Here is a 125954-nt window from a genome sequence, read left to right on the forward strand (position 1 = left end):
TATAAAAAAGATTTTTTTTATTGCATTGAAAAAAAAGATCATTCAATTTTTTCAAATAAATTTCTTAAAATTTTGAAGTAGTGTATAATTTTTTAAAAGCGGGCCAATGGTTTCTTCCCTAAGAATAAATATTGAATAAATAATGTATATATATATATATATATATATATATATATATATATATATATATAGTACAAACTTCTTTATTTATTAAAAAACTACTGTTTTATTACTAGCATTTACATGTTGTATAAAAAATTACATAATTAAATAAAGTAATTTATGTATAAATGTAATAATTTATTATAAAATATAAATATAAGAAAATTAAAACGAAAAATAGTTCAATTTAGACTATGAAAAGTCAGTGATTGACTAAATAATTGGATGAAATTTAGCTCAATTGAAAAGAAACATTATAACCATGTTATATATAGCCACCATCGGGTCCATTATATTTTCACCGTGTTCTTTTTTACAAGTTACTGTTTAAATGACCAATTTATTTATTTTATTTTTTACATTCACAAACTTTTAAAAAACAACTAATTATGGTCGATAATATTGATGAAATTAAAAAAATAATAAATTTTTTTCAATAATTATATTTATTATAAAAATTTGTTAAACCATTTCTATCGAGAAAATAAAATAATAAAATAAAATAATAAATTTTTTTTAAACTTCATGATAAAAATTATTATTAATTTTATAATAATTATATATATTATAATATCCCGCTGCATCGCGCGGATAATATGCTGGTTAATGTTAAAGGTTAAAAAGGAATATTTCTGTTGATAATAGAGAAATGACATTTTTTTTTACAACAAAATGTGTAAAAAGTGACAAATAAAAAGGATGGAGGGAGTATTATTTATATATTTATCTATAATAAAAAAACAATTTACTTTTTAAAGTTTTGGCCCCTTCCTTGAAAATAAGTGCGTTTAGTTTGATCACTCTAAAAAGTACTCCTATTTAATTTTATACATATTTTTATATTTTTGTTATGTCCAAAGTGTGATATTTTTTTTCTATAGAACTTTGTTTATTTCCATTTAATTTAAACCTCAAAAAATTAAAGTTAAGATCTGGAACTGCCTCTTTTGTTACAAACTCAACTGGACCTGACGAGAAACTCTTAAATGGGCTTATTAGGTGTTTACCTAAAATAAGAAAATAATAGGAAATATTATTTCAGTGTGGAAAAGATATTAAAAATACCTCATGATTTTTGTCTAATTATTTTTATACTCTCCGTGTCAAAATATTCAAAATTTTACTCTCATATAACTGACAGCCTCTCTCCTCTCTCCCTTCTCTCTCTCTCTCTGGTTCTCTTTTCTCCATTTTTGTTCTCTCCTTCTTCATTATTTCTCTGCCATCACCTCCGCCATCGCTCCGCCATCGCCTTCGTCATCGCTCCGCCATCGCCTCCGTCGTCGTTCCACTATTATTTGAGATTTAAATTATCGATTCTGTAATTTTTATGGTTTATTTTAACTTACAGACCTAACAAATATCGATCTTGCAATTTTTCAGTTTTCAGATCTAAAAATCTGTAGAAAAAACGATTTTCATCTGAAAAAAATAATTTTCTGCAAAAAAAAAACGATTTTCTGTGGAAAAACAGTGTTTGATTATCATATCATTATCACTACATTATCATGTTGTTATCATAATACTGCAGAAAATAAAAAAATTCTATGAAAAATAATGTTTGATTATCATATTGCTATCATAACATTATCATGACATACTTTGTCATAACACTATATTATCATAATATTATCATGACGTACTTTATCATAACAGTATATTATCATAACATTATCATGACCTACTTTATCATAATAATATATTATCATAACATTATCATAATATTATCATAACGTATTTTATCATAACATTTTATTATACCTTATCATATTATTATCAAACGGTATCATATTATTATCATCAAATTTATCATACTATTATCATAACATTATTTATCTTTTATCATAACTATATCATACTATTATCATAATATTATCATGACGTACTTTTATCATAACTATATCATAATTTTTTATCATAAACTTATCATAACATTATCACAATATACTTTATCATAACAGTATCAAAAAATATTATCATAATATTATCATGACGTACTTTATCATAACTATATCATAACTTTATCATACTATTATCATAATCTTATCATATTATTATCATAATCTTATAATATTATGATATTGATATGATAACGTTAATGGTATAGATATGCTAACGTTAGTGATACCGAAATGATAATCAAGCACTTTTCTTAATAAAAAATCGTTTTCGCTGCAGTGTTATGATAATGATATGATAACGTCATAGTGATAACGATATGATAATCAGACGCTGTTTTCTGTAAAAATCGTTATTTCTGCAGAAAATTATTTTTTTCATCATAAAATTGTTATTTATGCATATTTTTTAGATCTAAAACAGAAAAATTTGAAGAACAATTTTTTCAGATCTGAGCGTTAAAATAACTCGTAATAATCACCACGAGTTAAGAAAAAAATTGCTAAAATTTAATATAGAAGAGCGGCGGATTTGCGGCGAAGCGACTGCAGATCGGTGAAGGATTGACGAGCGACGAAAAATAAAGATAGAGAAGAAAAAGAGAAAAAAAAGAAGAAGAAAAAGAAAAGAAGAAGAAGAAGAAGAAGAAGAAGAAGAAGAAGAAGAGGAGCAGTAACTGCTCTGAGAGTATAAAAATAAATTATAAAAGAGAGGGAGTAAAAACTTAAATAAACCTGGTAGTTATATTAAAAAAAGCCACGTCAGAGTAAAAACAGAAATAAAAAAAAAAACGGGAAGTATTTTCCATATCTTTTTTTTGGTGAGGTAATCTTTACAATTATTTTCAAAAATGGAGTGTTTTCCCTAATTTTCTCCTCTTAAATTTGTGTTTGACAAACAATGAGGATATAATAGTGAAGTTAGGCAAGTTTTATTGCATTGCTAGTCATAGACCTATTCAAAATATTTTTTCCAAGCTGATATTTATTCGATACAGGTTGGTTGATTGGAGAAGGAAACAGACACATAACTTTTCTTAACATATTATGATTTATTTGAACTCAGACGACATATCATAGACATCAGCCTGTACATTTGATCAATTGGCCCTATATCAGAACCACGAAAGATCAACTTCAGGCTCAAGGAGAGGAGCCGAGGAGGAACCTTACCGGGCTCAAATGTCTAGGCAACCGTGGCTTTAATTTGGTAATAGGAGCCGTCCTTTGCAAGTTTTCAATTCGACGAGCCTTTTTATTTAGTTACAAACATTTTCAAAAACTAATTAGGTTACTTCATGATAAAACCAAACAAATAAGGCCAATAAATTTTATTACTAGCTTTAGGGATGATTCATTTCCGAACTTGATTGATCGTCTTTATTGTCTTCTCGCCTTTATCATAGTATGCAATGGATGAAGCTTGCGAGTTACGAGTCCGACTATATCAACATTTTCTTCCTCTCCATCTTTGAGATTCCACTCGAATTCTTGCACTAATCTTCCAATTGATGCACTTGCTATCAGTGATGCAGAAAGAGCACCTGCACATACCCTTTTTCCACCTCCAAAAGCCATTGTCTTATGTAAGTACATAGAATTGTATTTTCCATCAAGAAATCTCTCAGGATTCCACTCTTCAGGGTTTACCCATACCTTCCTGTCCATGTTGCACCCGTAAAGATTAATAACAATCTGCAAAATCCAATTAATTGTTTAAATTTGATGAACAATATTCGAACATAACCAAAAGGGCTTAGGATAATCTGACAAACCTCACTTCCTGCAGGAATGTGGTATCCCCCTATCTCTGTATCTTCATGCGCGTGTCGTACAGGTATAACTGGAACTGGACTGTATTTCCTAAGAGTTTCATGAAAAACAGCATTCAAGAATGGCAGTTGAGACAGATGCTCCTCTTTGATCTTTTCCGACCCACACACATTTTCAATTTCGCGATAGAGCGCATCCTATCACATAATAATGTTATCAATACAAGGGTTTCCTAAATAGTATGCAGATATGTTGCACGGGAACTTCTCCGACATTTCCATTAGCGTTTCTCTCGGTTTTTGAAAACAGTCTCAAAATTTTGAAACTCTGTATAAACTATTCTTTTAAAAAAAATAATGTTTTATAGTTTCTCGTTTCCGTGACACATAGGTATGCAGAGATAAAACTATGGCTTAACATCTGAAAAAACCTGGTAATTTGGATTCTTTGCAAGTTCATAGACGACCCATTCTGTAGCGACCATAGTTGTATCTGCTGTCTCAATAATTACCTCCCAAACCAACATGCTTATCTGTTGTTCTGTAAGTGTACTTTCTGATAACAAGTAGTCCAGATAACAATCCACATTCTGTTCAAAAACCTTTTTTTGCCAATTACCAAACAACAACGTACTCTTAGGAAATTTGCAACTAAAATTGAATGGAAAGAAAGAAAATTTACATGTCCTGAAGCGATTCGTTGCTTCTGTTGCTTGACTAGAGTATTCATCACCGCTTGCCTGCGAAAATGCATTTGCTGAATTTTTGTTTCCCATCTCTTGTTAGGAACCCATTTGAAATATGGAAAGAAATCTCTCCAGTCCACATCAATTGCACCTTCCAATGGCTCATGTACCAAAACATTAATAATCTCCTCGTTTGACAAAGTAATCCCGAGTTCATCAACGTAAATGGATTCCACATCCGTTCCCAATGCCTGCATAATCATCTCATATTCATCGATTAGAGGCAACATATTGTTCAGATTTATATTGCATAGAAACTTATTGTTTCAGTATTCCATTTATATTCTCGCAAATGATTCTAAAACTTCAAAACTTCAAAACTTTAAATTCATAATTTATTATTGTAAAAACATCGTTGTTCCTCGTAAAAATTGACAACTCACTTCTTTCATTGATAATCTAAAAAGTTCAGACTCAAATATCTCTCTGAAATTCACAGCTTGTTCAGGATTTTTCTTTGCATGACTATGGAATCGAGTTGATATATTTTCAACCAGGGTGTCCCTGTGGTGGCGATGTCGCCTCTAGAGACCCAAAAAAAATAAAAAAAATTAAATCACAGCTTTTCAATTTGGCAAAATCAAGGCAGAGGAAATAGAAACTAGAAGTAATGGGAGTCAACCTGAGCTTTTGCTCCCAAAACATTTGTAAATAAATGTCGTTTCGCCATCTTGTGAAACTCGTCATAATCACTCATTGCGACCATACATTTATTTTGGGTAAACAGAGTTAAGGTGTCCGATAGTTTTCTTGTTGAAATGGACGGAAATCTATTCACCATGGCCTGCAATTTTTTTTGCATAATTTATAGTTATGTTTTCTTCATTCAGCAACAATAATTAAAAAAAAATTACTAGTCCAGGCATTATGTAGAAGTTTATCAATAACTACAGTCCAAAAAATTGATATAAAGAAAATTTGTTTAAAATTGAACCACATTAATTTATTAATAACTACATTAAAAGCAGCTTAATAACAGGTAATTTTCACCAAATGATAGTAATGAAAAATAATGTCCATTAGCGGGCTATGTTCCTGTCGACCTGCTGTAGTGACACGATTAGAGTCAACACGACTCATTTAGTTAATCGTGTTAAAATTTTCAAATCTAACACGACATGAATTTTAAATATGTAACACGACACGCTTAACATGTTAAAATAAACGGATAACACAATTCACGACTAACACGACTCACTTAACCTGTAAAGATATTTAAATCATATAAAATATAATTTCAATCTCAAATTATAAAACTATAAAATTTAATTTAATTCATTTAATTGATATATTAATATAATTATAGTTTATTTATTTAATATTTCATTTTTTATATTCTATAAAAATATAACCCTTTTATTTCTATACAAATTATAAGTAGTATAATTTGCAAACGGGTTAGGTGGATTGGCGAGTCAATTTGTGGCACGGTCCATTTATTTTTGTCATAAATGAATTGACACGTTTTTAATACGAATCCGCTAAGAGTCAACCCAAATTTACCAAATTTTCGTCTTTAGCGAATCAGGCATAAAAGTTATCCGCCAAAAACACTCATTCGACTTGAAGCGTACACAAGTATAAAACCACTTTAACTTATGCATCAATTTAATTAAATGAGAATTATCAACGATCAAATTCAATTTTTTTCCAACATAGAATCTCCGATACCTTACTAAATAACAATTCACTTAAAAACTCAAACTCTACAATAGTTATATCTTTAAAGCTTAGCTTAGAATTTCTTTTTTCGATTCCAATTTTGTTTTTTATTTTCCGGAAAATTAAGAATAGGACGTCTTTTTGACTAAGGAAGAGACTTATTTTAGCCAAAGTATGTTTGCACTAGTTTTCTAGTTTACCTTTATCCGACTTTTTAGCTTTTCTGAAATTCATGTGAATTTTTTTATAATTTTATCTATTTTAGTTTACAATTAAAATTTAAAATAAAATTAATAATTTTTCTTTTATAAATATCATATTATCAATCTTTATATTTCCGCATAATCAAACTACCATAATAATGATATCTATTTTATTTTAAATGCAGGCAACAACTTGAATTACTAGACAAGGTCATATGGTAATTTCATTTTTATTAATTTATATAAAAAAAGAACAAATATAATTATTTTTTAACAGTATAAAAGTATAAAAAGATATTCATATCTTTTAATTAAAAAATAATAGTAAATATATTAAAACTAATTGTACACTTTCTAAAAAAATAAAAATAAAATGTTTATACTAAACTTTTTGAAAAGTTATTTTTTTTTAAATATACTTCTCGAAATTACTTAACAATGAATCAAGTGAGGTCTAAAGGTAGTGTTAGATTCAATTTTAGTGTGAAATACACTTTATTCCTAAATGATTCTATTTGAATTTTATTTTTTTTGAAAATGAATTTTGTCGTGGTATCGTAAAAATTGAATATAAAATTTATGTCGAATAAAATAAAACAAATTGAATATTATATTTTGGAGTAATTTTAAATTTATATTTTGTTTTGTCAAAAATATTCTTTATATGTGTGTGTTATCTTATTTATTTATTTTTAAAGTTTCACATAATTTTACAAAAGTAATACCGATTAAAAGTTAAATTTATTTTTTAAATATTTTAAAATCTATGAATTTTCATATAACTTTCTATAATATTAGTGTCTGGTCAATGGAATTCATATCACGCCCTAAAATTATCAACTAAAAGGCTTAAATTGATCCCGATCCAAAAGGCAATTGCCAAATAATGGATCAACTGATATAAAAATTTAATTCCAGTTATTAAAACATCTCTAATGATGTTATTTATAACAAGGAGCATTTTCTTTCAAATAGATAGCATCTTAAATTTGAAAATCAATTTTTTTTAATCTTATTAAAATAATTTTTTTAGTTTATAATTTTATTTTTTTCATAATATTAATTAAATAATTTTTTTTATTTTGTTAGTTTACATTTTTATATTAGAAAAGCAAAATATATATATTTTATATGTATGTATATTTTAAAAAATATATATATATATATAATTTAACTTAAAAAGTAAATATAATTAATGAAACATGAAATAAATAGAGAAAATTGGCTCTCCACATGTATAGAGTCAAACTCACTCTCATATATACATATATAGGAATTATTATAAATTTTGTGTGTGAACTTGTTTAAAAATAGCAATTTAGTGTTTGCACTAAAATTTATTATAATTTGCTGTTTAAACTTATTAAAAAGTTACAAATTGGTGTTTAAACTTGCTAAAAGGTTTCAAACAAGTGTTTTCAGCATATGTCATTTTCAGGTCACAGGTTACTACTATGAAACAAAAGATAAATTTGGTTCTTAGAGTTTTCAAACAGCTATACTAATAAGCACAAAAAATATATTTTCAATTTAGTTCATCTTTTTCAATTCTCAAATAAGAAGAAAATAAACTTCTGAAATAGTGTAACAAAACATTATTCGAACAATAATTAATTAATTTTAATTTAATTAAACTAGTTTATTGGATAATCCAATCGAGAGTTCAGACTCTAATAATTCAGATTCATCATTATCAATTTGAACAATATTTATTTCATATTCTATACCAGATTCTGATAATTAATGATGATTATGAATTATTAGAGTCTTAACTCTCAGTTATTACCCATTAAACTAGTTTAATTAAGCTTCATTTAATTAATTATTGTCCAAACAATATTTTTTACACTATTTCAAAAGTTTATTTCCTTCTTATTTGAAAATTAAATGACTTAAATTGAAAAATATTTTTTTTTGTACTTATCAGTACTACTGCTTAAAAACTCTAAAAACCAAATTTATCTTTTTTTTTTATAGTGGTAATCTATAATTTAAAGATGACCTGCTGAAACATTTGTTTGTAACTTTTTAGCAAGTTCAAACACCAAATCTTAATAAATTTTAATTCAAATACAAAATTGTTACTTTCAAACAAGTCCATACACCAAAAGTATAATAATCCCAAATATATATAATAATGAGTCCATTGAACTTACAGTTTATTGTTAAACACTTTAATTTGAAAAGTTTGACTCTTTTAAAGAGTACATTGGAAATGCTTTTGAATTACATTAGTGAATTCTCATTTAGCTATAAAATTCTATTTCATTTTTTTTAATTAAAATTAGGTCAAATGTCCTAAAAAGGTCAAACCTTTTATAAAAGATTCACAAAAGTCCTGACCTTTCAATTTTGTCGATTTTGGCCAAAAATAAATTATTTGGTTTCAGTTGTGGCCAACTCTCAATTTGATTTCAATTTGTCTATGTGGCGCCTATGTGACGACTATGTGGCATGCCAAATATTGAAAGGTCAGGACTTTTGTGAAACCAAGTAATCCATTTTTGGCCAAAATTGACAAAATTGAAAGGTCAGGACTTTTGTGAAACCAAATAATCAATTTTTGGCCAAAATCGACAAAATTGAAAGGTCAGGACTTTTATGAAACTTTTGTGAAATGTTTGGCCTTTTTATAACATTTGGCCTTAAAATTATTATATTCTTTTAATGGAAGGCCACTTTAAAAAATTACTAATTTGTTGATATATTCCATGTCACATATCACATCATTTAAATTTTTATACCTTTTTGAAACAATTTTTTTAGTTCATCATCTCTTATAGTTCGATGATTTTTTCAAATTTAAATTTTAAACTAAATAATAATTTTTTGATAGAAATATTATGGTAAAATAAAATGATAACTTTGATGACTAACAAAAATACAATAGTCATTAGAAACTAAATAAAAGTTCAGTAACTCGTAAAATTTAATGACCGTTTGATTCCATATAGGGGTAGCCATGGTTTACAGAACGACAATTTCAATTAAAAAGGGAAAAATTTAGGTATTTGCTTCAAAAATAAAAATATTTGCACTTTTTTTTACCTCAACACAAACAAGTTACAGAAAATACCTCATGTTTTTTTCAAATTTATATTTTTACTCTAGGTATTAAAATATTTATGATTTTACTCCGCTATCGTCTGTTTATCATAAATTTCTCTGTAATTTATTTTTTACGTAGGTTATCATCCAATTATCATAATCTTATCCTATTTTATTATCATATAGTTATCATATTACAGTGTTATGATAACGACAAAATAATATAGTGATACTGACATAATAATCAGACACTGTTTTATCATAAATATTATCATACAAGTACCATAAATATTATCATCTCAGTATCATATGATAATAACATGATAATTATAATAACGATATAATAACCAAATATTATTTTATGCATAAAATCATTTTTTTTCTGTAGTGTTATGATAACTATATGATAATACAATGATACTATATGATAATCAGACGATGTTTTTTTTATAAAAAATATTTTTTCCTGCAGTGTTATGATAATAATATGATAATGCAGTGATACTCATATGATAATAAGATGTTTTTTTTTTGCAGAAAATTATTTTTTCATCATAAAATTATTTTTATGCAGATTTTTAGATCTAAAGTTAAAAAAATTCAAGAGTAATTTATTTAAATCTGAAAATTAAAATAAATCATTTTTATTATCACGTATTAAGAAAAAAATCGCTCAAATCAAATATGAAAGGATGGCGGAACGATGGCGGAGCGATGAAGGAACGACGAAGAAGAAAAAAACAAAAATAAAAAATAAAAGAAGAAACAAAGAAGAAGAAGAAGAAGAAGAAGAAGAAGAAGAAGAATGGCGAATAAAAAAGAAAACAGAGAAAACAAAAAGAAGAAAAAAAAAGTGACAGGTGATAACTTAGAATAAAATAAATATAATTAGAATAAAATAATAATAAAAAGTAAGTATAATTATAATATAAATATATTTTAGAGTAAAAAATAACTATATTAAAAGAGAGACATTTTCTCTATATTTTTTTTATTAAGATAGGAAATTATATTATTTTTTTAAAAAAATATTGTTTCTAACTGTTTTTAAAAAAATTCAAAAAGCACTTGAACTTGTTCTGGATCGGCCGTTGAACGGTTTTTGGCCCGGCACAAAAGACTACAAACTATGTTGTTAAGAATTCAAATACTTAAAATTATATTAAAATTGAAAATAGTTAATTATACTCTAACATAAAATATTCATTTAATTTTTTATAAAATTTGATAATTAGTTACTTATAAATTGTATGTATATTTATATATTATTATACAAATAACATAAAATAAATGAACAGTATTTAAAAGGAATAACAGGTTAAAATATGTTAAAAACAAGTAATTAATATTTTATATATTTATAGTTGTGATTTAAAAAAATTATAGTTATATATATTATAAATATATAGTAAGATTTGTTTTATTTATCTATACTATATATAAAAGCACGGATGGGGGGGGGACAGACAAATTTACTGAATAATCCTTTTCAGTTTACTACTTAATAAAGGTTTTATAGTCATTAACTAATTAGTTATTTAATTAATCACTATTTTAATTAAAGTCCTAATTAGAATAGGTAGCTAAATTATCTCCAATTTAGTTTTTTGTGTGTAAAAAATAACTAAATTGTCTCCGAATTAGTAGGAATATCTATATTTTAGTTTGATTGAACTACAAAATTAAAATATTGTATTTAGTCAATATAATATAATTTAAATTTCTATCTTATTATTTTAAAAATATTATTAATAATATTAAATTAATTATTTAATTATAGTTATTATAAAATTAAAAGAAGAATAAGTCCAGTATGGTAAGAAATTTGATAACCGAATATATTATATTTACTTTTATAAATTTTTTTAATTAATTTAATATTAATTATAAATAAAAAAATTGATATAATTATAATAAATTTACTAATATGTTCATTGACGAGTTACGTTACAAGCCACGTGCATAGCACGTAATGCGAAACTAGTATATATTAAAAAAAACGACAGTTTTAGTCTAAAAACATGATGAACCAGCTCGAACCCGCCTTTCTTTCAATTCTGGACCGATTTAGATCCGGTTCAGAATTTGACAGGTTTCGGTTTCGCGCTGATTCTGGACCAGTTCATAACAGTTCAATGGCGCACGACCACCTCTAATTCCATTGTATTATGATTATGGCTAACAAAAACGCACCTCTTTAGCCATATCAGTAGAATTAAGAACAATAAGAGAAGAAGCACCCGTTTTGATTGAATAAATTGGGCCATGAGTATCAGCCCAGCTCATGAAAGTCTCATGAGGTATCTTCTCTTTGAGCTGCAGCAAATTCCCGATCACCGGCCACCCCGGTACCTCTGCAAAAACATAAATTTCCATTCGTTGATCATTTCAAAAAGGAAAAGAAAAACAAGAAGAAGCCTTACCTGGTACATGAGGAAGCCTTGCATGAGTTTTCTTCCGATTGTTAACGAATTGTTTCATAACGAACATAGAGACGAACAAACCACCTACAGCTGCCGGAGTGGCATAAGGCACTGCCTGAATACTCGGCAGGACAGCGGTGGTGACGGGATCCATTCTTTTGGTAGAAAAAAAGAGACGGCCAAATGGATACTTTTTGTAGTTTTAGACCCAACTCTTATAACTTTGCCACTTTATATAGTGGGCTGTGGAACTCAGTAATGATAACTCAGTCCCGACGATTAGAGTCGTGTAAAGAAAAAAAAAACAACTGAAATAGCCTCCTTTATGGAAAATGGTACTAAGTTGTCATTATTTTAACATACAAGTCTACTCTCTTATGTTCAAACTTCAATATTTAGAAAAATTGACAATATCAATTCTCTTTACATAGTACTCCCTCCGTCCCATAAAGATAGAAAAAGCACCCATTTTACAAGAATTAAGAAAGTAGTTATTTATAGGTAACTTGTGATAATTTGTCTAAATTACCCTTTGTAATCAATTAGTTATGTACATTTCCCAAAGCCACTTTACTAAATATAGCACTTACAACTCTTTTTTTTTATCTTTTCAAAATATGCATTTAATGTTTTATGATAAGCATGTAGGGGTATTTTGATAATTTTTAACTTAACTAACTCCACTTTTTCTATTTTTATGGGACAAAAAAAGGTGGTACTTTTTCTATCTTTACGGGACGGAGGGAGTATTATTTTTGACAGGTGGGGGAGGAGTGAGGACCATCTTAAGCCCTTCTTATTTTATTCGATAAATCTACCTGGGTGTATGTTTTACTCCTTTTTCACGTTTAAAAAGAAACATATCTCTTTTACACATAAATTAAAAAATCAATAATTATTACTTCTTCCGTTCTGAAATAATAATTTACTTTCTTCTTCTTTTTATCTCAAATAATTGTTCATATTCATTTTAAATCATAATTTAAAGTGTTGATTTTTTATATTGTCCTTATTTAAATTTACTATTTATTGTTTTTTGCCTAAAAAATAAATTAGTCATACATATAATAAAGATATAAAAAAAAATGAAGATAAAATTATGAAAAATTGAAGCATTAATATTAATTATGTTTTTTAAACAATGTGGAAAAAAAGTAGAATATTATTTTGAAACGGAAGGGGTATTATTTTTTCTTGTTTTATCCTTATTTATTGTGGTCCTATAGTTTGTGTGTAGAGTAATGTACATTAATTATAGAAAAAAGGGTTAATTGCAAATGCATACACGAATTTTACTCTAATTTGCAATTACAACATAAATTTTGAAATTTAACAATGTCAGTAACCAACTTTCATTTTTTGGCAAATTGGTACACCGACCAATTACGAAACGACATATGGCGGTATATTACAATGTCCACATTAATGTTTTTCGTGTTTGGTGTATCGATTTGCCAAAAGTGTAAAATTGGTTACTAACATTGCCAAGTTTCAAAGTTTATGTTGTAATTGCAAATTAGGGTAAAGTTCGTGTATGAATTTGCAATTAAAATTGTATAAAAATCATGATTTGACCTTTTTATATGAGACTTAAAAAAATTGAGATGTCACTTTTTAAACGGAACAAAAGAAATAATTTATTTTAATCTTTTCTTTTGAAATTAATTTTTGTTTGCATGTTTTGAGGTCTGATAAATTGAACAAAAAATTTAGGGGTCAAGTAGATGAATTTATTATAAGTTCAAGGGTCAAACGACGCATTAAATCATTTTATTTTGTCCACCTAAGTTTTACTTTTCTGTCCTGACGTGCTAATTTTCGTTTGAACACACACGCCAAAACCAGGTGGACGAGTAGGGGTTAAACACTTACAAATTATGAAATTTAGGGGCCAAAAGGAATTATTTAACAAGTTTAGAGGTTCGAAGGTCAACCGTTAATTTTAGAGGTTAGATGGATAAACGAGTACAAGTTTAGAGGTTAAACTATGTATTAAGCCTAAAATTATCCATTAGATAACTTAATTTTCATGCATCCAACAAATGCAAATTCAAACAAAAGTAATCAACATTTGTCGACTTTAAAATGGATTCGTTACCCATAATTAGAGAAGGAATTGGGGATCTTTTTTGTTATTGGAAAAAATACATATTTATAAAATAAAATAGATCAGTATACTTGAAAACATCACTTATAAACTTATTGGCGTTAACTTTGTAAGAGTAATTATAAAAATATATAAAAAAAAATCTCAAATTATTTTATGATTCGTTTGTTGTTAAATTAAACTCATTCATAACTTGACATTAGAACTAATTATAACAAACGGATTAGAGTGGAAAGAAACTAAAATTATGTTGTTTGCGTATCTTTATCGAAGCATAAAGGACGCTTTTGTAACGATGATCATCATCAGACATTAATGTCAAACCTTACTGCTAGTTTGTTGGAGTGCAATCCTTCCCGAATTGTTTTTCCTGAATTGTAGGAAAGTGGAAAAGTTGACTTGTAAATTTATGAACATATACATCAGGCCGGATGATAAAGGCTTGATGAGAAGAAGATTTCAACTATTGCTTACTTGAATGTTAGGAAAATGATAATTTTTTGTAATTCTTGACTTTAAGAAATTTCCCTATTTCTAAGATGTGTTTTTCATCCTAATTGAAAATGTGGAATTTGTGATAAAAATTGTTAAACAATTGAAACGGCATGTTGTTTCATGCTAGAAACTGAAGCATTAGACATTTAGACCTAAAAGGGTCAACGAAGCAGCCATTTGCATTGACTTCTTGATAGGAGTAAAATTACTCCTATATTCCGAGTCGTTTCTAAGCGTATTTAATCACTTTTATCGTATTATGCATACATTATTTAGTATTTTTATGCTTTATGGTGTGTGTTAGTGTTTCAAGGATTATTTAGTGATTATGGAGCATTTTGAGCAATAAAGAGTATAAATCGTGGATTAGATCGAGGTCGTGAAGCTTGGGAATGAAGAAAGCACATTTGCACACATGAAAATCTGACCCCGGCGCATTCATTGGCAATTTTGGAGCAGATAATGACTTCAAATGACTTTATGTTCTTCATAAGAAATAACGTAGACATCCTAAGCTTTCCAGCGGTTCAAGAACCGACTCATTTGGAGTTTTCTACATCGAGTTATGAAGTTTTGAAGTTTGTAGTTTCGCAGCTGAAATTGTGTCCCGAACGGAAAAGCCTTGTCCCGTTCGGGACTCAAGAAGGAATCTGATATCAAAGCTTTCGGTCTACAGTTTTTTCGAACGTGAATGGTTTGTTCCGTTCGGGAAAGAAGAAAATTGGGCATGTCACGAACGGAACTACAGTTTTCCCGAACGGGACAAGAGTAAAATACGCATGCTTCAGGATTTGATTTGGAGTGAAATTCTTCCTCAACTCACAATTACAACTCCTATTACAAATTGATTTGCAATACGAATTAGAAGACTCCGGAACTTCTCCTACTATATAAAGACCTTGTACTAGACTCAATTAAAGACGTAGAATAATGTAGAATAATTTAGATTACATTAGTTATAATTTAGTTTTTATTAAATAGCTTTTAGTTTAGTTTTTTCCAGCAGTTTATAAGTAGTTTATAATTAGTTTCTGCAAGACGATTGTTGAAGATTTCAAGCTTAATCAAGACGATTCTTTCCGAAATTGACAACTCCGGTATTTATTGTTTAATTATGCTTTCTTCTTCATCATCCTTCTTGTTTTGTTTCAGTTTTATTATGAGTAACTAAAACCCTTGTTCAAAGGTTGATATGAACTTATAAATTGGTAATTACTTGGATTGGATGGATTAGTATTAATTCGTGTCTTAATTATTAATCTTATTGCTTGGATTAAATTAGCTACTTAGTTCATGAGTTTGTGTTTAGTTAACTAATTGAGAGATTGTTAATTAAATAGACATAGATAATTAAGAACTTAAAGAAAAACGCCGTGAGAGCGGGTTGGAATTTAGGTAGTCATTGAGTTTGCTTCATAATTATAATTTGATTATTTAATTCAGTTTTAATATCGTGAGAGCGAGTTAATAATTGGTTAGTTAATTAGGTTGTAATTTTATTCGGATCTTTGAGGCTTGAGAGGGCGGGATTCGGTGCTTTAGAATAGCTCGATTCGCGATAAAATCACTAAGAAATCCTATTCCATAATTTTGCTTATTTATTTGGGATTATCAATCCTTGAACTTTTTAATCTTATTGTTTTAAACCCTATTTTATTATTTGTTTTCAGTTTATATTAGTTTAATTAAATTACAAAACCCTATTGATTTTTCTAGCTAGCCGATTAAAGAATATTTGAAATTAGTGATTAAGTCCATTGTCTCTGTGGGATCGATACTTGGTCTTCCAAGTTATATTACTTGCGCGATATCGTACACTTGCGATTATTTGCCAACAAGTTTTTGGCGCCGTTGCCGGGGACAATTGCGTACTTAATAAATTAAGAGTATTATATTCTTAATTGTGTTAGCTTTTATTTTCTGTTTTTTATTTTTATTTTTTTTGTGTTTATTGGATTTTACGTGGGGTGTTCTTGTTTTTGGGTGTGCAGGAAATTTGATATTTGTTGGTTTTTCCTCAATTTGTTTTTGGTGTACCTATTTTGGAAAGAGTAATGGCATGGAATCAAAATTATATGCAGTACCAAAATTTTCAGTATAACTGTGAAATTTGTGGGGATTTTGGTCATACTCGAGCTGACTGTCATGTACTCTATCCAGATTGGAATGGACATGCCAACTATATGGGTGATCAATGGCAAACTAGTGAAACTTATGGTTGGAACGATACTTGGGAGAACTTCAATGAAAATTTGAACTTTAATTCAAGTTATCACCCACATCAAAACGAATGGGATTTCAATTCCAACTTTGATAATGAACCACAACAATCACCGGATTTTCAGCAAAATTGGAATGTGGATGAAGGAAGCAAGATTGACGAATTCATTGAGGAGATGAGAACCGGTTTCCAAAATCAAGCCGCGGTCAACCACCGTCTTGAGACGCAAATTTCTCAATTGGCTATTTTGATTCAAAATATAGCTCAAGATGGTCTACCATCTACAACAGAATCAAATCTAAAAGAGCAAGTAAAAGTAATTGAGCTTCGAAGCGGAAAATCACTTGACAGTCCATATGTTACGAAGGTGGTTCAAGTTGACGATGTGCCGATCAATAGTGACGATGAGATGGCTGAAACTCCATATGTCAATGCTTTAATTGGACATCATCCAATAAAGGTACATGTAGAGGTCGAAAAAGAAAAGTGTGAGGATGGCGAACTTGAAACTCCGATTTTCCACCCAGTTACAACACCCATGAGCTTAAATAATGAAAGTGGAGAGCAATTTGGTATTACGGTACTCTACGAGGAATTTAACAAAGCCTTTGATTTCAAAGATCCATTCTTAGAAGGGTTTGATTCCAAGTATGATGGAAATAATACTAAATATATGAATATGCTTCATACTCCTCATATTTCCTACTATAGAGTACAAGCATACTCTATATCATCCGAGTTTTATTTAAAGGAGCCAACAAGAAAAAAAAGGGAGAAGATGCTACCAAGACGGCTTCCTCATGTTAGGTTTTATTTTTAGCGACCTTACGCGAAGAGTCTAGCTTTAGACTCTAACTAAAGCGCACTTGGGAGGCAATCCCAAGAGGTATTATTTTCCTTTCATCTTACACTCATGTTTTTCAATTTTTTTTTTATTATTTCATTACACTGAGGACATTGCATGAAATAGTGTGAGGATGGGGGAAAAACATATCGTTTAGTTAGGATTTTTATTTTTTTATTGTTTCTTTATTTATGTTTTCTTAGGTTTAGTTTGTGTTTTTTTTTTATTATTGTTGTTTTTCTTGTGTTTTTATGTTTTAGTAGATTGTATTAGGGTGTTTTAGGGTGTTAGTAGTTTATTTTCAATGCCTTGTATCGCTTTAAATCTTTATCTTTTAAATATGAAAGTGTTAGTTGATTTGGTGTGTATCTTAATTAATTTGTCAATCTTAGATTTCCCCGAATCGATGAATGTATGAACGCGATTTCTTAATTCGACAATTGATAAGCGATGCTTGCTTAATGACTTAATAATTCGTTTACATAATCCGATGAAATAAGGGTGAATTCAAAATTTAGACTTGTTCAAATCGTTGAAACATAATTGAATAACTTGATGCGGATTCATGACATGTTGATTGTTTATTTTTATAGTCGTTTTTAACTTTTGGCATAAGTAGCATAATTTTTGTAAGAATTGAGTTTATGGCATAACACTATACACTTTTGAGAGTTTTGAGCTTAATTTCCTTGTTGTGAGTGTTGATTTCATGTTTTATTCCTAGAACTTGCTCGGTGTCCGTTTAAAGTTACACGATTGAGTTTTCAACAATTAGATGATTATGGCAATTAGGTATAACCTTTCTTTTAGACCACTAAATAGACTACCCTTATCCCCTAGATTACACCAATTTGAGCTTTAAACTTTTTTTTTATTGTTTTTACCATATTTTACCATTTACCGTTCTATGTTTTACCTCTTTTATTTACCTTATCGACTTGATATATTATTTGTTATGACTATGATAAATATAGTTGATTAATAACTCGAGATTAGTAAAAAGAGAAAGTGAACTACATTGTGCTTAAAAGATTAAAGTTACGCCTTATAAAAGATTGAAAGAAAAAAAAAAGAGATAGAAATTTGCAAGCAAAAAGCTTCAAAAAAAAAGAAAAAAATTCTGAGATTGCAAAAAGCAATGAGTAGAGCGTAATTCAAAAAAAGAAAAGAAAGTTATAAGTTCACAAAAACGCAAAACCGGAGTTAGATCAACCTAGAAGTTAATAGTAGTAATAAATAGTGTATTAAGTTGATAATTATCCTTTGTTTAAACCTTTTTACCTACCCTTTACCTTAGCCACATTACAACCCAATAAAAGACCATATGATTTTTGTTGATTACCGAATCAAGTAGCGGAGTCCGGGACTATGAGCAAGCTTATGGTGAATATTCATGTTTTCAATTGTGAGCTTTCTTTGTTATATACCCTACTTGTTGAAATATTGATGCCATTAGCTTAGTTTTTATTAAATTGTGCTATGATTTGCCTAAGTGAAAAATTGATTATTTTCCATGTCCCGCAAGTGATAGTAAAGCTTGAAGTGTGATTCAATTTGACCTTGTACTAATGAGTTAGTAACCGTTGTTATATTGAATTATGTCATAAAATTATTATTATTATTTGATTGCATCATTATTTAGTTGTCGGGTTTAGAAGTTTGTTTTTCATATTGTTCATAGGTTTGGGGATTTCTATTATTGATATATTTTCAAGATTGTGCTAAGTTTTCTAACATGTTTTGTAGAGTAAGATTTATTTCTTGCTTGAGGACAAGCAAAGGGTAAGTGTGAGGATGTTTGATAGGAGTAAAATTACTCCTATATTCCGAGTCGTTTCTAAGCGTATTTAATCACTTTTATCGTATTATGCATACATTATTTAGTATTTTTATGCTTTATGGTGTGTGTTAGTGTTTCAAGGATTATTTAGTGATTATGGAGCATTTTGAGCAATAAAGAGTATAAATCGTGGATTAGATCGAGGTCGTGAAGCTTGGGAATGAAGAAAGCACATTTGCACACATGAAAATCTGACCCCGGCGCATTCATTGGCAATTTTGGAGCAGATAATGACTTCAAATGACTTTATGTTCTTCATAAGAAATAACGTAGACATCCTAAGCTTTCCAGCGGTTCAAGAACCGACTCATTTGGAGTTTTCTACATCGAGTTATGAAGTTTTGAAGTTTGTAGTTTCGCAGCTGAAATTGTGTCCCGAACGGAAAAGCCTTGTCCCGTTCGGGACTCAAGAAGGAATCTGATATCAAAGCTTTCGGTCTACAGTTTTTTCGAACGTGAATGGTTTGTTCCGTTCGGGAAAGAAGAAAATTGGGCATGTCACGAACGGAACTACAGTTTTCCCGAACGGGACAAGAGTAAAATACGCATGCTTCAGGATTTGATTTGGAGTGAAATTCTTCCTCAACTCACAATTACAACTCCTATTACAAATTGATTTGCAATACGAATTAGAAGACTCCGGAACTTCTCCTACTATATAAAGACCTTGTACTAGACTCAATTAAAGACGTAGAATAATGTAGAATAATTTAGATTACATTAGTTATAATTTAGTTTTTATTAAATAGCTTTTAGTTTAGTTTTTTCCAGCAGTTTATAAGTAGTTTATAATTAGTTTCTGCAAGACGATTGTTGAAGATTTCAAGCTTAATCAAGACGATTCTTTCCGAAATTGACAACTCCGGTATTTATTGTTTAATTATGCTTTCTTCTTCATCATCCTTCTTGTTTTGTTTCAGTTTTATTATGAGTAACTAAAACCCTTGTTCAAAGGTTGATATGAACTTATAAATTGGTAATTACTTGGATTGGATGGATTAGTATTAATTCGTGTCTTAATTATTAATCTTATTGCTTGGATTAAATTAGCTACTTAGTTCATGAGTTTGTGTTTAGTTAACTAATTGAGAGATTGTTAATTAAATAGACATAGATAATTAAGAACTTAAAGAAAAACGCCGTGAGAGCGGGTTGGAATTTAGGTAGTCATTGAGTTTGCTTCATAATTATAATTTGATTATTTAATTCAGTTTTAATATCGTGAGAGCGAGTTAATAATTGGTTAGTTAATTAGGTTGTAATTTTATTCGGATCTTTGAGGCTTGAGAGGGCGGGATTCGGTGCTTTAGAATAGCTCGATTCGCGATAAAATCACTAAGAAATCCTATTCCATAATTTTGCTTATTTATTTGGGATTATCAATCCTTGAACTTTTTAATCTTATTGTTTTAAACCCTATTTTATTATTTGTTTTCAGTTTATATTAGTTTAATTAAATTACAAAACCCTATTGATTTTTCTAGCTAGCCGATTAAAGAATATTTGAAATTAGTGATTAAGTCCATTGTCTCTGTGGGATCGATACTTGGTCTTCCAAGTTATATTACTTGCGCGATATCGTACACTTGCGATTATTTGCCAACACTTCTCACTGCTTAATCTTTGGATTCGATTATCGTATACCTTTTTTATGCAATTTTTACCCTCTTGTTTTCTTTTTTTGCAATCCACTCTATGCAATTTTTACCCTCTTGTTTTCTTTTTTTGCAATCCACTCTATTTACTATAGTAGGAATCCAAGGTCAAGGTGTGCGATTGCCCGTGATAAATAAAAAATTCAACTTTGCCCTTAGAGCATCCCCAATAGACTTTTTAAAATTGTCAAACTTTTTAAATTAAAGAGTTTGACAATAAATTAGAAGTCCAATGGACTCTCTATTATTTATATTTAAAATAGAGAGTGAAAATGGCTCTCCACATGTAGAGAGCCATTTTCACTCTCTATTTCATTTTTCAAATAGTAAAATTTTAAATTTTAAAAAATAAGGTGGTTATTTTTACTTTTAAATATTATATTTTTACTTTTAGTAAAAAACTGAATAAAAAATTAAATAAAAAAATTATTTTATTATTTTATTAATATTTAATATTTTATTACTATTTTTTATGAAAACAAAATAAAATAAAATTTAATATTAGAGAGGTAATTAATTTAATATTATTATTATTATTTAATACTTTTATTTTATTATTAATTATTAAAATTATATAAAATAAAAAACTGATATTAAAGAATACATTGGAGTAAAATTTTAAATATCACTCTTTATCTTTAAAATGCTCTTTATTTTATAAAAGATGCTCTTTATTTTAAAAAATACCATTGAAAATGCTCTTACTAACTTAGATCATTTTTTTTAAATATGTTTCATCTCTTTTAAAAAAAAAACAAATTATATTTCATTTGTTCTAATATACTAGTTGCCTACTTTTTCACTATCACACATCTAATATTTCTTAATCTTTTTGTATTTTATACTCGTTCCGTGTCATTTTGAAAGTTTCATTTATTTTATGTAAACACAAAAAAATTCTCTTTATTATAATATTTTTTATTTTCCTTGTTAATGATAATAGAGTATTCGATAATTTTTTTTATTAGAACTATTAGAAAAAGGATAAAAAAATTTAATGTAAAATTACTTCTAGAAGATAAACTTTTAAAATGGAATATGTCATAATAAAATATGAGACTTCTAAAATGAGCAGCTCACCACTCCTCATCGGAGAAGGAGCGGCGGTCGCTCCTTTTCCGTGAGCTCCTTCTCCACGGCCTTCTCCGATGACAAGGAGCGGCGGCGGCTTCGGGAAATTAAAAAACAAAAATTAAATTAAGTTTATTATTATTTTTAATTTTTTGAAGAAGATGGTATTTTTATAATATAAATAGCATTAATATCTAGTTAGTATATAAATTAAAAATGAAATATTATTTTAAACTCTTTTTCAAATGAAAAAAGTTTAATTTAATGCTTTTGGGTAGGGGTGAAAACTAAAAACTCAAATTTGGACATAAATGATTTTTTTACAAGTTCAGGGTATAAACAAAAAAAAAAATTAAGGTGAGATTTTTTTAAGAAATTAAGCTTTATATATAATTAAATATCTTTAATTTACATATCTCCAATTAATGGTAATGTATAAATATGGTAACTTTTTTTATTATCACTCACATTAATATGGATGTATTTTTAAATTGTCAATAATTTAATTTTAGAGTTATATATTTTTATTTGGTGCTAATTATGTATATAAAAATACTTACATTTAGTTATCACTCTCACTTACTTTTTCAGTTACATATATATACTTTTAGAGGAGAATTTTTTGGGTAAATTCGGTCCACCACGTCATCCGTGGACTAAGCCTATCATATAATAACACGTTATTAAAATGATGACAATCTTATAACTTCGTTTATTACTTATTTACACATTAGAATAACAACATTAAAAATAGAGCTATAATAAATGCATATATTTTGAACAATTAGAAGAAAGAGACGAAAATTTGTTAATGAAAAATAAAAATAAAAAGCAGCAAGCACAAAAAAAATTAAAAATTTAATAAAACAATTTATTTTGATTTTTTTTCCGGAAAAACAAGAGAATGTTAGATGTGGCCTTTATTACCATATTTATCAAGGTTTAATTTTTGAATTTGTTCCGTCCAAATAATGTTTACTCTTTCTAAATAATATTTTACTAAACATTTTGGCTAAAAATTATTAACATAGGATCAGACTTCTTTAATTCAAATAAATTTTTATAAATCTTTTATAAATTATTTAACAAATGCTAAGAAATACTTTTTTTTAAATACTACATAATACTTATTAATATTAAAATAGGTATAAAAAATTCATAAATAAGAAATTATCAAAATAAAAACACAAATTTGTATTCACTAATTTTTTAGAAGTTATTAAAAAATAAAAATTAAATAATAAATCGTACAACGGACGGATTAAAGCAATATAATCGGCTAACACACGGGTAGACATGTCAATTTGAGGTAATTTTAAATAAGAACAATATTTTCCTACAACTGAGATTGCAGGAACTCCTGCTATCTTTATACGTGGCAGCCCTAGGCAGCTACAATTGCTTAACACATTTCGCAAAAAAGTTACAGTTCAATTCCTGTAGTTTATTGAAAATCATATGTTAACAAAAACCTTTTTTTATTTATCCTTTTCAAATATCATTATCATGTTCATATTTTATAAATTTAAAATTTTACTCTTTACTCTTTAATCTTTAGTCTTTCAATTATGCTATTTGTTAGATCTTAGTGCTAACTTTATTTATTTAAATAATTTCTTCTCAAATGATATATATATATATATGTGTGTGTGTGTGTGTGTGTGTGTGTGTGTGTGTGTGTGTTATATAATAAAAAATTACTTGTGTTAGTGTTTTAAAAGAAATTTAATTCATATTTGATGAATAGATCAGATAAATGAAATAATAAATATTATTAAATTATATAAGTAAAAGAAAGTTTTTTTAAATTTAAACTATTAATGACTTTTACTAATTAAAAATCTCTAAATAATACATTATCTCATATATTTTGTATTTTGTATTTTACATAATGATGGTAAGTGCACTTACAATTAAATGAATTTCTTATATAATTGTTACAGTATTAATTTTTAATTATCAAAATAAAATAATTTAGAAAAGTAAATTTCTTTTAGAATGTAAATTTTTATTATATAAAACATATATATATATATATATTATTTGAGAAGAAATTACTTAGAGAAATAAATAAATAACAAAAAAAATAAGTTTCATAGTTAATGGAGTACATGATTTTCAATGAAATATAAGAATTAAATTGTAACTTTTTTGGCCAAATATGTTAAGCAATTGAAGCATTCTAAGGTTGCCACGTAAAGATAGCAGGTTGCAGGAAAATATTGTTCTTTAAATAATGAGAGTCAAAGATGGCAGTAACTGTTCCTTTTTCTTTTGAAAGCTTTGGCAATTTTAAATGAAGAAAGCAGCAAATGTTGCATTAAAGACATTCTGCAACTTTAGTAAAAAGAAAAGTAAAAGAAGAAGAAGGGTAGAGTGGGAAGTTGAGTAGATTGAAGGTGTAATAATTGCGGGGAAACGAGAAGAGCAAGAGAGAACAGAAAGCATTTAATGCAGACTTGGTTGTCTTAACTCCAGTAAAAAAGATGTTAGATTTACAAACAGATTTTTGCTTTTTATTAACAGAAAATTTGAACATTGGTTGCTGATACTAAAATAGAAATTGGTGGCTGTTTCTTTTGAGTTATTCAAATTCTTGGGTTTCTGTTCATTGGGTACGTGAGAGTGCTTGATATATTGAAGAAGATCTTGGCAAGTTGGCTTCTTTTTGTTTTCATTTTGAAATTCTTGATTCTGCAGATGCCTTTGAATCTGGGTTTTGTATCTTTTGTGGGGTTGATGTGGTTTCTTTTTATCAACGTACCAAGAGTCTTCAGGTCCAAGATGTTGTTCAATTTGAATTCGAACCCGCAATTTATGGGCCTTTTTAATGGGATATGCTAAAGCTAATGTTTCTCTGATGGTTCTATTCAGATTCTTCTTTCTTTCTTTCAAAAACCTCTTCTTTGTGATCAATTCTTGATACTCAAAAGCTAAAGTTTCTCTGTTTCTTTTTTAAACCATGCTATACTTTAGAATGTCTTGACTGCCCATTTTTTCATTTCAAATTTCTTTGTTGTGAGAGAAAAAAAGAGGCATTCATGCATCTCTTACTATGGAAGCCAATTTCTCACTGTGCTGCTTTGATAATGGACAAGAAGTCCAGAAGAAGAGACCGTTCCGGTTCTCGTTCCGGCAGTGTTGGCGCCTCTATCCTCCGTCAACTGCAGGAGAATAAGCTTAGAGAGGCTCTTGAAGAAGCATCTGAAGATGGGTCACTCGCAAAATCACAGGACATTGATGCTGACTCTTTTCCAAATCAAGAAAGAAACTTCATCGGACGGTCACGATCTCTCGCTAGGCTCCATGCTCAGAAAGAATTCTTGCGTGCTACAGCTATGGCTGCTGAGAGAATCTTTTGCACTGAGGACTCAATTCCTGACCTATGTGAAGCGTTCTCTAAGTTCCTCATTATGTACCCAAAATTTCAATCTACAGAAAAGATTGATCAGTTGAGAATTGATGAGTATGGGCATCTATCTGAGGTTTTTTCAAAGGTATGCCTTGATTACTGTGGCTTTGGGTTATTTTCTTATCTGCAAACTCAACAGTATTGGGAATCGTCTGCTTTTACTTTACATGAAATAACTGCAAATTTGAGTAATCATGCTCTCTATGGAGGTGCTGAAATGGGTACTGCAGAACATGATATAAAGAGTAGGATAATGGATTATTTGAACATTCCTGAAAATGAATATGGCCTTGTTTTTACTGTTAGTAGAGGGTCTGCATTTAAATTGCTTGCTCAATCTTATCCATTTCAAACAAACAAGAATTTGTTGACCATGTTTGATCATGAGAGCCAGTCTGTTAATTGGATGGCTCAGTGTGCTAAGGAGAAAGGCGCTAAGAGTTATAATGCTTGGTTTAAATGGCCGACTTTGAAGCTGTGCTCGACGGAGCTGAGGAAGCAGATTTGTAATAAGAAGAAGAGGAGGAAGAATTCTGCTGTTGGTCTTTTCGTGTTTCCTGTTCAGTCTAGAGTAACTGGAGCTAAATATTCTTATCAGTGGATGGCGCTAGCTCAACAAAATAATTGGCATGTGTTGCTGGATGCTGGTTCGCTAGGTCCAAAGGATATGGATTCGCTAGGGCTTTCTTTGTTTCGGCCAGATTTTATTATCACGTCGTTTTATCGAGTGTTTGGTTCTGATCCGACTGGTTTCGGATGTCTGTTGATTAAGAAATCTGTAATGGCAAGTTTGCAAAATGAGAGCGGCTGTACAGGCTCGGGAATGGTGAGGATTATCCCTGTTCTTCCTCAGTATTTAGGCGATTCTGTTGATGGTCTTGATATGTTTGCTGGAATGGAGGATGATGACATGAATGGTAATGAAGAAGCAGCACCTGAAAAACATGAGCCGCTACAGTTGCCTGCGTTTTCCGGTGTATTCACTTCAAACCAGGTGAGGGAAACTTTTGAGACCGAGATGGAAAATGATATTAGCTCAGATAGGGATGGAGCAAGCACAATTTTTGAAGAAGCTGAGAGCATTTCAGTTGGGGAGGTAATGAGAAGTCCAATTTTCAGTGAGGACGAATCATCGGAAAATTCATACTGGATTGATTTGGGTCAGAGTCCACTAGGATCTGATCATTCTGGTCAATTCACGAAGCAGAAGATAGGTTCGCCTCTGCCATCTTCCTGGTTTTTAGGGAAGAGGAACCATAGTCGACCCTCAACAAAGGCACCATCAAGAATGTTTAGGAGTCCAATTTATGATGATGATCATCTTAAAACTCATGAAGATCCCGTTTTGTCATTTGATGCTGCAGTATTGTCAATGTCGCAGGAGCTTCACCTTCCCAACGAAATCCCGGAGGAAGAACAGTTTGCTGAAACAGAACATAGTCTCATCAACAGCGGACAGAAATATGCCAAATCGAAGCCTAATGGAGACGCCCAAAAGGATGTTGAAGTACGGGGTAGGTCAATATTGGCCGACTCTAAGTTATCGAGTTCTAATAAAGGCTGCAGGCCCGAGAACCATATTTCTTACAGTCGGCATTCTAACATTGAAGGCGTGTCAGCCTCGGAAATTAGCCAAGAAGTTAAAGAAAGTGCTATAAGGAGGGAGACGGAAGGTGATTTTAGATTGTTGGGGAGGAGGGAAAAAGGTAGGTTCTTCGGTTTGGAAGAGGGCGAGAGAGTTGGTAGCATGAGTCATCGGGTATCTTTCAGCATCAACGATGACTACAGCAGAGAGCACTTTAGTAACTTGAAGCAAGGAGAAATTTCATTACACTCTTCCAGTGACGAAGAGTCGATGAGTAATGAAGAATATGGCAATGAACAAGATTGGGAAAGGAGAGAGCCAGAGATACCTTGTCGGCATCTGGATCACATCAACCTTTTGGGACTGAATAAAACTACTCTCAGATTTAGGTATCTCGTAAACTGGCTTGTAACCTCCTTACTTCAACTTCGGTTTCCGTCTTCGGATGGAGTTGGTGCACCTCTTGTGCAGATATATGGCCCTAAAATTAAATACGAAAGGGGTGCAGCCGTAGCTTTCAATGTCAGACAGCTCAGCGGAGGACAATTAGTGCACCCGGAAGCTGTTCAGAAATTGGCCGAGAAAAATGGAATTTCTCTAGGTGTTGGCATCTTGAACCATGTTAAGATAGTTGACAATCCGAAACAGCATTGCAGTGGATTCGATCTTGAAGACACAGCGTTATGCAAGCCAATGGCTAATGCCCGCCGAGATGGAAAAAATGTGTTCTACAGAATTGAGGTTGTCACTGCATCACTTGGATTTCTGACGAACTTTGAAGATGTTTATAAGATGTGGGCATTTGTTGCAAGGTTTCTTAATCCTGCATTTGTGGAAGATGACAAATTATCGACAGTTCCTGAGGATTCAGAAATGTAAAATTCAGAAGTTATATTATTTTGTTCCATTTATTAAAGAGTATGGACCCCTCCATCGCCTTATGCAATCGCTGAAAGGAAGATATGTACTCAATGATCTCATGGTTTGGGATTCTGATTTTGTAGGAGAAGATTAAGCAGACATTGAAGGACGCAGAGGTATGGTTTTGTGTGGTCGCTTCCATTTGCTCTTTTATTAAAGCTTAAAAAATGAGCAGTGGACAAATTTATTCATTCTTATTTGGTATTTTGCTGTTTGAAAATATGCCACCTCAGTCAGTTCTTTGTCTCTAATATTGACTGAAATGTCTCTGATCATCTCTTCCTTTCCTATCTTAGTTCTTCTTTGAATGTGGTGTATCTCAAAAATTTGTGCTTCAGTTCCATTTTTTGAACAATTATGCTCTTCACTACTAGTGGATGGAGTTTAGCTTGTAATGTTTATGTTTCCTCTTGTACAGTGGTCGACAACTACGTTTCCTGCTTCTATAAATATTGTAAGCACTTATGTCTAACTAATCTAATGGACTATTTACATCAACTTGTAAGAGGATTGACAAAGAATTTGGTTGCTGAGTTATGATTCAGGTCCATCATATCCCCAATCTTCCATCAATTTTTCAAACAATAATTAGTTCACTACACTTATGGGTGTAATCCAGCCGAGTCCAGTGTTGCATACTCAAACTCGAGATTGGAGCTCCCATCGAGTTTTAAACTACAGCTCGGTCGCAAAATTTATCAAGTTCGATTTGAATTCGACATTAATCGAGTTTGGTTAAAAGAATAATAAATTTATTTTAAATGATAATTTAATATAAAAAAATAGTCTAAAATCAGAATATGTTTATCAATGATGAACTTTTCAAGGTAAAAGTAAAATAGTAAAATGTGAAAAAAAAGATAAAAATAAAATTTCTAGACTTAAAACATATTTTTAAAGATTAATTTTTTTTATGAGAGTCAAAAAGAAGAGAATAATTAGTTTCTGATTTTCTAATACTTTGTGGACCATCAGTTATTGGGGCGAGAAACATTGCAGCCCAAAATGATAGTTTCAGAATGCAGCATTACGTTATATTCGATGATATGCAATGACATGACACTATAAAAAAGATGTACCTTTCAGCTAAATCGATGGAGTGTAGAACAGAGATTAGTGAAGAGTGAGTTTCTTTTGTCTTCCATGGCTGAAATCAGACGTTTCTTCAAAGTTATGATGCCTGATCTCGAATCAACACTTGTAAATATGGTTTTGCTTCTCAGTTCTTAATTAGTACAACTAATTAATCTCTACAAATGTAATGTTTAATCACTACCATTTTTCTTGTAAGCAGCCTCTACCGGTGGCTTTCTGTCGACAGGTGAAGCAACAGAAATGGGACAGAGCAATTCTCAAGAGTTGTGATCGCGAATGGAATATCACAGTCGGCAAAGGCAGCGATGGTTTGCTGTATCTCGAAAACGGCTGGGAAGATTTCGTGAACCACCACGCCCTTAGTTTTGGAGATTTCGTCGTCTTTGAACATAACGGTGACTTCATTTTCGATGTTATAGTGTTTGATTCAAGCGCGTGCCAGAAAGATTTCCCTCCAGTTTCCGTCAATTTGTCGTCTAGGAAGAAAAAGAAGAAAGGTGGACTTTAATTATTGTTTGACGTATTAATTAATTTTTTGTTGATGTTTTTGTGTGTGCATGCACAGGATCAAAGAATCCACTGGAAGAAGCTAAATCTTACAAAACTAACGGTCCTCATTTCATAAAAACAATTAGAGTATATAATGGAGTGGTGAGCTTATTTTCAAGATTTGGAATTTGGGCTTTTGCCTTTTGTCACTTGTATGTAGAGTAATATGTTGGATGTGTTGCAGAAAATTCCTGCGGAATTTGGAAGATCAGAAAATCTTGAACGAGCATCAGTGATTATTCTGAGGGACGACACCGGGAAACTATGGCCAGTGAAGCTCTGTACTAAGAGTGGACGTACAACGATGAAAAAGGGATGGGGCGACTTTTATGTGGCAAAGAAGCTGAAGAAGGGAGATGTATGCCTGTTTGAGGTTGATAGTAGCAGAAGAAAGTGTGCTACTTTGGTGATGGATGTCCATGTTTTTGTGCTTTAATTTAAACAAGGCCTTCCTTTCTAGGTTTGAACACCGGGCAAGAATTTTTGATGTACGTGTACCTACTTGCAATTTTTGTATATTAATTTTATTGGCTGGTTATTCAGTGTCCTGGAAAAAGAGAAACATGACAATTTGTTATCTATCTTTTGCTAGGTGTTTATTTGCATTAAGGGTGTCACAATTGATACTTATTCCCTCTCTATTTCATTATGATTGATAAAATTTTCATTACATATTGTTTAAATTAATAGCTTTGCTTTTATATCTTTATATTACGTTAAATATCTTATTATTTTTTAAAAATAATATTTTTAAAATGTATTAACTGAAAAGAGTAGAATAAAAAAAGTGTAAAAGGTATTTTACAAATAGAAATTGTTAAATAGAATAACATTTAAAATAGAAAATTTGTTCAATTAGAATAGATTCTATGTTAAATAGGATATGATAAAATAAATAAATAAAAATTATAAAATTTATAAACAGTAATTGTTTTTTTAAAATTATATGATAAAGATAAAATGGACAATTCTATTAGAACGGAAAAAGTGATGCAGATGATCTAAAGCATGATGCTGTGTCTAAATTTAGCGAATTTAAATATTTTCAATTAATAATAAAAAGTGAAGGGTATAATTTAGCACTGTGGGTTCGCTCTCCTAGGGAGAAAGTCTCGTTGTCCCTTTGTGCTCACCATTTTTACACTATGGACTTCACGCGCCTGGTCCAAAACAATTTATTTCCCACTTTCTCAAGTCTCCAAAAAGTCCATTGAAGTCAAAGTTGGCGGAATCACCTCATGCGTCACATTGCATGCATCTTCCTCAATTGCTAAATTTCTTCAGGTACGCTTCTGTTTCAGCTGAGCTTAATTAATCTATCACAGCAACATCATCTTGTTGGTAATTTCAGACTGCTGGCAAAAGTAACCAAGTTCCGTTAGAAAATTAATTTCGACATTCCGTTAACCGTTTAAATGAATTTTCAGTACCGGCTTGTCTTGGGACGGCAATGGTGTCGAACGCTAGCTTTTAATTGTTACTTGCGGGTTTTCGCAAAATTCACTTAAGCGCTAATATCCTTTTTTTTTTCTCTTCTGTGGATCTTGTTATTTTTTACTCCATTTGTTCTTTATGCTTAGTTTTGTTGAAGCTTGATTTTGCAGCAAGCTGCTTGCTAGTTGAAACTATAAAAAATGAGAGAAGGAGCGTGTGATGATTGCAAAAGCTGGGAAGAAGAATTATATTGGACCCATTTTCAATATATCCGTTTCTCCCTATTTCTGCATGCTGGTTTTGATCACCACTTGGTAAGTTTTCTGTTTATTCATACCAAACAATTGTCAATGCAGGTTGACAGACATTTAATTGTAATTTTGCAAAGCTATTTTACTAGCTAGTTGCCTGATCATCAGTCCAAGTGATTTAATTTTTTGAACAACACCTATATGTTTTAATGCTTGTATTCACTGAATTATGGTGCTCATTTAATTGCAGGCTATCCCTGAAAAATTTACTAGAAATTTGATCAAGAAATTGCCTGATACGGTGACTCTTAAAGGTCCTAGTGGTACTGCATGGGAAGTAGGCCTAATATCTCATGACAATATCTTACATTTCAGTCGTGGTTGGCAGGAATTCGTCGAAGGACATTCTCTTGAAGAGAATGATATATTGGTCTTTAAGTATAATAGAGAGTCTTGCTTTGATGTGTTAATGTTCGACGGACAGAGCATGTGTGAGAAGGCAGGCTCATATTTCCTCACAAAATGTGTGCCTAAAGAATATAAAACTACTGGATGCCAAACAAAGAGAACCGGGGAAAGTTCTACTGAAGTTCTTAGTGCGTCTCCTAGGAATGGTAGTGGAGATTCCAAGCTAAAGAAGCCTACACATAACTGTGTTTACACTGCATCAGGGCGGCCTGCTATAGTTCCCAATAAAAAAGTTCGAAGAGAAATTAAGTTCGCTCCAGTTCATATGCCAAATATGAAAAGGAAAAGAAAACCTGGTGCTGTGGATGTAGAGGCAAAAGCTGGTAGATTCTCCAACCTTTCATTTTATCAAAAGGGTTTCTTCCATTTTGACTTCTCTGTTTTGGCAGTTCCCTCTAGCTTCTACATTTCATTTTATTATCTGTTTGTGATATATGTTATCCCGACTTGGTGTAGGAATTTCTTAAACACGTTAGTCATTCCATATCTGTCTAGCTTGTTATACAATGTCATCACCATTCACCAAGTCCATGTTTCTACAAGAATATGGTCGTTCTGTGTTAATGTTATATCTTTTTGTGTTTTTACATATGTGGAATAGTTGGTTTATGCTATTACTTTTCCTCAAATGTGGCAGAAATTACGCATCCATTTCCTGGCCTATTAAATAGAAGGTCTAAACAAGACGAAGCTACATTGTATGCATTGCAATCTGCACAAGCAGTGGTGACTCCCAATGGCTTTATCGCAGTTATGAAACCTTCATATGTATCAAAGAAATTTTTTATGGTAAACATTTCACTTTGCCTCGCACATCTTTAATCATTTCACAAAATATATGTTTTACCTTAGATGCATCTTGGACGGAAAGCATATAAGTTTGAACTTATCTTTTCTTATGTGATTTTGTTCAGTCAATACCTTGGGCATGGGTGTCTAAACACATTACGTCTGAGGAGAACCAATACGTAATTCTACGTATTAAAGAGAAAACATGGAAAATACGACTTTATTATAGCAAAGAGCCAAATAGAGGGTGTTTCATAGCTGGGTGGAAGAGTTTTGTTTTGGATAACAGCATAAAAGAATCGGATGTATGTGTGTTCGAACCTGGCATCCCATTGGACAACATGATTGTCCTAGACGTTAACATCTTTCGTGTAGTCCAAGAAATGAGTCCGCCTGCACCAGTCGCTGATGAGTGAAGCATTGATGGCTATCACAACAGGTTGGTTATCACACAAGAGCTGTTATGCTTGTGTTTAGTGTTAGCTTTGCCCTGACGACAATGTGTTTTGTGGGAATAGCTTCTAAAGTGCAATTTTGGTTCTGTATATATTGGCTTAGAAGCATTCAAAGTTGATGTATCAACTGATATCGTTTATGGCAATGTATATAACTGTAAGTACTAAGTAGTATTACTAATAGGTTTTGTTTTGTGTGGTTTTTGAACTGTGACGCAAACAGAGTTTTAAGGCAGGCATTAAAATTCGATGTATAAACTGGTAGTGTTTTTTTTTCTCGAAAATAACTGATATAGTGTTTTAGGCATTTAAGGAACTCCTGTTCCTCATATTAACATACAGTTGACCCTTTAATAATTAATATACATACATGGTGAATTATAAATTTATTAATTATTATAATTATTAATTTATTGAATTTGTATAGAAAAAATTATGAAAAATAAAAAATACATTTTAAAGCATCTACATTTGTAGATCTAATATTAATATTGTGTTATAAAAAAATAACTAAAAACACTTTGCTATTATTCAATTCAAAAAAAAAATTGTATTTATTACAAAAGATATCTATTTGATATTGAACAAAAAAAAATAATTATCAAAAAGTAGTATTCATGAAGTAAAATAATATTTAATATTTTTTTGTACTAAAAATGCTTCACTTATTTTTACTTGTTCATCTAATAACTTCCCTTAAAATTTCCCAAACGAATAAGAAAGTCATAATTTGATGGTATTTTAACTTTCACTTTAAAAATTAAGGTTGGTGTTGCTCCATTATCAACTGTTATATATTTCTTTAGAAAAATCTCTAATAATTAATATTTTTATAGAATATATTTTAAATTTTATTAATTATTCGACGTGAAACGAAGTTGGTTTCTCCAAATTTCTATTAATTATTAGAATTATTAATTTATTGAATATTATAGGGTTTATTGTATTTCTAAAATTTATTTCACAGTCTCCTCTAGAAAATAGAAAAATTGACAAATTAATACTCCTTACGTCCCAATAAAATTGTCCATTTTGCCTTTATCATACAAATTAAGAAAACATAATTGTAATAAAAGTTTCTGCTCCGCAGAATTGACAGTTCTCTCAACTCTTCTAGGGTTTGAGCAAAAGTATGAATATCATAGATGATCTATGTCAGTTTCTATCTCTTTCAGAAAATGAAGATGATATTATTATTTGTGACCTTGGCAAATCGGCTAGGGTGGCGGGTGAAAAGATAGTAGCAAACTCTTTGATTGGCAATATTATGTCAACAAAAAGGGTTAGTAGAGAAGGTGTGATTTAAACAGTGAATTTTCTTTGGCAGACAAAAGAACTTATGATAGTGGAATCTGTCAGAATCAATTTGTTCGTCTTCCATTTTCGTTCGCAGGAGGATCGAAAAAGAGTTATGGTTGGAGGTCCCTGGAATTATCAGGAGCATTTGATAGCCCTGGAAATTCCGGTGGGATATTGAGGGATTATCAAAGTATGAATTTCGACTTTGTCCCTTTTTGGGTTCAAATACATAATCTCCCACTTATGTGTTTATCCAAAAAAGCAGGTATGAGTCTTGGTTCTCAGATAGGGAAGGTTATTGAAGTCGATCCAGGGGCCACCAGAGATTGCACAGGCAAATATATCCATGTTAGGGTTAACATTAATATTGCTAAACCTCTCAAAAAGGGTCTGAAGGTGAGTATTGATGATAAGGGAAATACTCTTAGCATGTTAAAATATGAACGCCTGCAGGAGTTATGTCTTAGCTGTGGTATTATTGGTCATCTCTTGCCTGAATGTCCGAGGAAGAAAGCGGATGGAGCTCCGTTCAAATATTCTGATACAATCAGGGCTGGTCCTATCCAGGGATACGGAGGGCATGGTAAAAAGATAAGATCTAATTTGCCGAAGAATGTCCTTTGTGGGGAGGATTGGAATCATCGTCAACGGCACACTTTGCCGGCTGGAAATACGTTGACGTTCTTAGTAAGGAAGTTGGAGAAAAATTAGGGAAAGAAAAAGGCATCTCATATTTGATAACAATTTGTGAGTAAATCTCGCATGTTATCATTTCTACTACTATCAAGGAAACTAAAGATATGGCTGCTGCTAATTTGGTGGAAATAGAGATTGATAAAGATTTTGAACAATCAGGGGGCAATTTTTTGGCACGCATTAAAGAAAAATGTAAAGCAAATGAGGAAAGTAGGCTGGGCTTGGGGTTCGGGGCAGGATAAAAAGTTTTAAAAAAGCCCAAGAAAAGCCCATTACATCAAAAAAAGGCTTACAGAAGAGGGGAAAGATAAATCCATTTGGGGATATTACTAACCTAATTGGAATTGGAAATGAATTAGAAAATGGTGATGATAAGAGGAATGATGATGGTTCGGGGATTCTGCAAGAAGGACCAGGGAAATTATCTCTTCAAAGAGACTATGATACTAGCGCGGTGGAATTTTTTACGGTGGAACCTGCTGAGCAGGTCCGCCGAATCCAATGATCGTCTTTAGTTGGAACGTTCGGGATATGGGCTCCCTAGAACGTTCAAGAAATCTAGATTAAATAATTAGATCTAGTTATTTTAGCCTATAAATTTGGGTGAACCTTGCTGGTTAGTTTAATCCTAATCGATGACTGTATTTTTACAGCTCTCATCATCTTTTATTGAATAGTTGACTCAATGTGTTGAGAAACCGTTCATGTAATTTTCGTTATTATTAATGGAAATTTTAACCTTTGAAAGAAAAAAAAACATAATTGGTATTATGAATTTTGTAATTTTTTCTCTATTTTTTTTATTATACCCTTGTTTAATGAGGGTCTACTTTCAATTTAATTTATTAGTGGAATGTAAATAAGGGTTGAACAAGAAAATTGAATTTTTAATTGTTATTGTTATTTTTTTGAAAGTGAATAAAAAATTTGGAACAATTTTATTTTTAAAGTGGGCAAGTTTATTGGAATGCAAAGAGTAATGTTTTTTTATAATAAAGATTACAAATGTAATTGAGGGCAAAACGATTAAAGTATTATTATACATGCTGATAAAATATATAAAAATATTTATTTTTATAAATAGAAGATAAATATTAGTAAAATAGTCAAATGGGTGATAATACATATGAATATGTAGATCATTTAAAAAAATTAAAAAATTATTAAAAGTCTGTTAATAATTTAATAAAAAAATCAATGCACCCAAATTGACCTAACGTACAGTAATGTATTATATTAATTTATGGATCATGAATGGTAAATAACTTTAAAAAATTGCTATTAAAATGAGAAGTGGATTGAAATTAGAAATTACGATAAAAAAATGTCATGCTACTCTTAGATTCAAATTTTTACATCAATGGATTATGATCAGTTTTTTTTTTAATTTTTATAATTATATTCCGATTTAAAAGATATTTTATAATTATGTTCAATTTTTAAAATTTAATTTTTAAATTTTTAAATTTTGTGTTTTCCAATCATCACAATTCACAACCAAACTCACACAGTAAATTTTTTTAATTAAAAATTGTTGCAATTGATAAAGGACATAAAAAATTATATTTTAAAAATAAAATTTAAAATTTTGATTACAGATTTATAGCAAACCTTTCAAATAAAACATAATTAAAAAAATTGTTTATAATTGATAAAAATATAAATCTAAATTTTGAAAGTGATTTAACCTAAGAAAACTTAGATCTTTAAGTCAGCAATTCAAGAAAAGAGTTAAATTTATTAGTCGTTAGATCCAAAAATTACTCCTCGGAACTTTTCCTTACCGTGAGTGTGGGTTCTGTTGTGTCCCAGAAGAAAGAGGGTCGTGTAGTTTAAAGAGGAAAATGTCTGCTTTGCCCATTTTTGCTGATCAATTTTACACTATGAACTTCACGCCTCGTCAAACAATTTGTTTCCCACTCTCGGTAGTGTCTACCACTGCCACGTCCTAAATCTCCATCGAAAAATAAGGAGAGTTATAAGTTCCTTGAATCAGACTAAACATCTCATGCGTCGCATTGCATGCTATTGCTAATCTTTTTCAGGTATGCTTCTGTTGCTAATCTTCGTTGCTGAGCTTAATTAATCTCTCTAGGATATCATGCTTCATAGTAATGATCACATAGTTGGCAAAAATTATGAAATTCATTAGAAAATCAATTTCGACATGCAATCAGACTATATAGCTCCGCTTTAAATGAATTTTCCCTTAAATTCACTTAACTTGTAATTGCCCTTTATTTTTGGAACTTGTAGTGTTTTTGTAATTGCTTAATGAGCCATCTGTTCTTTAAGGTTAATTTTCTTGAAGCAAGCTGCTTGTTAGTGGAGACTGAAAAGAATGAGAGAAGCTGCATGTGTGGATTGCAAAACTTGGGAAGAGGAACTATATTGGACACATTTCCAATATTTTCATTTTTCCCTGTCTCTTCATGCTGGTTTCGATCACCATTTGGTAAGTCTTCCAATTTTACATGCAAACAATTATCAATCTAAATTGACAGACATATAATTATGATGACCATTGAATTACAGGCCATCCCTGAAAAATTTACTAGAAAATTGTTAAGGAAGTTGCCTGATACGGTCACTCTTAAAGGTCCTAGTGGTACTGCGTGGGAAGTAAGCCTAACAGCGCACGAAAATACCTTTCTCTTCAGTCGTGGTTGGCCAGAATTCGTCAAAGCGTATTCTCTTGAAGAAAATGATATGCTGGTCTTTAAGTATAACAGGGAGTCTTGCTTTGATGTGTTGATGTTCGACGGACAGAGCATGTGTGAGAAGGCGGGCTCTTATTTCCTCTCAAAATGCGAGCATAAAGAACATAAGACTACTGGATGCCAGGAAAAGAGAACTGGTGAAAGCTCTACTGAAGTTCTTAGTGCTTCTCCTAGGAATGGCAGTGGAGATTCCAAGCTAAAGAAATCTACACATAACTATATTTACACTGCCCCAAGGCGGCCTAATATGGTTGCTAATAAAAAAGCTCGAAGAGAAATTAAGTTCACGCCCATTCATTTGCCGAAAGCTGGTAGATTCTCTAACCTTTCATTTTATTCAAAAGACTACCTTCCATTTTGATTTGTCTGTTTTGGAAATTCCCACTCCCTTCTACTTTTCATTTTGATTAATGTTACCCCAACTTGGTGTAGGAATTTCTTATACTCATTAATCATTTCATATTTGTCTAGCTTGTTATACTGTGTTATCACCGTTCAACAAGTCCTTGTTTCTACAAGCATATGACGGTGTTGCGTTTACATAATGTCTTTTTGTGTTTTTGCATATGTTGAATTGTTGGTTTATGCTATTATTGCTCCTCAAATGTGGCAGAAATTGTGCATCCATTTCCTGGCCGATCAAGAAGAAGGTATAAACCAGACAAAGCTATGCTGTCTGTGTTGCAATCTGCACAAGCAGCAGTGACCCCCGATGGCTTTATCACAGTTATGAAACCTACATATGTATCAAAGAGATTTCTTATGGTAAATATGTCATTTTCCCTTGCACGTCTTTTATCATTCACAAATTTTTTGATTCCCTTTGATGCATCTTGGACGGAAAGAATATAAGTTTGAACTTATCTTTTCTTATGTGGTTTTGTTCAGTTGGTCCCTTGGGTATGGGTGTCTAAACACATCACCTCTGAGGAGAACCAATACATAATTCTACGTATTAAAGAGAAAACATGGCAGATACGACTCTATTATCGGAAACAGCTAAGTAGAGGGAGTTTCGCAGGTGGGTGGAAGGGTTTTGTTTTGGATAATAGCATAAAAGAATCCGATGTCTGTGTGTTCGAACCTGGCATCCCACTGGACAACATGATTGTCCTAGACGTTAACATCTTTCGTGTAGTCCAAGAAATGAGTCCGCTTGCACCCCGTCACTGATCAGTGAGGTACTGATGGCTATCATAACAGGTTGGTTGTCACACGAGAGCTATCATGCTCGTGTTTAGTTGTTAGACAACAATTTGTTTTGTGGGAATAGCTTCTAAAGTGCAAGTTTGATGCTGTATAAATTGGCTTAGAAACATTCAAATTTGCTGTATGTTTAAAGGCAATGTATGTAGCAGTAGTATTACTAATAGGTTTTGTTGTGTAGTTTAATTTAAATTTCAATTCTGATAATGTAGTAGGTTTTTTGATTTGTTTTGTTACGCATCTTAAATTTGTTAGTACTATTACTTATCAAGAAATTCAGGAATTTGTTTTTATTTATTGTGGCAAGATATCTGTGATGATATTTGGCATCTTCGTCAATCCTTCAACCAAGCGGAGTTTCGGTATATTCCTCGGAGTTCAAATAAAGAGGCACATAATTGGGCGCAATAAGTTAAACGAACTCTTGTACCTTATTTTAGATGAATTCTTAGTTTTTTTATTTTATTTTAATAGGCAGAAGGTACAAAAAAACCCTCGATTTTTTCTCAAAAGTACAGATCAACCCTTTTACTTTTTTTGGGCACAATTAAGCCCTCGTGTTTCAAAATTGAACAATTAAACTCTTGTTGTTTTAAAATTGAACAAATAAACCTTTTTAGTTTACTTTTGGGACACTTACCCCCTCAGATTTTTGTTAAATATTTTAAACATTAAAATTATTTTTGAATTTTTTTCTATATGATTATTAGAGACATGTCAGCCATTAACGAGTGTTTCTAATAATGCTGGACGAAAGGGGTTATTTGTTCTTTTTGAAAACAAAGAAGGTTTAATTATACCAAAAAAAATAAAAGGGTCGATTTATATTTTTATGAAAACTACGAGAATTTTTTTGTACCTTTTGCCATTTTAATATCTTTGTAACTTTTAATCTATGGAAAAAAATAAAAAGATTTGCTAACTTATTTTATTTAGCTGAATTGATTTTGGAAGGGCTAGATTCTGTAGTTATAAGCTGAGGTTAAACACAAAAGTGAACATAAGTTAACTAAATATATCATTATTAATTAAAAATAATAATATTATCATTCACGTTTATTTATTTTTACCAGTGTGACTATGACTTTATAATTTGTATATTTTGGCACCGTTTGCCGTTTGGATTATAAGATTTTGGAGGAGTAAAATCTAATTTTACACAATAAATTTTGGAGGAGTAAAATCTATGAATTTTACACAATACATGAATTTCATAAGAATTCATCGTTTGTTGTAAAAAAATATCATGAGAATCCATAAATCGTAACAAATAACAATCCTTCATCCTTCAAAATTCATTTTTAATTTCATATTTCTTAGATGGAAAAATTGAAATCCATCATTTTGATGGATTGTTTATAATTTAGACATTTTTAATTTATCCCTATAAATTTATGCATTTATATTTAATCTAAACAGTAAAATTCTTAATTCCATTGATTTTACATTTAATGAATTTAAAATTTATGGATTTCAAAAACCCTAGATCCAAGTTAACAAGGTTAAATCTTTTAAACAAAATCTCTAAAATCTAAATTCCTCAACTAAATCGATGATCGTTGACTTTGTTTAGTGACCATGTAAAATCGCTATCTAGCCTATCACATTTTGACACGTCATTAAAATAATGGCATTATCGTAATTTTGTTCATTACTTGTTTACACCTTTGGATAATAATATAATGATAGTGTCATTATTTTAATGACGTGTCAAAATGTGATAGGTTTACGTGATGGACTGGGTCTATCTAAGAATTTCTCCTAGCGTGAATTGTACTTTTATAAGTCATTTGCATCACAAAAATGAGGGATTTTAATATTTGCGGAAGAGGGAATTCAACATTTGTACTATGAACTTCACGCCTGTTCCAAATCAATTTGATTCCCACTCTCCATTGAAGCGGAATCAGCCAAGTGAGCGTCGCATTGCATGCATCATATTGTATCCCTAATTTTCTTCAGGTACGCTTCTGTTCACTGCTGACCTTAATTAATCCTTCACAGCACCATCATGCTTCATACTCATTTCAGACTGCTGGTAAAAATGACGAAATTTCGTTAGAAAATTAATTTCCGACATATAGTCCTTCTATACGGCACCGTTTTAACTGATTTGTCAGTCACCGGCTTGTCTTGGGACGGCAACGGCCCCGTGCCCAGTTTTACATTTTGACTTCCCATTAGTACGACTGCGGTTTTTTTCTCCTTCTCTATTTTGTTATATTTTAATTGCTGAATAAACCATGTGTTCATCATGTTTAGTTTTCTTGAAGCTTGATTTTGGAGTAAGCTGCTTGTTAGTTGAGACTGAAAAAAAATGAGAGAAGCAGCATGTGTGGATTGCAAAACTTTGGAAGAGGAACTCTATTGGACCCATTTCCAGTATATCCATTTTTCCCTCTTACTTCGTGCTGGTTTTCATCACCATTTGGTATGTTTTCCAATTCTCATTGCAAAACAATTACCAATGCTGATTGATACACTTTAATTGTTTCCCATAGTTTTAGCTAAGCTACTTTATTAGCTAGTTATCAGTCCCTACTGATTTTATTCCTCGAACAATAACGCAGTTTTAATACTTTTATAGACTAAAACGTGATGAGCATTGAATTGCAGGCCATCCCTGAAAAATTTACTAAAAGTATGAGAAGGAAGTTGCCTGATACGGTCACTCTTAAAGGTCCCAGTGGTACTGCATGGGAAGTATGCCTAACATCGCATGAAAATGCCTTAATGTTCGGTCATGGTTGGCGGGAATTCGTCCAAGCGTATTCTCTTGAAGAGAATGATATATTGGTCTTCAAGTATAACGGGGAGTCTTGCTTTGATGTGTTAATGTTTGACGGACAGAGCATGTGTGAGAAGGCAGGTTCTTATTTCCTCACGGAATGCGACCATGAAAAACATAAAACTACCGGATGCCAATCAAAGAGAACCAGTGAAAGTTCTACTGAAGTTCTAAGTGCTTCTCCTACAAATGGTAGTGGAGATTCCAAGCAAAACAAATCTACACATAACTATGTTTACACTGAATCAGGGCGGCCTATTATGGATCCCAATAAAAAAGCTCAAAGAGAAATTATGTACACGCCCGTTCATTTGCCAAATATGAAAAGGAAAATAGAACCTTGTACTGTGGATGTAAAGGCAAAAGCTGGTAGATTCTCCAACCTTTCATTTTATTCAGAAGAGTACCTTCCATTTTGACTTCTCTGTTTTGGACCTGCTTCTATATTTCATTTTTTTATCTGTTTTTGATATATGTTTCCCCAACTTGATGTAGGACTCTCTTATCATTTCATATTTGTCTAGCTTATACAGTGTCATCACCATTCACCAAGTCCATGTTTCTACAAGCATACAGTGGTGTTGTGTTAAGGTTATGTCTTACTGTGTTTTTACTCTTGTGGAATTGTTGGTTTATGCAATTTTCCCCCCTTAAATGTTACAGAAACTGTACATCCATTTTTTGGCTTACAAAGTAGAAGGTGGAAACAAGACCAAGCTATACCGTCTGTGTTGCAATCTGCACAAGCAACAGTGTCCCCCAATGGCTTTATTGCAGTTATGAAACCTACATATGTGGAAAAGAAATTTTTTATGGTAAACATTTCCCTTTGCCCCAGCATCTCTCTTATTATTTCACAATTTTTTTTGTTTTCCTTCAATTCATATTGGGCGAAAACCATACAAGTTTGGACTTATATTTCTTATGTGGTTTTGTTCAGTCAGTCCCTCACACATGGGTGTCCAAATACATCACCTCTGAGGAGAACCAACACGTAAGTCTACGTATTAAAGAGAAAACATGGCAGATACGATTCTCTTTTCGCAAACAGAAAAAGAGAGGGGATAAAGAGGATAGAGGGGGTTTCGGGGGTGGGTGGAAGAATTTTGTTTTGGATAACAGCATAAAACTATTCGATGTATGTGTATTCGAACCTGGCATCCCATCGGACAACATGATGGTCCTAGATGTTAACATCTTCCGTGTAGTCAAAGATACGAGTCCGCTTGCACCAGTCACTGATGAGTGAGGCATTGATGGCTATCACAATGCCGGTTGTCACACGCACGCTATCATGCTTGTGCTTAGTTGTTTGCTTTGCCCTGACAACAATGTGTTATGTGTGAATAGCTTCTAAAGTGCAATTTTGGTGTTTTCTATATTGGCTTTGAAGCATTCAAATTTGATGTATCAACCGATGTACTTGTAAGGCAATGTACATAGCAGAAGTATTACCAATATGTTTTATTTTGTGTGGTTTTCAGGATAAGACTGACACGATTAGAGGGATAGTCTGGTTGATGCTCTGTTTGTTGCCTCTCCTTTTGCACTTGCTCTTATATTTGTCCACAGCCCCCAATGGTCTTGTAACTTTAGTTGATAGATTTTGAATTCTGTGAAAAGTTTTATTTAGACGTGATTTTTATCGATCATATCCTGAACTGTAAAATTAATTTATGTGAGTATAAATTCTTAGATAACTTTTTTGGAATTAATTGATAGTTTACCGATTTTGATGGTTAGCAGTAGCCCCTGATATTTATGTAAAATCCTTATATATTTTGAGTTTATGTGGTTAATATTTTTGATTGATATTAATTTCTTCTCTGTATTTACAATAATTTAGAAAGGATCTTGGTAAAGGAATAGAAACTGTCCGGTTAGAATTTAAATATTTTTTTTATTAATTAATTAGGAAAAATTACTTTGTTAACTTTATTCAATTACATTAATTTTAGAATATTATTTACACTAAATTTGTACTTATGTGGTTATATTTTTCTCTATAATTTTATTTAAAAATTAATTCTAATTTATCTTCTCTGTAACTTTTTCTTTTATATTGAATTTTCTTTTAATTACCTCTTAACCGGATAAATATGATTATGCTAAGGGTTTTTTTATAAAATAAATTATTTTTGTCAAACTGTTTACAAAAATATTCTCGCTTTACTTTTTTCACAACAATATGATATACACTTTTTTATTATAAAAATACGCTTTTAATGTATTATTAGTTGATCTGCAGATTTTTAGAAAGGTGTCTTTATATATATATTTTTTAAATTGTATTTTTAACAAAAAAAAATTCAAACAAAAGCGTATACAACGTAATTTTTTTCCCTTGATAGAAAAGCTAATAAAGCCCGACTACGATACAGACATTAAGGTAGATTGGGAAGAGCCCAAAGCATAAATCTGGCCTTTGCAACTTTGAGCCAGTTCATGAGCTTCTCGATTAGCATCCCTGTTGATGTGGTAAAAGCTGCGGACATCAAAAGATTTTGAAACTTGCCAAATATCTTGACAGATACCCCAGCTCGAAACTGAGGATGCTATACAGCTTGGGATACCAGAATGGCATCACCTTCGAATCTCACACTTTTCCAGTTATTGTTAAGACTCTATAACATAACTTCCCTTAAAGCCAGAAATTCCATAATGTTAGGGTCCAAATGTGCCTGAAGATTGCTGAGAATTGGCCTAGCTTCCTCCCGTTACAATCATATACAACGTAATTTATTCTTATGTTTACATGCTTATCTATTTTGTGTGGAGGAAATTTCCCAGTAAACTTCATTTTGCAACTTAATTACAACGGTACCCCCCATTTTTTCACACCTTTACATCTCATACTTTTTTTATTTATCAAAATGGCTTTTTTTAGTTTTTTAATTACAAAAATTCCCTTTTTCTTTTTATATTTAACGTCTTTCTTTTATCGATTTTTTTGTGTTTGATGTATTTATAGCGTTTTTATGGTGTAATTATAGTGTATTTTTATAGTGTTTTTATGGCGTATTTTTATGGGTTTTTATGGGGTTTTAGTGTAAATACACGTACACTTGATGTATTTATGATATATTTTTCCTAAGAAAACCATAAATCAATTCGTTGTGTACAAAATGAGTAGCATCAAAACAAATTGGAATATAAGATTTTTTTTCTCTTAATGATTTATTTATATGAACAATATAATAATTAAGCATTATTAATATGAGATGTAAAATAATTTGTGCATAAAAATTCGCAAAAAACGACAAAGTAAGGGCATCTCCAAAGGGAGTCACCATTTTAATTTTCCTCATCATTTTTCAATTTGGTGAATTTTCCCCAAATTCACTCCAATGGTCATCACCAAATTCTTCACCAAAAAACATACTTTTTTACTTTTTAATATTATAATCATTTTTAATTCTTAACATTTTATACACTTTTTACCAATTACACCCAGAAATTTATTTATGCTCATATTCGTCCGAATTCTACGTATAGTATTATTATGTCGTAAAATTATCTATGTAATGTTTTTATATTATTGTCTCGTAAAATTAATTATATAATATTTTTTTAATTGTCTCGTAAAATTATTAATGTAAGATTTTTATGTTATTGTTTCATAAAATTATTCATGTAATTTTTTTTTGATTATCTCGTTAAATTATTTAATAAGTAAGTAATTAATTAAATACAACTACAAATTATATGTATCAAAGTATACATTAACCATATTATTATATTCAAAAAGTGAAATGGTGAAGGAAAAATTACTTTACCATTTTTGATGAAAGAGAGTGTAAGGAAGTCACCAAAATTCCCATTTTGATGATTCCCCTTGGAGATTGTCTAAACGGAGTAGGCGAGTGATAACACCATCCGAAGAAAGACGATATCAGAGACAATGAAGTTGTCTTGAACACAACATCATCAGAAGAAAAGACGACGACGATAAAGCTTTATTTTGATCGACGCCGATTTTTTGTGCTCGTGAACGACATGGATTAAGAATTAAATGGAGACTTGAGAGTAAGAGGGGAAGAGAGATATGAGATTCGAGAGAAAGAAAAAAAGATAGATATGAGATTTGAGAGGAAGAGAGATATGAGATTTGAGAAAAAAATTGAGACAATGGATGTTTGTTTATGTGAATAAAGCCCTAATTGACAAAGATTATTTTTGAAATTATTTTTCAAAATGAGATATCGAGTGTAATTAGAAAATCATATCATAATTTATGTAATTATTTTTAAAAGTAGGTTAGTTTTGAAAATCTCCCTTTTATGTAATGATAGTCTATATTAATAACAACAAAAACATTATTAAACTATAATTTACAACTACGTAACAAAAAATCTTTTGTTAATATTAAGCAGCTATAGTTTAATAATTTTAAAAAATATGCAATAATTTTTAATGACCTGATATAAAACAAGATATATACAAAATTATATAGATAACATCATAGATCGTCTTATAAAATAAAAATAAAATTACATAACTGCTCTTAATAATAAGGATCGAGTCCAATAGAAGACTAATAAATCCTTCATAGAAAATAAAAAAATAAATCCTTCATATAAATAGGAACAACACAGACCTTTCATAAAAAAAATACATACAAAATACTCAAAAATATATACAGACAACAAAATAAAATTTTAATAGCCGTTAAAGGATGATTCCATCTTTATTGCTGAAAGCTCTTGATCTTCAGATTCTTGGTTGACATATAAATCGATTGGTCGATGAATTTTAACTAACCAAAGTGAATTTGACTATTTGTTATTTTAAAAAAAGCTTTATTACTTATTGTAATAAAGGATTACACCACAAAGACAAAGCTTTGAAAACAAAAGAACCAAAAAACAATTAGTTTAGAGAATTAATTAGATAAAATAAGTTCTTCCTCCGTTCTTATTTAGTTGTCTATTTAGCCAAAATTGCACATATTAAGAAAGTGGACTTTTTGCCTTAAATTATAGAACAAAATACTAATATAACCTTACTTTTTAATAAATGCTTTGTAAATTGACTCATAGAGTCATTTATTAGAAAGGAATAAATTTGAAAAATAATAGTTAAACTCATCTTGAAATTTAAAATGGATAAGTAAATATTGGCAACTTTATTTGACTAAATAGATAACTAAAAAAAATGAAAGGAGTAACTATCTATACAAGGATTGAGCTTGGCAAACAAAACATTTTTCACATCGTTGACAATGTTCTCAGTAGTTATGATCTTATGTTTGAATAATTTTTTTGTTTTTAGCAATCCACGGCAAGTACATATTAGCTGAGAGAATCAATCTGCTAAGAATTATTAAGCAGTTTTTCCTTAAAATTTTCATGTTGAACCAACTAACAATTTTTCTCCAACAACTGAAGTTAATATGACAACTTCAAAGCTGGAATGACCTATCACATAATGACACCTCATTAAAATAATGGCAATCTTATAATATTACCATTCAAATGTGTAAATAATTAAGTAATAAACGAATTTACAATATTGTCATCATTTTAATGAGGTGTCATTAGGTTAGTCCACGGATGATGTGGTGACTGAGTCTACCTAATTCATGATAAGATAAGAGAAATTCTTAGATAGACTCAGTCCACCACGTCATCCGTGAACTACGTCAATCATATCATAACACCTCATTAAAATGAGGGTATTCTTGTCATATCCTTATTCAAAAGTGTATGCAAATAACAAAAAAAATTACAAAAATACCCTTATTTTAATGAGGTGTTATGATATGATTGGTTTAGTTTATGGATGACGTGATAGACTGAATTTACATAAGAATTTCTCGATAAGAGTAATCATTTTTTTTAGAAAGTTGAGGCTCATAAGGATTTCCTCAAGACTATTTATTATATTTTATAAAATTAAACAATATAAAAAAAAGATAGCTATTATAAAAGATAAAAATTAAAAAGAAAATTATTTTGAACTTTCCAGTTATATCATAATTATTAATTGATACTCCTTGTTTTAATATTTTATTTAATGGTCTTTCATTTTCAATTCCGTAAATTATTAGACCGTCTATTAATTTCGACATTTACTTTCAAACGATTTGTTAACTCACTTTCAATTTTGTTAATGATTTGGTCCCTCACTTTTAATTTTGTTAATGATTTGGTCTTAATTTTAATTCCGTTAACGATTTGGTATTTTAAATAATGTAAGATCTCGTAGTAATTTGCTCAAAATTAAATTATTGACAATAGTGGGAGAGAAAAAAAAACAAGAAGTACAATGACGGCTAGATTTTTTATTTGAGAAAAAAAGAAAGAAGGAGAGAAATTGACCTAATATAAAGAGAATACATATATGGTATTTAATTAAAAAAGAAAGTTTTTCCTCAAAAAAAAAAAAAATTAAAAAAAAAGAAGTTGACTTGTCCTCACTGTGGATTCTCTGGTAGAATGGAAAGGCTCGTGGTTTGGGGAGGAGACTGTGCCTTTGTGCTCACCATTTTGACACTATGAACTTCGCACCCGCCACCACGTCCATTCAAGAACTGTAAGCAGCCTATAACATCTCATGCGTCGCATTGCATGCATCTTATTCTATTGCTAATTTTCTTCAGCTATATAATATATATGTATCTTTATTCCTCTGCTCAATTGATCTTTCACTGCAACTTCATGATTCATAGTATTTAAGATTGTTGGCGAAATTTCATTCGAAAATTAATTCCCACATACAATCCGATTATACGACCCGTTTTCAATGCATTGTCACCTACCGGCTTGTCTCCCATTTTGTTTGGAACTTATTATTTTAAATTTTAATTGCTTGTCTGTCCTTTGATATTAGTGATGAATGCCTAATCCTAATAGCCTTAGGATTTGGAAAACATTAAACAGGAAAGTTTTGGTTCAAATAGGACTCCTCCGCACGTATAGGAACAATCAAGTACAAAGCTGTCCTAATCCTATACGGTATCTAGAAAAACACCATTAAAGGATCCAAGGTAAAGCTGAGTTATTTTTTACATTCAATTCCCCTAAAATCTTATAAAGCTCTAACACTAATTTAAGCATTGCCCCAATCTTCTTTATTTTGCACAGGTTTCATCTGTTGGATTTCCTGAAGCCTGGAGCAAGCTGCTTGTTAGTTGAAACCTGAAACTAAACAAAATGAGAGAAGCATCATGTGGTGATTGTAAAAGTTGGGAAGAGGAATTATATTGGACCCATTTCCAGTATATCCATTTCTCCTTGTTTCTCCATGCTGGTTTTGATCAGCATTTGGTAAGATTTCTTCTTTACATTGCAAATCTGCAAATAGTCAATGCAGATGGACCGGCATATGTTTGTTTTGCATAGTTTTAGCAAAGCTACTTCATTAGCTAGCTGGCCAATCATCACTCCCAAGTGATTTAATATTTTGAACAATAGCTAAATGTTATTATAATGCTTGTATTGACTGGATTATGATGAATATTCAACTGCAGGCCATCCCTGAAAAATTTACTACAAATTTGAGAAGCAAGCTGCCCGATACGGTGACTCTTAAAGGTCCTGCTGGTACTGCATGGGAAGTATGCCTAACAGAGCATGAAAACACCTTACTCTTCGGTGATGGTTGGCAAGAATTCGTAAAAGTGCATTCTCTTGAAGAGAATGATATATTGGTCTTCAAGTACAACGGGGAGTCTTGCTTTAATGTATTAATGTTCGACGGACAGAGCATGTGTGAGAAAACAGGTTCTTATTTCCTCACAAAATGCGACCATAAAGAGCATAAAACTACAGGATGCCAAACTAAGAGTTCTGGTGAAAGTTCTACTGAAGTTCTTGGTGCTTCTCCTAATATTGCAAAGAATGTAGAAGCTTCTGCTGTGGATGTAGAGGGAAAAGCTGGTAGATTCTTTAACCTTTCATTTTATTCAAAAGATTATCTTCCATTTTGACTTCTCTGTTTTGGAAATTTATTTAGCTTGTTATGCAGTGTCGCCACCATCCACCAAGGCCTTGTTTCTACAAGCATATGGTGGTGTTCTGTTAGTTGTTATGTCTTCTTCTGTTTTTACATGTGCGGAACTGTTGATTTATGCTGTTATTTTTCCTTCATTGTTACAGAAATTGTGCGTCCATCTCGTGGTCTATCAAGTAGAACGTCGAAACAATTAAAATCTAGAATGCATGTCCTGAAATCTGCAAAAGCAGCAGTGACCTCCAATGGCTTTGTTGCAGTTATGAAACCTGCACATGTATCAAAGCAATTTTTTATGGTAAATATTTCACTTTGGCTTGCACATCTTTTATCATTTCACTAATTTTTTATTTTCCTTTGATTTATCTTGGACTTTAAGCAATGTTTGAAATTATGTTTTCAGACAGTCCCTCGGGCATGGGTGTCTAAACACATCACTTATGAGGATAACCAATGTGTAATTCTACGTATTAAAGATTCGACTCTACTATCGCAAACAGCCAATTAGAGGGGGTTTCGCGGGTGAGTGGAAGAATTTTGTTTTGGATAACAACATAAAAGAATTCGATGTATGTGTGTTCGAACCTTGCATCCCGTTGGACAGCGTGATTGTACTAGATGTTAACATCTTTCGAGTATCCCAGGAAACATAGTCCTCTTGCACAATGAATGAGGCATTGATGTGTATCATAACAGACTGGTTATTGCACGAGAGGTATCATGCTCGTGATTAGTCATTAGTTTTGCCCCGACAACATGTGTTTTGTTCGAATAGCTTCTAAGTGCAATATTGGCGCAGTAGATATTGGCTTAGAAGCATTCAAATTTGATGTATCAACTGATTTAGTTGTAAAGGAACCTTTATAGCAGGAGTTTTTCTGTGTTTTTGTGGTCTTGGTGGCCTATACAATGAATTACAATATTTATTGCACTTTAAAAGGAAGAGTGAGATGAAAATTGATGGAATTTGCATTTTGGTTTATGCTCTGCTTGTTGCAGTTTTCATCATTCATCCTTTTGCATTTGCTCTCATATTTGGGCTACAGTTCCGGAAAGGCCTAGTAAGTTTGGTTGATAGTTTTTTTTTTTGAGGAATGGTTGATAGATTTTGGATTGTAAGCAAATTGTAGTTTTGAATGATTTTTTACGTACCACATTTACTATTGTACTTTTTTTTTTACCAAAGATCAACTTTCATTAATATGAAATATTCGACTCTGAGAGTCTCACATCCAGCCACATAATCTGAGCTAAATATATAGAAACTAATATTCACATAATTTTATCATTTTACTTAAAATGTAGAAACAATGATGAAAAAGATAGAATATTTTATTACTCTACTCAAAATATAAGCCTACTTTGAAAAGGAGAAGATAATTTAGACAACGTATGAAAAAAAAAATTAAATTTTAATTTTAAATTATAAATTTTAACATGTTTTATAATTTAAACATGAACTTTCAATTTTCATACTACCAAGTACCAAATACCAATTTTTAAATTCTTACAGTTTGAAATACCAAACAATTTTTTGTTAAAAAATGCTGATGTGGATTACAATATCTATATCAACATCTTTTCAATAAAAAAAAATGTTTGGTGTTAGTTTATGTCTTAAATTGTCAAAATTGAAAATTCGTATTAAAATTATAAAACATATTAAAATTTATAATTTTTAAAGCAATTAAACCTATAATTTACTTTTTTTTTAAAAAGGCAATTCAGCCTATAATTTTAAGGATTTTTTACAAAAATATCTATTTTCAACTAAAATGTTTGTAAAAAATATGCTATAATCTTTCCTTTTTGCAAAAATACATCTTTTGGTAGAGTATTGGAAAATCATTGATAGATTATTGGTAGATGGCGTATGTTTACAAAAAAAATTATAGAAATATTTTTGCAACAACAAAAAAAGTTGGACAAATTTTTACAATTTGTTTCTAAGAAAATGCATAATTTCCTCTAATTTTAATTACTACTATCTCTCTATAATTTTACAAACGAACAACTGAAAAAAAATAAGGAAAAACCCAAGTTAAGGCGGATTTTTAAGTATGAGATCTGCTATGAAACGCCCAATCTGTTTGTCTGAGTTTGAAGTTCATCTCTGATAATAAAAATAATAAAAGAAAAAACAAGTGAAGTTCCCATTTTTTGTTTGTTTGTTTTGGTGAAGATATCGGGTTAGGTGTAAGGGTAACCGTAACAGGCGATTTATTACTTTACAGTCAATGTTACTCCTTCCGTTTTAGCTCTGCTCTTACCTTTGGTGGATCTTTTTTATTTCCTTTTCAGTTTTCGGAATGTAATTTCTTTTTATTAAATGCTTATCATTGCAGTTCACTGAATTGTGAATTTATTTCTTCTTTTATTTTTCTGTTACTTAAGTTTTGATTTTTCAGTTTGAATCAGAGAAAGAAAAATGGGAGAAGAAGAAGATTCATACAGGGATACTAGAAGCTGGGAAGAAGAAATTTATTGGACCCATTTTCAGTGTCTCCATTTCTCTCAGTTTCTTCATCCTGGTTTTCATAAACGCCTTGTAAGTTTCCTCTTTTCTTCATTTTTCATGTACATTTAACCTCTGATCCTCTCTTTTTTTTCATTTTTTTTTTGTGGGGTTAGGGTTTTTCATACCCATCAAATAGCATCACAAAAAAGTGCAAAGCTGGTTAATCTAGTTTATATTTTGTAAATAAATTGAAATTAAAATAAGTAGAATGAAAATGTGTTAATCTGATTTCAGTGTCTGACTTAGCTGCTATACTAGATTAGCTGTAAGATTTATGATTCCGTATTTGGATCTTTCAGATTAAAATCTCTAACTGTGTTTACATTGCAGGCAATCCCGGAACAATTTACAAAAAATTTGAGAAAGAAATTACCTAATATCATTACTCTTAAAGGTCCTAGCGCTAAAATGTGGGAAGTTGAACTCACGACGGATGATGATATCGTTTTCTTCACTCATGGTTGGGATGCATTTGTGAATGACCATAGTCTACGAGAAAATGATCTTTTGATCTTCAAGTACAATGGCGATTCATGTTTTGATGTTCTAATGTTCGATGGTCACAGCATGTGTGAGAAGGCAGCTTCGTATTTTGTTAGAAGATGTGAGAATAGGGAACAGGGCAGCCAAATTAAGAGGAAGATTGGAGAAATTTCAATGGAAGCTACTCTTCCTTCTCCTAATACTCCTGTTCAGGCCCCTACTCCTGATAAATCTGCAAATAATGACATTGGCACATCGCCATTAAGGAAACCTGTCATGGCCTCTCCAGTGACCACTAAAAGGGCTTGGAGTAAAGTTGAGTGTGTTCAAAATACTCATGAAGAACAATCTACTTCTTTTGAAGAAGTGGAGACAAAACCGGGTATAATTTTTAATCATCTGAGAGTTTAGAATGTTGCTTTGCATAAATAACACGCTGTATCTTGAAATTGTTCATTTTATTTAACTTGTGTACTGCATATTTTAGGCGTCTGTGTTGTTTCATTTTAGTCATTCTCACTTGGGGAGTACTGATCTTGTCGTTCATTTTGATTTATCTAGTTTATACCGTCTTCTTTGTCCAAAAAAATTCAGTTATCTTTCTCATAGCATGTCGTTTTCTTATGATTTATGGGGAATGTGGATCCTTCATTATTGACTATGTAGAATTGTGAAGTTGACAGACTTTCCATGCATGTTAAACTTCTTTAGGGTTTGTAAATGATCCAGATACTGAGTTTGTCAGTCCGATGGTGGTACACGACGTTCCGTTTATATCAAGTAGAAGGCTAATATCAGATGAAGAGAAAGAGAATGTAGTGAAATTGGCATTAACTGCATTAACAAGTGAGGGCTTCATGGTAATTATGAAACCCACTCATGTTTACAGGAGATTTTACATGGTATATCCTTTTCTTATATTGTATTCCTCTGAATTTTTTATCTTTTAATTTCTGTATTTTATCCAGTTCTTCCCATGTAATTGGCGTCATTATTAGTTATATTAATGGTGCTATTTCTGTCAGTCAATTCCATCAGGATGGGCATCTAAACACCTCAACTCTTTGGAAAAACAAGACGTGATCCTACGCAGGAAGGATAACCAATGGGCCACCAAATTCTATTACCAGAAGTCGAAAAACAGTGGAGGTCTTTCTGGCGGGTGGAAGAATTTTGCCATGGCAAATGACTTGCAGGAATTTGATGTGTGTATTTTTGAACCAGGTGGCAAGACGCATGATACTGTCATATTGGATGTCAACATCTTCCGTGTTTACCAGGATGACCAGTGACCCTGGCATCTCGAGCTTGTCAAAGAACTTCGGAAGATGACTGTTTCTAGGGTATCTGATGGTGAGGGTAAATCTATGGATCAAATTTTAGCTTTGGGTCTGACTTAAAATATTTCTGGCGTTGCCTGTTTCATAGTATGGTCCTTGTCTATGGATATATGATCTCAGTCATGTTTATGTCTGAGACTTATCTAACTGATTACTAGCAACTAGGCGCTTGGTTAAACTGTAATTTTGTTCTGAATTACTGATGTGTATGGTTCTCCCTCTTTTCCATTTGGACCTCTGATATATGTCGTTCTGAGTTATTGATGTGTAGTGTATGGTTCTTTCTCTTTCCCATTTAGGCTTCTGAAACATGGAATCGTTTTACTCCAAATGTACCGAGATTGTTCAGGAGACGTGTGAAAGCTCGGTAAAATTATGTACTTCCTACTGTGTCAAAGAGTTGCACTCATGTGTTAGAACTCAGAAATGGCATCAAATATGATAGCTACATTTTCCTTATAATAAAAAAAGAGAAGCACCTTTAGTTTTGCTAAATCCTTTAAAAAATTAATTGTTTAATGTATAATTGGGAATTAAGTTGTTTCTTAAACAATATAAACATAAAAAATGGGGGTTAATCGACCATAATCATGGCTGGATATGGTCAATTAAATGTTCTTTTTAAAGGGGGGAAAAATCATTTTCAGCTACTTGTGTATAGCACAAGCTGCCAACGTAAGCATTTGCTTTGCTAGCATATGGCTCGGAGATTTCCCTTATAAGGTCCATCTATTTCTCTGAATTGCTAGCCATTCATTTGGCTTCTAACCTTATCCCACTTCATCCCAATACAAATCTACACTTTGCCTCCTCTCCTTCTGTTTCCAACTTCTCCAATCCAACAACAAAAGGTAACCTCTCCTCCAAATTCATCTCAATATTTTACTTTGCAAAATCCAACAATTCTCCTAAGTTTTGTTAATTTTTCATTTTTCAGTCGCAGTACAAAATGGCAACAACAACAGCTGTCTTTACCCCGGCAAGAATCAGCGGTGCAGTTATCAGCATCGGCAGTAAGGCCACCCAGAAGAGTGTGAACAAGGTGGTGTACATAAGGGGACTCAATTCCTACGGTGGTCTCAAGGCCAACAACGGAGTCGTTTCTCTCGGCATGCCGGTATGTACTGAGCAATGCTTTGCAAATTTTGTTAGCTCGATCAAGGCATCGGCAGCATCAAATGGGAATGGAAAAAGCGGAGGTGCACTCTCGGCGAAATGCAACAAGATTGCAGAGATTTTCACAATTGCTGCTTCTATGAATGGTATTGTTTTGGTTGGAGTTGCTTTGGGATTTGTTCTTCTCCGAATGGAATCCTTTTTTGAGGAAACTGAGTCTGATTAAACCCTTTAGCTGAATTCAGGTGTTTCATGGCCACATTATTGTTGTTTCTATCAATATTTTTAATTTCATGTAAACTAAATTGTTTTTGGACGTATAAACAATGCATTCACAAGTAATAAATTTCATTCTTCGCTAATTGCTGCTTCATTGCTTAGGTTTTCCATTACACAATTTTCATAGCCAGCTATGCATAGGACTGACAGATTCGTATTACGAATGTACTAATAAACGAATAAGCATAAGCTATATTAAATAAATCTGAATACCATCCTTTTAACTAATCATAAACTGATATCTATTCAGATGCTCTGATACTCAGTTACATTAACATGTCATTCTGCAGTGATTTGCAGCCAATGCAAACACTTTGTATTTCCCTCTGAAATTTAAATAAATATAATTTGCATTGAGAATCATTTAAAGAGTCTTTAGAGAGCTTACCTCAGGTGTTCAAAAAAATCAAAAGTTACAGATCAATCATTTCTAAAATAAAATAAAATAAAAGATGCTGCAAAATTTTAAACGAATCAGTACAACAGCCTCAATGGGAGATGTCGGATAGCCATACAACTAACTTCTTCAATACGCTAATGTCCTCTATCAAGTGTTAAGATAAAAGTTCTGGACTTTATCTCAGGATGAGGGTCTTTGGCATGCAGAAAATAATTGCCAACTGATAAAAGCCATTACAAGAGAGGTGAACAGTTCAAAGCCTACGACTTCTGGGAAATGCCACCCCAACCCTCTTCTCAAATAGCTGTGAAAGACATTAGCAAGATGAATTAGGAAGATATAAATTCTGTTTTTGCTGATTTTAGAATTTAGATAGTTACGCAAATCCCGGAAAAGTATAGTTCCGAAGAAAATGGAAGAAACTAGACATCGAAAGAGTACAAATTTACGATGAAATGAGCAACTATCCAGTTGCTATGATTCAAACGCTTCAACATTGTAGAGGCTATAGTGAAAGGGCTGACATGTGTTTTTACAAAATACAGAATTATTGAACGCTGTCATGTGACATGGACAAAGTGCATACCTTGTGATGGATGGCATGGTTGCCACCATGCCTGCACATGCATATATTATGGGAATTAGAGTCTTGGGTTTGTTTTTCCGAAGCCACATAAGAGATCCCAATGCAGCAAGAGAAATACTCAGCACCTGAATTCAGAAAGAGTTGATGTAGAAATTTAATCAAGATAGACGACTGTGAATATTGATCAAGATATACAAATGTTAGATCGATCAAGATAAACAAAGGTAAAATCAATCAAGATAAACAAATGTGAATATTAATCAATATTAACAAATGATATTTCCTTTTAGTATCAGCAGCGCAGCATCATCAACCAATTTCAACTTGCAAACTTCCACTACTTCTCTAAAATAAGCTAATGTCCTTCCAGAAATCGGAGATGAAAACAACAAAAACATTGCTGACTCAGAAAGTAAATATACCAGGTTTGCATTTGCTTCGAGGCCTTGCAGAATGTAATCCCAGGTGAACTCTAGTCCTCTAGCTCCCACCCAAAGAGGTGCCAGTCTATGTAGAACAGAATCAGCAAAAGCCCATCCTGAAATATAGTGGGAAATATTTTACCAGCATCAATGGCAATATATATAAATGAGATCAAGTGAAATTAATTTTTTTTTGAGGGATTCACAAAGAGATCAATGAACCATATTTTCACTGATAAGAATGCATACATTAGGGATCACACGGGGATGCATAGTGCATCCCCAGAGCAGTTTTAAGCCATCAATATTTAAAGCAGACACGGAACTGAAACCAATTACGAGATCACGCTGAAGTACTAAATAAAACAGTTTCATTTGGCTTCAGAAACTAAATTTCACAGTGCAATTAATATTAAAATGAAGTAACATAAAGAATATATAAATATACTCACCAAGACCAACAGCTTGAAACTTATGATTTTGAGAGATATTCCTGTGAGTCAATTGAGTCAAGGCAAAGTATAACCCAGCAACATCAATGAAACCAATTAGAGCTTTCAACAATTCCTGAAAATAGAAAATATTATCAACAAACAAAAAAAAATCAGCTCAAATCATAAAGAATGCGTAAGCCAAATAAAAAGCAACTAAAATGAAATAAAAGAAAAAATCCATACTTATCTCATAGACCAACAAAATTCAACCACATGCTAAGAACATTAAATAATAAACAGAAAAAGATGATTTCTAAATTCTATAACCACTAAATGCCACATGATTTTTCTGTTATAAGGCAAATCATCCGATTTCGGACTTAACAAAATCATCATCACATTTTTTTTCAATCTGATACCATAAATGTAATAATCGAAATTGCATCATTATAAAATTTGAATGAATAAATACTCAAAAATACCTGATATGGATCAAAAGTATCATTCTCTGAAACCTTAAGAAATGTAGCCAAGCAAACAAGCTGCCAATTCAACGCATTCAAAGAAACAATCATTTTATAAAATACATAATATGATTGAAATAAAAAGCATCAATGAAATAAATAGTAGCGTTTAATAACAATAATATCCACAATTAATTAAATACCTTTACTAATGCTGTCCCTAGATAAACAAGTGCAGCTTTAACAGATGTCCCGAGTGTATCATACTCTGACCTAAAATTAAATTAATTAAATAAAAAAAAACGAATTAGAAAATCTATTAACAGCCATTCAATCCGATTACTGAAACTAAATTGGAAGAAGATAGATAGATCTATAAGAATTAAACGACGTACAAGGGAGTAGCGGAGTAGTAAACGGCGTGAGGACCAAAGGTGAGAATCGCACAGTTGAAGAAGTGAAAGACCGTCATCTCTAACTTTTGACTGTCAAGTTATTGGAGATCCCGGAGTAGGAGTCGTCTGGAACTAAGCAGGACAAACAGTCTGATATTTTTGGTGAAAACTGTAATTCTAATTGGGCTCCGATTCACCAATTTTGGCCAACTGTAAACTACAAGCTGGACATCACATGAGCTTCCATTCATAGTTAGGGCCCAAAGTACAGCCCATGACCAATATTAGTTTATGATGCATTTTTGTAAGATTAATGTCAAAAAAAATCATGAACCTTACATATTTTTTCATTTTAATTACACAGTTTAAATTTCCTCATTTTCATATACGAACTAACAAAATTTCTCAAATTTATGCACGGTGCTGAGGTGGCACTTATTCATTGGTGTAAAATGACCTCCACCTTAGCGAATTACACTAATGAAACCGTGACACCTCAGCACAGTGTATGAATTTGAAAAAAAGTGATAGTTCGTGTATGAAAATGAAAAAAATTTAAACTGCGTGATTAAAATGAAAAAACATGTAAAATTTGTGAATTTTTATGACATTAACCCATTTTGTAATCATGAATCTAACTCATATGATCCAATTTTATAATCATGAGTCTAATTCATTTTTAATTATATATTTATTAGTTTATCATGTGTGTTTTTAATCATAAATTTATTATTTGTCAATTAAATTTTAAATATTTATTTACTAGTTTATCATATATTTTTATAATTATAAAACGACTTACTGTCAACTGTAAAATAGACATTGATAGTAACTCGTCGTAAATTTTAAATTTTAAATATATATTAATTAGTTTATCATATGTTTTTATAACCGTGAATCAACTCATTTTCAACTATAAATTTTAAATTTATAATTATTAATTTATCACGTGTTTATATGGTTATAAATCAACTCATTGTCAACTTTATCTTTTAAATATTTATTTATTATTTTATTGTGTGTTTATATAACTATAAATTGATTCATTGTCAACTTTACATTTTAAATATACATTTACTATTTAATCACGTGTTTTTATAATCATGAAATATTGGAAGAATTGTTGTTTGAAACTTTGAATTCCGAAAAAGCTGAGTCACATACTAGGTCGCTTTCTTTTAAACGTTTCATGACTCATCTCGAAGATACAAAGCTGGCGATCAACCACGCCGTCCCTAGGATAAAACAGCCGAACAGTATTGATACCACTACACTGTGGTAACAGCTCAATTACACTTATTCGTATTGCTCAAGAACAAAATATAACACAGAAGGTGAAATGAGCTCTGGTTTTGATGTAGAAAATAAATGAGAGGAGAACATCTATTTATAGAAAAACAAGAAGGGGGCAAAGAAATAAATTTCATTTAATTCGAAATTTGTTTCCAAAAATAATAATAATAAACAGTCATTAAGGGATTGTATATGTTGCACAGAATAAAAAAAATGTTATAAAAAATAAAGTGCTCCAACTAGATTAGACCAGGCCGGCCGACCAAACAACGCACGCGTGTGATAAATCGATAAAAAAATTACTCCTAACCCACTTACATAATTAGGTACCCCTTACTGCTAAACCCATGTGAGTAAACCACTTCATATAAGCTTATGATAAGTTACACTTCATATCAGTATGGGAATTCAATGCATTTTTCTTATTTTGAATTCTCACATTACAGTGTGTTCACACACACTTAAGTCAACATGAAACAACTCATAATCAACTTTAAAATAGACATTGATATTGTTTATGTACTCATATATCAACTTTGTATTTTAAATATTCTTTTTATTAGTTTATAATATATTTTTGTAATCATGAATTAATTTATTGTCAACTCTAGATTTTATTAGGTCGTAGAATAAAAGAATTAGAGAAAAATATATATGGTTCTTTGTTCATATTAAATATTTTTATTATTTTTATTGAATTTTTTTATTTAATTTTGTTGTTTAAATATTAGTTGTCGTAATTTGTTCCCATATAAACTTGAAATCAACTATACATGTAAAATATCAATAAATAAGCATAAACAACGCTTGGCATTTTTTTAAGTGATTATATTACGAAAGTAAATTTAATGTAAATTTAGAATTAACTAAATGAAAACTTATTCTAAACTTCATGTAAATTTAGTGTAACTCAATGTAAATTACACTTCTTAATTAGTTGATAATAAATTTAAAAATAAATTTAGAATATTTAAAGTAATTTATTTAAAATTTATAATTCTAAAAAAAATATTAAATGAAGATAATTGACATTTTGCTGAAAGTATTCTTAAAGTAAACTTGGCATAAAGTCAGGTATAAATAAGGATGTGCATATATTTTATAAGTTTAATCACCAAAAAATGCCAAATTTTTACATCTTGTGTCAGTTATAGCCAAATCTTTCAAAATCACTAGATTTAGCCAAATTTGATATATTCTGTTTCTTTTTCAGCCATTTTTGAATCGAACCGGATTTGTTGCCTACATGTCATCCATGTCACTTCCAATTAAGCAAATTAGCTGGCATGACAACAAATACAGTTCGATTCAAAAATGGCTGAAAAAAACATAATATAGTAAAATTGGCTAAATCTGGTGATTTTGAAAGGTTTAGTTATGACTGACACTAGACGTAAAGGTTGGCGTATTTTGGGATGTCGCGATATCAACTAATTTGATGAGTTGGAAGTGACATGTATGACATGTAGGCAACAAATCCGGTTCGATTAAAAAATGGCTGAAAAAGAAATAAAATATAGCAAAATTGGCTAAATCTGGTGATTTTAAATTTTTTTGGCTATAACTGACATAAGACATAAAGGTTTGACTTTTTTAGTGATTAAGCCTATTTTATATTGGTGAAAACTAACAACAACAAACTTTTGCCTTTATGGTAAAATACATGGTTATAAACATCATGAGGCCATGGATTTAAGTCATAAAAGGAGCAAAATATTTATTTTTCAATTTCTACCTCCTCTGTCCTGTTTAAAAACGGACATATTTTATTTTATATTGTCCCACATAAAAATGCCATATTTTTTGTGTCAATTTAATTTCCTCTTTTATACTCTTTTCTCTTTCTATAACCAATGACTATTGATCTATACACAAATTACATAATCATTATTAATAAGGGTAAAATAAAAAAAACTACAATGATTAATGCTTTTTTAATCTATGTGTAAAAGTCATTTGTTCATTCTTAAATGGGATAAAAAAAGTATTTTAAAGTTTGACATACATTGACCATCGGTCAACAGTCCTTGATCATCGTCTGGGGTGGTCGGTGATCGGTTGGAGGTGGTCGGTAACCGCCTAGAGTTGGCGGTCATCGATGGCCGACCAGAGGTGGTGGTTGATCGCCGGAAGTGGTGGTCGATCACTAAAGGTGGTGGCCAGCCGACGGTGGTGGTCCAGAGATGGTCTATAGGTATGTTAAAATAAGATGCACATTTTATCACGTGTTAACATCTTATTAATTTAAATAAAACCAATGAGATGTTCACACATTTAAAGAAGAATATTGTTTTTATATAAATATGCTTATTTTGAGATATAGATGGTACATTTAATCTTTTTTTGATAGATTTTTACACGATTTTTAATATTAAAAAAACTGATTTTTTTTTTTAAAAAAATTATGAGCTTAGCCTTAATATTTTTAGATTTGGCCCAATGGGCCTATGACATTTTCATGGATAGATTGTCAACGATATTTTTAATTATATTTATCAGAAATTAGTTATATATGGATTTATTACTTGTATACCAATAGTTAAATTTGCTTTTACATCTTTTTTTTTTTAATACTTAAACCAAACTTTTCGGGATTAATTCTAATTAAATCTTTCATAATCATCGATTTTAGACAATTTTCAATAAATAAATTTTAATTTTAGCCAATTATTTATTCTTTTTTTAAAAAATATTAAATATTTTTGAATATTTTCAATTTTCTTTAAATGATTAAACCTGGAAAAGAAATCAAAAAGGTTGATATTTTTTTAAAAAAATAAGTGATTGGCTAAAATTAAAATATATTTATTGGAAATTGGCTAAAATTTGTTGTTTTGAAAAATTTGGTTAGAATTGACCTCATTAGGAAAGATTTAGAATTTTTAATACATTAAACCTTTTTTTTAAAAATTAATTAATTATTAAAAATGATATATTTTTATTAAAAAAATTTAAAAATTAAATTTTGAAATATAATTATTTCCTTATCTAGACTTTTAAGATAAATTATTTTCTGCCGACAAAAAATTGAAACAATTTAAAAGATAACATATAGAAACTATATCAAATAACCAACCAAACAAAAAGTTTAACTCTGCTCCTATTTCCCTCTTACTCCCAAGCAACCACTAATAAAGTTTCCATGAATTGGTAGAGTATCTCTATTCATGCAGGTGCTATTCAAACTTTGATATAGTTACTCTACATAAGATGAAAATCTATTTTTCTACAGGTCTTATAGTGACAAAAATCTAAATTTTTAAGATTTTTTGCAATTTCATTTAAATTTTTTTATTTTTATAATAATAATTAAATTGCATTTTTTTCGTTACAATAATAGTCAAATTGCATTTTTTGTGCGAATTTTTTTGAATAATTTTGAACTTTTTATCACTTTTTTTGTTTCTATATCATTTATTCATCAAAAAATGATAATAGCCTAGCCTAATTGAAATAACAAGTTTGACCACCAATTTAACTATCATTGCAACAACCAATGAACTATAACTCAAATGGTATAAGCGCTGAGCAGTAAACTGTTAGGTCGTGGGTTCGATTCTTCCCACAAGCGCTCCTCCCCTTTCCAAATTATCAAGAAACTATCATTGCAATAAAAGAATGCAATTTGGTTATTATCATAAATATTAAAAAATTTAAATTAAATTACAATAAGTGATAAGTGTTTGGATTTTTTTACCATTATGCCTTTTCTAAACAGCTTTTTTGTCCTTTTAATTTTATATTTTGCATATAAAAACATGCCAAGCTATATTTTCTTGTCAGTCTTGATATTTGAAAGGAAAAAACTAAAGTGCAAACATTAAAACCAGGAAGTTTTTGGACATTTGCTAGCACGATTCTAATAATACCAAAAAGAAAATTTATCAAAAACATATTGGACAATGAGATCAATTCATTTTTGTTTTATAACTAATTGATATTATATAATTGTCATTTGTTTGAAGAGACATTTATGCAGCAATATATGATGTTTAGTTAATTATCAAAAAAGAAAAGATGTTTAGTTTTTAGGTTTCTTTTGTTCTTTTATTATTCTTGCCCATGTCTCTTCTTCAAATTCATGTAAAAATACTTGTAAATGTACTACATCGGAAAATAATTTTTGTAAAAAGAATTCAATTTTAGTTTCTTTCGGATTGGCAAGATATGCAAGCTATGTCAAGTTCAGATTTGTCGGTCCACATACAATTTTATCAAAATACTTATTGAGATAATATTATTTTAAAGGTAAATGATTTTATCTATCTATAATTATATAAATGGACAGTAATTTTTTTTAAAAAAAATAATTTTGACAGTATTGATACATCTATTTTCTAAGTCCTGAAAATTTAAATTACTAAAAATAATAAGATACAATTTAAAAAATTGATAAATTCGTTTTTCTAATGACCTCAACTTCAGCTAATTACACCAATGGAGACGTGACACCTCAGCACCGTGCATGAATTTGAGAAAAAGTGGTATTTCGTGCATGAAAATGAAAAAACGTGTAAAGTTGGTGAATTTTTTATGACATTAACCCTAAATTTTATAAAATTAGGTAGATAATATCATAAACTTTTCTGGTTAATTATTTAATTATTAACTAATTTATAATAAATACTTAAATGATTAAAATATACTCCATCCATTCTATAATTATAAAAAATATAATTATTTTAAATTGCTTCATAATATAGAAATTTTAACTTTTTAGTTATAATTTAAATGCTCTTATTAAGATTTACGACAGAAATATGTTTACTTACTTATATGATATTAACAATATGAGCTAATATTGATAGTTTCATTAAATATTTTAATACAAATGGATTAAAATATACAAAGTAGAATAAATGTGAAGATTACTTTAAATTTATTATAAAATAATATGTAACGTTAATGATATTTTTTAATTCACGTGCAAGTTAAAAAGAGTCATTTTTTATAATTATGGGATGAATGAAGTATTTTATTTTGAGAAAATAACAAAATTACCAAAAATTAGACTCCAATTACATCAATTGCCATTTAAGTTACCTATTTAACATTTCTACCACAAAAAACAAAAACTTTACATTAATACCATCCTAATAGGATGAGGGCACGCGTGCCATGGCATCATCAATAAGAAAGAATTTCTCCCACGTGATTCACGCTGCCTTCTCTCAATTATATAAGCTCAAACCAATTAGATTACAACAAGTGGCTGTCACATAGTATAAATGGTCACATTTAACTTTCATGAAAAAAATGATGAACAGGTGCACATCACTTATATCCTTTTTTGGTGCTATTATTTATAAATTTGTCCTAAACACAAACACTTTCACTTATATTCATTATTTATTTATACATATAAATTCTACTATTAATTTTAGTTTATCTGTTATATATAAACTTTAAATATATTAATATTAATTTTAAAAATGTGAATATATTAAATTTAAAAAAAATACATAATGATACAATTTTAAAATACAATTTTATGAATTATTTATTGGATACATTGTAGATAAATAACGAACACGGATCTGATGCATGTATAATATATCTATCGTGTATAATTATGTATTAAAGATGTATCTATTGAAGTGAAAAATAAACCTATCATATATAAATTATGTCTCAACCATATATCTATTCAATACATTAAAAATTATATATATCATGCATTCATTTATCTATTAAGTACATTTTTAAAAAAAAATATGTCGTGTACAAATTTAGAAAAAAAAATATATCTATCATGTATGTATCAAATATGTATAAAAAACATACATGTAATACATGTAATAAATTTTTTAATACGTCATCAAAGATGTATCAAATATGTATAAAAAATATATGTAAAAAGTAAAAAAAAATGTATATAAAAAAAAGTTTGAACGATCAAATATGTATCAAAGATTTATCAAATATGTATCTCAAATGTATCAATATGTTTTAAAAAGATATATGTAATAAAACTTAAAAAGAAGATGTACAAAAATAAGAAAAAAGATTTGAACGATCGAATATGTATAAAAAATATATCGGAGATGTATCAAATATGTATCTGAGATGTATCAAATATATATCGTAAAAAAATCAAATGTATTGGAGATGTATCAAATATGTATCGGAGATGTATCAAATATGTACCGCATATGTATTAAATATGTATCGGAGATGTATCCATTTTTTAATTAAAAGATCTGAATAATATTTAAAAAAACAAAATAACATACTATAGATTTCTAAATATAAATTAAATAAATACCAATAAATTAAACCCACTATTATTGATAATTTGTGAAGACGATTGTATCAATTATGTATAATAAATATATCAAATATGTATTCATAATTATTATATTTCAGTTAGCTATAATTAATATAAAATGAATTAAAAATGGCTTTAATTAATAAAATTAATAGATTTTGATATAAATTAAGTCCTCATATTTATCACTATTGTCACTTTTTTTCTAGTTTCAGTTATAACCCTAATATTATTAAAAACAAAAAATTAAACATATTTAATCAATTATTAATTTATTCTCTTTCAATTGAAATGATGAATAAAAAACAAACGTAATTGTGCAAAAACAAAATTGCATTGCTCATTCAATTATCTTGCAATCAAATAATAATACTCATCCCAATTAAGGGCGGCCACAGGCCCATGATCCAGATAAAAATCTTAAAATCATATGGAGCTCACATGTTTATTTCAAGACATAAAGGGTAGAAATGACCACACGGCAGAGAATTAGGAGTTGCTGAATGGAAAAGAAAAAGTATGCGTGACATAGGTGAATCGGACTTTAGCAAATGAAACCGGGTTAAGTGGGACCCAATTTGATATTTGCACAAATCTTGCTCCAATATTTACATGTGTTATTTATTGGACACGTGTTGTCAGTTAGAGAAAGATGATAGTAAATGAAAACTAAATGGGTTTTGTGCTATTAATTAATATAATAATGGTAACAAAGAAATAGCTCTAACTAAGATGGCAATTGGTAAAAAAGAGTTGTGATTTATGACTTTTTTTGTTATTTTCTCTTTTATTTTTATCAATTACAACCTCCATTCTTTTTATTTAAATGTTTAGATATAATTGTCAGAACTCGTAAAATTAACAACATATTGAAATAATATTTTAAATATATTTTTATTAATTTATATGTACGGTTATAAATAGATAATATATATTTAAATAACCATATTTGATTTTTTTTTAAAATGAGGTTAAATAATTGAACCGATAAACTTGACATGCAAAATAGGCAAGATCCCCATGCTAAAAAAAGTATACACAGTACTCGTTAGTTGTTACCCAAAAAAGTTTGATATACCCTGAAACTGAGAGGGCGGTGAAAAAGCCATAATCCGGAAGATGAATAGAGTTACCATTTTTGTTGAAAATCAGAAGAAATGAGATTGCAGGAATGTCTTATCTTCCTCAGCTTTATAGTTATCTTTGTTTCAATCAATTTCAGGTTTGACTATTCTTATCTATTATTGTTTCACTATTATCCCCTCTATTTTGCAGGCTTTCAATTTCCACATTCAACTTGTCTGTTTGTTTTTACATCATCAACTAGATACAATCAGATTTAAATATCACAGCCCAGCTAGCAATTTTTTGTAATACGTGGACATTTATACGTACTAACGAGTTTTTGGAATATATATGAACTAGATTTTAGAAACATAAATATAATAACCCGTCACAGTAGTTAGTGGCGGAATCAAGAATTTCATTTAGGGGTAGCAAAATTTCGTTTGGTTATTCATTAATTTTTTTTATTAGACGGCATTACTTAGACTAGTCCAAATAATATTTCAAAAAAATTTATTCGACTCCTGTAAAATTCAAAATGAATATAGATTAATAAATTTTATAATTTTATTTGATATAATTGAAATATTGTAAATTTTTATCTGGAGTTTTGTTTAGGTTTTAGGGTGAAAAGGGAAGAGAAAAAAAAGGAGGAGGGAATCGAAAAAAATAATCAAAATCCTAAAGCAAACCTATAGCCGCAGAAGTAGGAATAATGGCACCAGAAATAATATTATTTCCATAAAGTAGAGATCTAGAAACAGGTTCACGAATACCATCAATATCTACCGGAGGGACAGCAATGAAAGCGATAATAAATACAGAAGTTGCGGTCAATAAAGTAGGGATTATCAAAACACCAATTCTTTAAACGGAACTAGAGTAGCCAGAGGGCTTGTTCAGGGCAACTGTCCTAGACATCTCGACAGCCCAGATCGACCATGGCCTCATACTTTATTAGGAGTTACACATAACAATTAATTTCAAAATATCATACAATTATGTTATTTATGGAGATGACGTTCAAACTTATAATCTAAAGGCAATATTTGTTTATCTATTCACAAACTATGTCTCGTTTGCCAAATACATTATGATTTTAAAATTTTATCAGTTTGACTCATTATCTTTTCGAGTGTGTCAAATATATCTATACAGTTTTGAATTGCATGATATTATATTTGACAACACGTGCATCTATAATATTACGCTATGTCAGTTCTAAATAAATTATAGATGTATTTGAGAAAAATTTAAAAAATAATAAATCAAATTGACATATTTTTAAATTTATAAAATATTTAGCAAACTGAGACATAGCTATAGATAAGTAAATACATTTTATTTAGCTAACCTAAACTCTTATTCCCCATTTCAAAAAAAAAAAACCCCTTATTCCTAACTTGCATCTCTAAGCCAATGGAGTTATCTGTGGTAGGTCTAGCATATCTTTCTTCTAAAAAGAATAACACATTTTCTTTTAAAAAATGTATTTACATATTTATTTTGTTTGATACAGTCTCATAAGTCAATTAAACATGTAGTAATTGTCGTGTGGATACTGGATATAAGACACATTTTTGCTGGAGATCCAAATATTGCCAACAAGAAGAGGTCATCATTTAAAACAAAATTTAAAAACAATTTTTACGATTTAACAATATTTCTAGTGACAATAGCAAAATACAATAAGTAGCCAAATATTCTTTAATGCTTTTTAAAAAAAAAACAGTAGAGTTTGCGTCATGAAGGGAAGTTTATTCCTTAGCGAAAGGGAAATGAATAGAGAATTTATTAAATAGATGTTGACATTTGGGGTTTTAGTTGGTTGTTTAATCCATCAAAACAGAGCTTCACAATTGACAACCAAAAAAGGGTATTCATTTTTTCTACCAAATGTTGGAAAGAGTCAAAGAAAAACATAATAATAAGCTTAGGACAAAAGTAAAAATATAGAAAAATCTATACATTTCATGTGGTCCGTCAGACAACTATTGGAATTGGAAAATGAGAGTTCGGCAGAGTCACGAGATAATATTTATAAGGCACGCATAATATCAAATTTAAAAGAATTTCAAGTAATAATATATACAGAAGATGAAGATTCAAACATATAAATATCATAACTTCGTTCCAAACTCATGTTTTTTAATTAATTATTTACCGCATCTGTAATATTTATGGGTGCAAATACAAATTAAACATGACATCAATTTGGAAACTAGAGAAGTTGAGAATGACAGAAAACTTATTATATCAACATCGAAACTTATAATTGTTTGATTAATATTATAATAAACAATTCTTTTACGTGATGATTTTTCATGAAGTTTCATCAAATTAATTACAGTGGCCACTCTGAAATCTCCAACAATATCTGAAAGCAGGCACATGATATGCCTGCAGAAAATAAGGCGGGGCATTATGTCATTTGGTGCGTACGATTATATATATGTTCCAATCTTGATGATAAAAAAAAACAATAGATTACAAAATCAAGATCGAAGGTTGCTGCAGAACTTTGAAATTGAAGCTAATTAGGATCAGTATAATTAAAAAGAAAAAAAAAGCACATGGATGATGTTTGAACTTTTCACAATATACATTTTATGTTTAAGAGCTATTATTATTATTTTTAAAGGCTTAATTGTAAAAAAAAAATTACTAACTTTTGCGTGTGTTTATAAATTAAACCACGCTTTAAATTTTTATAATACTATCGCAATTTTATTTTTTCGTTGTAATTCTATCCAACTTTTTTCTTATCAATTTAATTGTCCTAATTTCAGTTGAATTTATATACTAACCTCGTTATCAGCAAAATCCGTTTTTTAGAATTTCAAAATTTAACTTCTAATCTAAAAAATAAAATAAAAATAACATGAAAAAGTAATTCTAAATGTTGAAGCAAAAAAAAAAAAACAATGCCAAAAATGACCGAAAAAGCCAAATAAAGTACATAGATATTATGTTAAAGTGAAAGATTGGAAAAAATAAATTTATTGGAGAAATGGATAGAATTGCAATGAAATTGTCAATTTAGAATAATGTTATAAAATAAAAATATTTGGTTTAAATTACAAATACACACAAAGATTTGTTTTTTTTTTTTTAAATTAGGCCTCTTTTATAATCGTCTTCAAATTTTCTTAAAGATAAATTAAAATAAATGGTTTTAACTATTTTTTGGTCATTAGTGTACTAAAAAAATATAAATTTATATTAGGAAAAACAGTGATAACAATGTGTATATGATAATTGATACGGTGCTTATATGAAATAAAAATAGCAAATTATATAATAAAATATCTAAAAATTATTTTTAACTATGTTAATTAGTAGTACGATCGATGGTCAAAAAATAGCTATCAAATACTCGTATGATACATTTAGAAAAAGCTAAAGCACTAAATTAAAAAAAATAAAAGTGCAGGCACTAAAAAATAGATTCATAAAAGTTCATACATAATCTCTCTATTTTTTTTTTTTGTGAGATTGGTTCTTGACTTTTAGAAGTATACGGACCTGTCGATATTTAATTATGCTGGCTCCATTAACAGTTCTATGGAAGAAGAAACGATGCCGTACCAATCGTCTTCCTGATTAAAATTCCAAAAAATTATTGAGAGAAAGATAATAATGTAAGTAGGAGATAGGCAGCTATCCATCGCATTCAGGTAGGCTTTCTTTCTAATTTAATTAGTCAATGCTTTCCATGGAATCTAAGAATTGTGCCTCTTGTATTCACCTTCCCAACGATATTTCTTTTTCAATGGCAGTTAACTGCTAGAAACCCTCGTCTTTTACCAAGAATAAATGAGCAGTTATACCAATGAGCTTTAGCTCAAATGGTATAAGCACTGAACAGTAAACTGTTAAGTCGTGGGTTTGATTCCTTCCACAAGCGCTCTATCTCCTCAAATTATCAAAAAAAAAAAAAGAGCAGTTACAATTTACTTATTGAAGTTACAATGTTAGACTTTTTTTATATTTATAAATAGAGTTATGGCATGTATAATCGGAATTGGGTTAATTGATCAGATCCGAGTTAATTTGTAAACTTACATTACATTGTACAAATTAACCATTTTTTATTGAATTAAAGCTTATTCACCATGAGCGAAATTTGTTTATTAACAAAACATTAATAATGAATTAAAAGTATAATTAATTTTGTTAATATTTAAAATAAATAGCTAGTTGATTTGGGTCTTACTTGGTCAGGGTGTTTGGTTGAGAATAAATTCACTAAAAAAATATTGCTTTCTGAAAAATAGCGTTTATTTTTTGCTTGTTTTAATTTTTTTATTATATTTTTCGAAAAGTTGAGGGTCTGACCTCTATTTGACTAGAGAAATGGATTCTAAGAAAACCTAGATAAGCTGTACTTTTTTTAATTAAAATTAATATAAAATATAATTTTAATTTTAATTAGTTTAGTTAGTTATTGAAGATATTATTATTATATTAAAATTTATTAAAACTAAAAATAAAATATACTCCCTCCGTCCCGTAAAGATAGAAAAAGTACTCATTTTATAAGAATTAAGAAAGTAGTTATTTATAGGTAATTTGTGATAATTTGTCTAAATTACCCTTTGTACTTTATTAGTTATGTACATTTTCCAAAGCCACTCTACTAATTATAGCACTTACAACTCATTTGTTTATCTTTTCAAAATATGCATTTAATGTTTTATGATAAGCATGTAGGGGTATTTTGATAATTTTTAACTTAACTAACTCTACTTTTTCTATTTTTATGGGACAAAAAAAGGTGGTACTTTTTCTATCTTTATGGGACGGAGGGAGTAACTCTTTAGGAAGTTGGTAAGTAAACCAAATGAAATAATTACCTACTCTTACATACTAACTTTCTCGATAATTTTTTTTTTTGAAAAGTATATTTTTCAAAAATTGTATATTTTTTAATCAAGTTAGGTCTTGATTTGTTTTTTTATTCTTTATCTACTCCTTATGTAACTAATGATATTTTTATTTTCAAATTGATTATTTAATTTTGGAAATATAACTTTTCTAAAAAAATCACTATTTAGAGAGACAAATAAATTAATAAAATATATATTGAAAAATTAAAATAATGAGTTATAAATTTAAAATAAATCATTTTTTTATTACTACTTTTTTTTTATATATAAAATACGTTATACATACTTTCTATTTTATAAAGTACTACGTTACGTGAGCTAAGAATTATGATAGCAACTTGATAGTTAAATTATTTGCAGTTGCTATATGAAGGTATATCTACCTAATACTAGTAGTAATAAAAAAGGGGTTTAAAGTCTCAAGAACATAGCTAGGGTCTGACTTCATCGCCTCTTAAATTTTTATTCCTTGTAAAATGACACCAATATTTCTGCTAATTAACTCTTCATAAATCCATAATTCACCAAAACTGCTCAGGAAGCTGCCAAGTGGCCTATATCCGTTGGAGCTTAGAAAACAGTGAACCTGGGGCTGCCTATTTTATGTTGCTTTCAACTATGATATGTGTCAAAAATACGCCATTTTAGGTTCACCTTTAATTACCTCTTCTTTCTTCTTTTTTCCTAAACTGAGTTTTTGACCATTTTTATAACTTTTATTACCTTTCACTCATTACCTCATTATTGTTATTGTGATTAACTTCCAAAGGAATAATTTTTCTTTTCTTTTTAAAGATAGAATCTTTTGTTTTTCTTGAATCTTGAGCATACAAGAAAAAGAATTCTACAGAAGTAGCAAAACGATGTGGGAATATATATTATTATTACCAAACACCAAACAGATCAACCATGCATTATTTGTATAATATTAATATTGTAGTGCACGTCAGCCTAAACGGCGTTAATTTCGGTGATTCCTTACTTTCTTTTTTGTCTTACTACTTGAAACAAGATGTGGAGTGGGAGAAGGTAGAGAAAGAAGAAAAAAATACCCTAATTCCAAAGCAAACACATGCCGATCGATGATCTCACGAATCACCATGAAGAAGCTAATATTCTTCCAATTGGGTTTCTTGTCTTTTCTTTTGAGTTTCTGTCACAGACAATGAGATTTACAATTTTATCACTACATCATTTTGCATTGTTTCTAAGTCACCCACCAATTTTTGCTCTCATCTATGAGTCATGGTTACTCAATAAATCACTCTCTAATTTTTGTTTAGTTTAGCTAATAAATAATGGAATTCTTTTAGGAACAACTTTCACTTTAAGTGTCAAACCAGCAATTAGCTATAAATTGCAATTTTATTAACAATATGATCATTCATGTTAATGTTCTGAAAATATATTATTGTTGAACTTAATTAAATACTTGCCCAAATTTGCTTTTGCAATAATTGCATGTGATTTTTTTATTTTGAATCTAAAGGAGAGGTAAAACGGAAAGAAATTAATTAATATGCACTTAACAAAGAGCATATTTATAATGTAGCTATTTGAAGATATAATTAGGTAATGAGAAAATTAATTAGCTTAATGTCTGTCCTTGCTTGATCTATACTCCATTAAGCTTTTTATACTATTCAACATTATAAGAGCTTATGAAGTATAAAAAGGTAGAAATTAATAAAAACCATACATAGTCATAATTCTGATGAATTGCTGGGCACCCACTAGCCTAAGTTCTGCTACATGTTGTTCAAAACTTGAAAAATAAGAGAGACCCTTTTCTGGAAATGATTTAAAATACTAGAAGAAGAAAAAAGATTGGTAAAATACAAGGAGTGAGTAGTTATAAGACAAACAGATGGAATATGGAATATAGGGCAAGGCATTTGAGAAGATCACAAGTGAGGCATAGAGAGACATGTTGACCGGATATTACAAATTGATCTATATAATGATAATCAATACAAGACAAAACAAATAAATAATAAAAAAGAAATACATTTCCCGGAGAATCTAGAGCGCATCAGGCGCTGACCGTGGCTTAAGAAAGTATTAACAAATGATTTAAAAATTGATATAATTTTTGTAGTGAATGTAGGTATAAAGAAATAATAAAATAATGGAGAAGAGGGGAAAGCAGCAGCATTTGAAACGGGAAGAGAGTAAAGAACAAAAGAAGAGAACAAGAGAAGAGAGTCACGTGATGATGGTCAGTATTTGTATCTCTAGCGCTATGTTGTCGCCGACGATTGTGGTACGCTCGGACGGGGTGGGGCTGGGGCTCCACATTTGGACACGGAGAGGGAATAATGCAACATTGTTATCTAGAGACAATTACTACACGTTGCGTTTAACGTTTAGCTCCCAACTCCGTTTTCCTCTTCTCAATTACACGCGCCTCCTATGAATACTTATTGAGCAAAAGGTCAACGCGCCATTTAAACTTGCAATACGGACTCATTTAATTCAATTTATATTTTTTTAAGTAATTAACACAAAACTTTTTATTTTTGAGTCAAATAACCTCATAATTGTATTTTTAAAACGCGTAAAATACAAATCGGAGGTGAGGGATGCAAAAATACTTCCCTAATTATTACGATATAATTATCCTAAATTCATTTTTGAAATAAAAATATAAATTATAGGATATCTGACCCAAAAAGGATGAGTTTTGGAGTTAGTTGCTAAAAAAAGTATAAATCGGCGACCCCGTATGACAAGTTCAGGAGGCGCGTTGACCTTTTGTTCAATAATTTATTCACTATTCATTTTATTGCCAAAATAGAGACGAATGCAAGAAAAACAGTACTTAAATTATTTCTGAATTTTTCATCCAAAATTCTTAATTTTTTTTTAATAATTGGGGTGGAGGGAGCGCTTGTGGGAAAAATCAATCCCACACGATCTAGTAGATTGTTACCTAGCGCTTATACCGTTTGAGCTATAGTTCATTGATCCAAAATTCTTAAACTTTATCTTTTTCTTTCAAAGTCTATTTTTATTTGCAACTATATAATTTCCAACTATCAAATGATCTAATAAAAAAAATCGTCCTCCATTTATTAATTTTCCGTCAAAATATACTACTATTGACGCATATAATGCAAATACTTTAACAAATGAAAATAACAAATATAGAAAGATACACGCCGTTTTAATGATATTTACAAATGAGTTGTTTTATTAACATATGTTTATATTATAGTTTTTATTTTTGTAATTTTTTTTCTTTCTGAAATGTAATTATATTTATTAGATCACTTTGTAAGTGTTCAATTTAATAGTATATTTTTTTTATAGAGAATCGACAACAGTTTTTTGGTTATACCACTTGAAAGCCATGGATTTTATAATTATGTATTAATACAAAGTAACTTAAATGGGAAAAAAGATTAAAGCTTAGGGAGCGTGGATGAAAATTTTATCCTAAATTTTTGAATACTGAACCTGTTACTACAATTTCATAGAGAATAAGTAGCAGTTATCGAAAGGTTAGCCTGATTGAAAGTGCAATTGTTAAGATGAGTTGAAGTATAGATGGAAAAGAAGGTAGATGATTAATTAGAACAACATAAAAACAAAATGCAATTAATGTGAAGGACCATTATTTCAGAGTCAATTTATGCTTCCCTTTACGGTAAAACTTGGGGGATTTAGCCTTAGATATAAGGAACAATGGCAATGGCAAAGTAACCCGCAAACCTTTTTTGGGGTCTTTGTAGGAATTTCTGGATGTGGGTGACGAATAGAAATGTATGAGCTAAGAATAAATATTAAATACATATGGCATGGCAGAAGGGAAATTAAAAGCGCGTGGGACAGCATCCTTTTAAGAAACTTAAATGGGAAAGAAAAATAGTAGCATGTGGGTCTGTGTCGCCGGAGACCCCACCCAATCTGACACTTAAATTTTTTTCCTTCTTATTCTTATGCTATAATCATATATTCCTCTCTTCTTCTTCTTATTCACGGGACCAAATTTAGTTTCAGTTTTATATTTTCTGCATCTCTATAAGGCCAGTTCGCACGTGTACAGCTCGATCTTTATAGGCAGTTTACTACGTGCGTGCCAAAGTCGACTAAGGTATAATAATTCTATATAGTATATATGAACTTATGAATAATGATTTTTGGCCTTAGAAATTTGGATTCGGACATTTGTTTGACTGGACTGTAACTAGCTGGCAATACTATAAGGTCGGTTTAGGGCAAGAGTTAAGGTTGCGCTGGAACTGCATGCAGATATATTTAAGTTAATTGGTTTCCATATACCACATGCATGTTGATTACATTACAGTTTGGTCAAACAAATATTTGGTCTTAATTGAACTAACAAAATTTCATTAATTTTTTCTTACTTATTTGATGTCATATTTATTAATATGACTCACATCTAGAACTGGATCAAGTAGATAACTAACTAGCTAATCGATAATAAGCCCTAATTTCTTATTTTATAATTGTCATTTTAATTTGATAAGTTAACTTCTTTTTGGAAAAATAAATCTATACATCCAAAGTTATACTAGTAATTTGTCATATCATAAATATATTTTGTCACTTTGGTCTAACAATTTTTTATTTTTTTATCAATTATTTCCAAGCAGCAAAGAAAAAAGATAAAAAAAATCTAATTGATAAAAATAAAATATATTTTATTCTCTTATACTTGTTTAAGATACATTATTACATAATTGGAGAAAACTAATGAAAGTTAAAAAATTATCAATCTACATTTTTTTATCAAAATTTATATGTTATTAAAATATTTTCATTGTAAAAAAAGAATTACTATTTTTTTCTTCATATATGAATTAATATAGTATAAAGATTACTTAAATTGAATTTTATTTTTATTAATTAAAATTTTCATCGTTTTTTATTTGCTTTTGGTATGTACATGATTCAAAATGCAAAATTATTGAACCAAATTGTTAAAATATTTAACTCATGATGTATTGTCAATTTTATTGAAGTTGTGGATATATGAATTATTTTTCATTTTTTTCCTTAACCAAAAGTGTCATCACAAGTAATTAATTGTACTAATATGTAAGAAATATAATTGAGAAGTGCATTTAATTTAAATGAAAATAAGGTAGACTTGGAAGTTGGAAAATTATAGAGGTTTAAAACTCAATTTATTTCCTCATGGAGAAAGAAGGAAGAAAATGGTGCAGCACTATGACAGGGATATTATTTTGGCCTGCCAGTCAATCCTCGTTCATGATATAAATAGGCAATATTTTAATCCAACCAAAAACTATAGCTATAATCTTACAATTAAATAAACAAATGAAAATAAAAATAAAGAATTTAAATGGGTCACAATCCTTGGACGTAGATAGATTGCGAGAGCTAGAGATATATTGCGAGAGCTAGAGAAAAGAAAAGAAATTAAGGTCCCTCTCAATTCAATATCCTTCCAAATATGCCATTGAACAGTAGTTAATTTATTTTCTTGAATCCCAGCTGCAACTTTTTGATTTTCATTCACCATTTATAAATCTATCTCAGTAAAGAAACGTTTCTGATCCATCTTCTGCAGAGTCTTGAATACACTTCTTCCCTTTTTTCACTAACTTTCTACTTAAACTATCATCCCCAGGAAACCTCTGTTACTTTCTCCTTTCTTCCATTATTTTTAATATAATCTGACTAATACTCTCTGCAATTCTTTAACTTCTGCTCATCTTCATTTTTTATTTATATCTATAAGCCCTAGAACAGTCATCCTACTGAAAAAGCCTATTCCTTTTTCTATCTTTTCTTTTTCTTTCTTTCAACACCCATGCAAATCATAAGCCACTCATGATATAATGATTCATAATCACCCCTCCATTTGCTTTAATTCATAGCTCACTTTTTGACTTTCTTATTCTTTTTGATCCTAAATTGAAAAGGCAGATCTCCACCGTCGATCCATTCTCATGTTCTCAAGCTCCGGAAGGATGATGAAAACTGCGTCGTCTTTGCCTGATCTTTCTTTGCAGATCAGCCCACCCTTTGTCTCGGATTGTGAAGCTAAAGAGATGGGTACTAATTATGAAACTAGAAAAGCCTTTTACAACGAGAGAAGCTCGACTGCTACTGATTCCGGTAGCAGCGGAAGCGATTTAAGCCATGAAAATGGTCTTTTTCACGAGCCCATTTTGAGCTTAGGGTTTGAAATGGCAGATTTAAGTACTCCTCCAGCACTGCAACTGCCAAGAAATCTTCATCATCACCATCTATCTCAGATATATGGGCGCGAGTTCAAGAGAAATGGAGTTAAAAGAAGCATCAGAGCTCCGAGAATGAGATGGACCACAACTCTTCATGCTCATTTTGTACATGCGGTCCAGCTTCTTGGCGGCCATGAAAGTAATACAAACAAGACAATCTATCAAATTCTTGCACTTTATAATTATTCCTATATTCTTATTACATGACAAATGAATAATTAGAACTTTACTCTTATCTTTGTATAATATGCAAACAGGAGCAACTCCAAAATCCGTATTAGAGTTGATGAATGTGAAAGATCTAACCCTAGCTCACGTGAAGAGTCACTTACAGGTGGGGTTACTATACATAATATTCAATATTCCCATTTGTAGTCTTAGAAATGTGGACAAAAGGGTCATCTTAGAAATGTGGACTTTTGTTCTTACAACTTTCTTTTTCTTAATTTCTTGTTGGTGTTCATGCAGATGTATAGAACAGTGAAGAGCACTGACAAAGGAGCAGGTAAATTAGACTGTACCTTCCTGGATTTTATTCCTAGTTAACATATTCTCTTAATACTGTTTCAACCTATAACAAATAAATTTGATTCAACTGGTCGGACACGAAGTGAATTATAAGGTTAACGTCTGATAAAGCAGGATCAAAATCAACGGTTATCTGTCTATAATTATTGCAGGTCAAGTTCAGACAGATATGGGTTTCAAGCAAAGAGCAGAAATTGTTGATGTAGTTACAGGTTTATCTTCTGGAAAAGCTGATACCAACCCTTGTTGTTCTCTCAGCCCACCACCACCAACAACATCATCACTACCAACCATACAAAACACCCAAATAAGGTTAATGCCTAACTATATATGTTGCTTGTTTTGTTTTCCTTCTGTTTCATTTTATACCCTTTATCAAATTATATATATATATATATATATATATATATATATATATATATATATATATATATATATATATATATATATATATATATACACACACGGTGGTTACTCAACTATACATTTTTTACAAAACGGTTACCGATTGATATGTTATATTTTGGAAATCAAACTTTTATTTCTCTAACAATGAGAAGTTACCCAATCAATTATGGCCTATATTCGCCTATGTGACCAACAAATTGTTTGCGTGACTTTGCTACGTACGCAATCCGTCAGCCACATATGTAGTTATTGACCGAAATTGATTGAGTATGTAACTGTTCATTGATAGAAAAATTAAAGCTCAGTTTGTTAAAATTTAATAAATAAAATGTGGTTGTCATTTTGTTAAAAATGTATAGCTCAGTAGTTGTAATTTTTTTTTACTCACCCTTAATTTTAAAATGATTTAATTTGGATTTCAATGAATACATTAAACCAATGCCAAACATACATGCACGAATAGACACAAAGTGCTTATTCTCGGTGATCCAACATGTTTTTTCTCACCCTCAGTTAAATAGGCCCTTACTACTAAAATCTCTAGTAGTAGTAGATGTTAATGAAGTTCGCTAGGGCTTCAAGACACAATGGTTATAGTAAATTAAGTCAATATTTGCATAAAAATACAGATTCGCAATCCATATCCGTTGGATTGTTTAATGTCTTGATTCCAATTTTTGCTAAAAGTCAAGGGCTCGGTTCAAATCTCAATGCTGGTTTTGAATATACTAGTAGTAATTTTATTTAGTGTAATGGGTAATTTAATTAGTTTGTATCTACAGCACCATCAAGTTGTCATTTTATTAGTTGATGGAGCTATATATGTTTGGCTGGTTTTTGTTGGATTATACGTATGGACAATCAACAAAAAACCAAAAGATTGAGTTCTGGTCTTCAAAGTTTTCATTATTTTATTCTAGATTTATGCAGATGCCAAGTTTTGATATTGAATGCATATCTGAGCACCCATATTTTCATTTTTCAGAATATATGCATGCGTTCTGCTAAATATTCAAGCACCGATTTTTTTTATCTTATTTCAAATGAAAGGAAAAAATCTTGACATGTTATTGCCATGTTTGATGCTATCTTAATTAAATTGTACTATCAAAGGACTCCTAGTTGGTCTTTTTTCGATATAATTACACAAATTATATCGAAATAGTAAAAAAAAAGATAAATGATTTAATTAATAAACGTAAATTATATTTTAATCCATTAACTTATTTTAATGATAAATCGATATGTTTAAAAATTGATTGTTAATTTGGATATTATTGTGAACAGAGGTTCTTGGTCATCATCAATGGAGACAAGGGACAAGAGTAGATCACCAAGCAATGAGGCATTAACATATCCTCATTACAATGCACATGATATGAAGGTATGGTTTTGTCATGAAAAACTATATTATAAATTAATGTTAGTGAAATTTCATATGTAATCCCAGCTGGTATCTTTATTAGGAGGACGGACCCATGGCAGACCTCCACATGTCTGATGGAGTTCAGGAAAGCTTAGATTCTAATCGTCTGATTAATCTAGAGTTTACTCTTGGAAGGCCAACTTGGCAAATGGACTATGCTGATTCATCAAAGGAGTTGACCCTTCTTAAGTGTTAATTAAAATGCTAACAAAATTAATTCTCTAATTTTTTTTCTTTTTCTTTAACGTGCATGGACAAGTAATATCTAATATATCTTTTTCATGCATCTGTTCATGTTCTTGAAATTTTGTCTCAAATATGAAAATGGCAGTGTTATTATATGAGATATATGGTTGGATTGGACGATTAAAGGTAGGGTTTGTGAAATTGTTATGATGAAGAGACACGACCTTTGAAAAATTAAGTAATGATTTAGCAATATTGTGATGATGAAAAACTTGGGCCAGGGTCTGCATTGTCCTTGCAAAGGGTTCAGAGTAGTTGATGGTGGGTCGAGTTATAATGTAAGAAAACCTGGATGGTTAATGTCTATTTTCAATCAATTGCTAAAATTCTTCATCCTACAAATGATCGTCTTTTTGACACCAGACATGGGGTCAGCAAATGTTTAATTAAATTGAATTAATCAGTTTAACTGAAATATTTGATTAAATTGATTTAATTTTATATTTTAATTATTTAGATTAATTGATTAAAATATTTTTGATTAAATTTGCTAATATGGCTGGTTCAACTAATAAAATAAAATAATTAAATTACTCTATTTGACTAAATAAATCGTTTTTAATTAAACCGACCATTTGCACACTCCTCTATATGAATGAACTCCCGTATGCTAGTACATAATTGATTAAGAAAATGGTTAAATGAATTTTTATCTATGATAGGATTTAATTGAGAAAAACAAAAATAAGATTAATATCGTAAATTTAAATTTGGTTGAAGATAAATCTACAGTTGCAATACCCCGTATTTCTCCGGCATGTTCTCTTGATAATTCCAACTTGATTTTGGATTGCGATATGTAGGGTTAGCAGTTAACACATGTGCTACTTTAATTGTGTCTTGATGAGTATCATGTGTGTATCACATGCGTTCTGTGTGAATATTCATGTTGAAACATGTGCTACTTTGATTTGATTCAAATTGCTTGTATGCGTTTCGCGTTGTGTAGTTGGCGCGTATTGTTCGTCGGCTGGCAAATCCGATTGGTTGTATGACTTTTGAGGTGTGTTATGTGTGATATAGAGTGGGGTGAGTGTTCCTTGAGGTTTGACATTGCTCCGAGTGTTTAATCCATCGTTTCAGACAAGAGAAATCAAGTTTCGAGAGTCCAGGTAGTGCGGATGATCGTCCATTTTAATTAATTTTTAGACTTCCTGCGGGGTGAACGAGCATTCACTAGGTTTAGATGATTGTTCAAAGTTTGAACGATTGTTCATCCTGAAATTCATATAAAAACGTAGTTTTGGTTTTTTTGTGCGAACATACAAACTCTAAATCGATTTTTTAGCCCTCAACTCGTCCTTCACATATATCCATGATATTCTTGAAAGGTAAACCCTAAACCACTCCATAACACTTGATCAAACACTTCTAAAATAAGGATCGGAGTTGATTTGGAGATTTGGGTGTTGGGTTCAAACTTTGAAAATATGTAGAGATTAGGAGTATATGTGTTGTTTATGCTTAATTGATAAATTCACATGCTAATTAATCTATTTGCCATGATATATCTGGCTTATGCATTGTTGCATTGTTGGTATTTGTTGTTACCCATGGTTAGAGTTAATTATATGATTTGACTTGGGTAGGTTAATTGAGATGTGAATGTTGATTGCCATGTGTTATACATGCTATGGGTGGTTGATAGGAGTAGAATACTCCTAGTATTTAGATAGTTTTCGCATCGCTTTATTGCGTTTTGACATGTGTTTTTAGGTGTTTCGATACCTTATTATGTGTGTTGGCGTTTCAGGTGATTTGGAGTGTTTGCGGAACTATTTGGGCTAAAAAGAGTGAAGAATTAAAGAAATATCAAAGTCGGAAGCTAAAGCAAAGAGTTAAAGAGAAATCAAGTTTTAAAGCATGTCTTGGAAGAGAAGCTGAGAAGCAAAAGAAACATGTGTAATTTAACACATGTCTCGACCAAGACATGGTGCTTCTCGACCAAGACATGAAGGACATTTTGCACGAAGGGTCATCAAAGGAGCTTCTCGATCGAGAAGCTCAACTTAAATGAGCTTCTCGACCAAGACATGGAAAAAAGCTGAAGACGAAATTTGTTTGAAGAAAGAGCTTAAAGTGGCCCACTTCCCTTTTTAGCCCAACATCTCTTGTACTAGGGTGTTTTTATTCCCCTTTTTATCTAGACTATATAAGGCACTTTATATTTTAGGTTAAGGATGATTCACTTTTGTAGACAACAATTTTGAATCAATCAAATTCATTCCTTTTGCTCTCTATTTTAGGATAGAAACTATAAAGTTCTTGGTGTTCTTCAATTATTTTTCCAGATTTTGCTATATTGGGAGACTTATTAAATACAAGTATTGATCTTTTAATTCAAGCTTCATTATCTTGTTCATGTGTTTTAAGTTCAATTATTACTCCAAGGTATTTATTCTTTACTCTATGCCTAATCTTTACTATTGCTTAATTAGTTATGCCATGATGATGATTAGTAGCTAAACCCCTTGTTTGGGGGTTGTTATGATTGTCATGATTGATTAGATAGGTGATTAGGGTGAGGGTTTATGGGTGATGTTGGTTGTTGTGCTTCTTGAGCTTAATGCTTAGAATAGGTTGGCCTCTTATTCTTTGCTATGTGGTTTAATTAGGAGGACGAGAGTTAACTAATTAGACTATACCTAGGGGAGTACATGCTATAGACCTAGATGCATTAGCATGATCTAGGGCTATTTTGGTTGTGGAGTTTGCTTGATTAGTTGACTTTATTAACTCTCTTGAAATCTATGAGCACGAGAGTGGATTAGATTTCAGGATTGTTAATCAAGTTTCGACTCTTTCAATTCCGGCTTGAGAGAGCGGAATTGGTTCCGTAGAATAGCTTGACCCGACCTAAGTTCCCATCACCTTAACCCAAACTACTTAGATATGACTTTGGCATGACTAGCAACCTCTAAACGCTTTACCCTTTTGTTAAATCGCGTGTTAATTAGTTGATTGTTGATTAATTGTTTTAGTTAAGTAGCGTGTTTAATTAATAGTTGTTTGCAAGTTATTTTACGTGAAAATTCAACCATTCGTATTTTTGCTAGACGAATTGAATCGTAACCAAATTTCATTCTCATCAATTGCTCCTAACACACTCTCCGTGGGATCGACATCCGACTTCCGGATTTCTACAAGTTGGGTTAATTCTCAACAGTGGTATGAGAGGTCTTTTGGCATGTATTTTGGGTTACCCACAAGTATTGTTGAGTTTTGGTGGTTTGAGTTTGAATTATATTGTGCTCCTTTTTTTACAAATGAGATGTTGAGATTATCTTTTAAACGTGTTTTCCATATTTACGAGGTACCATAATTTTGTTTAATTCATGGTTATTATACGTGATTGACTGGAGTCTTCCAAACGGACGGTTTGAACTTAAAATTGTGAGAACTCGACTAATTTAGTTTTCATGAGATTATGGGAATTCTATTTTGATATAACCATTTGAATTTTAAAAGAGATTTTTGAATATTGAGTTTAAAATAGTGGAGCACAACTAAAATCTTAAGACTGTTGATTGTTTGATTATGTTTTGATAGATTGTCTAAGTGTTGGTTAATTTACCTGAATGACATGTCAGATTGTATGTTTATTGAGTGGTGTCTAAAAATCTATCGAGTTAGATGGTGTATTTAAAATATTAGTATTGTTTTATGTCGTATTCCTAGACCAGTCTTTTATTTAAGCGCCGGAGGACCAGGGCTAGTGAAGCTTTCCAGAGTTTTTAGAGATTTTGCATGTCATTAGTTTATATTATTATTTACTTTTATTAAGAAACTTATATATATATTTGTTAATGTACGTATTATAAATATGTTTTTAGAATTATTTTTAAAACTGTTATGAATTGGTTGGAACGTGCTACCTATTAGGTCTCAATAACACTGTATGTTGTTGGAGTTTCGATTGCCCGCAATATTAGATATATATTGTCAATGTATGTTGTTTCGGGTGATCCGTTTATACATGTTACGAGTTTCAGAGCCGACATTCACATTTTCTAACGACAAACCATCAAATATGAGATTGTCCCCTTTTCAAAGATTTAATGGAATGGTCCAGCTCACTCAAGAGCACGTCACGCTTATGATTTGAATTGTGACAAGTTTTATATGAAATTGTAATTTTTAACACGTCTTTTTAAAATTAAATAATTCCATTTATGACTACTTTTTTTACGATTATATCACTTTTAAATATTTAATAATTTTCAGCTGACATGGCTATTGTAGAGCATGTTCTTTTATTTTGTCTAGCGGCAGCCACATCAGCTGGAAATCACCCAATTTAAAATGCTAATAGAATTGTTTACTTTAAAATGATGTGATATAATTAAAATCTTATGTAAAATTTGTGAATTTATTTGCAATTAAACCATTTATACTCTATAATTATATATTTGGTAACCATGCTATACCATCATTTTGGTGGTGAAGACTTTAGGAGTAATGATGAGAGTCAAAAAAGAAACGGGCTCCACAGCCCAACTAAAAAATGATTAGCCTTGCAAGTAAAACACATGAGGCCCATTTAGCGGTTTCCGCGCTGCAACTCGGTCTTGCAAATCGCAATCGCAATTGCAGAGACAGAGACCACCAATAATGGCAGTGAGGTAGAAGAAGAAAAGGTATCATTAGTAACGTATGGTAAAGCAATGATTCTCAGTTGTCTGTTGCGTCAAAAACTATACGAATACAAATTTAGATTTTTAGGCGACATATATATTTTCATCATTACTTTTTGATATTATTTTCAACATTGTCCCTGATTGCATAACATCTTGCTTTACATTTTGAAACTAATTGTGGTGGCTCTCATTGTTTTGTTTGTAATAATTTGTTCACCTAATTTGTTCTTGTAAATATTAGTATTGGAGATTAAAATTAGTCCAATAATTTGTGACTTATTTACACATTCTAATAACAATAACCTTAAAGATTAGAGGATTTTCATGTCCTTTTAATTCAGAGGGTTTCAAGTTTCAGAAACAAATCAAGCCATAAAATTATGTCTATTGCTGAGTTAAATATAGCCTTTTAGATTTTGCAACACTGAAGAACTTAAGGTTCTGTTTTGTTCAATTCTAGTGTATAATTTATTTCATTTTTAAATGAATTTTATTTAAAAATCATTTGAAAATGAATTTTTGTGTTTGGTATCCCGAATTTTAAATATAAAATTAATTTGAAATAAAATAAAATAAAATAAATTTTGTATTTGGAATGTAAATACAAATTTAAATTGTAAAAATTCATTTGAACCAAACACATATTTCGTAAAAATTCAATTTTATGAAATTTATTTGAAGTAGTCAAACCCTAAATTAGTTCCAAATGTATTTGTTGATCCAGTGAACTCTTTCACGCAACAGCTGTGATTAAAGAAAGCAATGCTTTGTACCAGATGTTTATGCTGCAGAGATTCAAGCCGACCACCAGGCCGTGAGGCTTTCCCGGAGGATGTTTTCTATTTACATTCCCGTCTCTTAGAAAGTAGGAGCATAGCCACTCGGGTCGATGGAATGGAGCTTGACCAGAGGGAACTCTAAAAGAGAGTATGAGAGACATTATATGCCTTACTGTACGGCACTGGATACCTTTGCCTTTAGGACTTTACAGAAGAGTCCTTTTTGGGCTAGTAGCGCGCATCTGTTTTTCAGCTGGCTTCAAATCAAAGCTTGACTAGGTAGAGCTCTCAATTTTTGCATTTTTTGTTTGTTCCTTTTTTGAGGTATTCAGGCATAAAGAAAAAAAATGGACTGCGTTGAGATCATTTATCGGGAAGAGAATCCTACTACCGGTCTCTGCACATTGGAATTTGACGATATATGAAGATTTCTTTAAAGCATAAGGTATTTTTAAAATCTTTCTGATAGTAGATGTATAATATAGTCTTTTGGATACTCATTCACTGGATTAATTGTAAAAAAAATTGATTTTCTTTTTCCTTATTATTAGATATAGCAGACTGGACTCTGGAGATATATAAATTTTCTTTGCCTGATGGTTATTGAGAATTTAACATGACGAATAATTGTATGATGCAGTTAGTGAAAAGTTTAATGGGGAAATGATTTTAAGGCAAGCTCCATTGGCAGTTGGCAAGAACGTTCTTCCATTTCATCATTGGTTTTGGGAGTTTAGGGATTGCTAGGTTTCATAACACAGTTAGTTTTAATTGTCAGTATGTATGATGGATTGGAAATGCAACCCATTACCAGTATTGAACAAGTATACCATAATTGGGTGTTTAGCTTTTAGATAAACTATAGCATGTAGAAATTATTTGACTTGATTGACATGTTTCTGTGGGAAATTGAGTTATTAGATATAAAAGACTTAAGCATACGTGGATACCATGGCCCTTACCGTGAATCGCCAGGTAAGGTTGCTGTGAAATAGTTTAATGGAATTGTGGTTTGATTTTTAAATCTTGCAAATCTTTGTCTCAACTAATAAAAATACCCCCTTTTTGACATAATTTTGATGATCTTGTTTCAATTTAATTTTCTCAGAAGCAACGGCATTAGTTGTAGAGACAATTGCATCACTCTGTTACTTCAAGTTTTCCCCAGAAAAAATAATGTTAAAAGTGAAAACTTCGTTTTACTTTGAATGTTATGACTTCATTCTAAAACACTATGTTACTGGAAAGAATGTCTTTAGTCTTTACCATAAAAGAACACAATCTTCTGTGACATTCAGAACATGCATTCAGCCATGGTGAGTGATTTTTCAGTGTAGTTTCGTTTGTTCGCTTGTTCCTTGTTGTCAGCTGAGCACTTCACACAGTGACAGTGGTATGAAATGAACAGTAATGCATACAAGCATTATAGTAGAAGTAATAGAAGTACATAGGATCTCTCATTTTCACACTTTCGATTGAGTTTAATAGTGAATAGAAGCATTTGATTAATATTTTTATTGTGGTTTCAAGTTTTGTTCATATTGATGCAAGTTTTGTGCTAAATTTTCTGTCTTGTCCATTTGTGCTTATCCTTTAAGGATTGATATTCATTAAAGAATTAATATTTCAAAGACTCTTTTTGCGATATAAAGCTTGGAAAATTCGTTTAGTCTTAATTGATGGCTTTATTAAAATAATATGTCTCTTTTAGCTCCATATTTTTTAATCAATATACTCCACCTTTGATTAAAACCATACGGTCATGTCATTATACTTCCAATGCATGAGAATACCTACTTTATGACAAACAAAAGAATCTATCTAATGAGATAGAAGATAAATCACGAGCTTTGTCTCCTAGTAATTTAGTCTAGGGTTATGACAACCTTATTTTGGTATCATTGAAGTTTAAATATCATTTAGTGGATTTGTCTTTTCTTTCTAAAAAATTCATCTGGCGCTAATTTGTAGTATCCAAATCCCCTGTTTATGGTAAGAGCTTAGAATTCTAAATCGACGACTACATGATTGCTCACTAAAATATTGACTATGAGAGCTTGGGGGTGGCCCAGTAGCAATCCAACTGAGTCTGAATATTATAAGTAGTAAAGCTTAGGATTTTAACATGAAACTATCACCAAAATCTAGCTACTATGGCTCTGCTTCTGCTATACCTAAATGGTATCACCCTTGGACTCACTGCCATACTTGTTTTTTTCTACTTCTACAAGAGGTGGTCCAAATCAGCCAAGACTAAAGCAGCTCCAGAGGCTGGTGGTGCATGGCCTATTATAGGTCACCTGCCCTTGTTAGCAGGACGTGAGCTTCCCCACATAGCGTTAGCAGCATTAGTTGATGAGTATGGACCTATCTTCACCATCAGGATTGGCATATTCCCAGCTTTGGTGGTCAATAGCTGGGAGTTGGCCAAGGAACTTTTCACTATCAATGATGCCGTTGTATCCACCCGGCCTAAATTCACATCTGCAAAGCTTCTAGGCCACAATTTTGTTAATTTTGGATTCGCCCCTTATGGTGAGTTCTGGCGTGAGATGCGAAAAGTAGTAGCATCAGAGCTACTCTCCAATCGCAGGCTTGAGCTACTTAAAGGCATTAGAGCCGATGAGGTGGAGGGATCAATAAAGGATCTGTTCAAATTTTGGGAGAAGAGCAAAGATGGGAATAACCAAGCCTTGATTGAAATGAAGAAGTGGTTTAATGACATAAATATGAACGTGATTTTGCGAATGGTAGCAGGGAAGAGATACTTTGGTATCAGTGCTGCTGGTGATGAGGAAGAAGCACATCGGTTTCAGAAGGCAGCGAGAGAGTTCTTTCACTTGGCGGGAGTGTATGTGTTGAGGGATGCCTTTCCGCTTCTTGGGTGGATGGATTTTGGTGGATATGAGAAGGCCATGAAAAAAACAGCTAAAGAATTTGATACCATTATTGGCGGGTGGTTAGAGGAGCATCGCAGGAAGAGAGACATCAGTGAAGTGGGCGATAAAGATAAAGATTTCATTGATGTTCTGATGTTGGTTCTTGATGGTATTAACCTCTCCGGTTATGATCCTGATACAGTCAGGAAAGCCACAACCGTGGTAACTAAAGAGTCAATTTTTGTAGTCTAATTTATGTATAATCTATCTATTATGACTCTGTATTTGTGTGGGTTAATTTTTTTTGCGGCTACTTAACTATAGGTTTTTACGGTAACTGGAGAATTAACCCATATTTGTGCAGTCGAAAGGAAAGAATTGACATTGCATATTTGTTTTGTAGACTCTTATTGCCGGAGGCACTGATACCACAACTGTTTCTGTAACATGGGCTCTAGTGCTATTACTGAACCATCCCGTTGCACTGAGGAAGGCACAAGAAGAGTTAGATATTCAAGTTGGCAAAGAAAGACTAGTGAATGAATCAGACATGAACAAGCTGGTGTATCTCCAAGCAATAATCAAGGAGACGCTGAGACTGTATCCAGTTGGTTCACTCTTAGCGCGTGAATTCACGGAGGATTGTACCGTCAGCAGTTACCATATTCCTGCAGGTACCCGCCTACTGGTTAACCTTCACACTATCCACAGGGATCCGCGGGTGTGGTCAAACCCAACAAAATTCGAACCTGAGAGATTTTTGAGCGCACACAAAGAGATAGATGTGAAGGGTCAGAACTTTGAGCTGATACCATTTGGTGGTGGTAGAAGGATATGTCCTGGGATGAATTTTGGTATAGTAATGACTCAGTTACTGCTTGCAAGTTTCTTGCAAGCTTTTGATATCTCAACTCCATCAAATGAAGCAGTTGATATGAGAGCAACTCCTGGATTAACAAATAGTAAAGCCACTCCTCTTCAAGTTATGTTCAAACCTCGATTGCCTGCTTATCTCTATGAAAGAAGTTGAAAGCCTAACATATGCAGTTTCTGTAATTTTGTTCTATAAGTTTCAGTTCGGTATTTGTGTACTAGTTTTGTTAGTTTAACGTTTACATCTCTTGCGCTAATATGATATTAAGCTTGTGTTTTTAGTCCATGGAAAACATCTAAATTTATGTTGTACTTGTGCCTTTATATTTGTTGGATAGATTTGTAATGTGGTCTAGATTTTTCATATTGTCATATATATTTCTTTCAATATGTGACTTCTATTTTGATAAAATTATTCTTTTTTAATTTACATCTATTTCTTTCTTATCAATAATGGAGAGTGATTTTGTTAAAATAAATTTTTTTACTCTATCATTAGTAATTGTTGATCTAACAATAGCACCGTCTTTTATCTTTAGGAGAGATTCTTAGGTAGACTTAGTCTACCACGTCATCCGTGGACTAACCTATCATACTATGACACGTCATTAAAATAATGGCACTATCGTAATTTTGTTTATTACTTATTTACACTTTTAAATAGTAATATTACGATAGTGCCATTACTTTAATGACGTGTCATAATATGATAGGTTTAGTCTATGAATGACGTGGTGGACTGAGTCTACCTAAAAATTTCTCTTATATTTAGTTAATTTTGATTATTCGAATTAACACTTAACTATATTCTATTCTTGTTTTTTATTAATCGAATTAGCTGAATTAAGAAAATATTTAATCAAATTTAATTAAAATAGATTGGTTAATTTGTTTTTAGCCAAAATTTTGCTCACCCCTAGAAATACATATATGATGTTTTATTTATCATTTATATGTTAACTATAACATATCCTGACAAATTTAATTGATTTAAAAAAATTATTTTGAAAATCATAGTGTGTCAAAAAATGTCAATAGGTTTAAATTTAACACTTCAAACTAAGTAAATTTGAATTATTGTATTAATTTATTGTTATGTTAAACTTTTATTAATTTATTTACATTAAATCAATTAAAAACGGCCATATGTTTCAAGAATAGAATGATAATAAAATGAATTAGATTCAACGTTTTTTTACGAAAATACCTCGTATGTGAGACTGTATATAAAAATATGTTTTTTTATTTGTTTATTTTTTACAAAAAAAATAAACTTTGTTTTGAATTTATTTTACAAAATAACTTTTGGTATATTCTTTTTAGAAAAAATTATTTAATTTTTTTTAAAAAGAAATGTTTAATTTCTTTTGAAAATTATTGAAAAAAAAAGGTATAAAATTATAAATATTGAATATTTTGTCTCTTTAATCAAGCAACTTTGCATAATTTGATGGTTTTTTGATAAAATTGAAAATTAAGTATTGAACTTTAAGAGTTGGATATGTTAATTATTTTAATTTTTAAGAGGAAATTACATGTTGTTCGTTTTTTTTTTTTTTTGCAAAATCACATTCCCTTCCTTTTTCTAGTGGCTATTTGAGGGACCATCGTTGATAACTATTCTGTGATTGTGTCTATAAATCTCTCCTTTTAGTGGTACAAGACTCTTTTAGTGTTCAAATCCAATTTATTTTACAGAATTAACAAATAATTTTGATTATGCAGATATCAAAAAATCTGACATCTAAAATAAATCATAAATTTTATAATGAATGCTCATTTAGAAATCACATGTAATTTTCTTTTTACTTTAGCATTATATTATATTTTCTCCGCTTTTTTTTTTGATAAATATTTTCTCCGCTTCGTTATAAATAACTGTCGAATTTGAATTTTTTTGTCCATAATATTTTAAAATACCCGAAAAAACATTTATTACTATTTTTCCAAATTTATCCCTATCAATAAATGACTTAGTGACTCTAAAAACATTAGTCACACTTTAAAATGGTAGTAATTAATATGGAAAAATTAATAAAAATAAATATATATCAAGACAAATTTATTACTTTCTTAATTTATATGAAATAGCCAAACACGACAAATGTACTTAAAGATGTTGTATTTGTTGATAAATATACTTTTTTCTCTTGTAATTAAAACTTGTAGTAGACTGAACAATTTAAGACTTAGTATGATGGCTCATGATATGATGTTGTCTATAGATTTTGACATGGATGAGTTCTCATGAGTAAAAACATGACATTGTATCGAAGTTTTACAATTTAAAAAAATCTATAAATAAAAAAATCGATCAACTAAAAAACAACTAATGAGCAACCGTAAAATAACCAATGGACAACCATAAAATAGCTAAGAAACAACCAAAAAAAGCCATCAAAAAGCAATCAAAAATGTATTATTTGCAACCAAAACGCAACTGAAATTAGTATGGGCATCAAAACATTTTATATAAAGATATTAACATTTATGAAATTAAGATGTTGATAAACACTTTTTGACAATTAAATCATAATATTTCCTATTTTTAAATATATTTAAAAAAGAATATAACGTGAAGGGAAAGATAAAATATAAATATTAGATCATCATTTGCATTTGTGTCATTTTAGTTATTTTCTTAAACTCCATCTTTGACTAAAAAAACCAATAAATATAGCATCGAAAGTTTAATCTAATAACGAATACAAAATATATTATGAACAAATATAAGTTCAATTTATATAGTAATTAAATATGTCTTCAACTTATAAATATAATAATTTAATATATTTTACAACTTGGTAATGTAATTATTGGCTTTTACTAAAGTTAAATGTAAATAAATAGAAAGGAAAAATATTAAATAATTTTATTCAACAATATTTACAATAATATAAAAAATTTAAAATACATATTTTATTAAGAATATATTGAAAAAGTATTTTCTTATGTTAATGTTATGTAGATAAAATGTTATATATTTTTATTTTTATTATATATATATATATATATATATATATATATATATATATATATATATATAAATCTCAATATTTAAATTTTTTAAATTGATACAAACAATCTTGATTGGTTATTAATAATAATTTTTACACAAAAAATAAATGATTAAAAAGATAATAATTGATATGTAATAAATGGATAAAAAGTATGTTTTTAATGGGCAAAGAATAAACAAAGTTAAAATACATCTATAAATTTAATATAAAAAAATATAAAAATGTAAAAAAGTTTTATTTTTCAGCGTATAAATATTATATGGACCGCTTATTCAAATATTTATGTAAAAAGTCCAAATTTTAAGTGTTGAATGTCATAATCCTCTTGATAATTTTCATCGTCAAAAATATCTATTTTTCGTATAAAATACATTTTAATTTTAATTCTATAATATATTTATTAAAATCAATATTAAGTGTATTTTATATTCTAATATAATGTTGATATAAAAAAGTGTAAAAATAGTAATTATAATGATATTATTAAAGGATATAAATATTAATAGGCTGTTTTTTTTATTAGTTTAATAGATTACATGTCTAAAACTTATTGGCTTTAGAAAATAACAATCAAGTTTTTTCTGTAAATAATTTAAGTTAACTTTTTTGAATATTTATTTTAAATCATTTTTAATTTAATTAATAAAATAAAATTGAAATTATATTATATTATTAAACACTACTGATATTGTATTTTAAATCATTAAATTGAAACACCACGTAGTCTAGCTCTCAATTTAATGGCGAGCGAAGGATAAAAGGGTTTTTTACACAAATCCCCTAAATGAGCACCTTCCTATTGTTTTTACCTCACAAAATAAAAATGTGCAGAAATCACTCAAGAGAATTAAAAAGTTTACGGAAATCCCCTAATACCCCAAATAGGCTGATTTTATGATAAAATAGGATACATTTGCCCCTTCTATGTTAAAACACGTGACTGACAATGGGATTCAAAAATTGTTGATTTTATTGTGTAAGAGCTACGAGGTCCGGCGGCGGTCCGGCGAGGTTAGATTTCACTCAGTTCTCCTTCACTTTCTTCCACAATACAATAGATTTTATCGATTTCGGTCTGTTTCACAAATCCAAAGCTAGTTGATTCAAGATTTGAACCAAATGAAACGCAAGAAGAAATTGAAACACCAAATTTTTAATTGTAGTGGTGAATTGAAGAGCAAACCCTATTTCTTAGAGGTGGTTGGCGTTGATTTGGGTTTATTGGAAACTATGTTCCCTAATCAATTTCTACTCTTTAGGTAAATAAACTGTATAATTGTGGTTGCTTCTTGCTTAATGAACAAATGCTTCACTTTTTCTCCTATATTTAATTGCTCTAATTGTGAATTGGTTGGTATTCTCTAATGCTTTGTATGTTTGATAGGAAGCTGTTTCACTATTGTTATAATACACAGCCACACACATCTAGTTTGCTTGTCTTGACAGTTGACACACTTTATATCTTTGATGCCAAAATCAATACTTGTTTAATTGGCTGTTCTGCAATATTTTTTATTTTATTAATTTCTTTTGCCTTTATAGGTATATTCTCATTACATGAGATCTGATAACAAAGACTTCTTGATAGGTGATAGCTATCTTTTTGATGCATATGAAAGGTGTGGCGCCAGAAGGATCACAATTCAATACTAAGCAATATGATTTCAAAATGAAAAATTGTGAGCCTCTCATTTCTAACCTCTTGCTTTATGGCAGAAAATGCCATTTTTATGTTGCTAATGTAGTTTATATGAACAAGTGCTACTAGATGCTTCCTCATGCCCGATGCTCTTATAAAATTCATCCTTCACCTAGAGTTGATGTTAGCCGCTGCTGACTCCGGCGAGATTGCTGAAGATTAAGTGGTCGCAAGAGCTGTAACAGTAGGAAGAGGAAGACCAAATGTATAAAAACAAAGATATATCAGATAGATAATAATAGAATGTAGAAAAAAGTTTGATTGTAGAAATGTTTTTGAATGTTTGAGCAATGTTTAAGTTTCTTTTATAAAATCCTGCCTTGGCAAATCTTTCTATCATATTTCGTGATTTCTGATCAAAGACATGTATGTTGTATTTGTATATCTGCTTTACATATTTGGTGCTTTACAAATAATGCATTATTTATGCTTACACACAGAATTTGAATAAAAAGTTGATTTCAGGTTTATATAAGGTTGATAACAAGTTATAACAACTAGTATTTTTTTAAAACTATTATTATATTAATTTCATCAAAAATAATATCAATATTTAGTATGAATAAAAAACTATATATATTTTAGTTAAAATTGTAAAGAACAGTAAGATAAATTTTAAAAAAATAAATAAATTAAGGTAGTTCAGTTAATATAGGTTCATATCAGGTTCACATCTGGTTGATTTTTGATTTTATAGACTGTCAAATACAGTACATTTAAAAAAGATTTTCAATTTGTATATTACAATAAATTTCGAAATTCTCTCTATATAAAATGTCATTTAAGATTGTAAAGAACAGTAAGACAAATTTTATTAAAAATTGAATTAAGAAAGTTCAGTTGATATAGGTTCACATCAGGTTTACATTAGGTTGATTTTTGGTTATATAGACTGTCAAATACATCACTTAAAGATATTCAATTTGTATATTACACTAAATCTCAAAATTCTCTCTATATAAAATGTCATTTAAGATTGTTAAAATCAGCAAAACAAATTTTATTTGAAAATGAATTAAGGTAGTTTAGTTGATATAGGTTCACATACGGTTCACATCAGGTTGATTTTCGGTTTTATAACTTAAATATATTTCACTTAAAAGATATTCAATTTGTGATTACACTAAATTTCAAAACTCTCTCTATATAAAATGTCATTTAAGTTTGTAAAGAGCAATAAGACAATTTTATTAAAAATGAATTGAGCGAGTTCAGTTGATATAGGTTCACATCAGGTTCACATAAGGTTGATTTGCGGTTTTATAAACTGTCAAATACATTTCAATTAAAAAAATTATTCAATTCTTATAAAAAAACTGTATTTCAAAATCTATATATATAAATGTCAGTTAAAAATTTAAAAAGCTACAAAATAAGTTCTATTAAAATTGTGTCAAGGTTGATATTAGGTTGATAAATGGTTCATAAATGTTATAAATACAATAATTCCTATTTATGCATTGATTGTTTTTTTCCTTCTAATTTCTTCTACTTTTTTCTATTTTTCTCTCCCTAACCATTATGCAAATATGCAGTTGTTTGTGCAAATATGCAGTTAATTGGCTAAGGAAGTGTTGCACCACCATCATTCCTCTCTTCTTCTCTACAAATCCATAATACAATCCTAAAAAAACACAAATTGAATACATATTAAGAACATTCAAATGCAAAGTACGATAATACGGGAGATATTCAAAAAGGATTTAAATCCAAAAGATGCCTAAACCTAAAGGTTCACCAAACACTCAAAAATGAGAACAATCAAATCCTCTTGATCTTTACAGGACCTTCATCTTCACTCAAAGCTGCAAATTCATCCTTCCAACATCCATAAGTATATAATGAGCAAGCATAACGAGCTCGATGTTCTTTGATATCGAAATCATCACCCATAACTTTTCCATCAACAAAAAACTCAGCAGCGCAAAACATATGAACTCCACAATCACTGCAGAAAAGGAGGAAAATAGTGAAGATATATCAAAATTGAGAGTTGACATTAGGTTCATATTAAGTAACAATAACTTAAAAAAACTGCAGGTAAATAAAAAATTCACAAGAATAAAAAAAACTTACATATCAGTTTGCACAGGTATGTTTTCCACATTTTCAATTCTGAATGGATCAGTAGAACTCTTTTCCTCATAAGGACCGGTAGTAGTATCACTGTCATCCCGAGAATCAAATAAATTGACTGCATCAAAGTATAGTGGAAGCAAGACACTATAGCATTCAACATACTCGTTCGTTGATTTGTCACGTCGCGCTGACCTCAATGAATTGTAGATATAGATGCACCGTTCCTTAAAATTCAGACGAGCTAATATCCAATGCCAATCTTTCCCACAATTAATCGGAAAAAGAACATCATCGACATCAGCCCACTTGGTGTTGCAACATATACGACCACCGTTAATGTAATCAGCCTCGGTACTTTTTGAAGAAATAAGTGACAAATCTTTGCTTTTCGAGTACAAATTGTAGATGGCTTGAATACGTCGATCGAAGAAAGTATCAGTAGTTGTACATCTGGTGGTTGCAGCATGTCCAAGTTTCACCTTTTTCCTCAAATAGTAAAGCAAAATATCAACATACTGCCAAAATGAACATAATTTAAACATAAGTTAATATAGAGTTCACATATGGTTAATACAACTGTCTTCATTAATTTAAATAATAAACAAAAAAAAATTAAAAAAAAACAAATAAAAAAGGAATATACTAACAGAACAAGAAATAGGTTGTCCAAAATGATAAAGTTGGTAAAACCATGATTTCAATTCAATATCAACCACGCCGAATCGAAAACGGGGACACAAGATGGCATGCGAATCTTCGTAAATTTTCTTCCTAAAAATAAAATATAAACAAATTAGATAACTAAACTTAAGAAAAATAACAATAGAAATAAAATAAGTTGAGATTCTAACCTAGACTTTTTAGGACGTCCTTCTTCCAACCATTTCCGAAAAGGTTCCTGTTTCTTCAAATCACAAAAAAAATTGCCATTTTCATGAAATGGACAAATACGAACACGACCAATAGATTGCTTCGGAACAATACAGCCTGAAGAAGAACCAAACTCATTCAGAAAAGGCGACTTCATCAAAAAACTAGGTTTAATAACCCTCTTAGTAGGAACTGGGGTATAAAAATCAGGATTTATGGAATCAGTACCAAAGTTAGCTTGAACATAATCAACCTATCAAAAACATAAAGCAAGAAGCAGTAATAAATTGACCAAATATAAACCACAAAGAATGAAATAAAAAATTTACCTGTCTCAACTTCAATTTAGTATGAGCTTCCGCTGCTTTTTCGAGAACCTCATCGATGTCCTCAACTGATAAATTGAAGGTTGGAGAAGTCAAAATAGCATTGCTTTGATCCGGAACCTATTGAATTAAAAGTATAAGAGATAAGCAAAGAAAAATAAAAAAACTAAATTTCAAACTAATAAATATACCTCAGTAACCGGAGAGACAACAGCAGCAGAATCCATATTTTTTTCAGTCGCAAAATCAGAAAAAACATTGATCCCAACAGCAGAACCAACATTCTTAGAGCATCCAGCAGCTTCATAATCCTCAACAAACACACGATCAAAGAGTAATGGAGTAAATGCTGGAAATGTGGTGAAAGTGACGAGCAGTTACAAAGATCGTGAAGTAAATCTGAAAGAGTAATGGAATTAATGGGAAGCAGTTAAGAAAAATGAAAAATGAAGAAGAAGAAGGAAGTGAAGGAAATGATAGGGTGTTATAGACACAAAGTAAAGTTGTGTAGCATAAGGATAGAATGGGAAACTAAAAAGTAAAAAGGTGTGCGTAGAAAGATGATTAGAAAAAAGGGGAATTTTTGCAAAAAATAAAAAGCTGGGTTATAAACACAAAAATTTAAATTTTTGGGTGATTTGGTGTAATTTTCTCAGGATAAAATTCATGTTCGTGGCCCATTCATTTCACGCGATAGCCTGCTGAGTGCTGACTGCCTTTAAAATAGGCCTCAAATTAAGAATGGGCTTTCAAATCTGAGCCTGATTAGGGAAACATTCTTGAGGAAATTATACACAACACTTGATTATCAAAAATAATTCCAAAAATACTTGAGTATCTTTTATTTTTTCTGTCAACACTTGATCCCACCTTTTTATTTCATCTAGCACTTGATTTCATCTTTTTATTTCATTCAGCACTTGATTCCACCTTTTTATTTCATCCAGCACTTGATTCCACCTTTTTATTTCATCCAACATTTAACTCCATTTTTCTATTCATCCAACATTTAACTCCATTTTTTTAAGATTTAGAATTTAGATTTTAAGATTTTAGGGTTTAGGATTTATGATTTTAGAGTTAGGGTTTAGCATGATTTAGGGTTTAGGGTTTAAAATTTAGGATATAGGGTTTAGCATGATTTAGGGTTTAGGGTTTAGCATGATTTAAGATTTAAAGTTTAGGGTTTAGGGTTTAGGATTTAGCATGATTTAGGGTTTAGGGTTTAGGGTTTAGAGAAATAAGATTTTAAGTATTAGGTTTAATATTTTTATTAAATCAAGTGCTAGATGCAATTTATTTTCTTTTGTAAGTATTGTCCGCAAATAAAAACGAATATAAATATTTTTGAGATTATTTTAACAAAATCAAGTATTTTTCAACTTTTCCCAATTCTCATTAAATACTCATTATGTTTCATAAGATAATTAATTATAAATAATGGTAAATATGGAAAATTAAAGGGAAAAATATAATTATATTAATTATATCATTTAGATTGGGACACTAAAAATTATAAATTTTGTCAAATAAAGTGAAACAAAAGACATGCATCTTAGCATTAAAACTGACACATCCTCACATCTTATCTCATATGGTAATGCCGCGTTATCAAATATTAAGAAATGGAACAAGTAAGAATTGCGGTGGTTTGAAATATTTTCAATTTTTAAAAAAACTGTAAATTCAATTTGATCATTTTATTAATATATTAATATTGTATATGAAACAATTTCTTAAATAATTTCAAAAATACTCTGTTTTCTAAAAACTGTTTAAAACTGTGTCATAAACGGTTACAAAAATGTGAATTTAGAAACTGTTTGAAAACTTTTAAAATTGTATTAGAAAGAAAAAAATTAAAACAGTTTCAAATTATTTCAAAAAAAACCGTTTAAAACCCCATTAGAAACTGTCTTTGAAACGGTTTATAAAACAGTTTCAAATTGTGTTTTTTGAAAACCATTTGAAAAACATTAGAAACTGTATTCGAAATGGTTTGAAAAAGTTTCAAATTATGTTTTTTGGAAACCATTTGAAACTGTTTAAAACTACGAAATAAAACATAGAGATTTAGAATTTTGAGTTATAACTGATGGAGTCTGTCTTCTGATCCGGTTTGTAACCTGCAAAATAGGGTGGAAGCTAACCGGACGGTGGTTGTCCGATTAACTCTCTAATGCTAAAGTCAGTTTAGGATTTTACCAGTGTTTTCAGTATATGAATGTAATTGTCTTAATTGGAGCTAATAATCACCCATGGCCCCTAACCTTTAGGGGTTTGATCACAAAACCACCTAATGTTTAAAAACGGACACAAAATCCTCTAATTTTTGTGGCGACGCAATTCATGTGTCACGACCCAATTTATTGAGCCGAGACCGGCGCTAGAGAACAGGAGTGGTAGCTCCGGAACCCGTAGCAAGCCTAAAACCACTATAAATTTTTCGCGAATTAAATATATTATTTTATATAAAACATTTTTCAGAAAACCTTTTTAAACTTTATTATTATAAATACCAAAACATCTTTACTACTTTCTGAAAATCATCGCAAATCATTACTATAGACTAGGGTCTTACCGAGCGACAACTCATGTCCAACACTGCCCTGTCTCTAATCAACATCTTGACCAATTCCACTCATGGAAATTGGTTACCGAAATCAAACGGTTAAAATACGTTCTTTATAAACAATTATGATATATATATACTTTTATCTCAAATCAGAGTTGCCCATTTAAATATACTGTTTGAATTTAAACCTGACATTACATACAGACATCTACCGACTACTGCAGCTCTACGAGGAAAACATCCTTTGACATACTCTTTTACTAGTGTAGACTTCCGGAACAAGAATAGGAAGTCCGTTCTTCAAAACGCTTAGACCTGAAAGAAAGATTTTGAGGGGTCAGTATATGGGAATATACTGAGTGAGTTCATACATTTACTATTAAGTATTCATATAAATCATAAAACAATGCAATAACGTTCAAACCACATGTAGCCAAGTATAGGATCCGATTGAAACCCTAATCCGCAAACATAATAATTATCAATCAAGCAACCCAATCATTAATATCAAATTGTGAGTCTAACTCACTGGTGGCCCAGCCACTAGATAAGGGGACTCCAGACTACACCGTAGCCGAGTGCTCACTCGTATCAAAATCATATACCCAATCGTAAATTTCATAATCATCATCAAAACTGGTGATCACGCAGTCCTATTGTCATCCAATAGGTAGCACGTTCCATCATATCAATACTGGTTTCAAATCAAGCATATGCAATTCATAAAAAGAATTCGCATCGCAATCATGCAAAACAAACATAAAGCAATATAAAATATTTGCTTAAATAAATACTTTAAAAGCAAATCGTATAAACTCACAATGACCACTTAATCCAAAAATACTCCGGTGCTCAGAAACATCTAGCTCCTCGAGCTCCTGGTCCAGCGGCTTCTTGCCTCGCCGGATCTAAAACTATTTTAAAATAATTGACTCACGTCATAATCCTATTCTAAGATTGACTCTAGACTCGAGACACGACACACTAATTTTATTAATCGTCATGCTTCCCACGTATATTCCGATAAACGGTATCTAACTCGTTTACTGATTAAATATCATCTCTAGATCAATTCCCGTTTAACCTCTTTTTAGGTTAACGTCTCAAATTAGTCGATAAATTAATCGAGTACTAATTGATCTCAAGTCTCGATATGCGTGTATAATAAATTTTTCTTAATACGAGTCAATCGGCAAAATTACAGTGCGGGCGAGTCGCCGACTCGGGCGGGCTGCGGACGCACGCCCCGATGTGCGGGCTGCGGACGCACGCCCCGATGTGCGGGCTGCAGACGCACGCCCCGATGTGCGGGCTGCAGACGCACGGCCCGCCGTTATACGCGGGCGCGCCGCACAACCTCGCCCCGGAATCAAATTTCCGCTTTTCCGACGTGCTTTCGATCCAAAAACGCTCCTAACACACGTATAACATATAATCTAACTCCAAAACACTATAATTCAATTCTAATATCGATTAAAACGATATAATCGTTTCGTGACCTAAAACTTTGAATCGACTTAACTCAAAATATATCCGTTTAAACGATAAAACGTCAAGCTTACCGTGATTCGCCACTGAAATACGATCGTTTGGAGTTATAGAACGTCGGAAACGAATGAGAAACGGAAACCGCGCGACGAACCGTATGGAATCGGCGAGAGAGAAGAAATGAGATGAAGAAGTGAGGTTGCTGACTCTGGATCCTTCTTCATTTCTTATATAATTATGGCAAAGATACACTTTGGTCCTTGAACTCTTTAACTTAAACCAATTCTCTATTAAACTTTGTATTTTAACTTAACAATTAGTTTAACTCAATTACGTACGTATTATTTATATCCAAATAAATAATACGATTCTAAAATTATTATTTCCCGTCAATAATTCTCTAATTTCTATTCTTGAGGCTCAATTGGATAATTTATATTTTAACCCTTAAACTTTTCAAAAGTTGCAAATTAACCCAAAACGCATCCGCGTCCAAATTTTAAAAGGTCTCAGATTGACTCGAGACTTTTACCATAAATATTATAAAATATTTCGCGGACCTTGGCGAAATAATTCTTATCTCGGGATTTTTAATTTATTTTATATTAATTTCCGAAGTTATTTTCTTAATTCCCACCAATCCGCGCAATAATTATTATTCTTTATTCCCGATATAATTAAATTAAATCCTTCTTAATTTAATTTATCGGAATTCGCGACATGCGGCACGACTTAATTATTCTAAAATATTTGGGGTATTACATCATGTCCCTTATGAACGAAAATACCCCTTATATTTTGGCGGCTGTAATTGTGAAGAAAAAAATGGCGGCGCCACGTGTCAACTGACACGTCATCAAATATAAAAAAACCCCAAATTACCTTTAAAAATAATTTAATCCAACCACACTCAATCAAATCTAATCACTCAATCAAACTCAAACACACTCAATCAACCCAACTCATCCGATCAACCTATCGCCTCCGACCAACCCACTCGTCGCCGTCGCTACCGGCGGCGGTTGCCTTCCAGCCCTGAATCTGTTCATCCAAGAACAGATTTGGATCTGTTCATCCAAGAACAGATTTGGATCTGTTCTTCGAAGAACAGATCCAAGAACAAATTAAATCTGTTCGTCAAGAACAAATTTGGATTTGTTCTTCCAAGAACAAATTAAATCTGTTCGTCCAGAACAAATCCACAGAGAAGACGACCTAGCCGGGTCGTCTTCTGATGATGACAAGAAAATTTTCCGGTCATCTTCAAATCGGAGAAGATGACTGGAAAAAATTTCAGCGGTGGTTGGGTGGGGGTGGTGGTCGGGTCGGTTGTTGTGTTAATCGAATGGTTTAGATTAGATTGGGTTGGTTTTTTTTTCTAAATTAAATTAGGGGCATTTGGGGTGTTTGAAATTTTTAAGATATTTTGCTGACGTGGCGCCATCAGTTTTTTTTAAGAATGACAACTGACTGAAAAAGACGGCTCAGGGGTACTTTGGTCATATTTCAGGTTTAGGGGGTTTTGTAAGCGCCGCCACCAAGATTAGGGGGTTTTGCATATTCCTCTTTGATCTTCAGACTCGGGGAATCTCAAGAATTCGAGCGTTGATATTTATCGAATTCTCGCTCTTTGGACAAGAATTGATATTCTCTTAAAGGGTGCATCTTGTGCGACTCGGTTCACTATAGTTATAATAAGATTCAGTCCCCCCCCTGTAAGTGAGCTAAAATCTTGGTATTTATGCCTTAGTAAATTTTTGTTTCATTTGGGGCGAGTCAATTCACCTTCTAGCGAGTCATTTGATTTGCTTGTTAGAGTTTCCATATTTCCTTTTTGACATGTGTCAATCATCTGTTAGTTTAGTATTTCCAGATTTGAGACAAGTGTCTCGTTTTTATAGTTTGTTCATGTTATCAGTTATATATAAATAGACTTTTCCCTTTCATTTCTCATTTTCACTTTTTCTTCTTCTAAGCATTTCTCCACTCTCTATTAGCTCTCATCATTAGTTTTCTTTTTGTTTGTACTTGATTTTCAGTAACCGTATTTGAGTTGCTTTGTTACATTTATTTTCTTGCATTGCTTTTGTTGTTCTTCCTGTGGTTTCATGTTTCATCGTTTTTCTAGTAGTGTTCTTTGGTTCTCTAAGTAGTGTCCTTAGTTTCTCTATTTTATTTACTCCGTTTTGATCTTCTTTGCCTCTTAAAATTCTTTTAGTATTTGTTCGTATTTTCCCGCCTTAGGATGGCAGTTAGGAGAGCGAAAACCGAATTTGCTTCTATGACTATTAGCGAGTCGCGTCTCGACCAGGAAGAGATTTTAGATATCTCTTATAAATATGGTTTTCCTTCTGGATATAGAATTAGATTGCCCGATTACTGAATGCGGGCTTTCAGGTATCTCGGTTCGCCTCATGAGGCAATTATATTCGAAGAGCAGCTCGCCGCTGGTCTTCGATTTCCTCTAGACCATTTCTTGGTTGATTTTGTAGAAGTTTAGATATTGCTATAGGAGAACTTCATCCTGGACCTATTCAGGTCATTGCCGCCTTTGTAGAGGAGTGTAGGCTTCGGGATCAATCCCCTTCCATGAACGTTTTTTATTATTTTATTGGCTTGAAAAAGTGTGATGGCTGTTTTATTTTTGCTATAGGTAGGAAAGGTCGCTCTTCCATTTATTTGCCTTGTCTAGATAATGATTGGAGGAAACGATTCTTCGTGGTTGTCTATGATTTCACTTTTTCCCAATTTTCGAAGGGTTTTTCGGTTCATCGGATTATAATGCCAAAGAGATCAGCATTTTTTCCTCTCATCTAATGAACGTTGGAACTATTTGATAATTGGATTATAACGTACGTAAAAATAATAATTACAGAAAGGTTCATGATACCAGTATGATAACCAGATGATAACGGAGTAAAATTATAATTATTTTAAAACTGAGAGTAAAATATAAATCTGAAAAATCCATAGAATATTTTTTAAAATTTTTATGTTTTGAGGTAAAAAAATAATTATTTTCATTTTTTGAGATAAATATGTAAACAGCATAATACTTTTTTTTTTATATAGAAAAAGTCGGAGGGGCAGGGAACTCCTTGGGCAAGCCCAGGCTCCACCCCTGACTAAAAGCAAGAAAAATTAATGAAATTAAAACCTTAGTCAAAGTTTAATATACATTTCATAGAAAAATTTGGTCGACAATGGACATGCATCAAGTGGATCTGAAGGTCGTTCTGTTCTTTGTCCTGGAAGTAGATTGGCAAATGGTTTGCTTATTGAGAAGGCAATGAAAAAAGAAGCATTTGCATTTGAGTAATGTAAACACTACAGCATCTTGTTATTGGTTCAAAATTATATGTTTCTAAAATCATAAAGCAAGATCTTATCTAAGTTTTCTTGTTTCATTTTCATTAATAGTTCAAACATTAAGCTTTAGTTTTGTTGATTTAAAAAAAAAAACATTAAAAGCTTATTTAAATTATGGGCCAAATGTGAAAAATTTATTTGAACCTTTTTTCCAATCAATTTAAGAAAATAAATATAATTAAAATTGAAAAATATAAATTAGGGATACTTACAAAACTATCCTAAAAAATTACTTAATTTATAAAAATACGTACTTAGTCAAAAAAATCAACTGTATTTAAAAATAAAAAATATTTACATAATTTACATACTTTTTTACTATAAAATATACTTTGATATATGTTTGATACATATTTGATACATTATCAATTTATCTCTGATACAGTACGTAAAAAGTGAAAACCTACTTCGTATTTTTGTAAACTTACTAGGTATGTAAATTTTTTGAAAAGTACGTATCTTTATAATTTTTTTCCCCTTTTTGGATTTTTTTGTAATTTTCTTAAAAAATAGGGTAAAATTAATATAAATGAAAAAATCATTCAAATGAGGTGTTTGGATGATTAGCCTAATTTCTGTAGAATATTTTAACATTTAAACGAAATAAAACGTAGTACAATTCCGTTTCATTTTTCAATATTTTCCTATAAATCACTGCTCTTTCCTTCACTGCCCATTTGCGGAGTCAGTTTGGCTAGGGTCCCGTTGTAATTCGGCGCTGCAGGATAAAACCTTTTCCTCCTTTAAAGAGTTATGGGTATCTCTACTCGCAAGATACCAAGGAGGGGAGCTGACTGAAATGCTCCTTGTTTACACTGCATGGATCTGCTGGTCTCTCTGGCTCGCTAGAAATGCTCTCATTTTTAGAGATGAAGACTCTAATCCTCAGAGAGTTCTGGCGGCAATGGATAAACTGCATGACGAACGCATGGATGCTCTGCAGCCGAGAGAATCTGCTCCAAGAGAAGGTCCAATGGTAATCTCCTGGCAGACCCGCCTATTAACACGGTGAAAGTGAATTTTGATGGAGCTTTTCGGCTCAACTCTTGCTTAGGAGCAGGTGCTTGTGTTATTAGAAATCACTTGGGTAGACTTCTATAATCTTTTGCCCGACAATTCAAACATGTTAAGTCTCCGACAGGTGAAGAGGCTCTTTCCCTTAGAGAGGCTATTCTGTTAGCCAGGAGGGTGCAAGTCATGGATGTTGTTTTTGAGAGAGATGCAAAAGGGATCATAGATACCATGAAGGGGGAATGTTATGTTGATCCGGCTTGTGATGTTATTCCGATTGTAGATTGCTACACCAATCCTTTAGATTAGTGGCTTTTAATTTTATTAGACGTTCCGGAAATTGGATGGCTAATTATTTAGCTAAAAAATTCCTTAGAGACTCTATGTTTTGTTGTAATCCTCTAATACAATTGGTGTGACTAGAATCGAGACTCGTATAGTCACTTTTTTTTAATGAAATGAATATCTTTCGACAAAAAAAACTGCTCTTTAGTCGTACTGATTAGAAAATTGATCAATCGCTGTTATTTTTGTACAATTTGTTATTTAATGCTCCAGTGGTCCAGTGCATATAAATACGTTTGGTGGAAAAACAGTAGGCCACCGTCATTTCAATCCCATTGGAAAAAGTAAATCTAACCAATTGTCAAGCGAGATAAAACTCATTGACACCATTAAACCTAATTTAGTTTAATGTGTGCCAGAAAGCTAATTTTTTTAAAAAAAAAATATAAATATATTTAAAAATTAATCAATTTATTAAAAAAATATTTGATTTTTTAAAATAGATTTAATTATGACTAGGTCCCAATTAAATGTCTAATTTTTAAAAGAAAAATTTTAAAAAAATTGCCAATTGAAATGCCATATATTTTCAATAAGTTAATTTTAAAAAATATTAAATTAGTTTTAAAAGATTGAATAGATTTACAATCTTTAAAAAAATTTGATAGATTTTCAAAAAGTCGAAAGAGTTTGGCCTTTTTTGGCATAATTACGCCAAATTTTTTCGATCTTTTAGAAATCTATCTAAATTTTTTAAAAATTGTAAATTTATCCAATTTGATCAAATTGCTGGAAATTTATCAACTTTTTTTAAAATTTTATTTAATTATAGCATGGCAATTGTATGTATAATTTTTTTAAAAATGAATGAAGAAGAGTTGTCAATTGGAAGTAATATGATTTGGAAGGATTGGGATTCTCTCAAGTTCATTTTGAACTTGAGGGGGTCATGTTCACGATCTACACCATTCATTGTAAAATGAACGGTGTAGATCAAAAAAGTAAAATTTTAATCAAATTGATCTACACCGTTCATTGTACAATGAACGGTGTAGATCGTGAACATAACCCCCTCAAGTTCATTTGAACTTGAGAGAATCTCAATCCGATTTGGAAAGTTTGAATAGATTATTAACATATTTATTAAATTGAGATAGATTTATAGACTTTGAAAAGTTTGGATAGATTTCTAAAAAGCATAAGTGGTAAAAAGACAAATCTTTTCGACTTTATGAAAATTTATTAAAATCTTTTAAAAGTTGTAATCAATACCAATTTAACTTATAATATGCTAAACAATCTATCTAATTTTTTGAAATGGATTCAATCATGGCGACATGGAAATTGAATATGCAATTTATAAATATATTGAAAAGAATAAAAGTTGTCAATTGGCAATGCTACATTTGTTCAGATAAATAAATTTGAAAAGATAGATAGATTTCCGATGACTTAAGTGGCAATATGCCCCCTCAACTTGTATGCAATGGGCAATTAACACATAAATTAACTTTGTGGGCAAATCAGTACATGAACTTGTTGATTATGGGCAATTTGCCCCATTTTGGCAATTTGCCCCTTCAATTTGTAAATTAATTGTATTCTAAATTAGCAATTTACCCCCTTAACTTGTAAATTATTTTGCCAAAATGGGCTAATTGCCCATAATTACCAAGTTCGTGTATTGATTTGCCAACAAAGTTAATTTATGTGTTAATTGCTCATTGCTTACAAGTTGAAGGGGCAAATTGCCACTTAAGTCGATTTCCGATGAATGTCAAATTGAGATAGGTTTATAACTAGTATTAAATAGTTTGTATGGATTTCCAAAAAAATCAAAAGAATTTAGGCGCCATTAAACTTTCCAAAAAATTAAAAGGGTTTTGGCCTTTTAACCATGGTTGTCACAACCGAACTGGACCGGCCGGTTCAACCAGAAACTGATCACAGCACCGGTTCAGAATAGACAAATAACCGCATTTTCAGAAACCCTCTTTTTTCTTCTCAAACTGGCCGGTTAACTGTCGAAATTGAAAAGTTAAACTGGTAAAACCGGCTCCAGTTCGGTCAGAAAATCAAACACTCTTACTTAAAAATTGGAAGTGGGTGGTGTAGAATTCGAACCCACCACCACTAACATAGCTTGTTTTCTTTTTTACCGTTCAACTAACTTGATTTATATTTATATTGCTCCTATTTATATAATTTATATCATCTAACTGATTGTAATAGCCATTTATTTTTAAAACGCATGATTATAATTTAAAATTATATTAAACAAACAAAATTCATTCTTATTTTCTAATTAAATTATATACACATAATTAATGGAAAGATTATGATTGTAATTTTTTAATAAAAGAGTTGTCAATTGAAATGCCACATGGTTCGAATGTTTTGAAAATATGTAATCGATTTTGAAAAATTAGCTAGGTAGATTTGCAACGAATTGAGTAAATTGAAATACATTTACAACTTTTGAAAAACCTTGAGTAAGTCTCTAAAAAGTCAAAAAGATTTCAAAATCAATTTAAAAAATTATATATAGATTCGACCGAATTGAACGAATTAGGACAGAGTATACAACTTTTGACAAATTTGGGTAGATCTCCCAAAGTCAAAAAGATTTGTTTCTTTTTTGGTAATTCCATGAGATGTCTAGAACGAATTCCAACTATAAAACGGCAACTTTAAATTTTCCACATGCAAACTAATCCCCGCTCGAGGTTGGTTCCTTGCGAATTGGAAACCTCTGACTCTAAATTTTAAACGGCTGCATACATGAGTACGGTTCGAATCCGCGACCTCACTTAATCTAAGAGAACGCCTTACTAATTCACATGCGCCTTACTATTTTATTCCTGACATGTTTCATGAATCAAACATAGCGTATATGTCTATTTGCAATTTAGAATAGCCATAAACCCCAAGATGCAAGTGAGTTGATAAGGCGCTCTCCTGATTAAGTGAGGTCGCAGGTTCAAACCTTAATCATGTATACATCCATTTAAAATTTGGGATTAGAGTTTTCCCGCAAGGAACCTATCCGGCTTGAGTAGAATTACTCTGAATGTGAAAGGTTTAAATGTGTCATCTCATATACTGCTAGAAAATCCCCAATGGGAGTTGGTCCAAGTGGTAAGCGGCTTGGTATCGCTTAAGCAAGGTCTCGGGTTCGAGTCTTGTGAATGCAGAAAATCCCCACTGGAAGACTCATCCACCATGCCAGGTGCGCTCCACGGGTCGGATCCGGATTAGTCAGGGCGAAACTCTGGAAAGCGGATGGGCTAACCCAAAAAAAAAAATATTTTAGCAACAGATTTTTCCGTTGCTAAAAGGCTTAAATCCGTCAGTAAAAGGCTGAAATCCGTTGCTAAATCAAAATTTTTCTAATGGGAGTTGGTCGAAGTGGTAAGCGGTTTGGTATCGCTTAAGCAAGGTCTCGGGTTCGAGTCTTGTGAATGCAGAAAATCCCCACTGGAAGACTCACCCACCATGACAGGTGCGCGACACGGGTCGAATTCGGATTAGTCAGGGCGAAACTCTGGAAACAGGATGGGCTAACCAAAAAAGAAAAAAAGAAAAAAATATTTTAGCAACAGATTTTCCGTTGTTAAAAGGCTTAAAATCCGTCAGTAAAAGGCTAAAATCTGTCGGTAAATCAAAAAATTTCCGTCACTAATTCACCGTCTTCTAGTAGTGATATAGTTGAAAGCCGTTCAATACACCTCATGATAATACTAAAAAAAAAGCCATATAAATGTTTTGAAGGGATGACTGTTCTTTTTATAATGAGACTAAATTAATCATTTATAGCTATATTTAATGTATATTAACTAATATTTTAACATGTGAGCCATTTTTAGAAACGTCAATTTTTTTATAATGAAGGGAATAATTAATACAAAAACAAATATACTTAATTGATCACTAAATAATTCAAAGTTTTAATTCGGGAATAAATTAAAACTATAATAATAAAAAAAACAAATCTTTACCATTTCAATGATGTACTTAATTCTTCATCATTGTTTTAATGCAATTTTTTTTAAAATAGGTAAACAGAAAGAGCTAATAAAGGAAAAAAAAAATATGAATTGCTTTTTTTTTTTATTAAGCCCATCCGGTTTTCAAGGCTCCGCCCTGACTAATCCGGATTCGACCCACGTCGCTCACCTGGCATGGTGGGTGAGTCTGCCAGTGGGAATTTTCTGCATTCACAAGGACTCGAACCTATGAATTGCTTTATTAGTATTTCTTACTTTGAAAATTTCTCTTTAATAAGATAGACTATATAGATCACGAAATGACTTGAGTAGATTTCAACTATTGATAAAGTGAATATTTATATTGGAACGGAAGCGATGTCACAATCAAAGATATCGAATTGCTTCCACTTGATGGTGAAAGAAAGGCATGACGGATCTAATTTCACAATTGGATTGCTTCCACTTGGTGGTTGTAGTAGGCCAATGCCCTGCAACACTTTTTGGACTCCAAATAATGCACGGCCCAATTATTGCATACGAAATTTCAACTCCGACAAAGAACCACACTGCGTTAATCGTAAGATTATCGTAGATGAAGCATTTTCAACCATCGAATATATATAATGGTGGATAGTTCATAAACTCGTGCCTAGAAAGGTCGGCACTACAATAATTGAGCAGACATTTCTTTCAGAATCAAATAAATCAGTGCTTGAGCCCCATTAAAGTAATGTGGTCCTTTGGTTCAGGAAAAAAGAAAAAAAAATTAACGTGGTCTTTTAAATTAGAAGAAGAAGAAAAAGTAATGTGGTCCTCATTATATTCATTGAATCGTAGTATAACGATTACTTGGAAGTGGGGTTACCACTAGTTGTTTTTAAATACTCCCTCCATTTTGTTTAGTTGTCGCTTTAGGTAAATGTATTTTGCTATCAATAGTTGTCTTTTTAGGAATTTAAGATAACGTTAGCTATTATCTTCCAAATTTATCCACCCCCTAATAAATGACTCTATAATTCAATTTACAAAAATATTTATTATATAGAAGGGTTATTTGAGTATTTACTCCCATAATTTAACACAAAAATCCCACTTTTTTAATATGTACAGTTTTGGTTAAATGGACAACTAAAAAAAATGGAGGGAATAGATATGTATTTATACATCGGTTGCACATCTTCTTTTAAAACCGATTAGTTTAAGACAGATTCTAACTAATATATTTTTATAAACTAATCTCGTTAGGACTATTAAAATTAATTAATTAAACAAAATGTTAATTAATCAATAAACTAATATTATTAATTCATATATTAATTTATAGATAAATTTATAATCAAGAAATTATGCAATTTACAAAGCACCCTTCAATCTCCCACTTTATTTATTATACTTTATTGTTTAAATGATTTCTTGTTGAGCTATGAGAAAACAACAGTAGAAATTTTTACAGTAATAAAAAAAAAATTAGAGATGGGATTCTAGGTAACATCGATTTCAACAACAAAAAAATACAATTGAGAAGTTTTCATATTCATGAGGTCTATATAAGTAATAAAATACTATATTTTATAATTTCAGTGAATTATTAATTTGGCATGTTATCTTTCAGTCAGGGCCGACCAACAATATTGTCTAAGAGAAATTATTAAAAAGTTGAGTATTAATTAATGGAGTTTTAACTGGAATAAAATTTTCGTACAATCTTAGTTATAGAAAACTCTTACAACCATTGACATGTTACTTGTTGATCGGCCTCTTTTAACATTCAATATATTTATTAAGTTATAATTTTAATTCTTATATTTTATTGGAAGTTATATTTTAATTATTTAGAGTAATTTTTTTTTCTAAATAATACTCCAAAATTATAATTTTTATAAACATTTTATCATGAATGAAAAATTAAATTAATAAAAATTAACTCATATATTAATAATAATATAGTCTAAATTTTAATTTACTATTATAACAATTATCTAAAATCATTTAAGTGTAACTTATCATAATTTTAAAAAATAAAAATGGATGAAATATATGTTTATCTAAAATAATATATTATTTAAAAAAAATTATTAATAAAAATTTTTAGTAGCTGAACTTATCAAAAAATATTTTTACTTAACTAATTTAATAATCTTTGCTAATTTTATTTTTTAATATTATTCCAACTATCATTTATCATATGCAACACTAACGTCTTAAAAACTAAAATATAGAGAAAGATATCAATTAGAAATAAATAATCATATTATTGTTCATTTTGCAATTTTAGAGGTTATAAATTGTGTGGACATGTTTTATGTAAAATATAGAAACTAAAAATGTAATTTTTATAAATATATTAAATATATTGAAAGATGCAATTAAAAAGTGTCATGCCAATTATTGTAGGAGCTTCCTATGTCTAATCTTATCTGCTATATGTCTCATATCTTGTATATATCCCTTTTCCAAATGCAATTTGGTTATTTATGACATAACTTTTTCTTATATAATTCAAGTGAAACGGCTCTGAAAAATTAATTCAACACTGAATTTTTTTTCGAAGATAAAGAGTTTAGAGTCATCATTTTAAAATACCACCTTTAAATTTACTACTATTATAGAGGCATGTGATGATTTTCTTAATTCACACATTTTACGATAAAATGTTATTTTTTTATTGAAAATGATGAAATGTTATAGTAACTCTTTATCAGTTGCATTTTAAACTCTAAGAATTATATGATTTTTTTTAAAAAAAGGAACATTATTATATTTTTAAATTTATTAATATTAAATTATAGCAAATTGAAATTTAATATAGAATTAAAATACTATACTTTTAAATTTTAATTATAAAAGAATATTATTTTGTTAATTTATCATTTATAATTTATATGATGAATTATTTTATTTTTATTTTTAATAAAAATAAGTTGTGGTAGCGCTGGACCAGACTACTTGTTTTTACTTTTTTTGTGCTATGTAGAATGATCGTCACGATTAAGGGCCGCGGATACATTCGTATATGTCCAAACTGGTCCAGAATGACGCCAACATAGTTGGCACTTTTCATGATGGCCACTGTTCGATGTTCATGCTTCTAAATCTCTCCAAATCTTCCCACAAATCAATTGTTTTTCACGCTTTTCTTTTTCTAATTTCTATCATTTCGGTGTTATCGACCCTTTACATGGTCTTATCAAGTCTATATGGTTTTTTTCTTCTTTAAATGATAATCTTTGTGAGGTAATTTTTTTTATTTCTTTACAAAATATTCAGCTTTACATATAGATATTTTCACATTTTTTAAAATCATTTGATGATACTTCGTCTGAAAATAGATCAGATTACATATTCGTTTGCAATATTTATTTACCAATTTTATTTTCATAGCTTGTATTACTCCCTAGGTTTGTTATTGATCTAGAAAATATGTTTTGTAATTATTTAGATTAGTAAATTTTGTTCACTTTGACTAGATTTGTGAAGTTATATTGGATGGCACATTATTGTCACGATCAGATTTCTTATACTAAGACAGACACTAAGAAATGTGAGTGATAAATCTGAAACTCGTAGCAAGCCTTAAACGTTGCCATCTTATATCCGCTGCTCACATTAATTACACAGTGATTTTATAAAAATATTAGAGTTTTTTAAAGCGCAAAACAAACATATATATAAATCATATTGTTCTAAATAGTGAAGATATATAGAGTTAAAAACTTTCATTATACTTTATTTTATCAAAATAAAACTTCTGAGAAACAAACATTCAGAAACTTTCTTCAAAATGAGTTCCGTTTTTCTTGAAAAATTAAAGGAACAACGGGGTCAGTTAAAACTGAGTGAATTCACGTTATAATAGATAAATATTATGTAAAATGAAAAACGTTTAAAATACTTTTCATGTACGTCAAACAAATCATTGGAAACATTTAGTGTAAAACGTTTCACGAATGAACTCATTATAATCATGATTTAACTAAACTCCTTGACTTTGTACTAATAACCATGCTTTCTCGAGGCACTGATAGCTAAACTAACCAATGTACCTCTTTGTCAATTGCAAAGCCAGTCGACAAACGCTCCCTAATGCTTGATATCGATTGTACAACCCATCGATACATTTTTTGTCGCATAGAACCGATAGCACAACCAACCGATCTATTTCTTGTAGCATGAGACCGATAGCACAGCCAACCGATCCATTTATTAAAGTTATATATTTACAAATTCGGTCACTTGATATCGATAGTTATGAATTAAAAAATTAATATGCTAATTATATACGGTTTAAGAGATAAAAATTACCGAAGTTTAAATAAGATTTAAGATAATTATGACAACTTATTCTTAATATTATGTCGAAATTTTTAAAATTCAACATTTTAATTTTGAAGATTTTTTTGAAGTTTTTTAAAAATGTAAATATTCATTTCCAATTCCTTATAATATTTTCCGATAAATTTCACTTCAATCATATCATCTTTTAAGTCGGTATTTCAACCATACACACTTCATATGTGGCCAAACTGGAAATACGAGGTATTATAATTATATTATCAAAAGCCTTGATTCGTTGGGTAATCTAGCTCTTTGTGGCTAGTTTTAAGATTTTAATTTGTGTTTTTTTTCATATACGAAATAAAACCTATTTTTTGATTAACAAATAATAAAAATATATATAATTTTACTTTTTGATTTATCGTGCTTTTTTAAAATTCGTTATAGGTTTCTATTCATTTTTTGTTTAATAGGTGCTTTATGGACAAAACCTATGAATATGTAGCTTAGTCATTGTTAAGCATAAAGCTGGCCACAGTGCATAATCTGCCGGTTCCGGTTTGTAACCGCTGGATCGCGGTTCAAAAGAAAATGGAACCAATCCGGACTCGTCTAAGTGACAGTTCCAGGCCGGTTCAGATCCGGCCGTTTCCAGTTCTGATTCCGGGCGATTCGGAAAAAAATTAAAAGTAAAATTAAAATTTAACTAGTAAAAGCTAAAAAGTATGTTAAAAATATAATAACATACGGAGATGATATTGGAAGAAAATAATAAAATAAAATAAATTTCTTAAATATCATATTAATCAAAAAGTTAACTAAGACAAATTTTAATTATATAACACTAAAATGATACATATATATTAAGTTTATATAGTAGTAAAAAATATTAAAAAAATAGAGACTTTAAAAATAAAAAAGCATAATTTAATTGAAAACATAATATAACTATAAAAATATAAAATATAATATAATATATATATAAATGTATTAAAATTAAATAACTTTTATCGACGGGTTCGACCCTTAAACCTCCGGTTTAAAACCGGCCCGAAACCGGTCTTTAGACGGTTCCGAGCCGGTTTTAGTCTGATTTCGAATTTGACCGGTTTCAGGTCGGGTTTGACCAGGCCAGTTTACGGGCTGACCCGGCCCATGGCCAACTCTAGTTAAGCAGTTAAAAATTCCATATCAAAAATGACAAAATTATATTTTAATTTTTTTATTTATCTGGATCCTTCTTTAATTTTTTTCTATTCAGTAGGCTTTTTCACTTATAAATTTTTGTATATTTGGTATCTCTCCAAATTAATATATGTACTTATTTTACCAATGTATCGATTTTGGTGAATACAATCTCACACGCATTCTACTTCGAGTGTAATGTATACTCTTTTTTAATCAAAAATAAAATAAAAATAAAAATAATTTAAATATAACAACTAGATAATGTCAAAAATAAAAAAGAATAAGTTAACTAATTAAAATTATAAAAATCTAATGATAGGTTTATCCTTTCAACATCTACCTAAACTAAAGAAAGGGAAGGGGGAGGGGGGCTAATTTAAAAATTAAACATAGTTCAAGAAGATATAGTAGAAAGTTGGGGTTAGAGGAGAACACAAAGGTATTAGAGTGGTTCAGATTATAAACAATCCTATATTAAAAATTTGAGATTTTCACTAAATCAAACTTGATTACAAATTGCACAAATAGTCTTTTGAAGCTCAACACATAGTTTAGAGTTTTCTCAAAGATAGAATCCTATCTAACAACTAATAGATTTTTTTACAAAATTTAATCAATAACCACAAAGAAAAATAATAAATGCTTTACCCAACTGTTACAACAACCGATCAATAGAATTAAATTGATGCACAAAATGAATTTGAGAAATTTTTTGAGTAGTTGAGTTGTAAATGGTTGCAATAATTGTTTTAACCATATAATCAACTCCTTGTATGATTTGGTAAAGCCGTATTGGTCCAGGGTGAGAATTTTTCCGTCATTCTTCTTCTATCTTCTTCTTAAATGTCTTACAGACAATGACGGACGAGCGCCTGTTTTTTGGTAGACAATTGTCTTCTTTCAATAGCTCTTTTATATTTAAAATTAAGATAGAGAGACGATTGTTTGTCCTACATACGACCGTCTAATGGCTCGTCTAATAACTCATTTAGATGGTATAAGTTTGATGAAGAAGGAAAAGGAGGCAGACGATCGTCAATCAAATAGGCTTTCGTCTGGTTCTTACAAGGACTGAGGTGTGGCAATTTTGCATGATAGAATATCTTCTAATGTGACAAACGATTATATGTTGTACAAAACTGATAGAAATATGCGAAAAACTTTTAAAACAACTTAAACACGATTATATACGAATTAATGTCAACTGACTGTTTACATTAAAATTAGGAACATAAAGACACATGATCTAATTATCTTACCACATTCGTTGGGGATGATATCTGAGTTTGGTCCTTATAGGGATCGTACATAATTTTTTGTAAACTTATTTAAAAAATTTAAATTTCATAAATTTATACTTAAAGTTTTGTTGAAAACCAATTTGATTGTTTTCAATAAATTTAATGATACTATTTTTCATCTCAGTATAATGTTTATTTTTTTTTTCATTTTTGAACTTCAAATTTGCTTATTTTTTGCTTCAATCAAAAGACAGAAAAATTAAAATTTGATTTTATAGCTATTTTCAAAACATTAGAAATTGAATTTTGCAAAAAAATAATTTTGTTATTTAAAAATTAGTATAAATATTCAACTGAAAATTGTGACAGTTAAATTGATTGAAAAATATTAAATAGTTTTACAAAAAATTACCAAATGTTAATATAATTACAAACTTGAAAATTTTGAATAAGGTTATAAGAATAATTAAAAAAATACAAATTTTTTTAACTATTGAAAAAAATTCATTATCCATTATGAAGTATTTATACTTTTATATATCTTTTTATATTAAATTTATACATTTTGATTCGTTAAAATAATATATTTTTACTTTTATTTTTATTAAACTCGTGTTAGTGAAAATATTAGGACTGATAAAAAAATATCCAATTTTGTTCTTATTTTTATTGTTAATTATGACATTTTATAGTTTGTATTTACCAATTAAATTATATTAATTAAAATGCTGAAATGTCTTATTTATTTAAATTATTTTTAATTAGTTATCTAATAATAAATATCTAGAATATAGTCTAAAATTTATCTTCAGCTAATAATTATATAATTTTATTTTATACTACGTAAAAAAATTGGTAGTATTTTTATGTTTATTTTAGTTAAAATCGAGTCATTGATCAGTGCGTGTATTACTAACGCCATTAGTAAAAGTGGCATTTTATTTAAATATATCATAAAAGACAATGAAAAATATCAAAGTAGTCTAAAACCGGCCAAAAATAATAAATAATTTTTTTTTGAAAGTATTGTCAAAGATGTATCTTCGAGGTATTTGATATATATTTGCGATGTTATGTGGTCATATATAAAAACTTCAAAAATAAAAAAATTTGTATTACTTTTAGATAAAAATGGAATTGTAGGCCGAAAACCCATTTCTTGAAAATTAAGATACTTTTTTAGTTTTGTGGTTTTTCTGAATATAATATCAAATATAAAAGTATAAATATTATCACATTATTAATTTCTTTTTTTTGTCTTTCAAAGTTTTACAATTGTATAAATTTTAAGAGAACAGTCGGGGTGCATACTCTGAAGCATGTTTACGGGCAGAATTATGATATGGTGGAAGTGGTCGAGGTCGTGGTTCTGCAGGTGTTAGGGGCGGAGGCTGTGGCGAAGACATGGTGAGCGGAGGTTAGGGTAAGCTGGTGGGAGGGTTGCAAGTCAAACATAAGTGGCCTATTCATAAAAAAATATCAAACAATATTTATATGTTGTGTCGTTTAACTAATAGTCCTTTTAAACCTTTTTTTTCTTTCTAAACTAACCGTAGCCGCTTAGAGTTTCTTTTTATTTCTTTTTCAACTGTCGATGGTTCGATTTTTCAGTCAACGGTAGGCATTTTTTTATTTGTATCATTTTTCTTGAGGGATTAAAATTTATCAACGAAACGTAATTCAATTAACAAGAAGTGAAGATAGATTGAATATCTTTCAACAACAAATGATTTATCTTTATTTTCGTAAATAAAAACTGCGAATCAAACAATATGTTATATGTTCTATGTCAGGTTATCAGGTTTAGTTTGCGAATTATCCTGTATTTTTTACAAATGTAACTCTTTCATATTTGTTATAATGAAATCTGAAACTCAAAATAAATGTTGTGTCGTTTATAGTGTAATGTTTTCAATTTACTAAAGTAGCTGGTTTTGACATATTGCATATGTTATAGCTATAACTTTTTAATTAAAACAAGTTTTTTAGGAGCATGTTTTCTATGTTACTGCCAACTCAGCGAATAACTGACATGACAACACCGCTAGTCTAACCTAAAAAAACCACATGATGAAACATATAATGAAGTATAACTCAAATAATATAAGTGCTAAGCAACATTTTGCTTAAGTCGTGGATTTAATTCCTCCCACAAGCGCTCCTCTTTCCCGATTGTATATATAAAAAATCATACATATTTAAAAATAATAGAATAAGGGTCATATTCTTTGAAATGTGCATATAGATTTCTAACATTTTTAAATGGGTTCATTTGAACCCTCACACTTAACATAGTTAGGGTCATACATGACCCTTTTCCGAAAAATGTTAGCAGTATAAATGGTCCATTTAAAAATGTTAAGGGCATTTATACACCTTTCAAATATGAGGACATAGATAATCATGAGCTCAAAAGTTAACTAAAAATACATGTTGTTAGAATCGAACAGAACCAGCAGGTTAGATCGGAAAATCCGAGAACCGCTCACAACATCGGTTTGAAATGGTCTAAAAACCGCTTAATTGGAGACCTGTTATTTTGTGACCAAACTGGTCACAACACTAGTTCGAAATGCTCCAAAAACCGCTTAATTGGAGACCTGTTATTTTGTGATCAAATCGGCCAGATAACTAATTTAACATAATTAAATCGGTTGGCTCCAGTTCAGTCAGTCCTAAAAAATCCATACAACCATGGACGGAGATAAAGGAGGGCATGCAGTGGCACTTGCCCTCCCAAAAAATGAAATAAAAAATTATTAAATCTAATTAATATCATATCTTCAACAATTGTCTTTAAGTCTAAATTGCCAATTTCATTTTTAATAGAGTGGGAATTTTTTTTATCAAATATTGATAATGTTCATTAATTAGACTGTACTCAATTTTTTTAAACTTTAATATTATAAAACTCTTATATTCATATATTAAATTATTAATAAATAGGTCTAATTTTTATTTGTTTATTTAAAAAAATTATTAAAATAAAATATTAAAATTGACAAATTTGTAATGTGATTTTGTCCCACATTGCTTCGGAAGTGGAAGTTGGGATCTTCCTTCACCTATAAAAAAAGCCACTCTATCCTTCTTAAACATTTCATTCCACGCAAACTAGTCTAAGTGACTCCTAAAGATCGACTTCGGTTTGTATTCTTTCTTAGTTTGTAATTTTTTACAAATATTAGTGGAGTATTTTGGACAGTGTCCGAAGATGTAACCCAATCTTAGCTGAATCTCGATAAAACATAAACTGGTCTTAGTTAAATTTCGATAAAATTCTAGTGTTCTCTTTATGAATGGCAGTTATAAATTTTTTATCCTCCAAAAAAATTTCCGGCTTCATCCTGTATACAACGTTCTTATTATAAAAAAAAAAGGAAAGCATGGGAGTCGATCCCAAATCTACTTTAGTCTATATGCGTGTATTTATATATGTTAGATAACTTGCAGTTATCCACTAAATTTACCATATAGTATTAAACAAAGGGTGAACGCGCCCTCTGAACTTGTCACACGGAGTCATCTAATTTATTTTATATTATTTTTAGCAATTAATCCTAAAATTCTTCATTTTTGGGTCAAATAACCCCATAATTTATATTTTTATTTCAAAAAATAGATTTAAAATTATTATATCGCAACAATTAGAGAAGTATCTAATTATTTTTTTGCATCGCTCACCTCCGATTTGTATTTTACGCGTTTAAAAAATACAATTATGGAGTTATTTAACCCAAAAATGAAGAGTTATGGGATTAATTGCTCAAAAAAGTATAAATTGGGTTAGATGACCCCGTGTCACAAGTTTAGGGGGCGCGTTGACTCTTTGTTCATATAGTTTTCAATACACACAGGCCATGTTTGGTTCATGGAATGGAATAGTATGGAATAGAATAGCTATTCCATAAGAAATGGAATAGCAATTCTTTAGTTTTTGAGAGGAGTCCTTATTCCACAAAATCATGGAATAACAATTCTTTGGAATACCTATTCCATGAACCAAAGCAAAGAATTGTCATTCTATACGGAATAGCTATTCCATTCCGCACCTATTTCATGAACCAAACATGGCCACAGTACTATTAGACTAATTCTAGTTATGTGTTTTTCTGGCAATACCATGAGATGTTCTGAATGGGTTCTAATTATAAAACGGTACTTTTAAATTTTCCACATTTAACATATTCTCCAATCGAGTCGGATAGCTTTTTTGCAGGAGGGAAAGCTCTAACTCCAAATTTTAAACGGCTATATACATGTATACGGTTTGAACCCGCGACCTTAATTAAGTTAGGAGAGCATTTCCAACCTACATGCGCCTTGGGATTCTCTAGTTATGTGTTTAATGGTTCAATATATATTATATATATTAGATGACCGGTAGTTATCCACTAAATTTACTACAGTTTTGTATTTAAGAAAAACATTGTTAATAGTATTTTATTTATGGCCTAATTACTTAAAAAACACTCCACGTTGAACTTTTTTTTTCGTTTATATACCGACTTAGAAAAAATTTCAATTGTACCCTATTTCGGGTTTTTCGTTTTCACCTCTACCCTGAAGCACTAAATTGATCTTTTTCCATCTAAAAAAAATTAATATAATCCTTCATTTTTAAATTATATTCTAATTAAACCTAAATGTTATTAATTTTAAAATAACACCATCTCTTTTAAAAAAAATTAACTAATAATAATTATTTACATAAAAATTTAAAAATTCTGACCAAACCACCGCCGTCTTTCTTCCACAGAAGGAGGAGCTGCATAGAAAGAGGTACAGTGTTCCTCGCTGTTCCTCCTTCCATGGAGGAACAGATATGTACCTCCATTTTGGAGGAACATCTATCTGTTCCTCCATTTTGGAGGAACAACGATCTGTTCCTCCAAAATAGAGGAATAACGCTGTTCTTTCAAAATGGAGGAACATATCTGAGTCTGCTCCAAAATGGAGGAACAAATCTATTCCTCCATGAATTGAGGAATAGTGTTCCTCCTTCCACAGAGGAACATGAAGGAGGAGCTGATGCTCCTCCTTTTTCGGAAGGGGGACGGTGGCGGTTCCGACGAATTCGGGCGGAGGAGTCCAAAATCGAAAAAAAAATTAATTTTTTTGTTTGAATTTAGTGCCGGATTTTTAAATCGGAGAAGTATGGTGGTGGATCGAAAAGTGTTTTTAATTATTTATTTTTTTAATAAATTTGTTAAAAATAATTAATTTTGAGGATTTATTTAAATTTTTTTAAAATTGAAGGACTTGTTTGTATTTGTTCATATAAAAAAAATGGTAAAATCCTTCTATTTTAGTTGTTATTAACGTTTTTATCCTTAAATTATTTAAATCGTCAATTACACCCTTAGTTGGGGTAGAGGTGAAAACGAAAAACCCGAAATAGGGTACAATTGAAAATTTTCCTACGTCGGGGTATAAACGAAAAAAAATCAACGTGTGGTGTTTTTAAGTAATTAGGCCTTTATTTATTTATATAGTACGAATTTAATTTGGTTAGACCTCAGCTAAATTTTAAATTTTAACTTCTTATAATACAAGTTTAATTTCGGTTAAAAATTGATTGAGGCCTCAAATTCATTTCTTTGATAATTTTTTTTTTATTTATTGTTTTAAGGGTTAATTCCTAAAAAAATCATGAATTTTACACGAAATTTCATTTTAATCATAACCTTTAAAAGTTGCCATTTAAAGGCACGGACTTTCATTTTATTTCAAATCTATCACCAAAGTAAAATTCGGTGTATTTTATCTGACTAAAAATTCCTAATCCTAAATACTCTAACTGAAAGATAATAAGATTTGATGTTAATTAATAATTTGGGTCTTTCGTTAATGGTTTAGTGAACAATTTAGTCAATAAAAATACACTGAAATGATGAATTTGAAACAATATGAAAGTTCATCCTTTAAATGACAACTTTTAAAGGTCATAATTAAAATAAAACTTCGTGTAAAGTTCATGATTTTTTTTAGAAATTAACCCTTATTTTAATGACATATAATTTATGTAATGTACAATTTTTTCAATATATTTTATTATGTAAAGTATTTATATCTTATAAAATTATATAGGAAACTATTAAATACATTATTGTTTTTAACTTCATGTTGAACCATAGTTCAACCTCGATTGAACTTCTAACCCTTTACTTTATATTTTCACCGGTACAATGACCGATCAGGTTTGATAATATTGCAAAAAAACTAATTCGATCCAAAAATGGCTATCACCAAACGTTGATCTCTAATTTTTCCTCTTTGCGAAATTATTCTGCGAAGCTAAACGAACCATTGCATATTACTATGTTAACGTATACCCCCTATTGGATAAAACTAGGGGTCACTATAACTTTGATTTGATAAAAATTATTGACCGAAATGAAACTGGTCATGGTTTTTAGTTTTGGGTTTTCTTCCTTACCTTTGTTAATATAGCAATGGCTGCAATTGCAAAAGGATTGATATAGGCAAAACCAGCAGCTGCTGGAAAAAGAATGAAGAAAAGATGGTAAAAAGTGTAAAAAAAATCCTTAATCTTTATTTTAAAATGACATAATTTTTCAACTTTGAAAATATAAGGATCATAATTTGATATTAAAAATTGTTAAGTGTCAATTTGAAAAATGAAATTAATATTAAGGTTGTTTTAAACTTTTTTTATATATATATTTATAGTTGTATGCAGCTGGTAAGGGAGGGATTTGATATTAAAATGTAAAATTGTGAGTTCTTTTGATTGATTTTTCTGAAAATTACATTTTTGATATTCTTTGCCTAGTTGAGGGGATGAATTGATCCTTGTTCATAAAATATACTATGTCCGTTGTTAAAATATTCAGAAGTTGTGTGTTAAAATAAAAGCCTAACTATTTTTTAAATTCAAATTGGGATTAATGTCAAAAAAATCACGAACTTTACACGTTTTCTCATTTTAATCACATAGTTTAAATTTTCTCATTTTCATGCACGAACTACCACTTTTTCTCAAATTCATGCACGGTGCTGAGGTGGCACTCATTCATTGGTTTAAAATGACCTCCACCTCAGCGAATTACACCAATGGAGCGATGACACCTCAGTATCGTGAATGAATTTGAGAAAAAATGATAGTTCGTGCATGAAAATGAGAAAATTTAAACTACGTGATTAAAATGAGAAAACGTGTAAAGTTGGTGAATTTTTATGACATTAACCCATTCAAATTTTATCAATTACGACCAAATTTTTTAATTTTTACAATTATTTATAATTTGAAAGTTTTTTGTTTGCAATTATGAACAAAATTTTACGTTTTTTTATCAATTGCGAGAAATGTGTATATTAACTCTTTTTTATAATTAGATAAATTTTTTAAAATTGATTGTAATTGATAAAAAAAACGCAAATGTTTGGATTTAAAGTTTTGGTCACAATTGCAAAAAAAGACTTTTACATTAGACATAATTGTAAAAATTAAAAGATTTGATCATAAATAATAAAAGATGCAAAGTTTTGAATTTAAAAAAATAGTTTAACTTTATAATAAATTAAGAAATCAATCATGATTATAAGGACTTTTTCAAAAACATCCAAAAAATATTATCAAAAAGACCGGGCCATTTTTGGAATTTTCTAAAATACCGGAAAAAACTACTTACAAAACTACGGAAAAAAAATATTGCAATATATATAAAAATTATCCAATAAAATATCCAAAATATATTGAAAAAACACCAGAAAATATTAATAGAACATTTAAAATACACCTAAAAAACTTAAAAGACACCCATACATGAAAAGTCAATAGTGCTCATAACATGCGTTGACTGCACTGTTGACCAGCCTTGATCATTGTTGATCGTCGACCGAAAAAATTTCTGACGGGACTCTGATGGTATTTTCTGATGTTTCAAATATTTTTTTTGTAAAATAAATTTTAAAATGTATTTTTTTTGAAATAAGAGCGTAATTTTTAAAACTTTATAATATTTTTGTAAATAAGTTTAAAAAAAGTGTAAGAGCATCCCCAATGGCCTCTCTAAAATAATAAAACTCTTTTAAATAAAGAGTTTATTCAAAAATTAAGAGTCCAATGGGCTCTCTATTATGTAAATTAAAAATAGAGAGTTGATTTGGCTCTCCACATATAGAGAGTCAAACCAACTCTTTATTTCACACATCATCAGTAATATTTCAATTATTCATATATTTTTAATCTTTTTTTTTAATTCTCCAACAAACAGTTTCACGATCTCTGTTCTTCATTTATAAGAAAAAGATACACAGACCCTACATTCCTAAAACCAGAAAATATGAATTCCCAATTTGACGATGAAGAAAATTCTCGTATTGATTTATCGGTAAATTCTCAATTCTCAACTCAGTTTTCAATTTCTGATGACATATCTCCTCCTACGGAATCCAATTCCAAAAAATCTCGTGGTGGGAATTTTATGATAGAAGAAGATCTTCTCATTGTGTCATCATGGCTGAATATGAGTTTAGATGCTGTGCACGGTAATGAACAGAAACACAGAACATATTGGGCACGCTTATGGAAATATTTTCATAAATATAAAAATTCTGCAATTATGCAGCAGAATTCTACAGCAGGATACTGCAGAAATATACAGTAGAATATTGCTGGAGTATGCAGCAATTTTGCAGCAGTAAAATTGATGGCTGCATTTACACCAGGATTTAGACTATGTAGTGGGTGCGAAATTGAAATGAACATTGGACTAGTTTTTTTTTAGTAGAAATTGGATACCAGAAATCAGGATCGCACCCGAGCATCTCAACTAGGTTGA

General features: G+C 30.4%; 11 protein-coding genes and 1 pseudogene across 26 annotated transcripts; 10 read left to right on the top strand and 2 right to left on the bottom strand.

Moving 5' to 3' along the window:
* Positions 1 to 3092: 3092 nt before the first annotated feature.
* LOC126680098 (ent-kaurene oxidase, chloroplastic-like) lies at positions 3093 to 12338 on the bottom strand. Of its 3 annotated transcripts, none has more exons than XM_050375148.2 (8): positions 11915 to 12335; positions 11685 to 11845; positions 5201 to 5362; positions 4962 to 5102; positions 4515 to 4769; positions 4264 to 4434; positions 3836 to 4030; positions 3093 to 3755 (listed from the first exon to the last, which is right to left on the bottom strand). In XM_050375148.2, the coding sequence occupies exons 1-8, from the start codon at positions 12066 to 12068 to the stop codon at positions 3441 to 3443; spliced, it is 1554 nt and encodes a 517-aa protein (XP_050231105.1). In that variant the 5' UTR covers positions 12069 to 12335; the 3' UTR covers positions 3093 to 3440. The 3 variants fall into 3 exon arrangements, with proteins under 3 accessions (XP_050231105.1, XP_050231113.1, XP_050231121.1); XM_050375156.2 differs by having other exon boundaries at positions 4264 to 4422; positions 11915 to 12334; XM_050375164.2 differs by lacking the exon at positions 4962 to 5102 and having other exon boundaries at positions 11915 to 12338.
* Positions 12339 to 24374: 12036 nt separating this feature from the next.
* LOC126688217 (uncharacterized) lies at positions 24375 to 28537 on the top strand. The gene has a single exon (XM_050382844.2). The coding sequence runs from the start codon at positions 25189 to 25191 to the stop codon at positions 28021 to 28023; it is 2835 nt and encodes a 944-aa protein (XP_050238801.1). The 5' UTR covers positions 24375 to 25188; the 3' UTR covers positions 28024 to 28537.
* Positions 28538 to 29027: 490 nt separating this feature from the next.
* On the top strand, positions 29028 to 30271 carry LOC126673532 (putative B3 domain-containing protein REM15). 2 transcript variants are annotated; one of them, XM_056104204.1, is made up of 4 exons: positions 29028 to 29274; positions 29360 to 29657; positions 29726 to 29811; positions 29894 to 30271. In XM_056104204.1, exons 1-4 carry the CDS (start codon positions 29209 to 29211, stop codon positions 30143 to 30145), a joined length of 702 nt encoding a protein of 233 aa, XP_055960179.1. In that variant the 5' UTR covers positions 29028 to 29208; the 3' UTR covers positions 30146 to 30271. The 2 variants fall into 2 exon arrangements, with proteins under 2 accessions (XP_055960179.1, XP_055960180.1); XM_056104205.1 differs by having other exon boundaries at positions 29042 to 29265.
* Positions 30272 to 30800: 529 nt separating this feature from the next.
* LOC126686519 (B3 domain-containing protein REM16-like) lies at positions 30801 to 33299 on the top strand. 3 transcript variants are annotated; one of them, XM_056104210.1, is made up of 5 exons: positions 30801 to 30993; positions 31137 to 31457; positions 31645 to 32185; positions 32500 to 32651; positions 32777 to 33299. In XM_056104210.1, the coding sequence occupies exons 2-5, from the start codon at positions 31344 to 31346 to the stop codon at positions 33065 to 33067; spliced, it is 1098 nt and encodes a 365-aa protein (XP_055960185.1). In that variant the 5' UTR covers positions 30801 to 30993; positions 31137 to 31343; the 3' UTR covers positions 33068 to 33299. The 3 variants fall into 3 exon arrangements, with proteins under 3 accessions (XP_055960185.1, XP_055960187.1, XP_055960186.1); XM_056104212.1 differs by having other exon boundaries at positions 31301 to 31457; XM_056104211.1 differs by having other exon boundaries at positions 31314 to 31457.
* Positions 33300 to 36837: 3538 nt separating this feature from the next.
* On the top strand, positions 36838 to 39324 carry LOC126686522 (B3 domain-containing protein REM16-like). 3 transcript variants are annotated; one of them, XM_050380625.2, is made up of 5 exons: positions 36838 to 37146; positions 37358 to 37556; positions 37637 to 38132; positions 38435 to 38586; positions 38710 to 39324. In XM_050380625.2, the coding sequence occupies exons 2-5, from the start codon at positions 37443 to 37445 to the stop codon at positions 38992 to 38994; spliced, it is 1047 nt and encodes a 348-aa protein (XP_050236582.1). In that variant the 5' UTR covers positions 36838 to 37146; positions 37358 to 37442; the 3' UTR covers positions 38995 to 39324. The 3 variants fall into 3 exon arrangements, with proteins under 3 accessions (XP_050236582.1, XP_050236573.1, XP_050236591.1); XM_050380616.2 differs by having other exon boundaries at positions 37397 to 37556; XM_050380634.2 differs by having other exon boundaries at positions 37413 to 37556.
* Positions 39325 to 40801: 1477 nt separating this feature from the next.
* Positions 40802 to 43285, top strand: LOC126686503 (B3 domain-containing protein REM16-like). 3 transcript variants are annotated; one of them, XM_050380578.2, is made up of 5 exons: positions 40803 to 40989; positions 41290 to 41458; positions 41644 to 42184; positions 42479 to 42630; positions 42756 to 43285. In XM_050380578.2, the coding sequence occupies exons 2-5, from the start codon at positions 41345 to 41347 to the stop codon at positions 43062 to 43064; spliced, it is 1116 nt and encodes a 371-aa protein (XP_050236535.1). In that variant the 5' UTR covers positions 40803 to 40989; positions 41290 to 41344; the 3' UTR covers positions 43065 to 43285. The 3 variants fall into 3 exon arrangements, with proteins under 3 accessions (XP_050236545.1, XP_050236535.1, XP_050236526.1); XM_050380569.2 differs by having other exon boundaries at positions 41301 to 41458; XM_050380588.2 differs by lacking the exon at positions 41290 to 41458 and having other exon boundaries at positions 40802 to 40989.
* A 4915-nt stretch (positions 43286 to 48200) lies between these two features.
* On the top strand, positions 48201 to 50750 carry LOC126680123 (B3 domain-containing protein REM16-like; annotated as a pseudogene).
* Positions 50751 to 51725: 975 nt separating this feature from the next.
* On the top strand, positions 51726 to 54369 carry LOC126682329 (B3 domain-containing protein REM16-like). Of its 4 annotated transcripts, none has more exons than XM_050377978.2 (5): positions 51728 to 52079; positions 52177 to 52316; positions 52617 to 53151; positions 53481 to 53671; positions 53795 to 54369. In XM_050377978.2, exons 2-5 carry the CDS (start codon positions 52197 to 52199, stop codon positions 54059 to 54061), a joined length of 1113 nt encoding a protein of 370 aa, XP_050233935.1. In that variant the 5' UTR covers positions 51728 to 52079; positions 52177 to 52196; the 3' UTR covers positions 54062 to 54369. The 4 variants fall into 4 exon arrangements, with proteins under 4 accessions (XP_050233959.1, XP_050233935.1, XP_050233942.1 ...); XM_050377985.2 differs by having other exon boundaries at positions 51728 to 52043; XM_050377993.2 differs by having other exon boundaries at positions 51728 to 51912.
* Positions 54370 to 54803: 434 nt separating this feature from the next.
* On the top strand, positions 54804 to 55587 carry LOC126682367 (uncharacterized). The gene is made up of 2 exons (XM_050378022.2): positions 54804 to 54960; positions 55047 to 55587. The coding sequence occupies exon 2, from the start codon at positions 55059 to 55061 to the stop codon at positions 55449 to 55451; it is 393 nt and encodes a 130-aa protein (XP_050233979.1). The 5' UTR covers positions 54804 to 54960; positions 55047 to 55058; the 3' UTR covers positions 55452 to 55587.
* Positions 55588 to 55836: 249 nt separating this feature from the next.
* LOC126682357 (uncharacterized) lies at positions 55837 to 58385 on the bottom strand. The gene is made up of 7 exons (XM_050378012.2): positions 58206 to 58385; positions 58014 to 58083; positions 57829 to 57888; positions 57365 to 57479; positions 56913 to 57028; positions 56491 to 56615; positions 55837 to 56208 (listed from the first exon to the last, which is right to left on the bottom strand). Exons 1-7 carry the CDS (start codon positions 58280 to 58282, stop codon positions 56085 to 56087), a joined length of 687 nt encoding a protein of 228 aa, XP_050233969.1. The 5' UTR covers positions 58283 to 58385; the 3' UTR covers positions 55837 to 56084.
* An 18690-nt stretch (positions 58386 to 77075) lies between these two features.
* On the top strand, positions 77076 to 80623 carry LOC126671475 (probable transcription factor KAN4). Its single transcript, XM_050365246.2, has 6 exons — positions 77076 to 78095; positions 78214 to 78290; positions 78425 to 78461; positions 78637 to 78796; positions 80180 to 80276; positions 80359 to 80623. The coding sequence occupies exons 1-6, from the start codon at positions 77663 to 77665 to the stop codon at positions 80512 to 80514; spliced, it is 960 nt and encodes a 319-aa protein (XP_050221203.1). The 5' UTR covers positions 77076 to 77662; the 3' UTR covers positions 80515 to 80623.
* A 4468-nt stretch (positions 80624 to 85091) lies between these two features.
* Positions 85092 to 90120, top strand: LOC126654664 (cytochrome P450 CYP82D47-like). 4 transcript variants are annotated; one of them, XM_056104226.1, is made up of 5 exons: positions 85092 to 85201; positions 85926 to 86154; positions 86313 to 86425; positions 86532 to 89081; positions 89263 to 90120. In XM_056104226.1, the coding sequence occupies exons 4-5, from the start codon at positions 88134 to 88136 to the stop codon at positions 89887 to 89889; spliced, it is 1575 nt and encodes a 524-aa protein (XP_055960201.1). In that variant the 5' UTR covers positions 85092 to 85201; positions 85926 to 86154; positions 86313 to 86425; positions 86532 to 88133; the 3' UTR covers positions 89890 to 90120. The 4 variants fall into 4 exon arrangements, with proteins under 4 accessions (XP_055960201.1, XP_050204567.1, XP_055960202.1 ...); XM_050348610.2 differs by having other exon boundaries at positions 85926 to 86425; positions 88212 to 89081; XM_056104227.1 differs by lacking the exon at positions 85926 to 86154 and having other exon boundaries at positions 85097 to 85201.
* Positions 90121 to 125954: the final 35834 nt, after the last annotated feature.

Source organism: Mercurialis annua, linkage group LG1-X (genome assembly GCF_937616625.2).
Source record: "Mercurialis annua linkage group LG1-X, ddMerAnnu1.2, whole genome shotgun sequence".
NCBI classification, from domain to species: Eukaryota; Viridiplantae; Streptophyta; class Magnoliopsida; order Malpighiales; family Euphorbiaceae; genus Mercurialis; species Mercurialis annua.

Coding starts and splice junctions, on each gene's coding strand:
- LOC126673532 (XM_056104204.1), top strand. CDS start 29,209: ATGGCTGAAATCAGACGTTTCTTCAAAGTTATGATGCCTGATCTCGAA. Junction 29,275..29,359: donor AATCAACACTTGTAAATATG/GTTTTGCTTCTC, acceptor TCTTGTAAGCAG/CCTCTACCGGTGGCTTTCTG. Junction 29,658..29,725: donor TAGGAAGAAAAAGAAGAAAG/GTGGACTTTAAT, acceptor GTGCATGCACAG/GATCAAAGAATCCACTGGAA.
- LOC126654664 (XM_056104226.1), top strand. CDS start 88,134: ATGGCTCTGCTTCTGCTATACCTAAATGGTATCACCCTTGGACTCACT. Junction 89,082..89,262: donor TCAGGAAAGCCACAACCGTG/GTAACTAAAGAG, acceptor TTTGTTTTGTAG/ACTCTTATTGCCGGAGGCAC.
- LOC126671475 (XM_050365246.2), top strand. CDS start 77,663: ATGTTCTCAAGCTCCGGAAGGATGATGAAAACTGCGTCGTCTTTGCCT. Junction 78,291..78,424: donor ACGTGAAGAGTCACTTACAG/GTGGGGTTACTA, acceptor GTGTTCATGCAG/ATGTATAGAACAGTGAAGAG. Junction 80,277..80,358: donor ACAATGCACATGATATGAAG/GTATGGTTTTGT, acceptor TATCTTTATTAG/GAGGACGGACCCATGGCAGA.
- LOC126682367 (XM_050378022.2), top strand. CDS start 55,059: ATGGCAACAACAACAGCTGTCTTTACCCCGGCAAGAATCAGCGGTGCA.
- LOC126680098 (XM_050375148.2), bottom strand. CDS start 12,068: ATGGATCCCGTCACCACCGCTGTCCTGCCGAGTATTCAGGCAGTGCCT. Junction 5,363..11,684: donor CTACTGATATGGCTAAAGAG/GTGCGTTTTTGT, acceptor AAAAAATTGCAG/GCCATGGTGAATAGATTTCC. Junction 5,103..5,200: donor TTTTGGGAGCAAAAGCTCAG/GTTGACTCCCAT, acceptor TTGGGTCTCTAG/AGGCGACATCGCCACCACAG.
- LOC126682357 (XM_050378012.2), bottom strand. CDS start 58,282: ATGACGGTCTTTCACTTCTTCAACTGTGCGATTCTCACCTTTGGTCCT. Junction 56,616..56,912: donor TCGAAGCAAATGCAAACCTG/GTATATTTACTT, acceptor TTCTGAATTCAG/GTGCTGAGTATTTCTCTTGC. Junction 56,209..56,490: donor ACCATGCCATCCATCACAAG/GTATGCACTTTG, acceptor TGTCTTTCACAG/CTATTTGAGAAGAGGGTTGG.
- LOC126688217 (XM_050382844.2), top strand. CDS start 25,189: ATGCATCTCTTACTATGGAAGCCAATTTCTCACTGTGCTGCTTTGATA.
- LOC126682329 (XM_050377978.2), top strand. CDS start 52,197: ATGGGAGAAGAAGAAGATTCATACAGGGATACTAGAAGCTGGGAAGAA. Junction 53,152..53,480: donor AGAAGTGGAGACAAAACCGG/GTATAATTTTTA, acceptor AAACTTCTTTAG/GGTTTGTAAATGATCCAGAT. Junction 53,672..53,794: donor TTTACAGGAGATTTTACATG/GTATATCCTTTT, acceptor TATTTCTGTCAG/TCAATTCCATCAGGATGGGC.
- LOC126686503 (XM_050380578.2), top strand. CDS start 41,345: ATGAGAGAAGCAGCATGTGTGGATTGCAAAACTTTGGAAGAGGAACTC. Junction 41,459..41,643: donor CTGGTTTTCATCACCATTTG/GTATGTTTTCCA, acceptor ATTGAATTGCAG/GCCATCCCTGAAAAATTTAC. Junction 42,185..42,478: donor GGATGTAAAGGCAAAAGCTG/GTAGATTCTCCA, acceptor TAAATGTTACAG/AAACTGTACATCCATTTTTT.
- LOC126686522 (XM_050380625.2), top strand. CDS start 37,443: ATGAGAGAAGCTGCATGTGTGGATTGCAAAACTTGGGAAGAGGAACTA. Junction 38,133..38,434: donor CATTCATTTGCCGAAAGCTG/GTAGATTCTCTA, acceptor CAAATGTGGCAG/AAATTGTGCATCCATTTCCT. Junction 38,587..38,709: donor TATCAAAGAGATTTCTTATG/GTAAATATGTCA, acceptor GGTTTTGTTCAG/TTGGTCCCTTGGGTATGGGT.
- LOC126686519 (XM_056104210.1), top strand. CDS start 31,344: ATGAGAGAAGGAGCGTGTGATGATTGCAAAAGCTGGGAAGAAGAATTA. Junction 31,458..31,644: donor CTGGTTTTGATCACCACTTG/GTAAGTTTTCTG, acceptor ATTTAATTGCAG/GCTATCCCTGAAAAATTTAC. Junction 32,186..32,499: donor GGATGTAGAGGCAAAAGCTG/GTAGATTCTCCA, acceptor CAAATGTGGCAG/AAATTACGCATCCATTTCCT.